Below are 144,179 nucleotides of genomic sequence, written 5' to 3' on the forward strand. Positions count from 1 at the left end.
GAGTGGGGGAAAGAGTGCACACAAAGAAAGCATATTGTAATAAAGAAATATATAAGAAAAACTGTGATCAAGGTGATAAAGTATAGAGCTCTTCAGGACTGATGGCTTCTTCTTGAGGGTGGTTCCAGGGTTAGCAAGGATGAACTCAGTTTTATTTAAGGAGTTGGCAGTGTGAGATTTTGATCATGTTCCAATGAGTATATGCAGAAAACATACTTCACTTAATGTATTGTAAAGAAAAAGAATTTTTATTGTGTCACATCGGTAGGAATTTGAATCTGGGAGAAATGGAAAAAGAGTGTAATGTGTATTTTATGAAAATTCCAACACAAGCAAGAAAAATAATATGTTTACAACCCTTTACACTGAATTTTAATATGGAGAAATGATTCCGCTAAAGGGGGATATAGTTTGACTTTGTAAGGTATGCTCTCCAGGAACTTATTATGTATCAGAGAAACCTAGCCAAAAACTACTTATTATCCAGCTACCTCAAACCCCAAGAGCTCAGGTGGCACCTGTAAACAAGCACTCCTGGTACTAACATTAAGTTCAGATGAGTTGTCAAATAGTTAATTTCCCCTCAGTTCTCTTTTACATAATCCCATCTTTATCTGTTTCAGCCAAACCAATCCCAAGAATTGTTTGGTCTGCATCTATTTTCCAGCTCTTAGAGTCTCAATAACCCAGGGAACCCTAGGCCCCGCCAGCCTATTATATCAATAATAAATTGAAGGTACATTTAGTGAGTACATGAGCAACTGCTCAGTTCGAAGTCACAACCTAGAAAATTTCAGATCCAAGACCACATTAGACCACCTTGTCATTTGGTACCTTCCCTGTAATCTCACATCACTTTGAAGCTTTCCTACTTAGGAAGCAGGCCAGTTAAATAAACATTTAAGTTTCATTTCCTACCTGATATTGTCACAGAGGTAAGCAGGAGTAAATATTTGGGATCTGGATAATCAGATGAGATAAAGGCTTGTTGGGTTTCACAAGAAAAAATCACTCATGCACAGGATCAGAGATACTGGATACTGAGGAAAGTTTGTCTACTCATCTTCAAGGAAACCTTAAAATTCTCTTAGATGCTGATTGGATGAGAGGGAGAATGATATCATGAAACAGGTGAAAGCCAGTAAGAGTTTCAGGAGCCAATTATAAAGGGCCAAGTGGACAGATTGCTTGAGAGAAAGGCTGAGGAGCCCTATATGCCTCAATCTGGTCAGCTGAAAGCACAAATCCAGAGATGTCAGTTCCTGTGTCCAAGACTCTTATTTTAGGAAAATTGTCACCTATTTCTTTCAAGTGGTCATTACTGAAGTTAACTGTCCTTGACATGTGACTTTCACATTATCACAGATTCCATTGTTTGTTAAATTCACAGATATCTCCTCAGTCAGAAAATTACTTATTATGGAAATGCTGCCTGACAAAGGGAACTCTTTGAACAAATAGGGTTTAATTGGCAGCTTGCTTATATTTTTACAGACACCATCCAGGATGTCACATCACCAAGTAGCCAACTTGTTGTAGTCCTTCAGCAGAACTGAGAGTCTTTCATAAAGCACAGTCAGAGAGAGGGAGATGGAGAGACAGAGAGAGAAAGAGATAGAGAGAAAGTATCAGATAAGGAGATGGAGAAATATCAAATCTAAGACATAAGGTGACAGAGACTGAGAGACAGAGACTCCATTTGTTTGGTCACTTTCATTGGCACATCAATCAAAAAGCACACCCTCCTATAATATAACTCCAATAGGAATTATATGATCTAACAATGCCATTACTCCTAACCCTTCCTAGATATTTCCTTACTGGGGAATCAACATTTAAATTGATGACTTTCAAGTGGACATTGCAATTCAAATCACCAGGAAGTGGAAGAAGATGGAGGGACTTTTAGTCTAACATATCTATCCTGAGATTTTGTCATTCAATACAATTATTAAAGTCCCAGCAAATTCCAAGTTCTAAAGAACAGTAATGACAATCTCCTTTGGGGAAAATGTGGAATATTTCCATAATGGAATATTAATCCTCTAAGAAAATGACATCAAGATAATTCAGGCAAATGGATGGAACCAGGAAAAAATCATTCTGGTTGAATCAACTAAACACAGAAAGACAAATATAGTATCTATTCACTTATTAGGAGGTTTTCTAATGGTGAGGGATAAATTTCCAATAAGCCATCTAGTGATACCAAACCAGTCTTCCACTAGGAGAATAGGTTGGGAGTTAATAGAGTTGTTGTGCCAGGTAATCCTACAGAATTTTTCAAGCAACCCAGGATGTTGTTATTTAAATATGGTGCTCTCTGTCCTCAACTGATAGATCAATACCAATTTCTTCTATCCACAGAGATACTTTCTTCTTCATCAAATGGGAATGCATACCGAGAACCACAGTCCAAAATTATGCAGAGAGACCTAAAACAAACAGCTCTAAATGGGATTTCTCTATGAAATTCTCAGTACCCTCAGATCTCTGAGAAACCTGAAGGAGAGGAAATAGGAAGAGTGTCATAAGTAGAGAAAATTGAGAACACAAGGAGAAAATACACTGAGAATCAGGCTGCAGAAGAAGATGATGCAGCCAGACTGGATGAGACCTGATAAGCTAGGGTCAGATAGTTGGGGAGGAGGACCAACACCTATCTGGGAACTAGAAAAAGGGCTTAGTGGTAGAAGAATGAGGCTGGTTAGGACAGGAAGGAGAAGAGAGAGGGGGCAGAATAGGGTATACATAGTAAAAAAATAAATACATAAGAAAAACTGTGATCAAGGTGATGAAGTATAGAACTCTTCATGACTGAAGGTCTTTTTGTGGGTGGTGCCAGGGTATGGCAAGGATAAAGTCAGTTTTCTTTAAGTAACTTGGCACTGAGATTGTGATCATATTTAATGAGTATGTGAAAAACAAATGCTTCAATTGATGTATTTTAAAGAAGAAAATTTATGTGTGACACATGGGTAGGTATTGTAACCTGGAGCAATGGAAAAGTAGTGTAATGTATATTATATGACATTCCCACATAACCAATAACAATAGTATGTTGACAACTTTTACAATGACTTTTAACATAAAGAAAAGATTCTGCTAAAGGAAGCCAGAGTTTGACTTTGTAAGACATGCTTTCCAGGAACTCATGTAGCAGAGAATCCTAGTCATGAATTAGTGTTTATCCAGTTACCTGAGACCCAATGTGATCAAATGGCACCTCTGAACAAGCAGTCCTGGTACTAACACTACATTTAGAGGGTTTGTCTGGAGGACCATAGAAAACAAAGGTGCTTTTGGGACCTACACACATAACACAGACCCATTTTTCTGTCCTTAAGGCTGAGTTCCTTAAGGAACTCCCCAGGACCAGGAGAGCTCCCAACTCACAACTGAATAAGACACAATTGCCCATCCAGCCAGGTCAGACAAGACAATCCTGCTCATAGAGGTTTGGCAACACTAGTGTGCAATAGCATCATCTGTCAAATAGTTTATTGCCCCTTAGTTCTCCTCTACATATGCAGACCTTTCTCTGTTTCAGCCAAACCAGGCCCAGGAGTTGTCTAGTTTCCTTCTTTTTCTCTGCTGTTAAAGACTCAATACCACATTGAACCCTAGACCCTGCCAGCCTATTATATCAATAAGAATGTGAAGATACATTTAGGGAGTATACGAGTAACCACTCAGTTCAAAGTCACAACCTTTCCCCTAAATCCCAAATCACTTTGAAGCTTTCTTACTTAGGAAGAACTACAACTAAATAAACATTAAAGTTTCATTTTCTACAAGACATTATCACAGAGGCAACCTGGAGTAAAGGTTTGGGATCTGGATAAAGGGATGAGATAAAGGCTTGTTGGGTTTCACAGGAAAGAAAGTCACATATGCATAGATCAGAGATACTGGACTCTGAGGAACGTTTATTTACTCATCCCCTTAGAATCCTCAAGATTGTCTAAGATGCTGATTGACTGAGAGGGAGAATGATGTCATGAAACAGGTGAAAACCAGTAAAAGTTTCAGGAGTCAGGTATTAAACGAGCCAGTGGACAGCCTTCCTGAGAGAAAGGCTGTGCAGCCTTACATTCCTCAATCTGGGCTGCTGAAAGCACACAACCCAGAGATGACAGTTCCTGTGTCCAATACTCTTAGTTAAGGAAAAGGGTCACATATTTTTATTTTTTTTTTAATTTTATTAATTTCATTTTATTCACTTTATTTCCCCCATAAAAACCTCCCTCGTCCTCTCCCAATCCCAACTTCCCTCCCATATTTCCATGCATGCCCCTACTCAAGTCCACTAATAAGGGAGGTCTTCCTCTTTTTCCTTCTGAACCTAGTCTATCAGATGTCAATATGAGTGGCTGTATTGTCATCTTATGTGGCCTGGTAAGGCTGCTGCCCCCTCAGGGGGAGCTGATCAAAGATCTGGCATGTCAGAGGCAGTCTCTGTTTCCATTACTATGGGACCCACTTGGACACTGAACTGCCATGGGCTACATCTGTGCAGGTGTTCTAGCTTATCTCCATGTATTGTATTCAGTTGGAGTATGGGTCTCAGGAATGAACCCTGGGCTCAATTTTTTTGGTTCTGTTGCTCTTCTTGTGGAACTCCTGTCCTCTCCAGATCTTACTATTTCCCACTTCCTTCATTAGATTCCATGCCCTCTGTCCAACACTTGGCCACAAGTCTCAGGATCTGCTTTGTTAGTCTGCAGGGAAGAGACTTTCAGAGGCCCTCTGTAGCACGCTCCTAACTTTTTCCCTGTTTTCTCATTCTTTTGATGTCCATCCTCTTTGTTTTTCAGGATAGGGACTGAGCATTTTAGCTAGAGTTCTCCCTCTTGATTAGTTTTTTTAGGTCTAGATATTTTAGTAGGTTTATTATATTTATTTATTATTATATTATAGTATAGTATAGTAAAGTATACAATAGTATAGTATTATATTTACTATTATATATATCTGAATGTGTGAGTATATACCGTGTGTGTCTTTCTGCTTCTGGGATAGCTCACTCACGATGATCCTTTCCAGTTTCCAACATTTAGCTGCAAATTTCATGATATCTTTGTTTTTTATTGCTGAGTAATATTCTATTGTGTCAATGTATCATAATGTCTGTATCCATTCTTCAGTTGAGGGGCATCTGGGTTGTTTCCAGGTTCTGGCTATTACAAATGAAACTGCTACAGTCATGGTAAGCAAATCTGTTGTAATTGGAGATTAATATTAATATTTACCATTGATTTATCTTCTGGTAATGCTGTTCTTAGGCCTAAACAGCCGTATACCCAAATCAGCACACAGAAACTGGGTTTATTCATTTATGCAAGTTACTCCATCCTAAATCTTCAAGCCTCCATATTTTCCTAATATTTAGATTTCCCACATTATACTTGCTTTTTTTTGAAATCTTAAGTCTGGTTCACGTTCCACATCCTCCAATATCTGTCCTCCAGCTCTGTATCTCAGCTCTCCTCTTACCCCTTCTTCCCCCCACTCATTTCCTGCCCTCTAGCTCCTCAAACACATTTTCTGTCCTCCAGCTCCTCCCCTCTTTCCTGTCCTTTGGCTGCTCCCCGATCGATATTATGTCTAGTTGCTTTATTTGGAAGTTTATACCAAATTGAGACAGGATGCTTAAAATGAGTATCACAATACAATATCCAGATTGAAATTAGAGAGTACAAATCAACATTTGAATGAACAAAGGTAAGGTGTACACATTGCAAAAGTACACTATACCAAAATTTCTCCCTTTACGTCTAATTAAAGGCTCCTTTTCTTTCAATACAATAATAATTATATAATTATGAAAACTGTTAGGTAAAAATCTACATGTGCAATGTCCAGTCCATGTGTATTTAACAACTTCGGAGAAAGTATCTGATTATCCTAGCTTTCCTGATAAGTTAAAAGTTCTATACCTAAGTCAACTTTTATCCTTATTGGTATTACCTATATGAAAATATTTCTTAAATTCTAAACAACTCAAGGTTAAGCACTATATTTGGTCTTCAAACCCATTAGAGACATGAGAAGGAATAAATTAGTTATTAGATAAAATATGAAATGCATGCTAGCAGCTTCCAACAGTTAAAAAATTGACAGTTTGCTGCTGAACAGTCACCCATACATCTCTGTAATGTTGGAGCATCATCTTCAGCCTTCTGGCTCAGAATATTTGACAGACATATATGTGAAGCAGGAAATATTTAGGACAAGCTTACCCTGTCTTGACAGAGTTCAGCAGTCAACTTGTCTTTCATTTAAGTTTGTCCATTTTTGTCAGAAGTTGTCTGTTATGAAGTGAGACTATTTTTTTTTTTTACCTGAGTGGCTTGTTTGCCACATTTGAAGCCATGTCCATATGGAGGTTCTTTGATGCTCATTATCTTCTTTCAGGTAGGTAGGGTGTTCCCAGAAAATGACTTGTCTCATTGTCAAAGAATTTTTAAAATAATAGAAACATTTTAAATGCCATATTCTGTAGGTCTGTGAAGTTTTTGAAGACTACTCATCTTTATGTAATCAATCTGTCTACAAATCATATTTATCTGTTAAACCTAGGATGTGTACTCCTGTGATAAATTAGAATAGTGTCTGACATGACTATGAGTTCAATAACTAGCAAATAAATTGCATTAACTAATACCTTAACCCATTTTAATAGCTGTTTCAAAGTATTGGAATTAACATTCATTTTCTATCAATATACTAAAGCTTATAATAGTGTATTAAAATAGACTTATTTTTGCATATATATGCAAAATCCTATACCAGATTTAAAATTAACCTTATTTGGGAATAAGAATAAAACTCTAAGTTGAATAGATTCAATAATCTACCTCATTAATAATCTACCTTCCTATAAGATATACCTGTATATTTCTTGTTTCACTTTTAATAATACCATTGATAATAAACATCTTCCAATGCCAATAAAATTTTGTAGCCATAGCAAACAACCAAAAACACACCCAACTCCCCTTAAGAAAAATTTGGACATCTCTTGGATTTCTTCTAGCTGATATTTTGGACATGTTGAAATCCTGTAGGGGGCCCAAATAAAAATGATTAATTAAGCAAACCATAGCATTTGTGGTCCACTGTTGGAGTGTTGAGAAATTTCAGGCTTAATAAAAGTCCTCTTTGGAACTGTCTTAAATGCTGGACCAATTAAGATGAGTAGCTTTCTTTAAAGATTTTTGGGATCAGGCTTTGAAGAGAAAACAGTAATTCAAGAAGTTGAAGCAGGAACAAACAGAATGCTAGAAAATTCAAGATGCTGGAACAGATGTGTCAATGTTTCAGCATGCTGAAGAATGATTCTTTCAGCTTTGATCCAGCATCTCTGTCGTCGTCTTCTTTTTTCTGCAAACATATAACTTCTCACAAGCATTATACAGTTCTAAAATTATAAATGTATGAGATTTGCAGGATGAAACTAAAGTATAACCCAATTTTATTTATCAATAAAAACATTAGAATAATATATTTTGAGGATATTATAACCATGGATTTATTGGTGAAGTATTGATGGAGATCTGGCTGGAGATATTTTTTATGTCTCACTTAGTTTTGGGATTATCAACTTATATTACCTGTTCTGTTTGATCTTGATTTCTCTCTTCTTTTGAGTGGCTAAGGTCTTCCGGCAGTCTTCCTCTGTCATTTCTGATTTTTATTGGTTTTGAAGGAACCCATAATTTCTCTTCTCCTGCATGAACATAAGTAAAACCTCTTCCCCAGCATAGCACATTCAACCCTCTCCTTTGTGAAGTTAGGGTACCTTTGAAATATATAGGCTGAAAAAACTCAGCAGTTTTTTTTTTTCTATAACCTAGTGTGTCTCTGCAGCTGATGTTTGTTGTTCATTAACATTTAAGAATTTTAAGGTCAATAAAGGACTATGTAATCTATCTCTGGTGGCTTCTAATACCCCTTTCTCTGTTTGTTAAGCATGTCCCTTAAATTACGATTAAATCTTTCAATGACTGCTTGACCTGTAGGATTGTGAGGTATAACTAGTAAATGTTTTATCTTATAATATGTAAAAATATCCTTTCATTTTATGAGAGACATACGCTGTAACATTATCGGTCTTAATTTGTTCGGGTATCCCCATAATTGCCATCACTTCTAATAAATGCATAATAACTGAATCAATCTTTTCAGATTGAAGGCTTTTGCCCATTGAAACCCTTAATATGTGTCTACAGTACGGTGCACATATTTCAGTTTACCAAACTCTGCAAATTAAAGAACGTCCTTTTGCCAAATTTCTTTCTTCCTTTTTTTTTTTTTTTTTTGGTTACCTTTAGGGTTACGTCCTGCAGGTAGTGGAGTTTGACTATGTAAAGAACAAGTGGGGCATGTTTTTACAATTTCTTTGACTTGTTACCAAGTGATAGAAAACTCTTTTTTCAAACCTTTGCTGTCAGCAAGGTGTTTTTTTTTTGTGAAATTCTGAGGCCTTTAACACACTTCCTATCAATAGTTGATCAATTTCTGCCAGAGGACCTGGTAAACCTGTATGAGATCTGATATGTGTTATATACAATGGATTATTTCTATTTATGATTACTTTTTGTAATTGAAGGAACAGTGAAGTTAAGTCTGAAATATCCTGAATTAGATCAGCAGTTTCCATATGCAGAACAACTCTTTCTGCATAGTGAGAGTCGGTGACTATACTGAGATTCCTGAAAATCTGATAACACCAAGAGAATTGCATATAATTTTGATTTTTGAACTGAATCATAAGGACTCACCACCACTTTACTCAGATTTTCTGACTTATAACCTGCCCCTTTTGATTTATTGGCATCTGTATAAAATGTAGGAGCTCCAGAAATTGGAGTTCCTTTTACTATATGAGGGAGAATCCAATTGGTTCTTTTTATAAACTGAAGTCACTTGATTTTTGGGTATCTGTTGTTGATTTCTCCCAAAAATTCACAACAAGCTCTTTGCCAATATCCATTGTCTGCCCATAATGATACAATCTCAGCATTGCTAAAGGGTACCATAATTTCAGATGGATCTATTCCAGCCAGTTGACGAATTTTCATTTTTTCTTTTAGGATCGATTCAGAAAACTTTTCTTTTTTTTAATTCTATTTTTTTCTTATCAGTTACATTTTATTAACTCTGTATCCCAGCCATATCCCGCTCCCTTATTCCCTCCCAATCCCACCCTCCCTCCCTCATCTCCACTGTGCCCCTTCCAAGTCCACTGATGGGGGGGGGGTCCTCCCCATTCATCTGTTCCTGTTTTATCAGGTAACTTCAAGACTGTAAAGCCCTCCTCTGTGGCCTAACAGGACGGCTCCTCCCTTGGGGGGTGGGGAGGTCAAAGAGCCAGTCATTGAGTTCCTGTTAGAAATAGTCCTTGTTCCCCTCACAGTGGAAACAAATTGGTTACTGAGCTACCAAGGCTACATCTGAACAGAGGTTCTAGGTTATATCCATACATGGTCTTTGGTTGAATGTCAGACTCAGAAAAGACCCTGTGCCCAGATATATTTGGTCCTTGTGGAGCTCCTATCCTTTCCCCGTCATATTAACTCCCTTTCTTTCATACAATTCCCTGTACTCTGCAGAAGGTTTGGTCATAAGTCTTTGTATCTCCTTCCTTTGAAAACACTGATAATTAGAGTCTTTCAGATGCACTCAGTTGATTCCTGTCATACATTCAATGCACATCCCATCTGTCTTTCTAAACAAGGATTGATCATCTTACCCCATGTCTGCTCTCTTGGTTATCTTTTTTAGGTGTATAGATTTTATTAACTCTGTATCCCAGCCATATCCCGCTCCCTTATTCCCATAAACCATTATGTTTATCATATCTTATCGGTCTATATAAGTGAGTATATACCGTGTTTGTCTTTCTCCTTCTGGGATATTTCACTCAGAATGATCTTTTCTAGATCCCACCATTTGCCTGCAAATTTAATGATTCCCTCCTTTTTTGATTGCTGAGTAGTATTCCATTGTGTAAAAATACCACAATTTCTGTACCCATTCCTCCGTTGATGGACATCTGGGTTGTTTCCAGGTTCTGGCTATTACAAATAAAGCTGCTACAAACATGGATGAACAAATGTCTTTGTTGTGAACTTGATCAAATTTTGGATATATACCTAGGAGTGGTATAGCTGAGTCTTGAGGAAGCACTATTCCTAATTGTCTGAGAAAGTGCCAGATAGATTTCCAGAGTGGTTGTACCAGTTTACATTCCCACCAGCAGTGGAGAAGGGTTCCCCTTTCTCCACAACCTCTCCAACATGTGCTGTCACTTGAGTTTTTCATCTTGGCCATTCTGATGGGTGTAAAGTGAAATCTCAGGGTCATTTTGATTTGCATTTCCCTGATGGCTAATGAGGTTGAACATTTAAAAGAGCAGATTTAAAGTTATGCTAAAGATTATAGTTGAACACAGGATTTTTACCTAAGCTCTTTGTTTAGTTTTTTTTTTTTTAAGGTTAAACCTAAACTTAGTAACCATAAAGTTTACCTATATAGATTTATCTAAAATTTGGTTCTAAAACAAAATGCCAAAATTAAGTTTATAATATCCTGTTTTATAGGATGAAGTTTAGAACAAAAGATAAAGGTAGACAAAGAGTATCTCAAATCTTCTGGCCCTCAGATTTGTCAGAGATCTGATAAGTATGGCATTTTAACATATGTAAGCTTATTATGACATAGTCCAACCTGTTGTGGCATAAAAACAAAGAAACAGACAAACAAATAAAAAAACAAATTGAATCAGTTTTTCCATTTAAAACTAAAGTTAGCCCAATTGCTGATACTTTAACAGTATTTAATGATGACTAATTATCTGCTGTTGATGCCTATGCTTATAAAAGAAAAACAATATTTTTCAAGTGTCTAACATATCTGCGCAAATAGCAAAGTTGTACGCAATAATGGCTGTATTTCAAAGTTTTAATAAGCAGTCTTTGAACATTTTTACAGATAGTGCATATGTAGCTCAGTCTTTCCCTACGTTAGCGACTGTAGGTCAAATTCAGACATCTCCTTCTGGAATTCTTCTTTTAAAATTCATATTTTGATACAAAAACTTTCTGTTTTTAATGGACATTTGAGGGCTCACTCTAATTTGCCAGGTCTCCTTTCTTAAGGAAATGCATTGGCAGATAAAGTCACCAAAGTTCCTTGTTCACTGTTAAAAGTCTCAAGTCAAACCTTGAGACTTAAATATGGATTGACTAAGGAATAGGCCCCTAGTATAGTCAAGGCTTGTAGTACTTGTCCTCAATTTCAGCCTCTTTCTTCCTCATTTGGGAGTCAATCCTGATTGGTGCCAAATCAGATTTGGCAAATGGATATTACTCATACTCCTGAATTTAAACATTTAAAATATATGCATGTTTGCATAGATACCTCTTCTAGATTTATTTTTGCCACTCCTCAACCAGGAGAAGCTACAAAGAATGTTATTGCTCATTGCTTACAGGCTTTTAATGTTCTCGAAGTTCCTAGTCAATTTAAAACTGACAATGGAACAGGATATACTAGCAAATCTTTTAAAAGATTTTCTCAACAGTTTCAAGTTTCTCGTATAACTAAAATACCTTAAAATCCTCAAGGACAAGGCATGGTATAGGATGCCCACTAAAAATTAAGATTCATTTGCAAAAAACAAAGAAAGGAGAGCTACTCGCTTGAAAACCTAAGAATCATTTTAATCATGTTCTTTTCATTCTGAATTTTTTAAATTTGGATAAGCATGGTAAATCTGCAGCAGATAGATTTTGGCATAGAGAAATCAAGAAAACTTTTGCTAAAGTAGACTGGAGAGATCCTTTAACAAATCAATGGCATGGAACCTACCCTGTACTCAAATGATGATCGGTCTGTGTTTTTTTTGCAGCTGGAGGGTTATCAGAATATCTGATGTGAGAAGTGGATGAGTAGTTTCCTCATGACAATTATAATGATGCCAATGAAGACCCCTCTGGTCAAGTCAATATGACTGCTTATTGGGTGTATGTTCCTAATCCATTTCTACTGCATCCAGTTACGTGGGATGATCCAGGCATCCTTGTTTATGTCAACAACGCTTGCTGGGTTTTCCTGCTTTTGAAGGAATGCAAGTAAAAGACTCTTAACTTTTCAGGAATAGGAAGAGGTCATCCTTTTTGCTTTACCAGAGAGAGTATTCATCAGGACTGTTTACAATTCTTCCCTGTCCAGGTCATAGGTCAGAATGCCTACTACTCTAAAGTTGGGGTGGCAGCTCAAGCCTCCCTTTGCAAGCAGGCAAAGAGGATCTTTGGAGGAATATTATTGTCCCTTCTTATGGGAATTAAGAATGACAATCTTACATCTCCAATTAGTTACCCACCCTGTGAGAAAGGGGATAAACACACTTGTCTTCGACTGATTGTTCCTTTGACAAGAGGCATTGAGAACCCCCCCCACCATATACTCCTGGGACAATGACCATGCATTTACAGTTAAGGACTAGACTGGTCTATTATTAAGGGTATTAAGCTTCTGGTAAAGGCAGTCAAAATTCCTTTGTTTTAGAAAAAGCTCTTAGTGCTAGACTTGGAGGATTTCAAATAAAAATTGGCAAACCTATGTATAGAAATTGGGGCTGTGTTGGGATATATAGACATTCTCTCTGGGAATGCAAGTAGCTTTGCTAAATTCATCAAGTATACTTCTGTTTTTGCTCATGTAACTCATCCTTATTTACTGCTAATTGAAAACATTCTAGTAAGACATTTTAAAAACAATGATACCTAGTCAATTGGATGTGTATATTACAATCATCCTAATTGTGTTAGTGCTGATAATAATGTTCTTTCAGTATTCATTGTTAAGCAAACTGCTTTTTTAATGATTCATGTTAGAGCTTCTGATTCTTTGTATGATAAAACAGAATTTAATTGGACTCAGGTTCAGAATCAGCTTGCTCATATTTGGTCTAACAAAAACTTCTCATTGGACTTGTTAGTGATGAGAAGTAAGATCCATGACATAGAATCTGCCAAGAAACCTAGGTTAGAATTGACCATTACAGCCTGGGATATATTTACTAGCCTCAGGAAGCCTTTTCCATCAGTTGACTCTGTGCTTAAGTAGGGACTGACATATGGGGGCCGGGCATGTATGGGTTTGTTGGCCTGTGCCTGCTTTCCTTATGTATTTCAGTTCCTTATTCAACAACTTCAATGCATGCAAGTGTAGTTGCATGAATTCAAATTAAATATCTCTATCAACCCCATTTGATATGGAGCTAAGTCAGTGACATTTAAGAGTATAATTGTAATATTTCCAATCTAAGAAAGAGGTTCCTAAAAATCACATCCAGTACCTTGATGATGAATAAGGAAAAATGCATAAATCGCCAACTTAAGACAGGCTCTCCATAAAACAAAGAAGGGCGAACTGAAGGAGTCTGGTAATTGGAATTCTGATTCATGGCCTTGACAGGTGCAGGTCTTATCTAAGTTCCATGTCTCAGAGACTGTCCCTGTTGGTCTCTTCAAATGTGTTGGCCTGAGTAGCTGAGAGCAAGCTCCCTGTAACCTTGGGAACTAGTCAGCAAACTTGATGTAACCTTGAGTGAATTACTGGATGCCTTGCCAGGTTGCACAGATGTGTTGCTACTGTGAAAAACAATTTGATTGTACCCTTTGTTTATAAGCGTTGTTTGCATGTTCAGTAAACTGAGACTTAGGAAAAATCTGTCTTGTCTCCATTCTTCATGTCTCTGTCCTCCCATTTACACTCCTTCTTTCAAGTGGACCCTGTTAGACTAGCCTGTAAGACTGTCAGGTTGCCTTCTCTTTTCCCTGCTCATAAAGACTCAATACCCCAGGGAACCCTAGACCCTGCCAGCATATTATATCAATAGGAATGTGAAGGTACATTTAGTCAGTATGCCACTAACTGCCCAGTTCAAAGTCACAACCTAGGAAATTTCAGATCCAAGACTGTACCTTGTCATTTGGTACATTCCCCTTCATCCCATATTACAGACATTTACTCACTGGGGAATAAAGAGTTCAAGAGATAGATACAGAAATAGAGAAATAGATGGACAAAAACAAAGATATAAAGTGACAGAGACTTCATTCTCTCTCGTCACTTTCTTCGGTATATCAACCTCACAGCTCACCCTCTTATGATATAACTCCAATAGGAATACTGCCTAATGCTTCCCATATATTTTCTTTCTGTAGACAATACATGTAAATAGATGATTTTCAAGTGGCATTGCAATTCAATTCACCAAAATGTGGAATAGTTATTCTGAAAGTTTGTCATTTAATAAAAACTTGTCCTAGCAACTTCCAAGGACTACAGAATAGTACTGACAATCTCCTTTGGGGAAAATGTGGAATATTTCCATAATGGAGTATTATTCAGCTGAGAAAATGACTTCATGATATTTTCAAGCAAATGGATGGAACCAGGAGAAATCATCCTCATGAAGTAACTAAAATGCTGACAGACAAATATGGTATGTACTTAGTTATTAGGAGGTCTCCTAATAGTAGGGGATTAAGTTCAATAGGCCATCTCTTGTGAAAAATCAGACTTCCACTAGTGGGATTGAATGGCAGGTAATTGAGTTGTTTGGCAAGGGCATCCTAAGGAAATTTTCAAGCACATTATTTTTATTAAAATATGTTGCTCTCTGCCCTCAAGGATAGATTAGTGCCATATTTTTGGATACACAGAGATGCTTCTGTCTGCATCAAATGGGATTGCATACAGAGACCTTAAAACACCCAGCCCAAATGAGATTACACTATGAAATTCTCCATCCCTCAGATCTCTTCAAAGCCTGAAGGAGAGAAGGAGGAAGTGTCATAAGTAGAGGGAATTGAGGACACAAGAAGAACAAAACCCTGAGAGTCAGACCACAGAGGAAGATGATGCAGCCAGCCAAGATGACAGCTGATAAGCTAGGACCAGTTAGAAGTGGGAGGAGGACCTCGCCTATCACAGAAGTAGACAAAGGGCCTTAGGGTAAAAAGAAGGTGGATGGGACTGGGAGGAGAAGGATGGTGCAGCAGAGCAGAAACAAAGTGAACAAAGCATTATAAATTACTATATAAGAAAAATTGTGGTCCTGGTGATGGAATAGAGAGCTCTTCAGGAATGATGGCTTCTTGTTTGTGATGCCAGTGTGCAGTAAGGATGAACTAAGTTATCTTTAAGGGACTTGTCACTGATACTCTGATCATGTTCCAATGAGTAAATGAACAACACATACTAGAACTGATGTATTTTAAAGAAAAATTATTTTAGTGTGATACATGGGTAGGAATTTAAAGCTGGGACAATGGAGGAGTGTAATGTATATTCTATGAAATTCCCACATAAGCAATAAAAATTCAAATCACTGGGAAGTAGAAGATTATGGAGGGAATTCTAGGGTAAAAGAACATAGGTATCCTGATAGTGTGTCATTCAATACAATGATTAAAGTCCAAAGAACTTGCAAAGACTAAAAAACAAGACTGCCAATATCCTTTGGGGGAAAAGGTGGAATATTCCCATAAAAGATTATTATTCAGGTAAGAAAAGTACATCATGATATTTTCAGGCAAATGGATGGAACCAGGTAAAATCATTTTTGGTGAAATAACTAAAATGCAGAAAGAAATATGACATGTATTCAATTATTAGGAGGTCTCCTAACATTGGTGGATAAAGTTCCATTCGGCCATCATTTGTGAGCACAAACTAGAGGGAATGGGTGGCTGATAGTTATTTTTGGTCCAGGCCATCCTACAGAAATTTTAAAGTAACCCCAGGCTGTTATTATTAAAATATGTTGCTCTCATACCTCAACTGATTGATCATTGCCATATGTTGGATCCACAGAGATACAACCTTTTGCATCAAATGGAATTTCAACAGAGACCCACAGTCCAATATTATGCAGAAAGATACCTTAAAACTCCCAGCTCTAAATGTGATTTCCCTATGAAATTCTCTGTTCCTTCAGAGCTCTGGGAAGCCTGCAGGAGGCAGGAAGAGTGTCTCATAAGTAGAGGAAGTTGAGGATACAAGAAGAAAAATTCCCTGAGAATCAGGCCACAGAAGACAATGCAGCCAGCCTTGTTGAGACCTGGTAAGCTAGGGTCAGAGAGAAGGAGGAGGAGGGAACTCCCCTATCAGTGAACTATAGTGAGTGCATAGGGGTAGGAGAAGGAGGGTATGTGGGACCAGAAGGAGAAGAGAAAGGGGGCAGCAGCAGGGATACTATGTAAACAAATTGTAATAAATAACTACATAAGAAAAACAGTGATCAAGGTGATACAGTGTAAATCTCTACAGGAATGCTGGCTTCTTCTTGGGGATGGTGTCAGGGTACATCAAGGATGAACAGCACTTTTTTTGTTTGTTTGTCTGTTTTGTTTGTTTTATTTTTTAATTTTTATTTTTTTAATATTAGTTACAATTTGTTACCTTTGTATCCTTGCTGTATCCAGCTCCCACTTTCCCTCCTAGTCCTCTTAACCTCATCTCCTCCCTGCCCCTTTCCAAGTCCACTGATAAGGGAGGAGGTTATCCCCTTTCATCTAATACTGGTTCAATCAGGTGTCTTCAGGACTGTTTGCGAAGTCCTCCTTTGTAGACTAGCAGGATTGTTCCTGTATTCGGTGCAGAGGTCAAAATGAAGGCCATTGAGTACAAGTCAGAAACATTCCCTGTTCCCCTTATTAGGGTACCCTCTTGGATATGGAGTTACAAAGGACTACATATGAGCAGAGGTGCTAGGTTGCATCTACACATGGTACTTGTTTGGAGAAACAAACAATCCCATAAAAGACCCCTGTCTTCTCCAGGTCATATTAATCCCCCCCTTTTTATTTTTGATTCACTACACTCTACCAAAAGTTGGGCAGAGTGAATGGAATTTTATGTAAGAACTGGGAAATAGTAAGAGCTGGAGAGGACAGGGCCTCCACAAAGAGAGCATCAGAACAAGAAATTTGAACACAGGGAACTTCCCAGAGACTCATACTCCAACCAAGGACTATTCATGGAGATTACCTAGAACCCCTGCACAGATGTAGCCCATGGCAGCTCAGTCTCCAAGTGGGTTACAGAGTAATGTGAAGAGAGACTGCCTCTGACATAATCTGACTGGCCTGCTCTTTGATCACCTCCCCCTGTGGGGGAGCAGCCTTACCAGGCCATAGTAGAGGACAACGCAGCCACTTTTGATGTGAACTGATGGACTAAGATCAGAAAGGAGAGGAGAACCTCCCCTATCAGTGGACTTGGGGAGTAGCATGCATGCAGAAAGGAGAGGGAGGGTGGGATAGGGAGGGGAGGAGGAAGGGGCTTATGGGCGATGCAGAATGAATAAAGTGTAATTGATGAAAAAGAAAAAAAAAGAAAAGATAATTTAAGAACCTTAAATGACTTTCAAAAGTGGAGGAAAACATGGAGTTAGTCAATTTACATGGAGCACGTCTCGCCCCTGGGGGCAATGGTCTACTGAACCTATTCAGAACTTGGACACCACCACTGCTAGTTTAGTTCTAGAACTGATGCAGGATGTTCCAACGAGGGGGTTAAGGCTTCTCATAATATTTCCTATAAACCCACACCTGTTTGTTTATATCCCCCATTTTTATTCATTATTAGCCAGATAGAACCAAGTAATTGTGGTAAGGATATTTGCTTTTTTGCCCAATGCCGGAATGCTAGTGAATTTAGGTATGCCCTGGTTACTCGCATGCCTCGCTGGGTGCCTGTGCCTATCTGAAGGAATGGGCAGGCATGGGAGCGTTAGCAGGCCTTCTGGTGTTGGCCTCCTTGGTTTGCCTGTGGTGTATATGCAAGATTAGAGTTTCACAATAGCATAATGCAGCTATGATCATTCAGGCCTTTACAGCCATTGAAGCAGGACAGTCTCCCCAAGCATGGTTGGCTACCATCAAAAGCTAAAATGTTACGCTCAGGATGCGAAGCTAAGCACTGCACTCAGGGTCAGCCGCTTTCAACCCAGAGAAGAGCATGTCTGATTGCATGCGGGTTGATGCCCCAGGTCCCGCCTCTGAGAAAAAGGTATCGGACGGGTCTGATGCTCTTGGGGTGGATGACACCTAAATGAACATTGGTACAAAGTTCCAATTTATTTCTAATATCAGAGATCAGACCTCTACTCTTGCCTGATGTGTCTAAAACAAAAAGGGGGAACTGTAGAGAACTGCGTAATGCCACGGTTTCCGCCTTCCACCTTCCCGATGGTGAGTGCTCTCTGTCACAAACAACTCCACATTTGGCTAAGGCTGAGGATCTGGCTTGCTTCCATGTATGTGGACCTATCTACATTGCCCAAAAGGCACGCTGGGGTTGGCTACCCAGAGGCTATTTTAAGCTGTGGGCTGGCTTTCCCCAGGGTCAGAAGATTGTTCAAGGTTCCTGAATAAACTGTATTGAGAAGAACAAAAATAAATAAATAAATAAATAAATAAATAAATAAATAAATAAATGTATGTCAGAAAGAAGGAGTGGAGGACCTCCCCTATCAGTGAACTTGGGGAGAGGCATGCATGCAGAAAGGGGGGGAGGGTGGGACCAGGAGGGAAGGATACAAAAGATTATGGGGGCTTATGGGAAGATACAAAAGGAATAAAGTGTAATTAATAAAAAGACTAAAAAAGACTAAAAAAAATTAAAAAAAAGACTCAATATCTGCATTGATACACTGCTAGGTAGAGTCTTTCAAAGGCCCTCTGTGGTAGGATCCTGTCCTGTTACTTGTTTGCTCCTACATCCAATGTCCATTTGTCTTTCTAAGTGAGGAATGAACATAATACCCCGGGTGTTCTTTCTTGTTTAACTTTTTTAGGTGTATAGAATTCAGTATGTTCATCCTATTTTATAGGGCTATAAAAGTGAGTATATACCATATGTGTCTTTCTCCTTCTAGGATACTTCACTCAGAATGATCTTTTCTAGATCCTACCATTTGCCTGCAAATTTCATGATTTTCTCATTTTTAATTGATGAGTGGTATTCCGTTGTGTAAGAGTACCATAATTTCGGTGTCCATTCTTCAACTTAGGGACATATGGGTTGTTTCCAGGTTCTGGCTATTACGAATAAAGCTGTGAAAAACATGGTTGAGCAAATGCCCTTGTTGCGTACTTGAGCATCTTTTGTATATATGCCTAGGAGTGGTATAGCTGGATCTTAAGCAAGCACTATTCCTATTTGTCTGTGAAAGTGCCCGATTGATTTCCAAACTGTTTGTACAAGTTTGCATTCTATCAGCAATGGAGGAGGGTTCACCTTTCTCCACAAACTCTCCAGCATGTGTTGTGCTTGAGTTTTTGATCTTAACCATTCTTGTGGGTGTCAATTGAAATTTCAGTGTCGTTTTGATTTGCATCTCTCTGATGCCTAAGGACATTGAGTATTGTAGTGTTTCTCTGCCATTGTGTATTTCTGTACTGAGAATACTCTGTTTAGCTCTGAACCCAATTTTTAATCGTATTGCTTTATTTGCTGCTTTTTTTTAACATCTTTAGCTCTTTATATATTCTGGATACAGCCCTCTGTCAGATACAGGGTTGGTGCAGATCCTTTCCCAGTCTGTAGGCTGTCTTTTTGTTTTGATGACTATGTTCTTTGTTTTACAGTAGCTTTTCAGTTTCATGAGGTCCCATTTATTAATTGTTGATCTTAGAGACTGTGCTGTTGGTGCTCTGTTCACGAAGTTGTCTCCTGTGCCAATGAGTTCCAATATCTTACCCACCTTTTTTTCTAACTGATTTAGTGTATCTGGTTTTATGTTGAGATCTTGGATCCACTTAGAATTTAATTTTGTGCAGGGTGATAACTATGGATCTATTTTCATTTTTGTGCATGTAGACAACCAGTTGCACCAGCACCATTTGTTGAATATGCTGTCTTCTTTCCACTGAATAGTTTTGGCTTTTTTGTCAAAAATCAAATATCTATATGTATGTGCGTTCATTTTTTGGTCTTCTATTAGGTTCCATTGATCTACTATTTTATTTCTATGCCAATACCATGCCGTTTTCATTACTACTGCTCTGTAGTACAGCTTGAGATTGGGGGTGTAGATGGTTCCTGATGATCTGTTGTTAGACAGTATCATTTTGGAAATGCTGGTTTATTTTTCTCCAGATGAAGTTTTATCAACTTTTCTCTCAGAGTCTATGAAGAATTGTCTTGTTATTGTGATGGTAATTGCATTGAATCTGTGAGTAAATTAGTGAAGACAACATGAGAGAAGATTGCAGCAGTTAGTGTGCATCTTAGCTGAGGGGCAAAGACCTGCAATGCCAAAATTGGCTAGTCAAGGGTCTGATCAGTGCAAAACAGAGTTATATAGACTACCAGGAAGAAAGAGGCTAACCATGTACTGAACAAATCTAGAATCAGGTAACCGAGAGACTCTTCCAGGAAGAACTCAGTTTTCTTGAAGTGATTTAGCACTGAGATTCTGATCATGTACCATTGAGTAGATGAACAATGCATACTTGAATTGTTGTATTTTAAAGAAAAAAAATAGAGTGAATCTGGGAGCAATGGAAAAGAGTTTAATAACTATTATATAAAATTCCCACATAATCAATAAAAGTATGTTGACAACTTTTACAATGACTTTTAACATGGAGGAAAGATTCTGCAAAAGGAGGGAAGAGTTTAACTTTATAAGGCATGCTTTCCAGGAACTCATTATGTAGCAGAGAATCCTTGCCATGATCTAGTGGTTACCCAGATACTTCAGACCCCATGAGTTCAGGAAGCACTTCTGAACAAGCAGTTCTCACATTAACACTATGTTTAGAGGGTTTGTTTGGAACACTACATCAAGAAACACTTCTGCTCTTCAGTCCTAGGCATATAACAGGGACCCATTTCTCTGTCCTGTATGAGCAGTTTTAATTGAAAACCTCAGGAGTGGGAAGATTTCCCAATGACAACTGAGTAAGACACAGCAGACTATCCAGGCAAGTCAGCCAAGGCAACTCTGCTTGTAGAGTCTTGCCAACACTAGTGTGGATCATTAGAAGCTGTCAAATAGTTTATTGTCCTGCAGTTCTCTATATACACACAGGGATCTTTCTTCTTATGACTAAACCAGTCTTAGAAATTGTCTGCTTTCATTCTCATTTCCCTGCTCTTGAAGACTCAATAACTCTAGGGAACCCTATACCCTGTCAGACTATTATAAGAAGTGAAAGTACATTTAGTCAGGATGCGAGTAACCACTCCGTTCAAAGTCACAATGTAGGAAATTTCAAATCCAAGACAATAGAATGAGACCACCTTGTTATTTGGTACATTCCCCTTAATCCCACATCACATTGAAGCTTTCCTATTTAAGAAGCTTTCCAGTTAAATAAACATTAAAGTTTCATTTCCTTCCTATCAGGTAAATAGGAGTAAAGGTGTGGGATCAGGAAAAAAAAAAGATGAGATAAAGGCTTGTTGGGTTTCATAAGAAAAAGTCATGTGTGCACAGGATCAGATATATTGGACACCTAGGAAAGTTTGTTTGCTCATATCCATGGAAACCTCAAGATTCTCTCAGGTAATGATTGGCTGAGAGGCAGAATGTTGTCATGAAACAGGTGAAAGTCAGTATGTGTTTCAGGAGCCAGTTATTAGGAGGGCCAAGAGACACTGCTTATGAGAAAGGCTGAACAACCCTACATGCCTCAATCTGGGCAGCTGAAAGCACACAACCCGGAGATGACAGTTCCTGTGTCCAAAACTCTTAGTTCAGGAAAGCTTTTATCATATTTTTTTCAAGTAGTCATTAATAAATAAAGTCATATGTCTTTAACATCTGAGTTTCACATTATCACAAATTCCATTATTATTTGTTAAATGCACAGATTTGTCCTCAGTTAGTGAATTACTTAGTGAGAAAATGCTCCCTGACAAAGGCAAATCTTTGACCACAAAGTGTTTAATTGGGACCTTGCTTATATTTTTACAGAGACAATGGAGGTACATGTCTGCCAGCAGTCATTTATGGTACTACAGGACAACTGAGAGCTTTTCATGCTGTACCCCAAGCGGCAGGCAGGGAGAGGTAGTCAGATAGAGAAAGACAGAGAGAGTGTTAGAGAGACAAATTCGGATAGAGAAACTGGGAATGACAGAAACAAGTATAAAGTGACAAAAACTAAGAGAAAGAAACTCCATTCTGTCTGGTCACTTTCATTGGCATATCAACCTCAAAGCACACCCTCCTATATTATAACTCCAACCGGAATTATGTTATCTAACAAGGCCATACCTCTGAACACTTCCCAGACATTTCCTCAGTGGGGACTCAACATAAAAAAGATGCACTTCAAGGGCACTTTGAAATTCCAATCACCAGGAACTGGAAGAAGATGGAGGGACTTCTAGGATAAAAAACATAGTTATCCTCATAGTTAGTCATTCAATACAATTGTTGAAGTCCCAGAAATTCCAAGGAGTAAAGAAGAGGTTTGACAATCTCCTGTGGGAAAAAATGTATAATATTTCCATAACTGAGTATTCTTCAGCTAAGACAATGACAACAAAATATTTTTAGGCAATTGGATGGAACCAGCAAAAATTATGCTGGTGAAGTAACTAAAATGCAGAAAGGCAAATATGGTATGTATTCACTTATTAGGAGGTGTCCTAATAGTGGGGTGTAAAGTTTCAATAGGCCAGGTATTTTGACCAAACCAGTCTTCCACTAGTGCGATTGGGTGGCAGTTAATTGATTTGTTTGGCCAGGCAATCCTACAAAAATTTAAAGCAACCCAGGCTGTTGTTATTAAAATATGTTGCTCTCTGCTTCCAAATGATAGATCAGTGCTGAAAGCACACAACCCAGAGATGACAGTTCCTGTGTCCAAGACTCTTAGTTCAGGAAAAGTGTGATATATTTCTATCATGTGGTCTTTAAGAAGGTCACCAGTCCTTGATAAGTTAGTTTCACATCACTACAGATTCCATTTTTATTTGTTAAATGCACAGATATGTCCTCAGTCAGTGATTACTTACTGTGAAAATGCTGCCTTACCAAGACTGTTTAGACTTCACAACGCTATTGTGACATCACAATGGTATTATGACATCACAATGCTATAATCACATCACAAGGGTATGATATCACAATGCTATTATGATATCACAATGCTATTATGATATTATAATGCTAATACGACCTGATTGTGTTATACATCACAATGGCATTTTGACATATCAATGGCATTATGACCTGAAAATGCTATTATGGTATTTTGACATAGGAATTGTATTAAGACATTACAATGCTAATAAGACCTTATATTGGTATAAGTTCAAAATGATATTAGGACATTACAATGATATGACACAATGCTCTTATGACAACACAATGCCATTATACCATCACAAAGCAATTATGACATCACCATGCTATTATGACATCACAATTGTATTACAACATAATTGTGGTATGACATCACAATAGAATATTGACAACACAATGATATTATAACACCACAATGCTATTAGAATTTCACAACGATATTATGAGCGTACAATGATGTTATGAATTCACAATGCTATTATGACATCACAAAGCTATTATAACATCATAATGGTATAACATCACAATGTTATTATGATGTCAAAATGGTATTAAGATTAAAACGGGTCTTCAGCAAAGTGGCTGGATACAAAATCAACTCAAAAAAATCAGAAGCCCTCCTGTATACCAAAGACAAAAGGGCCGAGAAAGAAATTAGGGAAATAACACCCTTCACAATAGCCACTAATAACATAAAGTACCTTGGGGTGACACTAACCAAGCAAGTGAAATACCTGTTTGAGAAAAACTTCAAGTCTCTGAAGAAAGAAATTAAAGAAGATATCAGAAGATGGAAAGATCTCCCATGCTCATAGATTGGTAGGATTAACATTGTGAAAATGACCATCCTGCCAAAAGCAATCTACAGATTCAATGCAATTCCCATCAAAATACCAACTCAATTCTTTTCAGACCTTGAAAAAAAGATTCTCAGCTTCATATGGAGAAACAAAAAACCTAGAATCTCCAAAACAACCCTATACAACAACAGATCATCTGGAGGTATCTCCATTCTCGATCTCATGCTGTACTACAGAGCAATAGTAATAAAAACTGCATGGTATTGGCATAGAAACAGAAAGGAGGATCAATGGAACCGAATTGAAGATCCAGAAATAAACCCACGTACCTATGAATACTCAATTTTTGACAAAGCAGCCAAAACCATTTAATGGAAAAAAGATAGCATCTTCAACAGATGGTGCTGGTCTAATTGGATGTCTACATGCAGAAAAATGAAAATAGATCCACATTTATCACCCTGCACAAAACTAAAGTCCAAGTGGATCAAAGACCTCAACATAAAACCAGATACGCTAAATTTGTTAGAAGAAAAAGTGGGGAACAGCCTAGAACTCATTGGCACAGGAGACAACTTCCTGAACAGAACTCCAACAGCACAGGCTTTAAGAGCAACAATCAATAAATGGGACCTCATGAAACTGAAAAGCTTCTGTAAAGCAAAGGACACCATCATCAAAACAAAACGACTGCCTACAGATTGGGAAAGAATCTTCACCAACCCTGTATCTGACAGAGGGCTAATATCCAGTATATATAAAGAACTAAAGAAGCTGAAAAGCAGCAAACCAAGTAATCCACTTAAAAAATGGGGAACAGAGCTAAACAGAGAATTCTCTGTAGAGGAATATAGAATGGCAGAGAGACACTTAAAGAAATGCTCAACCTCATTAGCCATTAGGGAAATGCAAATCAAAACGACCCTAAGATTTCACCTTACACCCACCAGAATGGCCAAGATGAAAAACGCAAATGACAACACATGTTGGAGAGGTTGTGGAGAAAGAGGAACTCTCCTCCATTGCTGGTGAGAATGTAATCTGGTACAACCACTTTGGAAGTCAATCTGGCGCTTTCTCAGACAATTAGGAATAGCGCTTCCTCAAGACCCAGCTATACCACTGTTAGGCATATACCCAAAATTTGCTCAAGTACACAATAAGGACATTTGCTCAACCATGTTTGTAGCAGCTTTATTTGTAATAGCCAGAACCTGGAAACAACCCAGATGTCCATCAACGTAGGAATGGATACAGAAATTTTGGTATTTCTACACAATGGAATACTACTCAGCAATCAAAAAGGAGGAAATCATGAAATTTGCAGGCAAATAGTGGGATCTAGAAAAGATCATTCTGAGTGAAGTATCCCAGAAGGAGAAAGACAAACATGGAATATACTCGCTTATATAGACCTAAAAGATAGGATAAACAAAATGAAATCTATACACCTAAAGAAGATAATCAAGAAAGCAGACATGGGGTATGAGGATCTATCCTCATTTAGAAAGACAAATGGGATATGCATTGAACGTATGACAGGAGTCTACCGCAGAAAGTATCTGAAAGACTCTACCTAGCAGTGCTCCAAAATAGATACTAAGACTCACAACCAAACCTTCGGCAGAGTGCAGGGAATCATATGAAAGAAGGGGAGTTTGAAGTGGAAAGGATAGGAGCTCCACAAGGACCAAACGTATCTGGGCACAGGGTCTTTTCTGAGATGGACACTCAACCAAAGTCCATGAGAGGATAAAACCTAGAACCTCTGCTCGGATGTGACCCGTGATAGCTCAGTAATCAATTGGTTTCCCATAGTAAGTGGAACAAGGACTATTTCTAACATGAACTCAATGACTGGCTCTTTGACCTCCCCACCTCCCAAGGGAGGAGCAGTACTGTTAGCCCACAGAGGAGGACTTTGCAGCCAGTCCGGAAAATACTTGACAAAAGCGATTCATATGAAAGGGGAGGAGGTCCTCCCCTATTAGTGGACTTGGAAAGGGGCAGGGAGGAGATGAGGGAGGGAGGGTGGGATTGGGGAGGGAATGAGGGATACAGCTGGGATACAGAATTAACAAAATGTAACTAATGAGAAAAATAAAATTATGGAAAAAAAAGATTAAAAAAGGTATTAAGAAATCACAATCGTATGATATCTAAATGCTATTAAGATATCACAATGATATGAACTCACAATGGTATTATGATATCACAATGGTATTATGACATCATCAGGGTATCATGACATCAAAATTCATCTTGACATCCCAATGCTATTCTTATATTACAATGCTATTACAACATTGTTACCACATGACATCACAATGGAATTTTTAAATTAAAATGCTATTATGACATCACATTACTATTATTACATCACAATGCTATTATGACTGCACAATGGTATTATGATATCACAATTGTTTTATGACATCACCATATTATTATGACTTCAAAATGGTATGAACTTATAATGATATAGGACATCTCAATGCTATGATGATATCACAATTCTATTATTACCTCAGTAAGATATTATGACATCACAATGCTATTATATCTAAATGCTATTATGATTTCACAATGATATATCATCATAATGGTGTAATCACATCACAATGCTATTATGACATCTCAATGTTAGGACATCACAATGGTGTTTTGACATCACAATTGCATTATGGATTCATAATGCTATGATAATATAACAATGGTTTTATGACTTCATAAATATATGAATTCACAATGATATCATGACATCACAATGCTATGTCAGCATTACAATGCAATGATGACATCACAATTTTATTATGACTTCACAATGCCATTATAACATCACAATGCTATGATGACATCGCAATGGTATGACATCTCGATGCTGTTATGAAAACACAATGATTTGACATCACAATGTATTATGACGACAAAATTCTATTATGAATTCACAATGATATGGCTTCACAATGTTTTTAGGACATCACAATGCTTTTATGAATTCATAATGGTATCAGTTGACAATGGTATGAGGACACCACAATGATATGACAATTGTATGATGATATTAGAATGCTACTATGACATCACAACACTGTTACACTATCACAATGTTATGATGATATTAAAATGGTGTCATGACATCCAAATGGTTTTATAACAAAGCAATGCTATTATAATGTCACTATGCTATTATGATTCTGGATGACTTTACAAAGGTATTATGACATCATAATGTTTCTATGACATCATAATACTCTTATACCTTAACAATGATATGACATCACAATGGTATGATGACATCACAGAGGTATCACATCCTAATTGTGTTATGATTTCACAATTGTGTCATGACAACACAGGGCTATCATGATTTTACAGTGCTATTTGATATTATAATGCTTTAATGACATCAAAATGCTGGTATGACATCACAATGGTATCACGACTTCCCAGTGGTATTATGACATCACAATGCTATTATGATATAACAATGCTATTATTTCATTTCAATCATACAACATCTCTGTTGTATGTGTCAATTAATATTTACTACTGATATATCTTCTGGTAAACCTGTTGTTAATCTGATAGAGCTGTATAACCAAATCTCCACAGAGATTCTGGTATTATTTAGATAACCTACAACACAATGCTGGCAAATAATTACTCCAAACCCTCATACTTGCCTAACATTTAGATTTTACTCATTTTACTTACTTTTTTGTCAAATCTTAGGTCTGGTTCATTCTCCATGTAGTTCCTAGTTCTCCTACCAGATTGGGTCTCCTAGCTCTGCTCTTTTTTCCTCGTACTCATTTCCTTTACTCTGGCTCCTTCCTTCTTTTCTATCCTCTGGCTCATCTCCTATCCTTACTCAATATTGGAGCTAGTTGCTTTATATTTGCCTGTTTACACAAAGTTGAGACAGGATGCATAGAATAAGTATCACAATGAAATTTCTGGATTGAAAACAGAGATTGGGGAGGTGCGGGGGAGGAGAAATCAGCATTTGAAAAAAACAAGGTAAGGTGTATACATTTCAAAAGAACATTTTACCAACATTTCAGCCTTTAAGTCTAATCAAAAGTTCTTTTCTTTAATACAATAATTACGAAATTCTGAAAACTATTAGGTAAAAATCTACATGTGCAATGTCCAGTCCATGTGTATTTAGCAACTTAGGAGAAAGTATCCAATTATCCTATCTATTTTGACAAGTTTACAGTTCTTATGTAAATTAACTTTATCCTCATTGGTATTACCAATATGAAAACATTGATTAACTTCTAAACAACTTTTAAGCTTTATTTTATTTATAACACTTTATTCACTTTATATCCTGCCGTAAGCCCCTCTTTCCTCCCCTTCCAGTCCCACCCTCCCTTCCCCTTTTACACACATGCCCCCCCCAATTTCACTGATAAGGGAGGTCCTCCTATCATTCCTTCTGATCTTAGTTTATCAGATCACATCAGGAGTGGCTGCATTGTCATCTTCTGTAGCCTGGTAGGGCTGCTCTCCCCTCAGGGGGAGGTGATCAAAGAGCAGGCCAATCAGATTATGTCAGAGGCAGTCCCTCTTCCTATTACTATGTAACCCACTTGGACACTAAACTGCCATGGGCTATGACACTAACTTCCATCTGTGCAGGGATTCTAGGTTCTGTCCATGCCTAGGACTTGCTTAGAGTATGAGTCTCTGAGAAAACCCCTGTTTTCAAATTTTCTGATTCTGTTGTTCTCCTTGTGGGATTCCTGTCCTCTCCACATCTTACTATTTACCACTTCTTACATAAAATTCCATACACTCTCCCCAACAGTTGGCCATAAGTCTCAGGATCTGCTTTGATAGTCTGCAGGGTAGAACCTTTCAGAAGCCATCTGTGGGAGATTTATAGGTTGTTTCCTGCTTTTTTCTTCTTCTGATGTCTATCCTCTTTGCCTTTTGAGATGGGGATTGAGCATTTTAGTCAGGGTCCTCTATCTTGATTAGTTTCTTTAGATGAACAGATTTTAGCAGGTTTATCCTATGTTATAGTTCTATATGAGTGAGTATAAACCTTGTGTGTCTTTTGCTTCTGGGACAGCTCACTCAGGATGAACCTTTCCAGGTCCCACCATTTACCTGTAAATTTCATGATTTTCTTATTTTTCATTGCAGAGTAATTCTCCATTGTGTAGATGTACCACAATTTCTGCATCCATTCTTCAGTTGAGGGGAATCTGGGCTGTATCCAGCTTCTGACTTTTACAAATAAAGCTGCTACAAACATGGTTGAACAAATGTCCTTATTGTGTACTTGAGCCTCTTTTGGATATATGCCTAGGAGTGGTATGGCTGGATCTTGACGAAGCACTATTACTAGTTATCTGAGATAGTGCCAGATTGATTTTCAGAGTGGTTGTAGAAGTTTTCATTCTCACCAGCAGTGGAGGATTCTCCTTTCTACACAACCTCCTCTTCATGTGTTGTCACTTGAATTTTTCATCTTGGCCATTCTGATTGGTGTAAGGTGAAATCTCATGGTCGTTTTGATTTACATTTTCCTAATGGCTAATGAGGTTGAGCATTTCTTTAAGTCTTTCTCTACCATTTGATATTCCTCTACAGAGAATTCTGTTTAGCTTTGTTCCCCATTTTTAATTAGATTACTTGGTTTGCTGCTTTTCAGCTTCTTTAGCTCTTTATATATACTGGATATAAGTCATCTGTCAGATAAAGAGTTGGTGAAGATTGTTTCCTAATCTGTAGGCAGTCATTTTGTTTTGAAAATAGTGTCCTTTGCCTTATAGAAGCTTTTCAGTCTCATGAGGTCCTATTTATTGATTGTTGCTCTTAGAGCCTATGCTGTTGGTGTTCTGTTCAGGAAGTTGTCTCCTTTCAAGCCCATCAGAGACTTGAGAAGAAATAAAATTAGTAACCAGAGTAAATAGGAAGTGCCTGTTAGCAGCTTCCAAAAAATTAAAATTTTGACAGAAACTATTTGTTACCTGAACAGTCACCCTTAACTCTCTGTAAGGTTGGAGCATCATCTTCAGCCTTCTGGCTCAGAATATTTGACAGATATTTATGTGAAGGAGGAACTATTTAGGACTTGCTTACCTTTTCTTGGTGGAGACGCTCAAATCTATGACATCTCAATGCTATGATGACATCCCAATGTTATGACATGACAATGCTATTACGACATCACAATGGTATGACACCTCAATGTTATTATGACAAGATTTTGGTATGATATCAAAATGGAATTTTGAAATCACAACACTATAACAACATCACAATACTATTATGATAAGATAGTTTATCACATCACACGGGAATTATGAAATCACAATGCTATTATAACACAACAATGCTATTATACAATTACAAAGGTCTGACATTGCCGGGAGCCAAGGCTATTTACTGAAGACAAAGTCTATTAGTGAGCCAAAGCTATTTAGTGGAGACAAAGCTATTTACTAAAGCCAAAGCCAAATTGTGAGCAAAGGTCAACTAGTGAAGACTTAAAGCTATTTAGTGAAAGAGTTACTTAAGATCCTAAATCATGGTCGATAGATTTGTGAGGACCTGTGTCTATTAGAGCATCAGTGAGATATCTTAAGAAAACATCCTTAAAGTATCTTGCAGGTGCAATATTTAACCCATGGAAGCACTCTTCCTATCTCCTGCAGCAGTGAATTAACCTTCCCCATTTTCCTGCCTTCTCCCTCTATAAGTTGGGTAAAAATTCCTAATAAATGAGGCCTTAAATGAGGCCTGTCATCAGACAAACAGACTTGGCTCCATTCTTCTTGTCTCTAGTTCCATCCCCCCTCATTCCTTCCGCCCTCCTTTCTTTAAGAAACTGTTGAAGTCTTGTGGATTGGGACATGTCAGGCACCCAACATGACCTAGAGGTAAGGAGGTCTGGATGGAACGTCATTCTTCAGTGGCCACTAAAATACATAGGATTCAGCATTTCCACTGAGAAACTAAAAACAAAAACAAAAACAAAAACAGTTATTTCTCATTGTCTACAGGCTTTAGTTCTTAAAGTTCCTAAGCGACAATGGAGCAGGATATACTAACAAATCTTTTAAAAGATTTGTCAACAATTTCAAGTTTCTCATATAACTGAAATACCTCACAATCTTCAAGGACAAGGCATGCTAGAGTGTGCCCACAAAACAATTAATATTTACTTAAAAAAAAAAACAAAGAAGGGGTAGCCACTCCCCTGGACACCTAAATTTTCTTAAAAAATTGGATAAGCATGGTAAATCAGCAACAGATAGATTTTGGCATATAAAAGCCAAAATAACTTCTGCTAAATTAAAATGGAGAAATCGTTTGACAAATCAATCAAATGGACCCGACCCTGTACTCATAGGGAGACAAGGAGATGTCTGTAGTTTTTGCAGGAAAATGATGCAGCTTGATGGCTACTGGAACACCTGGTGCAACAAGTAGATGAGGAGTTTTCTCCTAATGATGATAATGATGTCAAACAAGACCCCTCCAGTCAAGATGACTGCTTATGTGCTGCCCTTAAGGAAGGGTGCTGCTTTTACACAGATTATACTGGGATTGTAAGGGACAACATGGCTAAGGTTAGGGAAGGCTTAGAAGAGAGAAAGAGACAGAGAGAACGAGAGAAAAGTTGTTTTCATAATTGGATTTCATCCTCTTCCTGGCTCACCACCTCCTTCCTTTAATCCTGGGACACTTGGTGGGTTTCCTTCTCCTTGTATCTTTTGGCCCATGGGCCATTAAAAGACTTACTGGCTTTGTAAAACAGCAAATTGAGTACCTGGAATGTAAACCAATACAAGTTCATTATCACAGACTTGATTTGGCTGACAGAGGCTTAGCTGAGTCCAAGGAAGACTGCTGACAATCCATCACATGGCTCTTGAATGCTTGCATTTGGCTCTTATGAGAACAGCATGAAACTCAGATAAATGCTTGCCTGTTATAGCATGGGTACCTGTAATGGGGTGCAAGATGACATTGCAAGGAGAGGTCCCAATTTCCTGCTTCTGAGTCCCCTAAGAAGCAAACCTGATTGCATAGAGTTTGGTATCTGATTACCCCTAACCACAACCTGCTGGGGATGCCCTCAGGTTTTGATGGGGTCTTCTTCTCCTCCCCAAAAAGGCTGCAAAAATCCTTGGGAGGATCAAGTCACTTCTTCTTCCCTCTGGTTAATGCCCACCATCTGCAAAAGACCTCATGTTCAAAACCTACCTGCTAGCCTCTTAAATTGTTTAAGAAGGGAGGAGATGCCAGGAGCAAAAGCTATTTACTGAAGACAAAGTCAATTAGTGAGCCAAAGTTATTTAGTGGAAACAAAGCTATTTATTGAATCCAAAGCCAAATAGTGAGCAAAGGTCATCTAGTGAAGACTTAAAGCTATTTAGTGAAAGAGTTACCTAGGACTCTAAATCATGGGTGATAGATTTGTGAGGACAAATTAGTTTAGAGCATCCCATGAAATATCTTAAGAAAACATCCTTATGGTATCTTGCAGGTGTAATATTTAACCCATGGAAGCACTCTTCCTATCTCCTGCAGCAGTGAATTAACCTTCCCCCTTTTTACTGCCTTCTCCATATATGATTTGGGTAAAATTTTCTAATAAATGAGGCCTTGATAAGACAGACTTGGCTCCATTCTTCAAGTCTCTTGTTCCCTTCCCCCTCATTCCTTCCACCCTCCTTTCTTTAGGAACACTTTGAAGTCCAGCATCAGGACTTTGAAGTCAGGGCAGGACATCTCAATGCTATTATGACATCTCTATGGTGTTATGACTTCACAATGTTATGATGACAATAAAATGGCATTATGAACAAAAATATATTATGACATCACCATGCTATTTTGACATCACAATGCTCTTGTGACTTCAAAATAGTATTATGACATCAAAACTATATATGATATCACAATGGTCTTTTGACATAACAATGCTAAGATGACATCACAATGCTATTATGACCTCACAATCGTATTATGACATGATTGTGTTATGATACCACAATGGAATTATGATATCACAATGGATTTTTGATATCAAAATGGTATTATGACTTTACAAGTCTATGATGACATTACAAAGCTGTTATGACATTACAACGGTGTTAAATCATCACAATGGTATTATAAAATTCCAATGCTATTATAACTGCACAGTGCTATTATGACATCACAATGCTTTCATGACATCACAATGCTATTATGATCTGGCGATGGTGTGACATCTCAATGCTTTTATGACAGCACAATGCTAATATGACAACACAATAGTGTTATGACTTCACAATGCTATTAGACATCACAATGGTGTTTTAACATCAGAAGTGTATGATGACATCACAATAAATATGATGTAACAATGCTATTATGGTGTCACAGTGGTATGACATCTGAATGGAATTATGACTTCATAATGATATTATAACATAATTGTGATATGACCTAACAATGGAATTTTGATATCACAATTATACTATGACATCCTAATGTTATGACAGCCTGATGTTATTATGATTTCACAATTATTATGACATCACAATACTCTTATGAAGTCCCAATAAAATGATGACATCACAGTGCTATTATGACATCACAAGGCTATAATGATGACACAAAGGTATTAATGAAGACTTTACAATTATATTAAGACATCATCATGCTATTATGACGTCACAATGGTTTTACAACATGATCATTATTTGACATTACAATGGAATTTTGTCATTACAATGCTATTAACTTCACAGCGGTATAACTTCACAATGATATTAGTACATCTCAATGCTAGGACGACATTACAATGGACAACATGATATCATAATGACAACATGACATCAAAATTCATCATGACATCCCAATGTTATTATGACATCACAGTGGTATTATGACTTCCCAATGGTATCATGATATCGCCATGCTATTATAGCACCACAATGGTATTACGACATGATTGTGGTATGACATCACAATAGAATTTTAACATCAAAATGCTATCATGACTTAATGGTATTATGACATCACAATGCTATCAGGACATCACAAAGCTATCATGATATCACACTACTCTTATGATATCAGAATGCTATTATGACTTCACAACCAGATCACCACACATTGGTATTAGGACATCAAAATGTTATTTGGACATCACAATACTATGAGGTTATCATAATGCTATGAGGATATCATAATGGTATTATGACAACACAATGCTAAGATGATATCACAGTGGTATGACATCCCAATTATATTATGAAAACACAATGGTGTTATAATATCACCATATTATGATTTAGTCACAATGCTATTATGACATCACAATGCTATTATGAAATGACTGTGTTACAACAACACAAGGGAATTAGGACATCACAATGCTTTGATGACATCACAATGCTTTGATGACATCACAATGCTAGTATGACATAACAATGATAATATGATGTCACAAAGATATTAGAATATGACAATGCTATGATGACATCACAATGGTATGATGATATCACAATGCTTTGATGATATACCAAAGATATTATTTCAAAATGGTATTAGGACATCACAAAGCTATGATGACATCCAAATGTTTTCAAAACCTCCCAATGGTATTATGATATCCCAATACTATTAAAAAATCACAATGGTATTATCACATCACCATGCTATTATGATATCACAAAGCTATTACTATATGTTGGGAGCCGCTGCGTGAATGTTTCGCCGGCAGAAACGCACGCGACCACAGGAATCCTTCCGCAGTAAACTTTATTAGTCACGCGATGAAGAGGGAAGAGAGAGAGACCCCCGATGTGGCGCTGTTTATATAAGCCGGGGTCGCACCTGAGTGACGTGTGAATACCCTGACTGGCTGCTTACTTTTACCCTGCCTGATGACTAGGACCATTATGCTAGCGGCCTTGTGACGTGTCAATACCCTGGTTGGCTGCTCACTCTTACCGGCGTGCCTACGCAATCCTTAGCGTGCTCACGCAATCTTTAGCGTGTATACGCATCTGCGCATGCACCCTGGAGGTTTAAGTTTTGAGGGCGAGATGTCAGCGCCAGCTAGTGGCATCTGAGTCTCGGCTCTCCACATCTCCCTTTTTGTTATAAATAAATAAATGAAAACTGCCTAAAAGCCTATAAGCACGGTACAAGAGGGCCCTAAGCTCGATCAAGCAAACTCCTTCTTTGGGGAGTAAGCGATCAAAAGCTTTAGATTACTCCCTTACCCCACCAGGTGCAATGGAAACAAGTCCTCTGGGTGCAGGGGCTAGGGGAGAAGATTTTTAAAAGGAGGTGACACTCATTCCCGTGCAATGGAATAAAATTCCAGGGAGTGCAAGAGCTGTCACCCTCCTGTCTAGGTACCACATCTCAGAAAGGAGGTGACACTCATTCCCGTGCAATGGAATAAAATTCCAGGGAGTGCAAGAGCTGTCACCCTCCTGTCTAGGTACCATAACCGTTTAGGCAAAGGCAACATTAACCTGGATCACTCATCGACTCAGTGCAATGGGTGAAACCCCTGAGGTGCATCGACTGAGTGTCACAGTCTGTTTTAATTTTTTAACATGGATAACCAAATTTTTGGGAGACGATCCTTGTTCCAAGGGTGCTAGTGCTTGCGCGATTGCAACCTAGTCACGTTTGTTTTGGGTATAGAGTTTGCAGAACAACCAGAGTAAAAACACTAAGCCACGACACAATGCTACACCAAACATTCCGACCCCCACCCAATCTGAAGTAAGAAAAGGCAGAAGAAACCCAGGGTAAAGCCAGTCTGTGGGCAATGAATCCACTCGACTAGAATTAGTGGTCCTCCTCGCTGTCCTTGATTCTTTCAGCAGTAGCAGGTGTGTCTGTTGAAAGATCATCTTCAGCTGTCAGGAGCTTTCGCGTGAGGCGCTCCGGTACCCAGAATGGATTGTTTTCTTCCTGTGGAAAAACACAGACAGCTCCCCTGGATCTTATTAAAATAGGATCCAGGCCTTTCCACTGTCCAGTTAAGACATCCTTCCATATAATCATCTCCTTGGGCCTGTTAGGCCCTGAACAGTGGCGATCAGCAGCCGAATGGCCTTGACTGTCCAAATTTAAAAAAATGAGAGTGAAGAGTGCCAGTGAAACCGTCACTCGTGGCACTGAGGGCAGAGCCTCCTGGACTCCTCCCCTTTGTTTTATTAAATAGGATTTTAGGGTGCGGTGAGCACGTTCAATGATGCCCTGGCTTTGGGGGTTGTAGGGGAGCCCTGTGAGATGGGTTATTTCCATCTGATGACAAAACTGTTTAAATTTTTGAGAAGTATAGGCTGGCCCATTGTCAGTTTTTAGAATTTTGGGCTTTCCCCAGGCACTCCATGCCTCTAGGCAATGTTGAATAACATGGGCTGCCTTTTCTCCAGTCAGGGGAGAAGCAAACATAACTCCAGAGCAAGTATCAACAGAAACATGCAAGTATTGAAGTTTACCAAAAAATGAAATGTGGGTGACATCCATCTGCCACACTTGTAGTGGACAGATTCCTCTGGGATTAATCCCAACATGAGGCACAGGTAAGAACTGACAGCAATTTTGACATTGGGTAACAATATCTCTAGCTTCCTTTCTAGTTATGTTAAATCGATTACGCAATGTCTCAGCTGTAACATGAAATCTTTTATGAAACTCCTTAGCCAATTCTAAATTTGAAAGGAGGGCAAATGCAATCATCTTTGTGGCTCGATCTGCCAGGTCGTTTCCACGGGACATGGGCCCCGGTAGACCGGAATGAGCCCTGATGTGTGTAATAAAAACAGGCTATCTTCTGGTAATTAAGGCAAACTGAATCTTTTGAAAAATTTTTGCAAGCTTGCTAGACACTTTAATTAATCCAGCAGCCTCTAAGATTTTGGTTGCATTTACCACATAACTAGAATCAGAAACAATATTTAAGGGACCTGGAAATTTTTTCAAAACTTCTAACACTACTAAACATTTCACAATTTGAGGCGAGGTCTCATGATATTGCTTAGAAATAACTTTATTATTAACCACATAAGCTCCTATTCCTGTTTTTGACCCATCTGTATAGACTACCAGTCCATCCCGAAGTGGCTTTTGGGACGTTACATGCGGGAAGACTACCTCCTGAGTTAAGGCAAATTGCAAAATAGGATGTTTTGGATAATGATTATCAATTGAACCACTAAAGGAGGTAACTAGCACCACCCAAATATCAGAGGTAGCAGTTAATACCTGAACTTGGTGAGCCGTATAAGGCACTATTAAAGACTTTGGCTCCTTCCCAAAGTATGTAATGGCTGTTTTTAACCCACGAAGTGCGAGTTGAGCGACTGCATCCGGATACCATTCAATAATTTTTGTAGGAGAGGCATTGGGATGAACCCACACTAAGGACCCACCTTGCCATAATACAGCAGTTGGCAAATGTTTAGTTTTAATGACACACAGGTCAAAGGCCTTAGTTTCATCTACACGTTTTAATTGGGCATCCTGTAAAGCGTTTTCTACCACTCGCACAGCGTGGCTTGCAGCCGGTGTTAAGGCTCTGGGTGAAGAAATATGAACATCCCCTTCCAAAATATCAAATAGGGGCTTTAATTCAGCAGAAGGAATTTTTAAAAACGGCCTAAGCCAATTTATATCACCTAATAATTTTTGAAAATCATTTAAGGTATGTAAATGATCCCTGCGAATTTCTATTTTTTGAGGAACTATTTGTTCCGGATAAATAACAGTCCCTAGAAAGGAGCCCACTTCTGAAATTTGGACTTTTTCAGTGGCAATATGCAATCCCCATTTTTGCAGGGCCTTTTGCAACAAAGGATACGCATCTTGTAAGATGGCTAACTTCTCATGGCACAAGAGAATATCATCCATATAATGAATCAGCAACAAGGAAGGAAATTGCTGTCTAACTGGTTCAAGAGCCATCTGCACATACAATTGACACATGGTGGGGCTATTAGCCATGCCTTGAGGTAAGACTGTCCACTGATATCTCTGGTCTGGCTCATGGCGATTAACAGCAGGTAGGGTAAAGGCAAATCTCTGTCTGTCTTGTGGGCACAATGGAATGGAGAAAAAACAATCCCTGATGTCTATTATTATAATTCTCCATTGCTTAGGCAGGGCTGAGAGCAGAGGCAAGCCTCGTTGCACTGTTCCAAATAATCGCATCTGTGCATTAATAGCCCTCAGGTCATGGAGAAGCCTCCACTTTCCTGATTTCTTTTTTATAACAAAAATGGGTGTATTCCAGGGGGAAGTAGATGGTTCCAAATGACCAAGCTGTACCTGTTCTTTAACCAGCCTTGTAGCGGCTTCTAGCTTTTCAGAGGAAAGGGGCCATTGGGGAACCCATATGGCTTCCTCTGTGAGCCAAGATATGGGTATGGAACCCCCAATGGCAGTTAATGAAAACCCAGGCCTTGTCTTCCTGTATTATTTTCCTGTGAAATTGGGTGCAATCTCCCTTGTTCCTGTTTTCCAAGGCCTCTTCCTTCCTTATAACCCATCCCTTTTATTATATCAATTGCCTGTTGAGAGTATTCGTTGGTCAATGCTAATCCTAAATCCTGCAAAATATCTCTTCCCCAGAGATTGACAGGGAGAGGAAGAACATATGGCATGAAACTCCCTGTTTGACCTTCCGGTGCTTGCCACCTCAAGGAACGTGAACTAACTGCAGGGCTGGCCTCATATCCCAACCCTTGTAAGGAGTGGGATGATTGTGTAACAGGCCACGCCTTAGGCCACCAGGTGGAAGAAATATGCTTTTATCAGCCCCGGTGTCCAAAATACCAGTAAAACCTTTTCCTTCTATCTGTAATTGTAAGGTAGGCCTGGTCTTAAGATCAACTACCAAATGAGCAAAATCTGTTCCTGTGGAACTGAGCCCTCTTGTGCCCCTTGGTGTTTCGGTAGATGGGAAACAGTCGTGAAGACTTGGGAGGAAGACTAATTGAGCAATCCTATCTCCAGGGGAAATAGAAAATATACCTTGGGGGCAGGAACAAAGCACCTGGAGCTGTCCTGTAAAATCCTGATCTAAAATTCCAGGATGGACCATAAGTCCTTTTAAAGTGAGAGAGGAGCGACCCAGAATAAGACCGACATTCCCTTCAGGCAGGGGACCTTTAAACTCCACTGGGACAGGTTGCACCCCCATGTGTGGCATTAATAAGAATTGGGAGGTGGAACGGAGGTCCAGGCCTGCTGATCCTCTGGTTGCTCTATAGCTGGATAAGCCCTCCTGTTGTCTGTTTGTGCCCCATTTTTTCTGGGGCCCTGGGACTTGGGGCCCTGAAATCCGTTTTTTGGAATATTTTCATTCCTCTCATCAGGGGGGTTCTCATGCTGGATAAGCTTTCCCTGAATATCTCTAATTGAACGGCATTCATTAGCCCAGTGATTGCCTTTTCTACACTTAGGGCAAAGCCCAGGAACTTTCTTTTGCACAGACACATGACAATCTCTCTTAAAATGACCCATTTCACCACAATTAAAACAAACTTTATTGTTTTCAGAACTTGGGCGGTTATTGCTCTGTAATATAGCTGCCGCCAGCCCGGTGTTGGTAAGCGGGCCTCCTAGTCCTCGGCAAACCTTTATCCAATCTGTCAGTCCTTTGTTCCTTCTGGGGATAATGACTGCCTTGCATTCTGGTGAAGCATTTTCATACACCAGCTGTTCTATCATTGGCCGGACCCTTTCCGGGTCTCCAAATATCCTGCCTGCTGCATCCGTCATTCTGGCCACAAATTCTGGGAATGACTCCTGAGGACCCTGGATAATTTTTGTTAAATGGCCCTCGGTCCCACCCTTCTTTGAAAGGGCCTTCCATGCTTTAATGGCAGCAGCGGATATTTGGCCATACGCTCCCCAATCATAATCTGTCTGTTGCTGGACATGTGAACCTTGTCCTGTTAGTAGCTCGAATGTCCAGCGTCGTTGATTGTCTTCTGCACTGGCATTAGCCCTAGATTGGGATTGGCAGGCATCATACCATAGGGCTTTCCATTCCAAATATACTCCCATATTAGGGAGGGCAGCTTTCACTACAGTCTGCCAATCATTTGGGGTCATTGCTGTAGAGCCTAGCCTCTCAAGCTGCATAATTGTGAAATTAGCATCCACCCCGTACTTATTAACTGACTCTGCCAGCTCCTTGACTAGAGGGTAATCTATAGGCACGTGGACACGGCCTCCCTCCACATCTTCAAATACTGGAAAAGTCTGAAAAATCTTGTGTCTATCTTCTGTTGAAAAAAAGGAATCAGGACAGTGCCTCCCGGTGTAGGATGGGGGAGCACTGGAGACAACCGGAGCGGCCGATTGAGAAAGTGCGCCCTTCCTGTTCCTCATACTACCTTGCTTTTGATATAATAGTGACAGCCGCTCATCCGGATGGTATCGTTTTCTCTCATAGTAGGCTGCTTCTTCCTCCAAATCCTCTCTGTCGGAGGGATATAGCTGCTCAAATCCCAGGGTGTTCTTCCCCTGACCTCTCTCTTCCGTGGCTTTAACGTCCACAGAAGGGTCTTTTTTCTTAGAGACGTCCCTATCTCTATCCATTGGGGCCCTTAACCTCATCTCACGTCCTGATTCTGGCATGTTGTCTTGCAACCCCCCATCCTTAACCTCCTGCTACTCCTCTTTCTCCCGAGGCAGTCCTTGAGTTTGCACGAGACCAAAAAAAGGAAAGCTATGGCGGCTATCGCAGCAGAGAAGGCCATAAGGGCTTCTGCTAGCCAAAATGAGAAACGGGATAAGTCGAGATCGAACATGTCTTTCAGGACAAACCTTAATGTTGCGGTTCTGAATTCCTCCCCGCTAAAGGGGGCCCTCCTTACCCAGCAATGTTCCTGGGGTTTCGGCACCAGATGTTGGGAGCCGCCGCGTGAATGTTTCCCCGGCAGAAACGCACGCGACCACAGGAATCCTTCCGCAGTAAACTTTATTAGTCACGCGATGAAGAGGGGAGAGAGAGAGACCCCCGATGTGGCGCTGTTTATATAAGCCGGGGTCGCACCTGAGTGACGTGTGAATACCCTGACTGGCTGCTTACTTTTACCCCGCCTGATGACAGGACCATTATGCTAGCGGCCTGTGACGTGTCAATACCCTGGTTGGCTGCTCACTCTTACCGGCGTGCCTACGCAATCCTTAGCATGCTCACGCAATCTTTAGCGTGTATATGCATCTGCGCATGCACCCTGGAGGTTTAAGTTTTGAGGGCGAGATGTCAGCGCCAGCTAGTGGCATCTGAGTCTCGGCTCTCCACAACTATATGATTGTATTTCTACATCACAATGGATATATGACAGCACAAAGCTCTTTTGACATACAATGGTATGAAGTCCCAATACTATTATGATATCACAATGATATGAGATGACAATGTCATTATAACATCACAATTCTGTTATCACAGTGGTGTTATGATTTCACGATGCTTTTATGACACCATAATGCTATTTTGACATCACAATGGTATGGCATCACAATGATATGTTGACATCACAATGCTATTATGACATGAAAAGGATATGACATCACATTGCTATGATGACATCATGATGTGTATTATGATATCACAATGATATGATGAGATAACAATGGTTTGATGATATCACAATGACATTATGACCTCAAAATTCATTATGACATCTCAATGCTATGATGACATCACAGTGCTATTATACTATCGCAATGGTGTATGAACTGAGAATGCTATTATGACATTACAATGCTATTATGGCAACACAATTGTATTATGATATCACACTGCTTTTATGACCTCACAATATTATGATATCACAATGCTCCTATGACATGATTGTGTTATGATATCACAGTGGCATTATGATATTACAATGCTATTATAACTTTACAAGGTCTGTCTTTACAATTATATTAGGACATCTTAATGGTATTATGATATCATAATGCTTTTATGACATCACAATACTATAATGATATCCCAATGCTCTTATGACATCACAAAGCTAATATAACATCCTAAAGCTATTATGACATCACAATGATATGACATGTAAATGCTGTTATGACATCACAATGAGATAACATCACAACACTATTATGACTTCACAATGCTATGATGACATCAAATGGTATTATAGTATCACAATGGTACTATGAATTCACAATGCTATTGTGACATGACAATGATATTATGATATCACAATGGTTTAATTATTTCACAATGGTGTTATGACTTCACCTTGCTATTATAACATTGTGATATGATTGTGGTATGAGATCACAATGGAATTTTAACATCAAATGCTCTTATGACTTCACAACGGTAAGACTTCACAATGATATTAGGTCACCAAATGCTATGAAGACATCAGAATGCTATTATGACATCACAATAACCTCATGACATCAAAATTCATCATGACATCCCAATCCCATTATGACATCACAATGATTAGGTGCTTATTGGCTGAGTTGTAAAATGATGTAATGAAACAAGTTAAAGTTAGTAAGAGTTTCAGGAGTCAGTTTTTAAAATGGCCAAATGGACAATCTGCTTCAGAGAAAGGCTGAACAGCCATACATGCCTCAGTCTGGGCAGCTGGAATAACTCAACCCAGACATGACAGTTCCTGTGTCCAAGATTCTTAGTTCAGTTAAACTGTCACTTATTTCTTTCAAGTAGTCATTAATAAAGTCAGATGGCTGTTGTAAGAATCTATTAATATTTACTATGAATTTTTCTTTTAATAAAGCTGTTGTTAATCCTAAACAGCTATATAACCAATTTAACACACAGTGAGTTTTTTTTTTAACTCATCCTAGAACACAATGCTGGGTAATAGTTACTCTATACTACATTTCCAAGCCCTCATAGCTTCCTAATATTTATATTTTGCACATTATACTTGCTTTTAGTGATATCTTAGGTCTGGTTCATGCTCCATGTCTCTCCACCAGCTCCCTCCCAAAGCTCTCTTCCCCCTTTCTCCTCCAACTCATTTCCTGCCTTCTAGCTCCTCCCTTCTTTCCTGTCCTCTGGCACCTCCCTTTGAACAACATTGTGGCTAGTTGTTTTATTTTGGCCTGTTTACACACAGTTGAGACAGGATTGTTGTAAGTGGTATTATTATTTTCTAATAATTATCTCTTATTAATGCTGCTGTTAGTCCTAAACAGCTGTATAAACAATTTACCACACAGAGACAGGTTTCATTTAGTTAACCTAGAACACAATGCTATGCAATATTTTTTCCATCCTAAACCTCCAAGCCCTCATAGTTTCCTAACATTTAGATTTCCCACATTATACTTGCTTTTAGTGATATCTTAGGTCTGGTTCATGCTCCATGTCCTCCAATATCTCTCCTCCAGCTCCGTCTCTCAGCTCCCCTCTTTCCCCTTTTCCTCCCACTCATTTTCTGACCTCTAGCTCCTCCCTCTTTTCTGTCCTTTGTCTCTTCCAAGCTCAGCATTGTGCCTAGTTGTTTTATTTGAAAGTTTACACCAAGTTAAGACAGGATGCTTAGACTGAATATCACAATGCAATATCTGGATTGAAACCTGAGAGTGTGTGTGGGTGGGAAATCAGCATTTGAATGAACAAGAGTAAGGTGTATACATTTCAAAAGAACATTATACCAACATTTTCCCCTTTAAGTACAATTAAAGGCTCCTTTTCTTTCAATACAATAATAATTGTGAAAATTGTTAGGTAAAATCTACATGTGTAAGTACTGTCCATGTGTATTTAGCAACTTAGGAGAAAGTATCTGATTATTCCATCTATCCTGACAAGTTAAAAGTTCTACACCTAAATCAACTTTTATCCTTATTGGTATTACCTCTGTGAAAAGATTTCTTAACTTCTAAACAACTCAAGGTTACTTGTGGCACTATAACTATTTGGTCTTCAAATTATCAGAGATTTTGAGAAAGAATAAAATTAGTTATTAGTGTAAATAGGAAGTGCATGTTAGCAGCTTACAAATGTTAAAAAATTGACAGAGACAGATTGCTGCCGGAATGTCACCCATAACTCTCTGTAACATTGGAGCATCATCTTCAGCATTCTGGCTAGGAAAATATGACAGACATATATGTGAATCAGGAACTATTTAGGACTTGCTTATCCTGTCTTGGCAGAGTTCGGCAGTCAACTTGTCTTGCATTTAAGTTTGTCCATTTTTGTCAGAAGTTGTCTGTTGTGAAGTAAGGTTATTTTCTTTACCTGAGTGGCTTCTTTACCATATTTGAAGCCATCTCCATACGGAGGTTTTTCGATGCTCATTATTTTCTTTCAGGTAGACAGGGTACTGCCAGGAAATGACTTGTCTCATTATCAAAGAATCTTCAAAATAATAAAAATATTTTAAATGTACTAATCTGTAGGTCCCTGAAGTTTTTGAAGACTACCTATCTTTATGTAATTGATCTGTATACAAAATCATATCTATCTGTTAAACCTAGGATATATATTCCTGTGATAAATTAGACTAGTGTCTGACATGACTGTAAGTTCAATAACTAGCAATTAAATTCCTTTCCCTAATACCTTAACCCGTTTTAAATGGCTTTTTAAAAAGTATTGGAATTAACCTTGATTTTTTTATCTATATACTAAAGCTTATAATAATATATTAAAATTTGACTTATTTTTCCATCAATATGCAAAATGCAATGCCAGAGTTAAAATTAACCTTATTTGGGAATAACAAATAAAACTCTTAATTGAGTAAATTCAATAATCTACCTTGTTTTCTATTCCTATAAGATATCCCTGTATATTCCTTGTTTCACTTTGAAGAAGACCATTAATAATAAACATCCCCATCTCCCAATGACAATAAAATTTTGTAGCCATAGCAAACAACCAAAACATACCCAACCCCCTTTAAGGAAAATTGGATATTGTTTTCACATTTTGCATTTCTTTTTTCAAATCAGTATCAGTGTAACTCAAAGCCTTTAAATTAAAATCAAGCCAAGAAAAAAATAAGTTTGGGGTCAGTTGTGCCAATTTACGCTATAACAAAGCCCAGTTGGTTATTTTTTGTTGAAGTTTCAGTGAAATTGTGGACCCTTACCAGAAAGAGTTAACAAGTATCTTGCAGCCAGAGAGCTTTGGATTTTAGCCATTATGATTCTAATTATTGGGAAGAGTGCCACTTTTCTTATCAGTAACTTAGTATTCTAATCAGTGGCTTTTTCCCCATTTTCTCCTTGAATTTTTTTCAGAGAAGGCATGGAGAAGAACCAACACCATTACACATATTGCAACTAGAACCATGAATGTGATAGCCAAAATGAAGCCAAAAGTGATTAAAACACCTTCTGCTATGGCAATTTTAGATGCAGTTTAGGCTAAACTTTGTCTAGAGGTCTGTCTGACTCCAATTCCTTTATTTCCTGCCATGGTTGTGGAGCTCAGCAAGTGTTGTCAGCCACAGCATACAAGAACCATGCTTGTTTACACCTCAGTTAAACTGCAGCAGCTGCCAGTTTTGTTATGAAAGTCACAAGTCTGCCCTCAAGAGGCTGTCTTTTGCAACTGGGCTAGTTTAAGAGTCTCTCTAAAAGAGACAGTAATTGACCTGGGAGTTTTCAGCTTTTAAGTTTGAGTTTTATCACTAGGAGCTTATTCATTCCCCCCACCAAATTATGATAAAGTATGATATAAAGCTTGTGGATACTTAGATTAGTTGGGCACCATTTGTTGTAAGTGGTAATTAATATTTATTAATGATTATCTTTTATTAATGCTGCCATTAGTCCTAAACAGCTGTATACCCAAATCACCATACAGAGACTGGGTTTATTTTGTTAACCTTAAACACAATGCTGGGCAATAGTTATGCCATCCTAAACCTCAAAGCCCTCCTAGTTTTCTAACATTTAGATACTTACACAGGATGCTTACCATAAGAATCACAGTGCATTTTCTAAATTGAAACCAGAGAGTAGGGGATAGAAATTAGCATTCAAATGAACATGGGTAAGGTATATACATTTGAAAAGAACATTCTACCAACATTTCCCCTGTAAGTCAAATAAAGGGTCCTTTTCTTTCAATACATTACTAATTATGAAATTATGAGAACTGTTAAGTAAAATCTACATGTGCAATGTCTCATCCATGTGTATTCAACTTAGGAGAAAGTGTCTGATTATCCTATCTAACTTGACAAGTTAAAAGTTCTGTACCTAAATTAACTTTTATCCTTATTGGTATTTCCTATATGAAAATATTTCTTAAATTCTAAACAACTTAATCCTAAATGTGGCACTATGATTATTTATTCTTTAATTCCATCAGAGACTTGAGAAGGAATAAAATTTGTTACTTGAGTAAACACAAAGTGCATGTTAGCATCTTACAAAAAAATGTCGGAAACAGTTTGCTGTCTGAATAGTCCCCCATAACTGTCTATAAAGTTGGAGCATCATCTTCAGCCTTCTGGCTCAGAATATTTGAATGACATATATATGAAACAGGAACTATTCAGGAGTTGCTTACCATATCTTGGGAGAGTTTGGCAGTAAATTTGTCATGCATTAGCTTGCCTATTTTTGGCAGAATTTGTCTGTCAAGAAGTGAGGATATTTCCTTTACCCAAGTGGCTCATTTGCCACATTTGAGACCATCTCCATATGGAGGTTCTTCAATGCTCATTATCTTCTTTCAGGCAGACAGGGTAGTGCCAAGAGATGACCTGTCTCATTGACAAAGAATCTTCAAAATAATAAAAATCATTTAAGTGCACTAATCTGTAGGCCTCTGAAGTTTTTGAAGACTACCCATCTTTATATAATTAATAGATCTGTCTAAAAAAATCAAATCTATCTGTTAAACCTAGAATATATATACACTCCTGTGATAAAGTACGCTAATGTCTGACATGCCTATGAGTTCAATAACTAGCAAATAAGTTGCATTCCTAATACCCTAACCAGATTTTAATAGCAGTTTAAAAGTATTGGAAGTAACCTTGAAATTTATCAATATACTAAAGGTTATACCAATGTATCAAAAATAGACTTATTTTTGCATCAATATGCAAAATCCTATACCAGAGTTAAAATTAACCTTATTTGAGAATAGCAAATAAAACCCTAAGTTAGGTAGTTTCAATAATCTACCTTTTTTTTATTCCTATAAGATATCACTACGTATTCCTTCTTTCACTTTGAATAAGACCATTAATAGTAAACATCTCCAAGTGACCATAAAATTTCGTAGTCATAGCAAACCACTAAAAATATACCAAATCCCCTTTAAGAAAAATTGGACACCATTTTCATGAATTTCTTCTAGCTAATAGTTTGGACATGTAAAAATCCTGTAGAGGGCTCAAATAAAATTGGGAAACATGGTTAATTAAGCAAGCAATATTTGTGGTCAAACCAACATTTGTGGTCCAGTCTTTGAATGTTGAGAAATTTCAGGCTCTATAAAAAGTCTTCTTTGAACAGTCTAAAATGCAGGACCAATTAAGATTAGTAGCCTTTCTTCAAAATTCTTTTGGGAGCATGCTTTGAAGATAAACAGCAATTTAAGCAGTTGAGGCAGGAATAAGCAGAATGCTAGAACATACAAGATGCTGAAACAGATGTGTCAATGTCTCAGCATGCTAAACAATGATTAGCTAAACAATGATTTTGTCAGGTTTGATCCAGCATCTCTGGTATCCAGTTCTTTTGTTCTGCAAATATATAATTTCTCACAAGCATTATAGAGTTCTAAAATTATGAATATAAGAGACATGACCACAAAAATTATAGCAGGGAAATCTTACAGCTGATAAAAACATTTGGCACAGTGGGTGGATACAAAATTAACTCAAAAAAAGTCAATAGCCCTCCTGTATACAAAAGACCAAATGGCTGAGAAAGAAATTAGGGAAACAAAAGAAACTATATCATCTAACAAGGCCACAAATTTTACCCCTAACCAGACATTTCCTCACTGAGGACTAAACATGTAAATGAACTTCAAGGGGATATTGCAATTCAAATTACTAAGAAGTGGAAGAAGAGGAAGGGACTTCTAGGCTAAAAGAACATAATTATCCTGAAATTTTGTCATTCAATACAATGTTTAAATATCCAATTACTTCCAAGGTTTAAAGAACAGAACTGACAATCTTCTTTGGGAAAAATGTGGAATATTTTCATAACAGAGTATTATTCATGTAAGAAAATGACATCATCATATTTTTAGGCAAATGGATTGAACTAGGAAAAATCATCATCACTGAAGTAACTAAATGCAGAAAGACAAATATGGTATATATTCACTTATTTGGAGGTGGATCAAAGACCTCAACATAAAACCAGACACATTAAATTGGTTAGAAGTAAAAGGGGGGGGGGATACCCTTGAACTCACTGGCACATGAGACAACTTCCTGAACAGAACACTAACAGCACAGGCTCTAAGAGCAACAATCAATAAATGGGACCTCATGAAACTGAAAAGCTTCTGTAAAGCAAAGGACACCATTGTCAAAACAAAACGACTGCCTACAGATTAGGAAAGAATCTTCATCAACCCTTTATCTGACAGAGGGCTAATATCCAGTATATATAAAGAACTAAAGAAGCTGAAAAGCAGCAAACCAAGTAATACAATTAAAAAATGGAGAACAGAGCTAAACAAAATTCTCTGTAGAGGAATACCGAATGACAGAGAAACACTTAAAGAAATGTTCAATGTCATTAGCCATCAGGGAAATGCAAATCAAAACGGCACTTAGATTTCACCTTACACCTATCAGAATGGCCAAAATCAAAAACTCAAGTGACAACATATGCTGGAGTGGTTGTGGAGAAAGGGAAACCCTTCTCCACTGCTGGTGGAAATGTAAACTTGTACAACCACTCTGGAAATCAATCTGGTGCTTTCTCAGACAACTAGGAATAGTGCTTCATCAAGATTCAGCCATACCAATCCTAGGCATATACCCAAAAGAGGCTCAAGTACACAACAAGGACATTTGCTCAATCATGTTTGTAGCAGCTTTATTTGTAATAGCCAAAATCTGGAAACAGCCCAGATACTCCTCAACTAAAACTGGATACAGAAATTGTGGTACATTTACACAATAGAGTATCACTCTGTAATGAAAAATAAGGAAATCATGAAATTTACAATCAATGGTGGAAACTGGAGTGAGCTGTCCCAGAAGCAGAAAGACACACATTGTATATACTTACTCATATTGACATAACATAGGATAAACCTACTAAAATCTGCACATCTAAAGAAACTAATCAAGAGAGAAGACCCTGAGTAAAAACTCTCAATTCCCATCCTGAAAGGCAAATAGGATGGACATCAGAAGAATAAGAAAACAGGAAACAACCTAGGAAACTGCCACAAAGGAACTCTGAAAGGCTCTGCCCTGCAGACTATCAAAGCAGACGCTGAGACTTATGGCCAACTGTTGGGCAGAGAGCATAGAATCTTATATAAGAAGTAGGAAATAGTAAGATCTGGAGAGGACAGGGACCCCACAAGGAGAGCAACAGAATCAGAAAATTTGAACATGGGGTCTTCCCAGAGACTCATACTCCAACCAAGTACCAGGCATGGAGATAACCTAGAACCCCTGCACAGATGTAGGCCATGGCAGTTTAGTGTCCAAGTGGCTTACATGGTAATGGGAAAAGGGACTGCCTCTGACATAATCTTATAGCAGCCTTACCAGACCATAGAAGATGACAATGCAGCCGCTCCTGATATGATCTGATAGACTAAGATCATAAGGAAGGATAGGATGACTTCCCCTATCAGTGGACTTGGGGAGGTGTATGCGTGAAGAAGGGGGAGAGAGGGTGAGATCGGGAAGGGAGGAGGGAAGGGCTTATGGGGCATAGAAAGTGAATAAAGTATAATTAATAAAATAAAAAATAGAATAAAATACATCGATTCTAGTATGTGTTGTTCATATACTTATTGGAACATGTCCAGAATCTCAATGCCAAGTCCCTTAAAGAAAACTGAGTTTACTCTTGCAGCACCCTGACAGCAGCCCCAAGAAGAGGCCATCAGTCCTCAAGAGCTTTAGAGTTGATTACCTTGATCACAGTTTTTCATATGCATTTATTTATTATGATTTATTTACATTGTATCCCCACTGCTACTCCTTTCCAATTCTTCCAGTTCTACCCACTCTCCTTCTACTACCTCCATGTTCTCTTTCTACATCCCTGATAGGAGAGGGCCTAGCCCCTCTTCCATCTGACCCTAGCTTCTCAGGTCTCAGTAAGGCTGGCTGAATGTTTTTCTGCAGCCTGATTCTCAGGGCATTGTCTCCTTGTGTCCTCAATTCCCTCTACTTTTGACAATCTCCCTGCCTCTTCTCCAGCAAAATTCCAAGAGCTCTGAGATGAGGGAGAATTTAATATAAAAATCCTATTTAGAGCGAGGTATTTTGGGTCTCTGTATGCAATTCCGTTTGATACAGAAGGAAGCATCTCTGTGGATCAAAGAACATGACACTGATCTATCATTTGAGGGCCGAGAGCAACATATTTTAATAACAACAGCCTGGGTTGCTTTAAAATTTTTGTTGGATGGCCTGGCCCAACAACACAATTAAATACTACCCAATCCTCCTAGTGAAAGATTGGTTTGGTCACAAAGGATGGCTCAATGGAACTTTATCTCCCACTATTAGGACATAATAAAAAATGAATACATAACATATTTATTTCTGCATTTTACTTTCTTAATCCTGAATGATTTTTTTGGTTCCATTCATTTGCCTAAAAATATCATGATACCATTTTCTTAGCTGAATAATTCTTCATTTTGGAAATATTCCACATTTTTTCCCAAAGGAGATTGTCAGACCTATTCTTTAGAAACTGTAAGTAATTGGTCTTTAAACATTGTATTGAGTGACAAACTATCAGGTTAACGATGTTGTTTTAATCTAAAAATCCCTCCATTTTTTCTACTTCCTGATGATTTGAATTGCAATGTCCCTTGCAAGCTCAGCCATTAACATGTTTAGTCCCCAGTTCAGAAATGTATGGGAAGGGTTAGGAGAATGCACTTGTTGTATAATATAATTCCTTTAGGAGTGATATTATAGGATGGTGAGCTTCGAGGTTGATATGCCAATGAAATTGACAAGACAGAATGGAATCTCTGTCTCTCTGTCTCTGTCACTTATTATCTTTGTTTCTGTCAGTCTCATTCTATTTCTCAATCTGTCTCACTAGCAATTTTTCTCTCTGTCTCTCTCAGTCTCCCTCTCTCTGCCTGTAGCTTGTAGATCAGCATGAAAACTCTCAGTTCTGCTGAAGGACTTCAACATGATGAATGCTTGCTGAGGTAACGTACTGGATGGTCTCTGTAAAAATATAAGCAAGTTCCCAATAAGTCCATTTTTGGTCACAGAGTTGCCTTGGTCAGGTAACATTTTTCCAGTAAATATTTACATAACAGAGGACATGTATGTACATTTAAATAATATTAATGGAATCTGTGATAATGTGAAAGTCACTTGTCAAAGACATATGATTTTATTAATGACCACTTGAAAGAAACATGTGACACTTTTTCTGAACTAAGAGTCTTGGACACAGGAACTCTCATTACTAAGTTGGGCATTTCAGCTGCCAGATAGAAGCATGAAGGGCTGCTCAGCCTTTCTCTCAAGCAGTCTGTCCACTTGGCCCTTTTAATAACTGGTTCCCTAAACTCTTACTGGCTTTCACCTGTTTTAGACATCATTCCCTCTCTCAGCCAATTAGCACCTGAGAAAATCTTTGAGGTTTCCATGGATATGAATAGACAAACTTTCCTCAAATAGACCAACTTTCCTCAGTGTCCAGTATATCTGATCCAGTGCACAGGTGACTTTTTTCTTATGAAATCCAACAAGCCTTTATCTCATCCCTTTATCTAGATCCCACAACTTATTCTTGTTTACCTCCATGACAATGTTAGGTAGGAAATGAAACGTTTTTGTTTTTGTAAGTTGAAAGCTTCCTTTGTAGTGAAGCTTAATAGTGATGTAGGATTAAGTTGAATGTACCCAATGACAAGGTAGTCTCATAATGTGGTCTTGGATCTGAAATTCCCTAGGTTTTTGACTTTGAATTGAGCAGTTACTGGTGTACTCACTAAATGTACCTTCCCATTCTTATTGATATAATAGTCTGGAAGGGGCTATGTTGCCCTGCTGTATTGAGTCACTAAGAACAGCTAAAACATTAGGAAACCAGACAAATACTGCAACTGGATTGGATGATACAAAGAACTATCTGTGTATGTAAAAAGAGAACTGAGGCTCAATAAGCTATTTGACAGCTGGTGCTGTTCCACACTAGGGTTGTCAACTTTTTATGAGAGGATTGCCTTGATTGACCTGTCTAATTCGGTAGCTGTGTCCTACTCAGTGGTCAGTGAGCAATTTCCCGCATCCTGGAGTTTACAGTTAAACCTGGGCCTTCAGGACAGAGAAATGTGTCTATGTCATATAGCTAGGACACAAGAAAAGTTGTGTTTCCTGCTGTGGTCCTCCAGAAAAACTGAAAACCCCTCTAAACGTAGTTATGGTTTCAGGACTGCTTTTTCAGTGTGCCACCTGAGCTTGTGGGGTCTTAGGTAGCTGGGTAAAAACTAGTTCATGGCTAGGAATCTCTGCTCCATAATGAGTTCCTGGAAAGCATGTCTTACAAATTCATACTCTGCCCTCCTTTAGCAGAATCTTTTCTCCAGGTTAAAAGTAATTGTAAAAGTTGTGAACATATTATTTTTATGGCTTATGTCAAATTTCATATATAATATATTACACTCCTTTTCTATTGATCCCAGGTTCAAATTCTAATCCATGTGTCACATTAAAATATTTTTTTCTTTAAATTACATCAATTGAAATATGTGTTGTTCATTTATTCATTGGAATATGATGAGAATCTCAGTGCAAAGTCCCATAAAGAAAACTGAGTTCATACTTGCAACAACCCGAAAAAGAAGCCATTAGTCCTGAAGAGCTCTATAGTTCATTGCCTATTTTTTTTAATTTTTATTTTTTAATATTAATTACAGGTATTTTTACTTTGTGTCCCAGCCATAGCCCCCTCCCTCATTCCATCCCATTTCCACCCTCCCTTCCCTCATCTCCTCCCTGTCCCTTTTCAAGTACCCTGATAGGTGCTTCAGGACTGTCTGCAGTGTACTCCTTTGTGGCCTAGAAAGGCTGTTCCTCCATTGGGGGGGGTTAGATAAAGGAGCCAGTTATTGAGTTCACTGCAGAAATATTTCCTGTTCCCCTTACTAGGAAAACCCACATGGATACTGAGCTTCCATAGGCTTCATCCAAGGCAGTCTTTCTATGTTATATCCATACATGGTCCTTGGTTGGAGAAACAGTCTCATAGAGGAACCCTGTGCCCTGATATATTTTGTACTCATGGAGCTCCTGTCCTCTCCCATTCATACTATCTCCCCATTTTATCATATGATTCCCTGCACTCTACAGAAGATTTTGTATGAGTCTCAGAATCTTCTTTGATAAGCTGTTAGGTAGAGTCTTCAGAGGCCCTCTGTGGTAGGCTCCTGTCCTGTTTTATGTCTTTTCCTACTTTCTATGCATGTCCATCCCATTTGTGTTTTTAAATGAGGATTGATCATTTTACCTTTGATCTTCTTTTTTGTTTATCTTCTTTAGGTGCACATATTTTAGTATATTTATTTAATCTTATAGGACTATATAAGTGAATATATACCTTATGTGTCTTTCTGCTCCTGGGATACCTCACTCAGGATGATCTTTTCTAGGTTCTACAATTTGTCTGCAAATTTCAAGATTTCCTTGTTTTTAATTGCTGAGTAGTATTCCATTGTGTAAAAGTGGCAGAATTTCTCTATCCATTCCTCTGTTGAGGGACATCTGAGTTTGTTCCAGGTTTTATTACAAATAAAGCTACTACAAATAAAGCTGCTACAAACATGGTTGAACAAATGTCCTTGTTGTGTACTTGAGCAACTTTTGAATATATGCCTAGAAGTGGTATAGCTGGATCCCAAGGAAGCGCTATTCATAATTGTCTGAGAAAGTGCCAGATTGATTTCCATAGTGGTTGTATGAATTTACATTCCTACTAAGCAATAGAGGAGTGTTCCCCTTTCTCCACAACCTCTCCAGCATGTGCTATCACTTGAGTTTTTAACATTTGCCACTCTGATGGGTAGTAGGTGCAATGTGGAATATCAGGGTTGTTTTATTTGTATCTCTCTGATGGCTAAGCCCTCCAGAATTTCTTCAGGTGTTTCTGTGCCATTCTAAATTCCTCTTCTACAGAGAATTCTCTGTTTAGCGCTACACCCCACTTTTTAATTGGATTGCTTAGATTATTGGATTTTAATTTCTTTAGTTCTTTCTATATTCTGGATATCAGCCCTTTTTCAGATATAGGGTTGGTGAAGATCCTTTCCCAGTCTTTAGGCAGTTGTTTTGTTCTGATGACAATGTCTTTTGCTTTACAGAAGCTGTTCAGTTTTATGAGGTCCCATGTACGATTGTTGCAGTAAGAGCCTGTACTGCTGGTATTGTCTTCAGAAAGTTATCTCATGTGCCAATCAGTTCAAGGCTCTTCTTCACTTTTTCTTCAAATAGATTTAATGTATCTGGTTTTATGTTGAGGTCTTTGATCCAATTGGACTTTAGGTTTGTGTAAGGTGATAAATATGGATCTATTTTCATTTTACTGTATGTAGACAACCAGTTGGACCAGCACCATTTGCTGAAAATGCTGTCTTTTTTCCATTGAATGATTTTGGCTTCTTTGTCAAAAACCAAATATTCATTGGTGTTTGGGTTTATTTGAGGGTCCTCTAATCACTTCCATTTATCTACTTCTTCAATTTCTTTTTTTAGAGACTCAAAGTTTTTTTGGTTGTTTGTTTGTTTGTTTTTTGTTTTTTGTTTTTGTTTTTGTTTTTTTTTCATACAGATTTTTCACTCACTTGGTTAAAGTCAGCCTGAAGTACTTTATTTTATTGGTTGCTATTTTGAAGGTGGTGTTTCCCTTATTTCTTTCTTGGCCCTTTTGTCTTGGTTATACAGGAGGGCTTCTGTTTTTTGTTTTGTTTTGTTTTGTTTTAATTTATGTTCGATTCAGCCACTTTGCTCAAGGTGTTTATTAGCTGAAGATGTTCTCTGGATGATTTTTTGAGATCACTCATGTATATTATCATGACATCTGCGAATAGTGAAACTTTGAACTCTTCCTTTCTGATTTGTATCCCCTTGATCTCCTTTAATTGTCTTATTGCTCTAGCTAGGATTTACAGTATTATGTTGAATAGATATGGAGATAGTGGGCAGCCTTGCCTTGTCACTGATTCCAGGGGAATTGATTTAAGTTTGTCTGCATTCAGTTTGATGTTGGTTATAATCTTACTGTATATTGCCTTTACTATATTTATGTATGTGCTTTGTATTTCTGATCTCTCCAATACTTTAAAATGAATGGATGCTGGACTTTGTTAAATGCTTTTTTGGCATCTAAGGAGATTATCATGTGTTTTTTTTTCTCCTTCAGTTTGTTAATATGGTGGATTACATTGATAGATTTCCATATATTGAACCATCCTTACATGCCTGGAATGAAGCCAACTAGGTCATTGTGAATTATATCTTTTATATGCTCTTGGATTCTGTTTGCAAGTATATTATTGAATATCTTTGCATCAATGTTCATAAGAGATCGGTCTGAAGTTCTCTCTTTTTTTGTTGGGTCTTTGTGTGTTTTAGGTATCAAGGTAACTGTAGCTTCATAGAATGAATCTGGTAAAGTTCCTTCTGTTTCTGTTTTGTGGAAAAGTTTGAAGAGAATTAGAATTAGCACCTCTTTGAAAGTCTGGTAGAATTCTAAACTGAAACCATCTGGCCCAGGACTTTTGTTAGAAGAGAAACTGTTGATGACTGCTAGTTTTGGGGGACATATAGGACTATTCAATCTTTCTACCTGACCTTGACTTAACTTTGGTAGATGGAATCTATCTAGAAAATTGTCCATTTCATTTAGATTTCAAATTTTGTGGCATATACTCTTTTGTAGTACGACCTGATGATTGTTTGGATTTCCTCAGTGTCAATAATTATGTCCCACTTTTCATATCTGATTTTGCTGATTTGGATAGTTTCTCTCTGCCTTTTAGTTAATTTGGCCAAGAGTTTGTCTATGTTGTTGATTTTCTCAAAGAATAAGCTGCTGGTTTCATTGATTGTTTGAATAGCTTTATTTGTTTCTAATTGATTGATTTCAGCCCTGAGTTTGATTATTTCCTGCTGTCTGTTCCTTTTGGATATATATTCTTCTTTTATTTCTAAGACTTTCAGTTTGGCCATTAAGTTGCTTGAATGAACTGTCTCAAATTTCTTCTTGTAGGCACTTAGTTCTATGGATTTTCGTCTGAGCAACTGCTTGCATTGTGTCCCATAAATTTAGATATGTGGTATCATCATTTTCATTGAATTCTAGGAAATCTTTAATTTCTTTCTTTATTTCTTCCTTAACCCAGCCATCATTGAGTAGCAAATTGTTCAGGTTCCATGTGAATGTGGGCTTTATGTTATTTCTATTGTTGTTGCAGTCCAGCTTTAGACCATGGTAGTCAGATATAATCTAGGGGATTATTTCAGTCTTCTTGTATTTATTGAGGTTTGCTTTGTGACCAACTATATGGTCTATTCCCCATATATGGTCTATATGGGGAAGGTTCCATGAGGTGCTGAAAAGAAGGTATTCTCTTTTGAGTTGAGTGAAAAGTTCTGTAGAAATCTATTAGGTACATTTGAATTAGGGCCTCTGTAAGTGCCTTTATTTCCCTATTTGGCTTCTGTCTAGATGATTTGTCCTTTGGTAAGAATGGGGTGTTAAAGTCTCCCACCATTAAGATGTTGGGTTTGATGTGTGATTTAAGCTTTAATAATGTTTCCTTTTCGAATGTAGGTACCCTTGTATTTGGGCCATAGATGTTCAGAATTCTGATGTCCTATTGGTGGGTTTTTCCTTTGATGAGGATGTAGTGCCCCTCCTCATCTTTTTTGATTAATTTTGGTTGAAAATATATCTTATTATATAATAGGATTGCTACTCGAGGTTGTTTTCTGTTACCATTTGCTTGGAAAACATTTTTACAGCCCTTCACTCTGGGGTAGTGTTTATATTTGTTGCAGAGGTGTGTTTCTTGGATGCAGCAGAATGTTGGATCCTGTTTCCATACTCATTCTGTTAGTCTATGTCTTTTTATTCGAGAGTTGAGTCCATTGATGTTGATAGATAATAGTGACCAGTGAACATTACTTCCTTTTATTGTGGTGTTAGTGGTCTTACTGTGATTCATTGCTTATTTTCTTCTAATTTTTGTAGGGACATTATTTGTATCCTGTTTTCTTGGGTATAGTTGTTTTCATTGAATTGGAGTTTTCCTTCTAGTATCTTCTACAGGGCTGGTGTGCTATGTAGAAATTGCTTAAATTTAGTTTTATCATGGAATATTTTGTTTTCTCCATCTATGTTGATTAAAAGCTTTGCTGGGTATAGTAGTCTGGGATGGAATCTGTGGTCTCTTAAAGCCTGCATGACCTCTGCCCAGGCACTCCTGGCTTTCATAGTTTCTGATGTGAAGGCTGGTGTGATTCTGATGGGTCTACCTTTATAGCCCTCTGTTTGCAACTGAGGAACTAAGTGGCCTCTAGTACATTCAGACTCTATTCAGTCAATAGAGTTGGCCACTCTTGGGATTGGCACCCAGGAAGGCTGTTACTGCAGATCTGCGGTTCAGCAAGCAGGTAAGGCTGACTGCCCAGGATTTGGTGCTAGTGTTCCGCCTCTGCCTCTGCTGTCTTAGTTCTCAGGCAGAAGATCTTCATCACTGATGCTGTGGCTCTGCTACTCCTAGGTGGAGGGAGGCCCAAGGAAGGAAAGTGCTCTTTCCATGCACAAGAAGTCCGTGTCTGACCTGAATCAAAGATTTCTCAACTCCTGTGCTGTCCTCCTCATTCAGGACGTCACAAAGTCAATTTCTGGGCTTCAGTTGCCCCTTCACTCACTAGTTTCAGAGTTACTAATTGTCTGGCTCTCAGAAACTAAGTAAGTACAGTGATGGCCCACAATTAATCACCTTGATAACAGTTTTCCTTATGTATTTATTTATTAAGATTTCTTCATTTTGTATCCCCTCTGCAGACTACTCTCTCTTCTCATTCTAGTCCAACTATCACACCTTCTTCTACCCCCATTCCCATTCTCTAGTTCCCTGATAGGGGAGGTCCTCCTCCCCTTTCTATCTGACCCTCCCTTATCAGGTCTCATCAAGACCAGCTGCAACATCTTCATCTGCAATCTGATTCTCAGGGCATTGTTCTCCTTGTGTCCTCAATTCTCTCTACTTATGACACTCTTCCTGCCTCTCTCAGGAAGGCTTTCAAGAGCTCTGAAAGTAGGGAGAATTCTGTAGGAAATCTCATTTAGAGCTGGGTATTTTCAGGTCTGTGCATAATATCAGACTGTGAGTCCCTATATGCTATCCCATTTGATGTGGAAAGAAGCATAACTGTGGATACAAGATCATGGCACTGATCTGTCAGTTGAAGGCAGGGAGCAACATATTTTAATAACAACAGCCTGGGTTTCTTGAATTTAGTTAGCATGGCCTGGCACAACAAATCAATTAACTGCTACTCAATCGCATTAGTGGAAGACTGGTTTGGTCATCATAGATGGCCTATTGGTACTTTATGCCCCACTATTAGGAGGCCACCTAATAAGTGAATACATACCATAATTTTCTTTTTCCATTTTAGTTAATTCAGATGAATCTTCCTGGTTCCATCCATTTGCCTGAAAATATCATGTTGTCATTTTCTTAACTGAATAATACTCCATTATGGAAATATACCACATTTTCCCCAAAGGAGATTGTCAGTCCTGTTCTTTAGTCCTTGGAAGTTGCTGGGAATTTACTCATGGCATTGAACGATAAACTATCAGGATAACTATATCCTTTTAGCCTCGAATTGCCTCCTTCTTCTTCCACTTCCTGTTGATATGAATTGCACTGTCCTCTTGAAGCTCATCTATTTACATGTGGAGACCCCATTAAGGAAATGTCTGGGAAGGGTTAAGAGGTATGGCTCTGTTAGATAATATGATTCCTACTGGAGTTATATTGTAAGAGGTTGTGCTTTGAGATTGATATGCCAATGAAAGTGACCTGACAGAATTGAGTCTGTCTCTCAATCTCTGTCACTTTACATCTTTGTTTCTGTAGGTCTCCGTCTCTCTATATCTTAATATGTCTTTCTAGCTCTTTCTTGCTCTGTCTCTTTCTGTCTCCCTCTCTTTGCCTGCAGCTTGTGATTCAGTATGAAAAGCTCTCAGTTTTGTTGAAGGACTAGAAATAGATGACTGCTGGATGTTGTGACATGCTGGATGATCTTTGTAAAAGTATAAGCAAGGTCCTAATGAAACACATTTTGTTCAAAGAATTGCCTTCATCAGGGAGGGTTCTCACAGTAAGTACATGACTGACTGAAGACATACCTGTGCATTTAACAAATAAAAACTGAATCTGTGATAATGTGAAAGTCATGTGACGTTATTAATGATCACTTGAAGGAAATAAGTGACACTTTTCCTGAACTAAGAGTCTTGGACACAGGAACTGTCATCTCTGGGTTGGGTGATTTCAGCTGACAAGACTGAGCCATGTAGGGCTGCTCAGCCTTTCTTTTAAGAAAGCTGTCAACTTGGACCTTTCAATAACTGGCTCCTGAAACTCTTACTGGCTTTCACCTGTTTCATGACTTCTTCTCCATCTCATCCAATGAGCACCTGAGAGAATCTTGGGTTTCCATGGAGATGAGTGAACAAAATTTCCTCAGTGTCCAGTATCTCTGAGACTGTGCACACCTAACTTTTTCTTGTGAAACCCAACTGTTTATCCAGATTCCACACCTTTACAAATCCTGTTTACCTCTTTGAAAATTTCAGATAGGAAATGAAACTTTAATATTATTTTATTTAAGACAGCTTTCTAAATGGGGAAGTTTCAAAGTGTTGTGGGATTAAGGGAAATGTACCTAATGACAAGGTGGTTTCCTACTGTGGTCTTGGATCTGAAATTTCCAAGGTTGTGACTTTGAACTGAGCAGTTATTGGTGTACTCAATAAATGTACCTTCACATTCTTATTGATATAATAGGCTGGCTAGATCTGGGGTTCTCTGGGATATTGAGTTTTTAACAGCAGGATAAATAAAAGGAAACCAGACAATTTCTGGGACTGGTTTGACTAAAACAGAGAAAGATAGGTGAGTGTAAAAGGAAAACTGAGGGACAATAAACTCTGACAGCTGATGCTGTTCCAGACTAGTGTTGCCAACCCTCTATGAGCAGGGTTGCCTTGAGTGACCTGGATGGATCAGTAGTTGTGTCCTACTCAGTGGTAAGCAAGGAACCACCCTGGTCCTGGAGTTTAGAGTTAAAACTGAGCCATCACAACAGACACATTGGTAGGTATTATATGCCGAACACAAGAGCAGTTGTGTTTCTTGCTGTGGTCCTCCACACAAACCCTCTAAATGTAGTGTTAATGCCAGGACTGCTTAATCAGATGTACCACCTGAGATCATGGTGTCTGAGGTAGCTGGATAACCACTTGTTCATGGCTAGGATTCTCTGCTACATAATGAGCTTTTGGAAAGAATGTCTTAAAAAGTCAAACTCTGCCATTTTTAGCAGAAACTTTTCTCCAAGTTAATGCATTATTAAAGCTTTCAATTTTTATTGCTTTTGTGTGCATTTCATATAATATAAATTACACTCCTTTAACATTGCTCCCAGGTACAAATATCTTCCCATGTGTCTCACTAATTTATTTTTCCTTTAAAATACCTTAACTGAATTATGTGTTGTTTATATACTCATTGGAACATGATCAGTCTCTGTGTCATGTCCCTTAAAGAAAACAGAGTTCATCCTTTCCTCACCCTATACTACCCCCAAGAAGAAGCCATCAAGTCCTGAAGAACTCTATATGTCATCACCTTGATCACAGTTTTTCTTATGTATTTATTTATTATTATTTGTTCACTTTGTATACCCTCTGCTGCTCCATCCCTCTTCTCCTTCCAGTCCCACCCACCTTCCTTCTTCTACCCCTATGACCTTTCTTTAGTTCCCTGATTGGGAGGTGTTCCTCCCCTTTTATCTGACCCTAGCTTCTTAGGCCTCAAGTCAGGCTGCATAATCTTTCTCTGTGACCTAATTCTCAGGGCATTGTTATCCTTGTGTCTTAATTCCCTCTACTTACGACACTCTTCATGCCTCTACTCCTTCAGGTTTCCCAGAGCTCTGTGGGGATGGATAATTTCATAGTGAAGTGCCATTTAGAAGTGGCTGTTTTAAGGTCTCTCTGTGTGCATAATATTGGACCGTGGGTCTATGTATGCGATCCAAGTTGATGCAGAAAAAAACATCTCTGTATACTCAAGAACATGACACTGAATCTATCAGTTGAGCTCAGTGAGCAACATATTTTAATAACAGCAGCCTGGGTTGATTGAAAATTTCCATAGGATGCCTGTTCAAACAACTCATTTAACTGCCACCCAATCCCCCTAGGGGAACACTGGTTTGGTCACAATAAATGGCCTATTGTAACTTTATCCCCCACTCTTGGGAGTGGTATGCAGGCAGGCTTTTACTGCAGATCTGGGGTTCAGCAAGCAGGTAAGGATGACTGCCCAGGATTTGGTGCTAGTGTTCCACCTCTGACTCTGCTGTCTCAGTTCTCAGGCAGAAGATCTGCATCACTGGTGCTTTAGTTTCTTTCTGTTCAGTTTGATGTTGGTTATAGGCTTGTTGTATATTGCCTTTACTATGTTTATATATGTGCCTTGTATCCCTGATCTCTCCAATACTTTAAACATGAATGGATGTTGGATTTTCACAAGTGCTTTTTGAGCATCTAGGGAGATGATCATGTGTTTTTCTTTCTTTCAGTTTGCTAATATGATAGATCACATTGATGGAATTCCATACCTTGAACCACCCCTGCATATGTGGGACGAAGCCTACTTGGTCATCATGGATGATATCTTTGATGTATCCTTGTATTTGGTTTGCAAGTATTTTGGTGAGTATTTTTGTATCAATATTTATCAGAGAGATTTGCCTGAAATGCTCTTTCTTTGTTGGGTCTTTGTGAAGTTTAGGTACCAAGGTGACTGTGGCTTCATAGAATGAGTTTGGTAATGTTCCTTCTGTTTCTATTTTGTGGAATAGTTTGAAGAGAATTGGAGTTAGCTCTTCTTTGAAGGTCTGGTAGAATTCTGGGCTGAAACCATCTGGGACTGGGCTCTGTTTGGATGGGAGCCCTTCGATGACTGCTTCTATTTCCTTGGGGAATATAGGACTATTTAATTGATTTACCTCGTCCTGATTTAGCTTTGGTAAGATGATTTGATCAAGAAAATTGTCCATTTCATTTAGATTTTCAAATTTTGTTGCATATAAACTTTTGAAGTAAGTCCTAATTATTGTTTGGATTTCCTCAGTATCTGTAGTTATGTCCCCATTTTCATTTCTGATTTTATTGATTTGGTTGGTGTCTCTCTGCCTTTTAGTTAGCTTGGCTAAGGATTTGTCTGTCCTGTTGATTTTCTCAAAGAACCAGCTCTTGGTTTCATTGATTCTTTGCATTGTTTTATTTGTTTCTAACTGATTGATTTCAGCCCTGCGTTTGATTATTTCCAGAGGTCTATTCCTTTTAGGTGTGTCTGCTTCTTCTTTTTCTAGGGTTTTTAAGTGAGCCATTAAGTTGCTTGAATGAGCTGTCTCAAATTTTTCTTGAAGGCACTTAGTGCTATAAACTTTCCTATTAGCACTACTTTCATTGTGTTCCACAAGTTTGGGTTATGTTTTATTCTTCATTTTCATTGAGTTCTAGGGAGACTTTAATTTCTTTCTTTATTTCTTCCCTGACCCAGCTGTCATTTAGTAGCACATTGTTCAGTTTTCATGTGTATGTAGGCTTTTTGCTATTTCTGTTGTTGAAGTCCAGCTTTATTCCATGGTGATCAGTCAGGATACAAGGGATTTTTTTTTTCAATCTTCTTGTATCTGTTGAGGCTTGCTTTTTGACCAACCCTATGGTCTCTTTTGGAGAAGGTTCCATGAGGTGCTGAGAAGAAGAAAAACTCTGTTGTGTTTGGGTGTAAGGTTCTGTAAATATTTGTTAGGTCCATTTGATTCATGACCTCTGTTAGAGACATTGCTTCTCTGTTTAATTTCTGTTTTGCTGACCTCTCCTTTGTTGAGAGTAGGGTGTTGAAATCTCCCACTATTAATGTGTGGGGATCTATACAGGGTTTAAGTTTTATCAATGTTTCTTTTACAAATGTGAGTGCCTTTGTATTTGGGGTATAGATGTTGAGGATTGTGATGTCTTCCTGGTGGAATTTTCCTTGATGAATACAAAGTGTCCTTCCCCCTCTCTTTTAATTTTGGTTGAAAGTCTATTTTATCAGATATCAGAATGGCTACTCCTGCTTGCTTCTTGGGTCTATTTGCTTGGAAAGCCATCTTCCAACCCTTTACTCTCAGGTAATGTCTATCTTTGTGACTTAGGTGTGTTTCTTGTATGCAATAGATTGCTGGGTTTTGTTTACACAATCTATTCTTTTAGGCTGTGTCTTTTTATTGGAGAATTGAGTCCATTGATGTTGAGAGAGATTAATGACCAGTGGCTGTTAGATTTTTTTTTTTTTTTTTTTGATATTGGCTCTGGTCATAAGGTTGTGTGTTTGGTTGCTTTTTGTTTTACTGTAGTGAGGTTAGTTATTTCCTGTGTTTTCTTGAAAGTAGCTAGTTTTCTTGGGTTGTGTTTTCCATTCTAGTGTCTTCTGTAATGCTCGATTTGTGTGTAGGTATTGTTGAAATTTGTTTTTGTCAGAAATTTGTTTTTGTCACTGAATATCTTGTTTTCTCCATCTATGAGGACTGAGAGTTTTGTGGAGTATAGTAGCCTGGGCTGACATCTGTGTTCTCTTAGGGTCTGCAGGATATCCATCCAGGCCCTTCTGGTTTTCATAGTCTCTGTTGAAAAGTCAGGTGTGATTATAATGGGTTTGCCATTATATGTTACTTGGCTTTTTTCTCTTGTAGCTTTTAGTATTTTTTCTTTGTTCTGGATCCTTACTATTTTGATTATTACATGGTGGGAGGATTTTCTTTTTTGGTCTAATTTATTGCGTGTTCTGTAGGCCTCATGTATTCTTATTGGGCTCTCCTTTAAGTTTGGGAAATTTTCTTCAATGATCATGTTGAAAATATTTTCTGGGCCTTTGATTAGGTAATCTCTTTCCTCTATTTCTATTATTCTTAGGTTTTCTCTTTTCATGTTGTCTTGAATTTTTTGGAAAGTCTGTGTCAGGAATTTTTTAGATTTAACATTTTTTTTATATATACATATATTTCTTCCATTGTATCTTCCACACCTGAGATTTTTGTTCTTCCATTTCTTGTAGTCTATTGGTTGTGCTAACCTCTGTAGTTCCTCTTTTCTACCCTAAGTTTTTTCTCTCCACAATTTCCTCTATTTCTGTTTTCTTTAATTTTTCCAATTGTATCTTTAGATCTTGAGCCATTTTGTTGCTATCCTTCCCTTGTCTGACTATATTTTCTGATTTTTCCATCAATTCCTTCAGCTGTTTGTTTGAACAATCTTTCTTTTATTTCATTCAGTGTTTTAAGCATTTCCTCTCTAGATCCCACAAACTGTTTGGCTGCAACTTCCTGTATTTCTTCATGGATGGCCATAATCTGCTTGTTTTTATCTAACTTTATTTCTTTACGGATGGCCTTAATCTGTTTGAGTTTCCTTTAGTTCTTTATGTATTTTATTTGTGAAACTCTGTTGTCCTCTTCATGAACATAGATATTAGGTCATCTTCTTAAATTTTAATTATGCTGGTGTATCCAGGTCTACTTGTCCCTGGATAACTGGTTTCTGGAGATGCCATATTGCTCTGATTTTTGTTAGTTGCAATTTTATGCTGGCATCTACCCATTGGGCTCTCTTAGGTGTTTGGGGTTAGTTTCTGTTGGTTCCTGAAATCGTGTGGTGGATAGAATCCCCTTGGAAGAAAGATGTTTTTTTCCTGAAGGAAGCCTTCTCAGCTTTTTGGGTATAGTCACTGATGGCCTGTGTTTTTCAGGAGTTGCCACTGCTCACCTCAAGCAGAGAGACCTGAGTGGTAACTGTGGTCCTTGTTAGTCCAGAGGGATCTCCTCTCATGCAGAGAAGTCTTGAGGACAGCTGCCCTTCTGGGTTTCTTGCTGTAAATTTAGTGATCTGCTGCTGTAAACTGTGTGTCCTGTGGTTTGGTCAGTTTTGTTAGGTGTAACTGACTGCCCCTTGGAGCAATATCTGGTGGTGATCTCGGGGATTCTGGGCTTTCGTAGGTCTGAGGTTGGTGCTCTGTGCCCCAGTATGTAGCAGTAATCGGTTGCAGGTGGGTACTGCTCTCTTGGTAACAGCAGGCTATCTGGTACACAGCAGGTCTCTGGGTTTGGGCAGTCTGCTGGACCTTTTCTGGGGATATATTGGGTGGCCTAACTCTGTCCCTTTTGCTTTGTTTCCTATGGTGTTTTCTCCAGACAGGGACTTCCAGTCTCTGTTGCCCTAGGGAGCTCAGCTCTGTCTGTTCTGGAGATCTGGCATGCAGTAGCTGCCTGTGTCTGCGTTTGGAGCGCAATTCAGTGATAGTGGCTAGTACCTACTGGTCTTGTGAGACTATTTCCAGGAAAAGACTAGGTAACCCAAGTCAGTACCATTCCCTTCCTTCCCTGTGGGTTTTTCTCTCAACTGGGACCCTCAGTCTCTGGTGGGTTTTTTGCTCAACGATCAGCCTTGGAAGGTGATCAGGACATGCAGGCATGTGGCTCTGTTCTGGCAATATAGTGCCTGCACACACAACCTAGGATCTCTCCCAGTTGCTGGCCAGGTTACCTGAGTGGACCCCACTGATTTCCATGCTGTGGGGGTTTCCTCTCACCTGGGAAACACTATAGCTGTTTTTTTAGGGCCCAGAGTTCAGGCTCATGGTCTCTGTATGGAAAAATTTGTCCTGCTCCTCAGACACAGTATTCTCCTGACACCACCATCATGTCTTCCCCAAATTGATGTATTTAAAGAAAAAAAAATGTGTGACTCAGGTGGGAATTTGAACCTGGGAGCAATGGAAAAGGACTGTAATGTATATTATATGATTCCTATGTATTAAATAAAAATAGTATGTTGACAACATTTACAATGATTTTTAACATGGAGAAGAGATTCCACTAAAGGAGGGTAGAGTTTGACTGTGTAACTCATGCTTTCCAGGAAGTCATTATGTAGCAGAGTATCCTAGTCATGAACTAGTGGTTACACAGCTACTTCAGACAACATAAGCTCAGGTGGCACTTCTGAACAAGCATTTGTGCCACTAACACTACATTTAGATGGCTTGTCTGGAGGACAACATCAAGAAACACTTCTGCTCTTCAGTCCTAGACATATAACAGGTAGCCATTTCTCTTTTCCAAAGGCCCAGTTTTAACACGAAACCCTAGGACCTGGAGGATTTCTCAATGAGCAATGAGTAGGACACAGCTGCCTATCCAGCAAGGTTAATCAAGGCAACCCTTCTAATAGAGGACTGGCAATCCTAGTGTGTAATATTAATAGCTGTCAAATATTTATTGTCCTTCAATTCTCCCTTTACATTTACAGATCTTTCTTTGTTTCAGCCAAGCCAGTCCAGGAATTGTCTGGTTTCATTTTCTTTTCCCTGCTCTTGAAGTCTCAAAACCCCAGAGAACTCGAAATCCTGCCAGCCTATTATAGCAATAAGCATGGGAAGGTACATTTAGTGAGTCACATGTCCTTGACATATTTCACATTATCACACATTCTATTATTACTTGTTATGAGCACAGATATGTCCTCAGTCAGTCAATTACCTAGTGGGAACAGGCTCCATGACAAAGGCATATCATTGATAACGTGGTTTTTATTTGGGACTTTGATATTTTTTACAGAGACCATGAAGGTACACTTCTGCAAGCAGTCATCTTGTTGTAGTACTTCAGGAGAGCCTAGAGCTTTTCATATTGTACCACAAGCATCAGGCAGAGAGAGTTAGACAGAGAGATACAGAGAAAGAGAAAGATTTAGAGAGACAGATTCAGGTAAAAAGACTGAGACAAACATAAACATATAGATAGATAGATAGATCGATAGATAGATAGATAGATAGATAGTGAGAGACTAAGAGACAGAGACTTCATTCTGCCTGGTTACTTTCATTGGCATATCAACCTCCAAGCACACCCTTCTATATTTTAAGTCCAACAGAATGTACATTTTCCAATGAGTTCATTCTTCCGAACACTCCCCAGATATTGCCTCACCGATGACTCAATATGTAAATAGATGAGCTTCAAGGGGACATTGAAATTCAAATCACCAGGAAGTGGAAGACTATGGAGGGCCTTCTTGACTAAAAGAACATAATTATCCTGACAGTTTGTCCTTTAATACAATGATTAAAATCCCAGCAAATTCCAAGAACTCATGAAGAGGACTGACAACCCTTGGGGAAAATGTGGAATATTTTCTTAACAGAGTATTATTCAGCTAAAAAAATGACACCATGATATTTTCAGGCAAATGGATGAAACCAAGAAAAATCATGCTCAGTGAAGAAACTGAAATGCTGAAAGACAAATATAGTATGTATTCAAATATTAGGAAGTGTCTTAATGGGGGATTAAGTTCGAATAGGCTATGTATTGTGAACCTACCAGTCTTCAACCAGTGCAATTTGGTGGCAGTTAATTGATTTGTTTGGCCAGGCAACAGTACAGAAATTTAAAGCAACCCAGGCTGTTATTAAAATACTTTGTTCTCTGCCCTTAATTGATAGATCAGTGTTCTTACATCCACAAAGATACTTCCTTCTAGATAAAATGGAATTGTATATAGAAACCACAAGGCCGATATTATGGAGAGAGAAACTTTAAGACCCCCAGCTCTAATTGGGATTTCCTTATGAAATTCTCCCTCCCCTCAGAGCTCTGGGCTGCCTGCAGGAGAGGAGGCAGGAGAGTGTAATAAGTACAGGGAATTGTGGACATAAGAAGAACAATGCCCTGAGAATCAGGCCACAGAAAAGAACATGCTGCCAGCCTTGTTGAGACCTGATAAGCTAGGGTCAGATAGAAGGGGTGGAGGACATCCCCTATCAGGAAAGTCTAAAGAGAGCATAAAGGTAGAAGAAGGAGGGTGGGTGGGACTGGAAGACGAAGAGGGAGGGTGCCGCAGAGTACAAGTGAACAAATCATAATAATTAAATACATAGAAAGAAAACTGTGATCAAGGTGATGAAGTATAGAACTCTTCTGGAATTGTGGCTTCCTCTTGGGGGTGCTGTAAGGATGAATTCAGTTTTCTTTAAGGGAATTGGAACTGAGATTCTGATCATGTTTCACTGATTACATGAACAAACACATATTAGAAATGATGTATTTTAAAGAAAAAAAAATTCTTGTGATTCATGTGCAAAAATTTGAACCTGGCAGCCATGGAAAAGGAGTATAATGTGTATTATATGAAATTCCCACATAATAAAAATAATATGTTGAAAACTTTTACCATTTCTTTTAACATGGAGAAGAGATTCCACTAAAAGACGGCAGAGTCTGACTATGTAACTCATGCTTTCCAGGATGTCATTATGTAGCAGAGTATCCTAGCCATGAACTAGTGGTACACAGCTATTTCAGACAACATGAGCTCAGGTGGCATTTCTGAAGAAGGGGTTCTGCCACTAACACTACATTTCGATGGTTTGTCTGGAGGACAACATCTAAAAACATTTCTGCTCTTGTGTCCCAGGCATACAATACAGACCCAGTTCTCTCCTAAATAACCAGTTTTAATTGTAAACCCCAAGACCAGGAGGATTGCTCAATGACCACCGAGTAGGACACAGCTGCCCACCCAGCAAGGTCAGCTATGAAAACCCTGCTCATAGAGGGTTGCCAACACAAGTGTGGAACAGCAGCAGCTGTCAGAGTTTATTGCCCCTCAGTTATTTACATACACAGATCTTTCTCTTTTTCGGCCACACCAGTCCTAGGAATTGTCCGGTTTCCTTTATTTACTCTGCTCTTAAAGATGCACTACCCCAAGCAACCCTAGACCCTGCCAGCCTATTAAATCAATAAGAATGTGAATGTACATTTTATGAGTACACCAGTAACTGCTCAGTTCAAAGTCACAACCCAGAAAATTTCAGATCCAAGACCACAGTAGGAGACCACCTTGTCATTTGGTGAATTCCCCTTAATCCCACATCACTTTGAAGTTTCTGTATTTAGGAAGCTGACCAGTTACATAAACATGAAACATTTCCTACCTGACATTGTCACAGAGGTAAACAGGAGTAAATGTGTGAGATCTGGATAAAAGGATGAGATAAAGGCTTGCTGGGATTCACAAAAGTCACCTGTGCACAGGATAAGAGGTACCAGGCATTGAGGAAATTTTGTTTACTCATTTCCATGGAAATCTCAAGATTCTCTCAGGCACTGATTGGCTGAGAGTTGAGAGGCAGAATGATGTCATGAAACAAGGTAAAGCCTGTTTGTGTTTCAGGAGCCATTTATTAAGAGGACTAAGTGTACTGTATGCTTGAGAGAAAGGCTGAGCAGCCCTCCATGAGGACCATCTGGACAACTGAAAAAATACACCACAGAAAGTTCAGTTCTTGTGTCCAAGAGTTGTAGATCAGGAAAGCATTCACATATTTCTTTCAAGGAGTCATTAATAAAGTCATGTGATCTTGACATGTGAGTTTCACATTATCACACATTCCATTATTATTTCTTATAGGCACAGATATGTCCTCAGTCAGTGAATTACATACTGGGAAAACATTTCCCAACCAAGGCAGATCTTTTAATAAAAAAACAATTTATTGGGACCTTGCTTATATTTTACACAGACCATCCAAGATGTCACATTGGCAAGCAGTCATCTTATTGTAGTCCTTCACCAAAACTGAGAGCTTTTCATACTTTTAACCACAAGGGGCAGGCAGAGAGAGGGTGACAGAGCAAGAGAGAGAAAGAGGTAGAGAAACAGATTGTGATTATTAAGATCAAGAAGAACAGAAACAAAGATACAAATTGACAGAGAGCAAAAGACAGAGACTCCATTCTGTCTGACAAAGATACCAAAACCATTCAGTGGAAAAAAGATAGCATCTTCAACAAATGGTGCTGGTCTAACTGGATGTCTACATGTAGAAAAATGAAAATAGATCCATATTTATCACCCTGCACAAAACTGAAGTCCAAATGGATAAAAGACCTCAACATAAAACCAGACACATTAAATCGGCTAGGAAAAAAAAAAAGTGGGGAATACCCTAGAACTCATTGGTACAGGAGAAAACTTCCTGAACAGGACACCAACAGCACAGGCTCTAAGACCAACAATCAATAAATGGGACCTCATGAAACCTAAAAGCTTCTGCAAAGCAAAGGACACCTTCATCAAAACAAAGAGTCTGCCTACAGATTGGGAAAGAATCTTCACCAACCCTTTATCTGATAGAGGAGTCATATCCAGTATATATAAAGAACTAAAGAAGCTGAAAAGCAGCAATCCTAGTAATCCACTTAAAGAATGGGGAACAGAGCTAAACAGAGAATTCTCTGGAGAGGAATATCGAATGGCAGAGAAGCACTTAAAGAAATGTTCAACCTCATTAGCCATTAGGGAAATGCAAATCAAAACAACCCTGAGATTTCATCTTACACCATGATAATGGCCAAGATGAAAAACTCAAGTGACAACACATGCTGGAGAGGTTGTAAAGAAAGGGTAACCCTTCTTCACAGCTGGTGGGAATGTAAACTTGTACAACCACTCTGGAAATCAATCTGGCACTTTCTCAGATAACTAGGAATAGCGCTTCCCCAAGATCCAGCCATACCACTCCTGGGCATATATCCAAAAGAGGCTCAAGTACACAAGAAGGACATATGTTCCACCATGTTTGTAGCAGCTTTATTTGTAATAGCCAGAAGCTGGAAACAGCCCAGATGCCCCTCAACTGAAGAATGGATGCAGAAACTGTGGTACATCTATACAATGGAGTATTACTGGGCCATGAAAAATAAGGAAATCATGAAATTTGCAGGTAAATGTTGGGACCTGGAAAGGATCATCCTGAGTGAGTTCTCCCAGAAGCAAAAAGACACATAAGGTATATACTCACTCATATAGACATACAACATAGGACAAACCCACTAAAATCTGTGCATCTAAAGAACCTAACCAAGAGAGAGGGCCCTAAGTAAAATGGTCAATCATCATCCTGAAAGGCAAATATGATGGACATCAGAAGAAGAAGAAAACAGGAAACAATCTAGGAACCTTCTTCAGAGGGCTTCTGAAAGCCAGAAGAAGAAAACAAGAAACAAACTAGGAACCTACCACAGAGAGCCTCTGAAAGCCTCTGCCCTACAGAATATCAAAGCAGATGCTGAGCCTGATGGTCAACTGTTGGGCAGAGTGAATGGAATTTTATATAAGAATTGGGAAATAATAAGAGTTGGAGTGGACAGGGTCTCCACAAGGAGAGCAACAGAACAAGGAAATTTGAACACAGGGAACTTCCCAGAGACTCATACTCCAACCAAGGACTATTCGTGGAGATAACCTAGAACCTCTGCACAGATGTAGCCCATGGCAGTTCAGTGTCCAAGTGGGTTACATAGTAATGGGAAGAGGGACTGCCTCTGACATAATCTGATTGGCCTGCTCTTTGATCACCTCCCCCTGTGGGGGGAGCAGCCTTACCAGGCCACAGTAGAGGACAATGCAGCCACTTTTGATGTGAACTGAGAGACTAAGATGAGAAAAGAGAGGAGAACCTCCCCTATCAGTGGACTTGGGGAGGAGCATGCGTGTAGAAAGGGGGGGTAGGGTGGGAGCAGGAGGGGAGGAGGGAGAGGCTTATGGGGGGATACAAAATGAATAAAGTGTAATAATAAAAAAATTAAAAAATACATCAATTAGAGTATGTGTTGTTCATATACTCTTTTAAAACTTCATCAGAGTCTCAGTGGCAAGTTACTTAAAGAAAACTGAGTTCTTCCTTGCCACACTAGGCCACCACTGCAACAAGACCATCAGTCCTGAAGACCTCTATACTTCATCAGCTTTATCACAGTTTTTATTATGTATTAATTTATTAAGATTTGTTTAATTTGAATCCCCTCAGCTGCCTCCTCCCTCTTCTCCTTCCAGTCCCACCCACCCTCCTTCTTCTACACCTAAACCCTTTTTCTAGTTCCCTGATAGGGAAGGTCCTATGAATGCCTCATTCTCAAGGCATTGCTCTTCTTGTGTCCTCAATTTTCTCTACTTATGACATTCTTCCTGCCTCCTCTCCTGCAGGTGGCCCAGAGTTCTGAGATGAGGGAGATGTCATAAGGAAATCCCATTTAGAGCTGTGTGTTTTAAGGTCTCTCTGTACATAATATTGGACTGTGGATCTCTGTATGCAATCCCATTTGATGCATCTCTGTGACTACAATACATGACACTGATCTGTCAGTTGAGGGCACAGAGTAACAGACTGCATCTCTGTGGATAGAACATTCACTGCCACTCTGTTCCACTAGTTGAAGACTGATTTGGTCAAAATAAACGGTCTAGTGAAATTTTATCCCCCACTATAAGGAAAACCCCCAAAATAAGTGAATGCATACCATATTTGTCTTTCTGCATTTTAGTTACTTCACCCAGGATGATTTCTCCTGTTTTCATCCATTTGCTTGAAAATATCATGATGTCATTTTCTTAGCTAAATAATATTCCTTTACCACATTTTCCCCAAAAGGTTAGGAAGCATGGCCTTGTTAGATAACATAATTCCTATGGAAGTTATATTGTTGGAGGATGTGCTTTCATTGGCATATTGATATCCCAATGGAAGTGACGAGACAGAATGGGTCTTTTTCTCTCTATCTCTGTCACTTTATATTTTTGTTTTTTGTAGGTCTTTGTCTCTCTGTTTCTGAATCTGTCTCTCTAGCTTTTTCTCTCTCTGTCCCTCTCAGTATTCCTCTCTCTTTCTGCTCCCTGTGATTCAGTATGAAAACCTCTCAGTTCTGCTGAAGGACTACAACAAGTTTCCTGCTTGCTGCTGTGACATCATGGATAGTCTCTGTAAAAATATAAGCAAGGTTCCAATTAAACCCTTTTTGTTCAAAAAGTTGCCTTGGTCAGGGAGCATTTTCACAGTAGGTAATTCACTGACTAAAGAAATTTCTGTACATTTAATAAATAATATTAGATTCTTTGATGATGTGAAAACCACATGTCAAGGAAATGTAACTTTATTAATGACCACTTGAAAGAAATACTGACAGATTATATGAACTAAGAGTATTGGACACAGGAACTGTCATCTCTCGGTTGTGTGGTTTCAGCATGCCAGATGGAGCCATGTAGGGCTGCTCAGCTCTTCTCTGTCCATTTGTCCCTTTGAATAACTGGATCCAGAAAATCTTACTGGCTTCCACCTTTTCCTGACATCATTCTCCCTCTCAGCAATCAGCACCTAACCATTGTGATACAGGAGCATTGGGACATCATGATAAATTTTCATGTCCTGATACCATTGTGTTGTCATAATATCATTGTGATGTCATCATAGCATTGGATGTCCTAATATCAATTTGAAGTCATAATAGCTTTTTTATTTCAAACTTCCATTGTGATGTCATAACACAATCAAGTCGAAATACAATGGAGAAGTCATAAAAGCATTGTCATGTCATAATAATATTTTTAATCATAATACCAATGGAATGTCATAATATTTCAATATCATAATAGCATTGTGATGTCAAAATACTTTGTGAGGACATAATAGCATTGTGATTTCCTGTAATTGTGATGTCATAATAGCATTGAGATATAATGATAGCATTGTGATACCTTAAGAGTTTTCGATATCATAATAGCATTTAGATGTCTTACTATCATTGTAAAGTCATGGTAATATCATAATTCCATTGTGTTATCATAACACAAACATGTTGCAAAAACATTGTGTATTATCAAGCATTGTGATGTCATAATGGAATCATAATATCATAAAAGCATTGTGATGACATAAGAACATTGTGAAAGGATAATACTATTGGGATATCATAGTATTGTGATGTCATTATATCATTGTCATAACAAAAAATCCTTTGATGTCGTAATAGCATTATGCTTTCATATTATTCTACTGTAGTAATAGCATTATGATATCATAATATCATAATGCCATTGTGATGTCATCATAGCATTGTGAAGTCATACCATTGTGAAGTCATGATTGCATTTTGATGTCAAAATTCCATTGCGATGTCATACCACAGTCGTGCTGCAATACCAATATGATGTCATAATATCAAGGTGAGGTCATAATACAATTATGAATTTATAATACCATTTTGATGTCAAGAGAGCATTGTGATGTCCATAGCATTGATGTCATAATAGCATGTAGGGGTTATATCATGGTGATGTCCTGATTGCATTGATGTCATAAGACCATTGTAAAGTTATAATAACTTTGTAATGTTATAATAGCATTTGAGGTCATAATAGCACTGTGATGTCATAATATCATTGTGTTGTCAAAATATTATTGTATGTCACAATACCATTGTGAATTCATAACACCATTGTGATAAAACAATACCATTTTAATGTCATATAATTGTGAGGACATTATAGCATTGGGATTTTACCATTATCATGAAATAATTCCATTAGATGTCATAATAACACTGGGATATCATAATGCCATTTCAACAATATAATAGCATTGGAATGTCATAATATTGTAATATCATAATAGCATTGTTATGTCATAATCCCATTGGGATGTCATGACACCATTTTTATTTCATAATGCCATTTTGATGTAATAAAAGCAATGAGATATCATTACACCATTGTTATGAAATAATACCATAATTAAAATGTCATAATAAAGTTGTACTGTTATAATACCATTTTGATGTCCTAATAACATTCGACATCATAATGCCTTTGTTATGTCATAATACCATTGTGATGTTATAACATCATTGTGATGTCCTATCATTGTGATATCATAATAGCATTGATATGTGAGACCATTTTTCATGGCTTCATAAAACATTAAAGTTTCATTTCCTACCTGACATTGTCAGAGAGGTAAACAGGAGGAAAGCTGGGATCTGTATGAAGGGATGAGATAAAGATTTGTTGGGTTTCATAAGAAAAATTCACATATGCACAGGATCAGAGATACTGAATAGTGAAGAAAGTTCGTTTGCTCATCTGCATGGAAACCTCAAGATTCTCTCAGGCACTGATTGAGTGAGAGGGAGAATGATGTCATGAAAATGTGCTGATTGGCTGATAGGCAGAATGATGTCATGAAACAAGATAAAGCCAGTAAGGATTTCAGGAGCCAGTTATTAAAAGAGCCTTGTGGACAGCATGCTTGAGTGAAATTCCGAGCAGCCCCACATGCCCTAACATGTACAGCTCTAAATACACACCCCAGAGAAGACAGTTCCTGAGTCCAAGACTATTAGTTCAGAAAAGCTGTCACATATGAGACCAGCAGATAAAGAGATATAAATTGACAAAGACCAAGAGAGAGAGACTCACTTCTCACTGGTCCCTTTTATTAGCATATCAATCTCCAAGCACTGTGTCCTATAATATAAGTCCAATTTTTTATTATAATTTTTATTAATTAAAATTTATTCACTTTTTATCTCCCCATAAACTCATCCTTTCTTCTCTCCCCATCCCACTTTCCTTCCCCCTTCTCCATGCATGACCCTTCCCATGTTCACTGATAGGGGAGGACTTCCTCTCCTTATTTCTAATCCTATTCAATCAAATCTCATCAGGAGATGAAATTACTGCATTTTCTTCCTCTATGGCCTGGTAAGTCTGCTCACTGGCATATCAACCTCAAATCACACCAAAAATATAACTCTAATAGGAATTATATTATCTAGCAAGGCCATATAATCTAACCCTTCCTAGGCATTTCCTCTCTGGAAACTCCACATGTAAAGAGATGAGCTTCAAGGGGACATTGCCATTCAAATCACCGGAAACGATAAGAAGATAGAGGTACATCTAGGATAAAAGAACATAGTTATCCTGATAATTTGTCATTTAATACAATGATTTAAGTCCCAGCAATTTCTAAGGACCAAAGAACAGGACAGGCAATCTTCTTTGGGTAAAATGTGGAATATTTCCTTAATGGAGAAATTTTCAGCTAAGAAAATGACATCAAGATATCTTCAGGCAAATGGATGGAACCAGATATTTCATGCTGGGTTAAGTAACTAAAATGCAGACAAACAAATATGGTATGTACTCACTTATTAGGAGGTCTCCTAATGCTGGGAGATAAAGGTCCACTAGGACATCTATTGTGACCAAACCAGTCTTTTACTAGGGGATTGGGTGGCAGTTTTTTGAGTTGTTGGGCCTGGGAATTCCATGGAAACTTTCAAGCAAAGCAGGCTGTTTTTAGTAAAATATGTTGCTCCCTGACCTGAAATGATTGATTAGTTTCATATTCTTCCATCCATGCTTCCTTCTGCATCAAATTGGCTTGCATACAGAGACACACATTCTGATACTATGGAGAGAGACTTCAAAAAACTCAGCTATAAATAGGATTTCCCCATTAAATTTCCTCCCTTCAGAGCTGTGGGAAGCCTGCAGGAAAAGAGACATGAAAAGTGTCATAAGTGGAGGGAATTGAGGTAACAAGGAGAAAAATGCCCTGAGAATCAGGCCATAAAAGAAGTTGATGCAGCCAGTCTTGATGAGACCTAATAAACTAGGTCAGATAGAAGAGGGAGGAGTAGCTACCCTTTCATGGAACTGTAGAAAGGGTAAGGGAAGGAGAAGGAGGTTGGGTGGGACAGGGAAGAGAAGATGGAGGTGACAGCAGATGGAATATAAAGTTAGCAAATCATAATAAATACATAAGAAAAACTTTGATCAAGATGATGAAGTATAGAGCTCTTCATGACTGATGGCTTCTTCTTGGGGGTGGTGCCAGGGTGCAGCAACATTGAACTCAGTTTTCTTTAAGAGACTTAGCACTGAGACTCTCATGTTCCAATGAGTAGATGAACGGCTCTTACTTCAATTGATGTATTAAAAAAAATAGTGTGACAAGTTTAGGAATTTAAATCTGGAAGGGATAGCAAAGGAGTATAATGTTTATTATATGAAATTCCCACATAATCAGTAAAAATATTATGTTGACAACTTATACAGACTGTGAAAATGGAGTAAAGATTCTCCTGAACAAACAGTCCTGGCACTAACACTATGTTTAAAAGGTTTGTCTGGAGCACCACTGAAGGAAACACTGCTGCTTTTGTGTCCTTGGTATATAGCATGGACCAATTTCTAAGTCCGGAAGGCCAGGACAAGAGGATTCCTCAATGATCACTGTGTAGGACACAGATTGCTTGAGAGAAAGCCTGAGGAAACCTATATGTCTCAATCTGAGCAGCTGATAGAACACAACCCTTAGATAAGAGTTCCTATCCAATTATCGTACTTCAGGAAGAGTGTCATATATTTATTTCAAGAATGAATTAATAAAATCACCTGGCATGATAGCAAAATGGAATTTTGACATCACAGTGGTATTATGATATCACAATGTTATGATGACATCACAGTGCTATATGACATCACAATGGGGTTAAGACCTCAATGTGCTGTTATGACATCACATTGATATTATGACATCACCATGAAATCATGACATCACAATGCTATTATGATATTATAATACTATTATGACCTCATATGGTAGGATATCACAATGGAATTATAACATCACAATAATAATATAACAAAGCAATGCAATTATGACATCACAATGCTATCATGCCATCACATTATTGTTATATCACAATCATTTCATGACATCACAATTCTATTACAACGTCATTGTGGTATGACATCACAATGAAATTTTCACTTCACAGTGTATTATGACCTCAAAATACTATTATATCACCACAATGATTTTACGACATCACAATGCTATGGTGAACTCCCAATGGTATTATGACATCACCATTGTATGATGACATACCAATGTTGTCATGATATTCCAAATGGAATTATGACATCCCAATGCCATTATAACATCATAATGCTATTGCATATTCACAATAACATTTCAATGATGTTATCACATCACAGTGATTTCACAATGGTATGTTGTAGGTGATGATTAATATTTACTCTTACTTTATTTTTTTTAATGCTTGCTGTTAATCCTAAATAGCTGTATAACCAATTCACCACACAGAGACTCGGTTTATTTAGTTAATTTAGAACACAATGCTGGTCAATAGTTACTCCCTCCTAAACCTTCAAGCCCTCATAGTTTCCTAACATTTAGGTTTTACCCATTATATTTGCTTTTTGGGAATTCTTAAGTCTGGTTCATTCACTCCATGCTTTTCTAAGACCTCTCCAGCTCTGCTCTCCAAGAGAGGTCTTTGCTCACTTGCCCTTACCCTCTCTCCTCCCACTCATTTCCTGCACTTTGGCTTCTCCCAGCACTCAACATTGTGGCTAGTTGCTTTATTCTGGCCTGTATACACAAAGTTGAGAAAAGATGCTAAGCATAAGTATCACAATGCATTCTTTTAACTGAAAACTGAGAGGAGGGGGTAGAAATCAGCATTTCAGTGCACAAGGGAAAGGGGTATACATGTCAAAAGAACAATATACCAACAATGGTATGGCAAATCACAATGCTATGATGACATCACAATGCTATGATGATATCACAATATTATGACATCACATATTTATTATGACATCTCCATAGTATTATGTTATCACATTGGTGCCATGACATCTCACTGCTATTATGAATTCACAATGCTATTAGGACATCTGCGATTATGTCATCATATGGTATAATATCACAATCGAATTATAACATCACAATAATAATATAACATAACAATGCAGTTATTACCTCACAATGATATATTGACATCACACGAGTATTATTATATGACAGTGGTATTATGACATCACAATGCTCTTTTGACATCCTAATGGTATTATAACATTACAATGGCATTATGACATTAAAATATTAGAATGACATCATATTGATATGTCACCTCAATGCTATTATGACATCACAATGGTTTTATGACTTCATAAATCTCTTATGAAATCACCATGCTATTATGACATCACAATAGTATTATGACATGATTGTGGTATGACTTCACAATAGATTTTTGACATCATAATGATATCATGATATCACAATATTATAAGAACATCACAATACAAGTATGACAACACAATGGTGTTATGACTTCACAAAGCTATTATGATATCAAAAAGCTATTATGACATCAAATTGTTATGATTTAACAATGCTATTATGAGTCCATAATGGGATTATGACTTTAAAAAGGTATTAAGAAATCACAATAGTATGACATCTAAATGCTATTATAACATCACAATGACATGACATCACAATGTTATTATGCCATCAAAATGCTATTATGATATCTCAATGGTGTTATGACTTCACAATGCTATTATGATATTATACTTTTATTATGACATCACATTTTTTTATAATTCACATGATTTTGGCATGACATAATTGTGGCATGACATCACAATGGAATTTTGAAAACCAAATGATATTATGAAGTCACAATGCTATAATGACATCACAATGCTGTTATGATATCACAACGGTATTAAGAAATAAACATAATAGCACCAGCTGTTAAATAGTTTATTGCCCCTCAGGTCTCCTTTAACATTCACTGATCTTTTACTGTTTCAGCCAAACCAGTCTCAGGAGTTGTCTGGTTTCCTTCTCTTTTCCATGCTCTTAAAGACTCAGTACCCCAGGGAACTCTAGACTCTGCCAGCTTATTATATTAATAAGAATGTGAATGTACTTTTAGTGAGTACATGAGGAACTGCTCAGTTTAAAGTCACAACCTAGGGAATTTCAGATCCAATACCACAGTAGAAGACAACCTTCTCATTTGGTACATTCATCTTAATCTCATATCACTTTGAAGCTTCCCTACTTAGGAAGCTGCACAATTAAATAAAGTAACATTAAAATTTCAGTTCCTACCTGAAATTGTCACAGAGGTAAATAGGGTTTGCAAAGGTGTGGGATTTGTTTAAAGAGATGAGATAAAGGACTGTTGTTTTTCACAATAAAAAGTCAGGTATGCACACAATCAGAGGTACTGGACGTTGAGGAAAGCTTGTTTACTCATGTCCATAAAAACCTCAAGATTCTTAGGTGCTGATTGGCTCAGAGGGAGGATAATGTCATGAAACAGGTGAAAGCCAGTAGGAGTTTCAGGAGGCAGTCACTAAAGGGCCAATTGGACAGACTGCTTGAGAGAAAGGGTTAGTAGTCCTACTTACCTCAAATTTGGTCAGCTGAAAGCACACAACCCAGAGATGTCTGTTCTTTTTTAAAAGACTCTTAGTTAAAGAAAATGATCACATATTTCTTTGAAGTGTTCATTAATAAAGTCAGGTGGCCTTGATATCTGACTTTCATATTTTCACAGATTTCATTATTATTTGTTAAATACACAGATATGTCCTTAGTCAGTGAATTACTTACTGTGAAAATGATCCTTGACAAAGGCAAATATTTAAACAAAAACTGTTTAATTGGGACCTTGCTTATATTTTTATGGAGACAATCTAGGATGTCACATCAGACAGCAGACATCTTGTTATAGTCCTTCAGCACTGAGAGCTTTTCAAAGTAAATCAAAAGCAGCAGGCAAATAGAGGGACACTGAGATAGAAATTGCTAGGGAAACATATTCAGAAATAAGAAGACCAAGACCAATAGAAACAAAGACATAAAATGAAAAAGACCAAGAGACAGAGAATTGATTCTGTCAGGTCACTTTCATTGCCATATCAACCTCAAAGCATACCCTACTACAATATAACTTTAATAGGAATAATAATATTAAACAAGGCCATACCTCCTAACCCTTCCCAGGCATTTCCTTACCAGGGACTGCACATGTAAATACATGAGCTTCAAGAGGACAATGCAATTCAAATCACAAGGAATTGGAAGAAGATGGAGGAACTTCTAGGCTGAAAGAGCATAGATATCCTGATACTTTGTTATTTAATACAATGATTAAAGTCCCAGCAAATTAGCAAATTCTAAGGACTAAAGAACAATACTGACAATTTCCTTTGGGGAAAATGTGGAATATTTCCATAAGGGAGTATTATTCAGCTAAGAAAATGAAATCATGATATTTTCAGGGAAACAGATGGAACTAGGAAAAATCATCTTGGATGAAGTAACTAAAATACAGAAAGAAAATATGGTATGTATTCACTTATTAGGAGGTCTCCTAATAATGGGAGATAAAGATCCATTAGGCCATCTATTATAACCAAACCTTTCTTCCACTAGAGAGACTGGGTTGCAATTAATTGATTTGTTGGGCCAGGCCATCCTCCAGAAATTTTCTTTTTTTTAAATTTTTTTATAAGCAACCCAGGCTATTGTTAGTAAAATATGTTGCCCTCTGCCCTCACATGATAGATCAGTGTCATGTTCTTGCATCCACAGAGGTGCTTCCTTCTGCACCAAATGGGATTGCATACAGAGTCCCACAGTCTGATATTATGCAAAGAGAGACCTTTAAACACAAAGCTGTAAATGGGATTTCCCTTTGAAATTCTGCAGCCCCTAAGAGTTCTGTGAAGTCTGTAGGAGAGGAAGCCAGAAGAGTGTCATGAGTAGAGGGAATTGAGGACCCAAGGCAAACAATGCCCTGAGAATCAGGCCTTAGAGGAAGATGATGCAGCCAGTCTTGTTGATACCTAATAAACTATGGTCAGATTGAAGGTGGAGGAGGATCTCCCCTATCTGTGAACTATAGGGAAGTATAGGGGTAGAAGAAAGAGGGTGGGTAGGACTAGACAGAGAAGAGGTAGTGGGCAGCAGAGTGGATACAAAGTAAACAAATTGTAATAAATAAATACATAAGAAAAACTGTGAATAAGGTAAAGAAGTTAGAGCTCTTTGGCACTGATTGCTTCTTCTTGTTGGTGGTGCCAGGATGCAGAAAGGATGATGTCATTTTTTTAAATGACTTGGCACTGAGATTCCAATCATGTTCCAAAGAATATATGAACAACACATACTAAAATTGATGTATTTTAAAGCAAAAAAAATATTTTAGTGTGACACATGGGTAGGAATTTGAACCTGGGAGCAATGGAAAAGGAGTGTAATGTATGTAATATAATATTCCCACATAATCATTTAATATGTTGACAATTTTTACAATGACTTTTAACATGAAGAAAAGTTTCCACTAAAGAATGGCAGAGTTTGACTTCATAAGGCATGCTGAACAGGTACTCATTATGGAGCAGAGAATCTTAGCCATGAATTAGTGGTTACCCAGCTTTCTCAGACCCCATGAGTTCAGGTAGAACCTCTGAACTAGCATTCCTAACACTAACACTACATTTAGAGGGTTTGTATGGAGGACCACAGAAGAGAATACAGCTGCTCTTGTGTCCTGGACATAAAACACAGCCCCTTTCTCTTCCCTGAGGCCCAGTTTTAACCTCAGGACCAATAGTTTTCCTTAGTGATAACTGAGTTGCCAATCTAGCCATGTCAGCCAAGGCAACACTGCTCATAGAGGATTGACAACACAAGAAGTGTTGAACTTCCCCACCTGTCAATAGTTTATTTCCCCACAGTTCTTTTACACTCACCAATCTTTCTCACTTTCAGCCAAACCAGTCCCATTAATTTCCTGCTTTCCTTCTCTTTTCCCTGCTTTTAAAGACCCAATAGTCCAGGGAACACTAGACACTGCCAGCCTATTATATCAATAAGAATATGAAAGTCCATTTTGTGAGTATGTGAGTAACTTCTCATTTTAAATTCACAACCTAGGAACTTTCAAATCCAAGACTTCAGAAGGATACTACCTTGTCATTCAATACATTCTGCTTGATCCCACATCACTCTGAAGCTTCCCTACTAAGGAATATGTCCAATTAAATAAAGTTTAATTGTTTCATTGTCTACCTGACATTGTCACAGAGGTAATCAAGAGTAAAGGTGTGGGATCTGGATAAAGTGGTGAGATAAAGGCTTGTTGGGTTTCACAAGAAAATGTCACCTGTGCACAGGATCAGAGATATTGGATACTGAGGAAAGTTTGTATACTAATCTCCATGGAAATCTGAAGATTCTCTTATGTCTGAATCGCTAAGAGGCAGAATGATGTCATGAAACAGGTTAAAGCCAATAAGTGTTTCAGGAGCCAGTTATAAAAAGGGCCACGTGGACAGCATGCTTAAGAGAAAGGCTGAGCAGCCCTACATGGTTCAATCTGGGTGGCTGAAAGCACACAACCCAGAGAAGACCGTTTCTGGGTCCAGACACTTAGTTGAGGAAAAGTGTCACATATTTCTTTCAAATGGTCATTAATAAAAGTCACATGTCCTTGACATGTGAGTTTCACTATATTACAGATTCCATGATTATTTGTTAAATGCATAGATATATCCTCATTCAGTGAATTACTTAGTGTGAAAATGTTCCTTACAAAGGCAAATCTTTGAACAAGAAGCCTTTAAATGTGACCTTGCTCATATTTTTACTGAGACCATCCACAATGTCAAGCCAGCAAGCAGTCATCTCTTTGTAGTCCTTCAGCAGAATTGAGAGCTATTCGTACTGAGCCACAGTTGGCAATGAGAGAGAGGGAGACAGAAAGAGACAGGGACAGAAAGAACTAGAGAGACAGATTTTTGAAACAGAGAGACTTAGATCAAAAGAAACAAAGATAGATTGACCCAGAAATAGAGATTCCATTCTCTCTGGTCACTTTCATTAGCATATCAACCTCAAAGCACACCCTACTATAATATTAATACAACAAGAATTATAACTTTTTAATATTTTTATTTTAATTTTTATTAATTACACTTTATTCACTTTGTATCTCCCTATAAACCCCTCATTTCTTCTCTCCCCATCCCACCTTCCTTCCTTCTTCAACTTACTTCTAATTCTACTCTGTCAGATCTCATCAAGAGTGGCTACATTGTCTTCCTCTGTGGCCTGGTAAGTCTGCACACCCTTCAGAGTATGGTTTTCAAAGAGCAGGCCCATCAGTTCAAGATAGAGTCATTCCCTGTTCCCATTACTATGGAACCCACTTGGGCACTGAACTGCCATGGGATACATCTGTGCAGGGATTCTTGGTTATCTGCATGCATGGTACTTGGGTGGAATATTGCGTCTCAGGAAAGACCACTGTGCTTAGATTTGTTGGTTCGGTTGCTTTCCTTGTGGAGATCCTGTCCTCTCCAGATCTTACTATTTCTTACTTCTTTCATTAGATTCCATGCACTCTGCCAAAGAGTTGTCCATAAGTCTCAGCATCTGCCTTGATAGTATACAGGGAAGAGGCTTTCAAAGGCCCTCTGTGGCAGATTCCTAACTTGTTCATGTTTACTCCTTCTTATGATGTCCATCCTCTTTGCCTTTTGGGATGGAGACTGAGCATTTTAGCCAGAGTCCTCCCTCTTTATTAGTTTATTTAGGTGTTCAAATTTTAGTAGGTTTATCCTATATTATATGTCTATATGAGTGAGTATATACCATGTGTGTCTTTCTGCTTCTGGGATAGCTCATTCAGCATGATCTTTTCCAGTTCCCACCATTTACCTGCAAATTTCATGATTTCCTTATTTATTACTGCTGAATAATATTCCATTGTGTAGATGTACCAATATTTCTGTTTCCATTTTTCATTTGGAGTTGGGGGGTGTCTAGTTTGTTTCCAGGTTCTGGATTTTACAAATAATGCTGCTACAAACATGGTTGATCAAATATCTTCATTGTGTGCTTGAGCTTCTTTTGGATATATGGCTAGGAGTGGTATAGGTGGATCTTGAGGAAGTACTATTCCTAGCTGTCTGAGAAAGTACCAGATTGATTTCCAGAGTGGTTGTACAAGTACATTCCTCTAGTAATGGAGGAGAGTTCCCCTTTGTCCACCATCTCTCCAGCATGTGCTGTCATTTGAATTTTTTATCTTTTTTATTCTGTGGGTGTAAGGTGAAATGTCTGGATCATTTTGATTTGCATTTCCCTGAGGGCTAATGACATTGAGTGTTTCTTTGCCACTCAGAATTCTCAGTTTAACTCTGTTCCCCATTTTTTAAATTGGATTATTTGATTTTCAACTTCTTTAGTTCTATACATATACTGGATATTAACCATCTGTCACATAGAGGGTTGGTGAACATGTTTTTTCCCCAATGTGTAGGCATTATTTGGTTTGATGACAGTGTCTTTTCCTTTCCAGAAGATTATCAACTTCACTAAGTCCCATGTATTGATTGTTACTCTTAGAGCCTGAGCTGTTGGTGTTCTATTCTAGAGGTTGTCTCCTGTGCCAATGAGTTCAATTCTCTTCCCTACTTTTTCTACTAATTGTTTTAATGCATCTGGTTTTATGTTGGGGTCCTTGATCCAAGTGAACTTTAGTTTTGTGTAGGCTGATACGTATGGAACTATTTGCATTTTTCTACATGTAGACATCCAGTTAGACCAGCACCATTTGTTGAAGATGCTACCATTTTTCCATTGGCATCTTTGTCAAAACTCAAGTCTTCAAAGTCTGTGGGTTTATTTCTCAGTCTTTGATTCAGTTCCATTTATCCACCATTCTGTTGTTTGTGCCAGTACCATGCAGCTTTTATTACTGCTGCTCTATAATACAGATTGAGATTAGAGATAGTGATACCTCCAGAAGATATTTTATCATGGAGGATTGTTTTAGCAATTCTGGGTTTCTACTATTTTCATATGAAGTTGAGAATTTTTCTTTCCAGGTCTGTAAAGAATTGTGTTGCTAATTTGATGGGAATTGCAATGAATCTGTAGATTGCTTTTGGTAAGATGGCCATTTTTACAATGTTAATCCTGCAAAGACATGAGCATGGGAGAACTTTCCATCTTCTGATATCTTCTTCGAATAATTTTTTCAGAGACTCTGAAATGTTTTTCATATAAGCATTTGACTTCCTTGCTTAGGGTCACACAAATGTACTTTATGCCTTGACCGAATATGAGCACACATCAAAGATATCATCCACTATTTCCAATTTGGCTTCATCCAAGCTATGCAAGCATGTACATTATATAGTAATCCATCAAAGTGATCCACCATCTTTTTTTAAAAAAATGTTAATTTCCTTAGATGCAGAAAAAGCATTTTTCAAATTCCAACAACAATTCATGTTTGAAATATTGGAGAGATCAAGAATACAAGGCTCATATCTAAATATAGTAAAGACAATATACAGCAAGCCTATACCCAACGTCAAAGTAAACTGAGAGAAACTTCAAGCAATCGCATTGAAATCAGGGACAAGGCAAGGTTCCCCACTCTCTCCATATAAATTCAACATAGTTCTAGAAGTCCTTGCTAGAGAAATAAGAAAATTGAAGGAGATCAACGTGAAACAATTTAAAAAAGATAAGTCAAAATATCATTGTTTGCAGAGTGACCCCAAATATTCTACCAGGAACTCCTACAGCTGATAGACAGCTTCTAGAAAGTGACTGGATACAAATTTAATTCGAAAAAAATCAGCAGCCTGCCTGTAAACAAAAGACCAAAGGGCTGAGAAAGAAATTAGGGAATCAAAAGGAATTATATTTTTTAAAAAGGTCATACCTCCTAACCCTAAACAGACATTTCCTCAATGGGGACTCTACATGTGAAATGATGGGGTTCGAGGGTACATTGTAATTAAAATCACCAGGAAGTAGAAGAAGATGGAGGGAATTCTAGGTTAAAAGAAAATTGTTATTCTGAAAGTTTGTAATTCAATGCAATGATTAAGTCCCAGCAACTTCCAAAGACTAAAGAACAGGGGTGACAATCTCCTTTGGGGAAAATGTGGAATATTTCCATAACGAATATTTCCATAATGTATTATTCAGCTAAGAAAATGACATCATGATAATTTCAGGCAAATGGATGAAACCAGGAAAAAAATTATCATGGGTGAAATAACTAAAATGCAGACAGACAAATATGGTATGTATTCACTTATTAGGAGGTCTCCTCTGGTAGAAGATAAACTTCCAATAGGCCATCTACCAATCTTCCACCTAGGGGGACTGGGTGGCAGTAAATTGATTTCAGGGACAAGGGCATCCTATGGAAATTGTCAAGCAACCCAGGCTGTTGTTATTAAAATATGTTGCATTTTGCACTCAAGAGATATATCAGTGGAATGTTATTGCATTCACAGAGATGCTTCCTTCTGTATTAAATGTGATTGCATACAGAGACCTATAGTCCGATATTGTGAAGAGAGAGAGACATTAAAACACCCACCTTTCAATAGGATTTCTCTACAAAATTCTCCCTTCCCTCAGATCTCTGGGAACACTGCAGGAGAGAAGGCATGAAGAATGTCATAAGTAGAGAGAATTGAGGACACAAGGAGAACAAAACTCTGAGATTCAGACCTCAGAGGACGATGATGAAACAGGCCATGAACACCTGATAAGCTAGGGCTAATAGAAGGGGGAAGAGGACCTCCCTTATCACAGAACTAGAGAAAGGGCCTATAATGGTAGGAGAAGGTCAGTGGGTGGAACTTGGAAGAGAAGGTTGAGGAGGCAATAGAGGGGATAAAATGTAAATAAATTGTAATATATAAAAACATAGGAATACTGTGATCAAGGTGATGTAGTATTAAGCTCTTCAGGACTGATGGCTTCTTCTTGGGGGTGGTGTCAGGGTGCTGCAAGAATGAACTCAGTTTTCTTTAAGGGACTTGGCACTGAGACTCTGATCTTGTTCCAATGAATAGATGAACAACACATACTTCAATTGATGTATTTTAAAGAAAAAAAAATTTAGTGTGACACATGGGTAGAAATTTGAACCTGGGAGCAATGGAAAAGGACTATAATGTATATTATATTAAATTTCCACATAAGCAAAAAAAATAATATGTTGACAACTTTTACAATGACTTTTAACATGGAGAAATTTTTTTGCTAAAAAAGGGCAGAGTTTGACATTGTAAGGCAAGCTTTCCAGGAACATATTATGTAGCAGAGAATCTTAGCCATGAACTAGTTAGTGGTTACTCAACTACCTTGTTATACCCAGTTCAGGAGCCCCCAAAAGATCTCCAGGAATCGACTCCATTGCAAAACACATGAGGGTCTTTTTATTGTTAATTACAAGCTGCAGCTTGGGCTTACACAGCCCCCCCAACCCCCCACCCCGCCGAAGCGGTGGGAGCTGAGCTCACCGCACCCAGGTTAGTGGGGTGATTTAAAGATTCTGGTCCATCCCAGCATGCCCAAGGCAGGGGCAATTCCTGCCTGGCAAACATCTATTGGTCAAGGTGCTTCATTTTGAATCAATTGGCTATAGGAAGGTTCCCAGACCATTAATGCCCAGGTGTCCCTCCCTAGGGGGAGGGTCCAGTTTCCTAGCAACTGTATCTCTAGTGGGTGGGGAAAGAACACAGTGAGGCGGTCCTTCCCTTTAGGGCATTATTAGAATTCTCCAACTACATAGTTCAGGCCTTAATAATAGCTGCTAATTTTTAAGCTTTTTGGTCTCTCAACCTCTGACCCCATGACTCAGTTGACACCTCGAACATGCAGTCCTGGCACTAATACTACATTTAGAAGGTCTGTCTGGAGGACAAATGCAGGAACACACAGCTGCTCTTTTGTTGTAGGCATATAACAGAGACCCATTTCTCTGTTCTGAATTACCAGTTTTAAATGTAAACCCCTAGACCAGGAGGGTTCCTCACTAACCCAAGTGTAGGACGCAGCTGCCGATCCAGCCAGGTCAGCCAAGGCAACCCTGCTAATATAGGGTTGGCAACACTAGAGTGGAACAACAAGAGCTATCAAATATTTTCTTGCCCCTCAGTGATCCTTTCACATACAGAAGACTTTCTCTGTTTCAACCAAACCAGTCCCAGGAATTGTCTGGTTTTCTTCTCTTTTTCCTCCTCTTAAAACTCAATACCCCAAGAAACCCTAGACCCTGCCAGCCTATTATATCAATAAGACTGTGGAGGTACATTTGGTGAGGATGCCAGTAAATGCTCAGTTCAAATCACAACCTAGAAAATTTCATATCCAGGTCCACATTATGAAAAAACCTTGTCATTTGGTACATAACCCTTAATTTCACATCACTTTGAAGCTTCCCTACTTAGGAAGATGTCCAGTTAAATAAACATGAAAGTTTCTTGTCCTGCTTGACCTTGTCACAGAGTTAAACAGGAGTAAAGGTGTGGATCTGGATAAAGAGACGAGATAAAGGCTTTTTGGGTTTCACAAGAAAGAATCACATGTGCATTGGATCAGAGATACTAGACACAGAGGAAATTTTGTTTACTCATCTCCATGGAAATCTCAAGATTCTCTCAAGTGTTGATTGGCGGAGAGTTACAATGATGTCAAGAAACAAGTGAAAGCAGGTAAGAGTTTCAGGAGTGAGTTATTAAAAGGGTCATGTGTATAGCCTGCTTGAGAGAACAGCTGAACAGGCCTACATGCCTCATACTGGGCAGCTGAAAGCACACAACACAGAGATTAAAGTTCCTATGTCCAAGACTCTCATTTCAGGAAAACTGTCACATATTTCTTTCAAGTTGTCATTACTGAAGTCACCTGTCCTTGACATGTGACTTTCACATTATCACAGATTCCATACTATTTGTTAAATGCACAGATGTATCCTCATTCAGTGAATTACTTACTGTGAAAATGCTCTCTGACCAAGGCAAATCTTTGAAAAAAATGCATAAGGGAACTTGCTTATGTTTTTATAGAAACCATCGAGGATTTTCTGTCTGCAATAATCATATTTTTGCAAACTTCAGCAGAACTGAGAGCTTTTCATACCATAAGTAGGAGGCAGGCAGATGTAGACAGGGTTAGAAAGAGCTAGAGAGACAGATTCAGAAATAGAGAGACCAAGACTGACAGAAACATAGATAGAAACTGACAGAGACTTAGAGACAGAGACTCCATTCCCTCTGGTAACTTTCATTAGATGCCATGCACTCTGCCCATCAGTTGGCCATAAGTCCTAGCATCTGCTTTGAATATCTACAGGACAGAGCCTTTCAGAGGCCCTCTGTGGCAGGCTGCTAAATTTTTCCTCTTTTGTCCTTCTGAGGTCCATCCTCTTTGCCTTTCATGATGGGGATTGAGCATTTTAGCCAATTTTTGAGCTACCCAGGCTGTTGTTATTAAAATATGTTGTTCTCTGCCCTCAACTGATAGATCAGTGCCATGTTCTTGGATCCACATTGATGCATCCTTTGGCATCAAGTGGGATTGCATTCAGAGAACCACACTCTGATATTAAGCAGAAAGAGACCATAAAACACACAGCTCTAAGTGTGATTTACCTATGAAATTCTCCCTTCCCTTAGAGCTCTGGACAACTGCAGGAAAGGAGGCAGGAAGAGTGTCATAAGTAGAGGTAATTGAGGTCAAAAGGAAAACAACGCCCTGAGAATCAGACTTCGGAGAAAGATGATTCAGTAAGCCTTGATGAGATCTGATAATCTAGCTTCAGATATGAGGACAGGAGGACCTCCTCTATCAGAGAATTAGATAAAGGTGAAAGGAGCAGAAAAAGGAGGATGAGTGGGACTGGAAGGGGAAGAGGGAGGGGGCAGCAGAGGGGATACAAATTGAACGATATGTAATAAGTGAATATAAAAGAAAAATTGGGATTAAGGTCTTGAAGTATAGAACTCTTCAGGACAGATGGTTTTATTTTGGGGTGGTGCCAAGGTGTGGCAAGGACGAATTTAGTTTTCTTTAAGGGACTTGGCACTGAGACTCTGATCATGTTCCAAAGAGTTTATTAACAACACATACTTAAATTGATGTATTTTAAAGAAAAAAAATATTTAGAGTGGCACATGGGTAGGAATTTTAACCTGGGAGCAATGGAAAAGGAGTGTAATGTATATTATATGAAATTCCCACATAATCAATAAAAACAATATGTTGACGACTTATAACATAGAGAAAAGATTCTGCTAAAGGAGGGCAGACTCTATGAGCTCAGGTGGCAATGATAGGCCCAGCATGGTTCCGAACTACCAAAGTGGCTTGCTGAGAAGGAAACTTAGAGGCCTCAATTGATGCAATTAACGAGAGGTTTTTATTTACACCAGCATGCTGGGGCTAACTCTGCATTTAGGCTAGAGTCCGCACTGACTCTCAGTAGCCTCCAGTTTTTAAAGGGGCAGATGAGGGGTTACAGGTCTGACATCATGGGAGCGGATATAGGGTCTATTGTGGGCACCAAGTCCGGTCATCTAGACATCTGGGTTTCTGATATGTGCAAATTCAGCTCATCTTGTGGTCTCTCTGAGAAACAGAGGTATGTTCCTTTAGTCAAAAGATAAAAGGTTATTTGGGAGGGGAATTAGGACCATCTGGATCGACTGCTATTTCCTTCCAGGTGGAGGTCTTCTCCTTATCGCCATCCATGCAGATGGCTAGGGTCAGGAGGGGATATTACATTCTCCTTTTCTCTGTAAGAGAACTGAGAGTATTAAAAAAAATACAAGTTATAAGGCTAGTCTGATTCATTCAGTACCTCTGAGCAAGCAGTTGTGGCACTAACACTAATACTAGAGGTGTTGTCTGGAGGACCAAGGCAGGAAATACCACTGCTCTTGTGTCTGTCCTAAGTGTATAACAGGGACCTATTTCACTGTCCTGAAGGCCCAATTTCAAATGTAAACACCAGAACCAGGAGGGTTCCTTACTGACCACTGAGTAGGACCAGCCAGACAGGTCAGCCAAGACAACCCTGCTCATAGAGGTTTGACAACACTACCGTGAAACAGAACCAACTATCAAATAGTTTATTTCCCCTCATTTCTCCTGTTACACTCACAGATTTTCTGTTTCATCCAAATTAGTCCCAGGAATTGTCTAGATTCTGAAGGAGTCGGTAATTGGAATTCCATCTCCTGGCCATTTCAGATGCAGGTCTTATCTCAGCTACATGTCTCAGCAACTGTTCTTGATGGTCTCTGCATGCTGTGTGTTCTGAGCCTGCGAAGTAGATAGCAAGCTTCCTGTAACCTTGGGAACCAGTCAACAAACTTTATGTAACCTTGAGTGAATTCCTGGATGTCTTGCCAGGTGGCACAGATGTGTTGCTACTGTGAAAAAAATTTTCTTGTAACCTTTGCTTTATAAGTGTTATTTACATGTTCAGTAAATTGAGACTTGATCAGGAATCTATGTTCTCACTATTTTTTTGCATCTCTGTCACCTGATTTACACTCTCTCTTTCAAACACTGTTTGACTAGCCAGCAGGACAGGTCAGGTGGCACCTGAACAAGGGACCTTGAAAATGAGGGGCAATATGAGAAAGGCTGGCTTTTGGAGCTCTGGATGTCTAAGAAAAAAAAAAAAAAAAACTCCTTAAGTTTGTAAATGAAGTTTGTCCCTGGTTCCCAGTTGAAGGTATCATCAATCTGGAAAATTGGGAAAAGGAATCTCACAAGCAAAAGAGTTACTTGAGGAAATTAGAGCAGCCAAACACCCAGCTTTAAGTGGGATTTCCCTGTGAAATTGTCCCTCCCCTCAGATCTCTCTAAGCCTGCAGTAGAGGAGGGAAAGAGTGTGTTGTAAGTATAGGGAATTGAGAACACAAAGGGAACAATGCCCTGAGAATATAGGGGAAGATGATGCAGCCAACCTTGATGAGATCTGATGAGCTAGGCTCAGAGAGTAGGGAGAGGGGGACCTCCCTATTAAGGAACTAGAAAAGGAGCATAGCAGTAGAAGGAGGAGGATGGGTAGAAGTGGAAGGAGAAGCAGGAGGGGACAACAGAGTGGATACAAATAAAACAAATCATAATAAATAAATACATAAGAAAAACTGTGATCATGAGAATGAACTACAGAGCTCTTCAGGATTAATCGCTTCTTTTTGAAGGTGGTTCCATGTGCAGAAAGAATGAACTCAATTTACTTGAAGGGACTTGGCACTGGGGTTCTCATCATGTTCCAATGAGTATATGAACAACATAGTTGAATTGAAATATTGTAAAACAACTTTTTTAGTATGACATATGTGTAAGAATTTGAACTTGGAGCAATGGAAATGGAGTGTAACATGTATTATATGAAATTCCCACATAAGCAATAAAAATAACATGTTCACAACTTTTACAAAGACTTTAACATGGGGAAAAGATTCCGCTAAAGGAGGGCAGAGTTTGACTTTGTAAGGCATGCTTTCCAGGAAGTCATTATGTAGCAGAGAATCATAACCATGAACGAGGGGTTACCCAGCTACCTCAGACACCATGAGTCAGTTGGCCTGTCTCAACAAGCATTCCTGTTACTAACAAAATATTGAGTCTTTCTCCAGAAGACTACTGAAGAAATCACAGCTGCTATTGTGTTCTAGCCATATAACATAGCAGATATCTTCTCCTGAAGGCCCAGTTTTAACTGTAAACTCTAGGATGATGAGGATGACTCACTGACCACTGAGCAGGATACAATCCAGCTACCAATCCAGCTAGGTCTGCTAAGGCAACCATACTTATAAAGATTTGGCATTACTAGCATGGAACATCATTAGCTTTCAAATAGAATATTTTATTGCTCATGAGTTCTTCTTTTACATTCACAGAAATTCTCTGTTTCAGCCAAACCAGTCCCAGGAATTGTCAGGTTTCTTTCGCTTTCCTTGTTCTTAAAGACTCAATACCCCAGGTAACCCTACACCCTGCCAGCCTATTGTATCAATGAGATTAGTTAGTATGCCAGTAACTGTTCCAGTTCAAAGTCACAACCTAGGAAATTTTAGATCCAAGAGGACAGTTGAAGACCACCTTGTCATTTGGCACATTCCCCTTAATCCTACATCCTTTTGAAGCTACCCTACTTAGGAAGCTCTCTAATTAAATAAACATTAACATTTCATTTCCTACCTGACATTGGCACAGAGGTAAACAGGAATAAAGGTGGAGAATCTGGATAAAGGGATGAGATAAAGGCTTTCTGTGTTTTACAAGAAAAAGTCACTTGTGCATAGGATCAGGGATAATGGAGAAGGAGGAAATTTTGCTTACTCATCTCCATTTAAACCTCAAGATTCTCTCAGATGTTGATTGGCTGAGAGAGAGAATGATGTTGTAAAATAGGTGAGAGCCAGTAAAAGTTTCATGACCCAGTTATTAAAAGGGCCAAGGGGAAAGCCTGCTTGAGAGAAAGTCTGAACAACCCTACATGCCTCATTCCAGCAGCTGAAAGCACAGAACCCAGGGATGACAATTTCTGTGACTAAGACTTTTAGCTCAGGAAAATTGTCACATGTTTCTTACAAGTTTTCATTAATGGTCATATGTCCTTGACATGTGACTTTCACATTATCACAGTTTCAATTATTAATTGTTAAATGAATAGATATGTCCTCAGTCAGTGAATTACTTTCTGGAAAAATGCTCCCTGACCAAGGCAACTCTTTGAACAAACAGTGATTAATTGGGACTTTGCTTATATTATTTGCAGAGACTATACAGGATATCATGTCAGCAAGCAGTCATCCTGTTGTATTCCTTCAGGAAAACTGAGAGATTTTCATACTGAACCACAAGCGGCAGGCAGAGAGAGGGAGACTGATAACAACAGAGAAAAATCTAGAGAGAGAGATTCAGAAATAGAGAAACCAAAACAAACAGAAACAAAGATATAAAGTGACAGACACCAAAAGGCAGAGACTCCAGTCTCTCTGGTCACTTTCATTTTCCTATTAACCTCAAAGCACAACCTCCTATAATATAACTCCAATAGGAATTATATTATCTAACTAGGCCATAATTCCTATCCCTTCCCAGACATTTCCTCACTGGGGAGTAAACAAGTAAATACATGAGCTTCAAGTGGACATTATAATTCAAACCACCATAAAGTGGAAGAAGATGGACGGACTTCTAGGCTAAAAAACATAGTTATCCTGATAGTTTGTCATTCAATACAATGATTAAAGTCCCAGCAACTTCCAATTATTAAAGAAGAGGACAGACAATCTCTTATTGGGAAAACTTCTTTATTTTGGCTTGTTTATACAGAGTTGAGACAGGATGCTTAGAATAAGTATCATAATGCAATATCCGGATTGAAACCAGAGAGTTGGGGGTTGGGGAGAGAATGAACAAGTGTAATGTGTATACATTTCAAAAAACATTATACCAGCAAGACCCACAGTCTGATATTTTGCTAAGACCTTAAAACACCCAACTTTAAATGGGATTCCCCTATGAAATTCTCCCTCCCTTCAGAGCTCTGGGAAGCCTGCAGGAGAGGAGACAGGAAGAGTGTCAAAAATAGAGGGAATTGAGGACACAAGGAAAACAATACCTTGAGAATCAGGCTGCAGGGGGAGATGATGCAGCTAGCCTTGATGAGACCTGATAAGCTAGGATTAGGTAGAAGGGGGAGGAGGACCTCAACTATGGGATGAATTTTAGAAATTGCTTAGGGGTAGAAGAAAGAGGGTGAGTTTGACTGGAAGGGGAAGAGAAAGGGGGCAGCAGAGGGGATACAAAGTAAACACTTCATAATAAATAAATACATAAGAAAAACTGTGATAAAGGTGATAAGGTATAGAGCTCTTTAGGAATGATGGATTCTTGCAGGTAGTGCCAGGGTATGACACGGATAGTTTTCTTTAAGGGACTTGGCACTGATACTCTGATCCAGTTGCAATGTGCATATTAAGAACACATACTTCAATTGATGTATTTTAAAGGGAAATAAATTTTAATGTGACACATGTGTAGGTTTTGAACCTGGGATCAGTGGAAAAACAGTGTTATGTACTTTATATGAAGTTACCACATAATCAGTAAAAATAATATGTTGGCAACTTTTACAATGACTTTTAACATGGAGAAAAGATTCTGCTAAAGGAGGGCAGAGTTCGACTTTATAAGGTCTTTCCAGGAACTCAGTATGTAGCAGAGAATGCTACCCATGAACTAGTGGTTACCCAACTATATCAGACCACATGAGCTCAGGTGGCACTTCTGAACAAGCAGTCCTGACACTAACACTACATTTAGAGGGTTTGTGTGGAGGACCACAGCAGGAAAAACTACTGCTCTTGTGTACTAGGCATATAACACAGACCCATTTCTCTGTGTTGAAGGCCCAGTTTGAACTGGAGGCCCAGTTTCCAGTTTGAACTGGAAACCTCAGGACCAGGAGGATTCCTCACTGACCCAAGAATAAGACACAGCTGCCTATCCAGGAAGGTCATTCAAGGAAACCCTGCTCATAGACAGTTGGCAACACTAGTGTGGAACAGCACCAGCTTTCAAATACTTTTTTTGCCTGGAAAAAAATATTTCCTTTTACACTCACCGATTTTCTCAGTTTCAGCAAAACCAGTGACAGGAATTGTCTGGTTTCCTTATATTTTCCTTACTTTTAAAGACTTGATAAGCCAGGAAACTGTACACCCTGCCAGCCTATTATATCAATAAGAATGTGAAGGTATATTTAGTGAGTGTGCAAGTAACTGCTCAGTTCAAAGTCAGACCCTAGGAAATTTAAGATCCAAGACCACAGTAGGAGACCCCCTTGTCATTCTATACATCCCCTTAATCCATCATTACTTAGAAGATTCCCTACTTGGTAAGGTGTCCAATTAAATAAACATTAAAATTTCATTTCTTACCTGATATTGTCACAGAGGTAAACAGGAGTGAAGGAGTGGGATCTGGATAAATGGGATGAGATAAAGGTTTTTTGGATTTCACAAGAAAACATCATGAGTGCACAGGATCACAGATAATGGACACTAAGGAAAGATTGTTTATTCATTTCCATAGAAACCTCAAGATTCCCTCAGGTGCTAATTGGCTGAGAGGCAGAATGATATCATGAAGCAGGTGAAAGCCTGTGTTTCAGGAGCCAGTTATTAAAAGGGCCAAGTGGACACCCTGTTTGAGAGAAAGTCAGTGCTCAGATTTTTTGGTTTTGTTGCTCTCCTTGTGGAGATCCTGTCCTCTTCACATCTTTCTATTTCCCACTTCTTTCATTAGATTTCATGCAATCTGCCAAACAATTGGCCATGAGTCTCAACATCTGCTTTGATAGTCTGCAGGGCAGAGCTTTTCAGAGGCCATCTGTGGCAGGTTCCTAACTTGTACCCTGTTTTCTACTTTTTCTGATGTCCATCCTCTTTGACTTTCAGGATGCAGATTGGGCATTTCATCCAGAGTCCTCACTCTTGATTAGTATTTTAGATATACAGATTTTACTAGGTTTATCTTATATTACATACCTATATGAGTGAGTATGTGCCTTGTGTCTTTCTACTTCTGGGAGAGCACACTCAGGATGATCTTTTCTGTTTACCACCATTGACCTACAAATTTCATGATTTCCTTGTTTTCTTTATTAATGAGTAATATTCCATTGTGTAGATGTACCACAATTTCTGTATCCATTTTTCAGTTGGGGGTCATCCGGGTTGTTTCCAGGTTCTGGCAATTACAAATAAAGCAGCTACAAATGTGGTTGTGCAAATGTCCTTATTGTTTATTTGAACCACTTTTTTATTTATGCCTAGAAATGTTATAGTTGGATCTTGAGGTAGCGCTATTTCTAGTTGACTGAGAAAGTGCTAAATTGATTTCCAAAGTGGTGTACAAGTTTATATTCCCACGAGCAATGGAGGAGGCTTCCTCTTTTTCCACCTTTCCAGTGTGTGTTGTCACTTGAGTTTTTGATCTTGGCCATTCTGATGAGTCAAAGGTGAAATCTCAGGGTCTTTTTGATTTGCATTTCACTGATGGCTAATGATGTTGAGGATTTCTTTAAGTGTTTCTGTGCCATTTGATATTCCTCTATCGAGAATTGTCTATTTAAATCTGTTCCCCATTTTTTAATTGGATTACTTGATTTGTTGTTTTTTACCTTTTTATTCTCTATATACTGTCACATAGAGTCTTGGTGAAGAGTCTTTCTTAATCTGTAGATATTCATTTTGCTTTAATGACAGTGTCCTTTGCTTTACTGAAGCTTTTCAGTTTCATGAGTTCCCATTAATTAATTGTTGTTCTTAGAGCCTGTGCTGTTAGTGTTCTGTTCAGAAAGTTGTCTCCTGTGCCAATGAGTTCAAGGCTTTTCCCCACTTTTTATTCTAACCGATAAAAATTATCTTGTTTTATTTTGAGGTCTTTGATTTACATGGACTTTAGTTTTGTGCAGTATGGTGAGCATAAAAATATTTTCATTTTCTATATGTTGACATCCAGTTAGAACTGCACCATTTGTGGAAGATATCTTTTTTCCATTGTATGGTTTTGGCATCTTTGTCAATACTCATGTGTCCATAAGTGTGTGGCTTTATTTCTCAGTCTTATTTTTGGTTCCATTGATCCACCATTCTGTTTTTATACTATTATTAACATGCAGTTTTTATTACCGTATCTCTATAATACATCTAAGGTCAGGGATGGAGATACTTCCAGAATATCTTTTATTGTGGATTTTTTTTAGAAATTTTGTTTCTTGTTTTTCCAAAAGAAATTGAGAATTTTTCTTTCATGGTCAGTAAAGAATTGTGTTGGTAATTTGATGGGAATTGCATTGAATCTGTAGATTGCTTTTGGTTAGATGGCCATTTTTACCAGGTTAACCCTGCTAAGCCATGAGCATGGGATATCTTTCCATCTTCTGATATGTTTTTCGAATTATTTTTTTCAGAGACTGGAAATGTTTTTGATACAAGTCTTTGACTTGCTTGGTTAGGGTCATTCCAAGGTATTTATATCTTTGATTGAAGTCAAGGACACAACAAGATACCATCCACTATGATCAAGTAGGCTTCATCCCAGGTATGCAGGGGTGGTTCAGTATATGGATATCCATCAATGTGATCCACCATATTAATATACAGAAAAAAAGAGAGCACATGATAATCTCCCTAGATGCTGAAAAGCATTTGACAAAATCTAACATCCGTTCATGTTTAAAGCATTGGAGAGATCAGGGATACAAGGTAGATATCTAAATATAGTAAAAGCTATATACAGCAAGCCTATAGCAAACATCAAACTAAGCTGAGAGAAACTTAAAGCAATCCCATTGAATTCAGAGACAAGGCAAGGCTGCCCCCTCTCCATGTCTTTTCAACATTGTTCTAGGAGTACTTGCTAGAGCAATAAGACTACTGAAAGAGATCAAGGGGATAGAACTCAGAAAGGAAAATGTCAAACTATCACTATTTACAGATGATGTGATAGCATACCTGAGTGACCTCAAAAATTCTACCAGGAAAATCCTACAGATGTTAAACAACTTCAGCACAGGGTCTGGATACAAAATTAACCCCAAAAAATCAGTAGCCCTCTTGTATAGTTTAAAAGACAATTCTGCTGAAAAAGAAATTAGGGAAACAAAAGGAATTATATTATCTAACAATGCCTTAACTCCTAACCCTTTCCAGACACTTCCTCCACTGGTGACTCCACCTGTAAATAGATGGACTTCAAGGGGACATTGCAATTCAAACTGCCAGCAAGTGGAAAAAGATGAAGGGATTCCTAGGCTAAAAGAACATTATTATCCTGAAAGTTTGTGATTCAATACAATTATTAAAGGCCCAACAACTTCCAAAGTCTATAGAGCAGGCCTGACAATATCCTTTGGAAAAAAATGTGGAATATTTCCAAAATGGAGAATTATTCAGCTAAGAAAATGACATCAGGATATTTTCAGACAAATGGAAGGAACCAGGAAAAATCATCCTGCTATTAAGAAAATATGGTATGTATTCAATATTAGGAGCACCATCTGTCAAATAGTTTATTCCCCACCCCCAGTTCTCCTTTTACACTCAAAAATCTTTCTCTGTTCCAGCTGAACCAGTCCCAGGAATTGTCAAGGTTTCTCTTTTTCCTGCTCTTAAAGACTCAATACCCTATACCCTGCCAGCCTATTATATCAATAAGAATGTGAATGTACATTTAGTGAGGAATCAAGTAACTGCTCAATTCAAAGTCACAACCTAGGAAATTTAAGATCCAGGACCAAAATAGGAGACCTCCTTGTCTTTAGGTACATTTTCCTCAATCTCACTTCACTTTGAATTCCCTACTGAGGAAGCTGTCAAATTAAATAAATATTAAAGTTTCATTTCCTACCTGACATTGTCACAGAGGTAAACAGTAATGAAGGTGTGCAATCTGGATAAACAGATGAGATAAAGGCTTGTTTGGTTTCACAACAAAAACTTCACTTTTGCACAGGATCAGAGATAATGGAAACTGAGGAAAGTTTGTTTACTCATCTCTATAGAAACCTCAAGATTCTCTCAGATGTTGATTGGTTGAGAGACAGAATGATGTCATGCAACAGCTGAAAGCTAGTGAGAGTTTCATAAGCCAGTTATTTAAATGGCCAATTGGAGAATAAGCTTGAAAGAAAGGCTAAGCAGCCCTACATGCCTCAATCTGCACAGCTACAAGCACACAACCCAAAGATGACAGTTTCCTTCAAGTGTTCATTAATTAAGTCACTTGTCCTGGAAATGTGACATTCACATCATCACAAATTCCATTACTATTTGTTAAATGCACAGATATGTTCTCAGTCAGTGATTTCCTTAATGTGAAAATGCTCCCTGACCAAAGAAAATATTTGAACAAGAATCACTTAATTGGGACCTTGCTCATATTTTTACAGAGACCATCGAGGATGTCAAGTCAACATGTAGTCAACTTTTTGCAGTCCTTCAGTAGAACGAATAATATATTGACAACTTATACAATGACTTTGAAAATAGAGAAAAGATTGTGCTGAACAAACAGTCCTGGCACTAACACTACCTATAGAGTGTTTGTCTGGAGCAGCACTGAGGGAAACACAGCTGCTCTTGTGTTTTAGGCATATAGCATGAACTCATTTCTCTATCCTGTAGGCCCAGGTATAACTGTAATCCCCAAGACCAGGAGGGTTCCTCACTGACTCCACACTGATTTTATGACATCACAATGCTATTGTGACATCGCAATGATTTTATGACCTCAGGAAGCTATGGTAACGTCACAATGTTATGATGATATCAGAATGCTATTATGATATCATTGTGTTATAAGATCATAATTGAATTATGACATCACAATGCTACTATGACATCACAATGGGGTTATGAGCTTTATATGCTATTACGACATCACAATGATATCATGACTTCATAATGGTATGACTTCACAATGATATTAGGACATCACAATGCTATGCTGACATCCCAAAGCTATTATCACATCACATTTTATTAGGACATCACAGTGCTTTGATGATATCAAAATTGTGTAAATGTTCCAATGGTATTACGACATCACTATGTTATGATGACATTACAATGCTATTATGACATGTTGTGTTATGACATTGCAATAGAATGATGACATTACAATGCTACTATCACTTCATCACAATATGACTTACTATGACAATGATATTACTACATCTCAATGTTATGATGAAATCACAATGCTATTGTGTAACAGAGAATCCTAGCCATGAGCTAGTAGTGACCCAGCTACCTCAGACCCCAGGAGCTCAATTGGCACCTTTAAACAAAAAAACAGGCACTAACATTACTTTTAGAGAGATTGTCTGGAGGACCACAGCAGGAAAATGTGCTCTTATGTCCTAGGCATATAACACTGACCAATTTTTCTGTACTGAAGGCAGAATTTTAACCGTAATTACCAGAACCAGGACAGAGCTGCCTATTCTGCCAGGCCAGTGAAGGCAAACCTGCAAATATACGATTGGGAATCCTAGTGTGGAACATCACCAGCTGTCAAATAATGTCTGTCCCTCAGTTCTTTTAAACTCACAGATAATTCACTTTTTTAGGCCAGTCCCAGGAAGTATATGGTTTCCTTCTCTTTCTGGAACCTGCTCTGAAATACTCAATAACTCAGGGACCTACACCATGACAGCTAGTATATCAATAAGAATGTGAAAGTACGTTTAGTGAGTACAGGAGTAACTGCTCAGTTCAAAGTCATCACCTAGGAAATTTCAGAATCAAGACCACAGTAGGAGACCACCTTGTCATTTGGTACATTATCTTAATCCCACATCACTTTGTTGCTTCCTTTCTTAGGAAGCTGTCCAATTAAATAAACATTAATTTTATACCTGATATTGTCACAGAGGTAAACAGGAATAAAGGATTGGGATGTCGATAAAGGTATGAGATAAAGGCTTGTTGGGTTTCACAATAAAAAGTCTTGTGTGCACAGGATCAGAGGTGAAAGCCAGTAAGTATTTCAGGAACCAGTTCTTAAAAGGGCCAAGTGGTTGGGACTGGAAGGAGAAGAGGGAGGAGGCAGCATAGTGCATACAAGGTTAACATGTCATAATAAATAAATAGAAAAGAAAAACTGTGATCAAGGTGATAAAGTATAAATCTCTTCAGGACTGATGGCTTCTTCTTGGGGTTGGTGCCAGGATACAGCAAGGATGAATTCAGTTTTCTTTAAGGGACTTTGCATTGAGACTCTGATCATTTTCCAATAAGAGTATCACCAACATATACTTCAATTGATGTATTTAAAAGAAAAGGAAAAAAAATTAGTGTGACACATGGGTAGAAATTTAAGACTGGGAACATTGGAAAAGTAGTGTAATGTATATTACATGAAATTTCCACATAATAAAAATAATATGTTGATTACTTTTAAACAGACTTTTGACATGGAGAAGAGATTCTGCTAAGGAGCGCAGAGTTTGACTTTATAAGGCATACTTTCCAGAAACTCATTATGTAGCAGAGAATCCTTGCCATGAACTAGTGGTTACCCAACTACCTCTGACTCCATGAATTCAGGTGGCACCTCTGAACAATAAGTCCTGGCACTAACATTAAGTTTAGAGAGTTTCTATGGAGGACACAGCTGCTCTTGTGTCCTAGGCATATAACACGGACCCATTTCTTTGTTCTGTAGGCCCAGTTTTAACTCTAAACCCCAGAATCAGGAGGGTTCCTCACTGACCAATTACTAGGACATAGCTGCTGATTCAGCCAGGTTAGCCAAGGTAGTCTTGCTTACATAGGATTGGCAAAATTATTGTGGAACAGCACCAGCTGTCAAATAATATCTTGCACCTCAGTTCTCCTTTTACACTCACCTATCATTCTCAGTTTCAGCCAAACCATTGTATAGTTGTATAGAATTGTATAGTTTCCTTCTCTTTTCCCTGCTCTTAAGGACTCAATATCCCAGCGAAACCTAGACCATGACAGCCTATGATATCAATAAGAATTTTAAGGTGCATTTAGTGATTATGCAAGTAACTGTTCAGTTCAAAGTGACAACCTAGGAAATTTCAGATCCAAGACAACAGTAGAAGTCCACCTTGTCATTCAGTACATTACATGTAATCCCACAGCAATTTAAAGCTTTCCTCCTTAGTAAGCTGTCAAATTAAATAAACATTAATGTTTTATTTCCTATCTGACATTGTCACAAAGGTAAACATGATTAAATGTGTGGGAGCTGGATAAAGAGATGAGATAAAGGTTTGTTGGTTTTCAGAAGAAAAAGTTACATGTGCACAGTATCAGAGATACTGGACACTGAGGAAAGTTTTTTACTCATCTTCATGGAAACTTCAAGATTTTCTCAGGTGTTGATTGGCTGAGATAGAGAATGATGTCATGAAACCAGTGAGAGCCCTTAAGAGTTTCAGGAGCCAGTTATTAAAAGTCCAAGTGGACAGACTAATTGAGAGACAGGCTGAGCAGCACTACATGCTTCAATATGGGTAGCTGAAAGCACACAACTCAGAGATGATAGTTCCAGTGTCCAAGACATTTTAAAGAAAAAATTATGTGTGACACATTGGTAGGTATTTTAATCTGGAGCAATGGAAAAGTAGTGCAATGTATATTATATGAAATTTCCACATAAGCAAGAAAAGTAATATGTTGACAACATTTACACTGACATTTAACCTGGAAAAAAAGTTTCTGCTAAAGAAGGGCAGAGTTTGACTTTGTAAGGGATGCTTTCCAGAAACTCATTATGTACCAGAGAATCCTATAATGAACTAATGTTTACCCAGCTATCTGAGACCCAATGAGCTCAGGTGGCACCTCTGAACAAGCAGTCCAGGCAGTAATACTATATTTAGAGGGTTTTTCTGGAGGACCACAGAAGAAAACACAGCTGTTCTTTTGTCCTGGGCATATAATATGGATCCATTTCTTTTTTCTTAAAACTCAGTTTTAACTGTAAACCCAAGGACCAGAAGAGTTCCTGACTCAACACTGAATAGGACACAACTGTCAGACAAGGCAATCCTGCTCATAGAGGGTTGGCAACATTACTGAAGAACAGCATCATCTGTCAAATAGTTTATTGCCCCTCGGTTATTAAAGGGGCCAAGTGGACAGCATGCTTAAAAGAAAGGCTGAGCAACCCTACATGCCTCAGTCTGGGCAGAGATGACAGTTCCTTTGTCCAAGACTCTTCATTCAGGAAAAGAGTCACATATTTCTTTTTTTGACAGTTTTTGTTTTAATTTTTATTAACTATACTTTATTTGATTTGTCTTGCTCCCATAAACTCCTCCCTCCTACAATCCCAATCCTACCTTCCTCCCACATCTCCACACATGCCCTTCCTCATGTCCACTGATAAGGAAGGTCTTTCTCTCTTTCCTTCTGAACCTAGTTTATCAGATGTCAACAGGAGTGGCTGCATTGTCATCTAATGTGTCCTGGAAAGGATGCTGACCCATCAGGGTGACATGATCACATATCTGCCAATCACTTTATTTCAGAGGCAGTTCCTATTTCCATTACTATGGAACCCACTTAGACACTGAACTGCCTTGGGATACATCTGTGCAGGGGTACTAGGTTATCTCCATGGGCAGTACATAGTTGGAGGATGGGTCTCAGGAATGAACCCAGTGCTCATTTTTTTTGTTCTGTTGCTCTTCTTTTGGAGTTCCTGTTGTCTCCAGATCTTACTATTTCACACTTCTTTCATTAGATTCCATGCATTCTGCCCAACAGTTGCCAACAAGACTCTACATATGCTTTGATAGTCTGCAGGGCAGAGCTTTTCAGAGGCCCTCTGTGGCAGGCTCCTAACTTGTTCACTGTTTTCTCCTCCTCCTTTTATCCAAACTCTTTGTCTTTCCAGATGGGGATTGAGTATTTTAGCCAGAGTCATTTTTCTTGATTAGTTTCTTTAGATCTAGAGATTTTAGTAGGTTTATTGTATTTATTTCTAATTACATATTATATTATTATATTATTTTATTATATGTATTATATTTATTATTATATATCTATATGAGTTAGTATATACCATGAGTGCCTTTCTGTTTCTGGGATAGCTCATTCAGGAAGATTCTTTCTAGGTCCCACCAATAACCTGTAAATTTCATGATTTCCTTGCAAATTTCATGATTATTGCTAAGTAATAATCCATTGTGTAGATGTATTACAATTTCTGTACCCGTTCTTCAGATGAGGGGTATATGGGTTGTTTCTAGGTTCTGGATATTACAAATAAAGCTGCTACAAACATGGTTCATCAAGTATCTTTACTGTGTACTTTTGAGCCTCTTTTGAATATATGCCTAGGAGTGGTATGGCTGGATCTTGAGGAAGCACTATCCCTAGTTGTGTGAGAAAGCAACAGATTGATTTCCAGAATGCTTTTATAATTGTACATTCCCACCAGTATTGGAGGAGAGTTCCCTTTTCTGCACATCCTTTCCAGCATGTGATGTCAGTTGAGTTTTTGATCTTGGCCATTCTGATCATAGTAACGTAAAATCTCAGAGTTGTTTTGTTTTACATTTCCCTGATGGCTAATGATTTTGAGCATTTCTTTAAGTGTTTCTCTGTCATTTGATATTCCTCTATTGAGAATTCTCTGTTTAGCCCTGTTCCCCATTTTTAATTGGATTACTTGATTTTATGCTTTTTAACTTCTTTAGTTCTTTATATATATATACTGCATATTAGCCCTCTGCCACATGGAGGCATGGTGAAGATTCATTCCCAATCTGTAGGCATTCAATTTGTTTTGATGACAGAATCCTTTGTTTTACAGAAACTTTTCAGATTCATGAGGTCCCATTTATTGATCGTTGCTCTTAGAGCCTGTGCTATTGATGGTATGGTATGTATATGTCTCATATACCAATGAGGTCATGGTTCTTCCCCTCTTTTTCTTCTAACCAATTTAATGTGTCTGATACATGACCTATGTTAGAGACATAGTTTCTTTGTTTAATTTCTATTTTGTTGACCTGTCCTTTGTTGAGAGTGGGGTGTTGAAGTCTCCCACTATTAATGTGTGGGGATATATGTGTGGCTTAAGTTTTATCAATGTTTCTTTTACATATGTGGGAGCCTTTGTATTTGAGCCATAGATGTTCAAGTTTGTGATGAATTTTCCCTTGCTGAGAATCAAGTGTCCTTCTCCATCTCTTTTGATTAATTTTGGTGAATAGTCTATTTAATCAGATAGTAGAATGGCTACTCCTGCTTACTTCTTGGCTTCCTTTGCTTGGAATGCAGTCTTTCAACACTTAACCATCAGGTAATGTCTATCTTTGTGACTGAGGTGTGTTACCTGCAACAGATTTTTGGATAGTGTTTAAGCATTCATTCTGTTAGTCTGTGTCTTTTTATTAGACAATGTAGTCCATTGATGTTGAGAGAGAGAAATGACCAGTGGCCGTTAGATCCTTTGATTTTGATGTTGGCTATGGTAGTAAGTATTAAGTTTGTGTGCTTGTATGCTTTTTGTTGTAATGTAGTGAGGTTAATTATTTCCTCTGTTTTCTTGAAAGTAGCTAGCTTTCTTGGGTTGTATTTCCCCTTCTAGTGTCTTCTATAAGTCAAGTTATTTGTGTGTAGATATTGTTAAAATTTGTTTTTCTCGTTGAATATCTTGTTTTCTCCATCTATGAGAACTGAGAATATTGCTGTCTATAGTAGCCTGGGCTGACATCTGTGTTCTCTTAGGACCTGTTTGATATTTATCTAGGCTCTTCTGGCATTCACAATCTCTGTTGAGAAGGCAGGTGTGATTCTCATGGGTTTGCTATTATATGTTAGTTGGTCTTTTCCCTTGCAGCTTTTAGTATTTTTTTTTCCTTTTTTGTTCTGAATATTTACTGTTTTGATTATTATGTAACAGGAAAGATTTTCCTTTCTGGACTAATTTATTGGGTGTTCTTTAGACCTCTTGTATTCTTATTGGCCTCTCCTTAAACTTGAGGAAATTTTATTCAGTGATTTTGTTTAAAGTATTTTCTGGGCCATGGAACAGGGAATCTTCTTTTTCCTCTATTCCTATTATTTTTAGGTTTTGTCTTTTTATGTTGTCTTGAGTTTTTCTTTTAATTTATTTTATTTTATTACATTTTTTTTCATGTTGTATTTACCGTAAGCCCCACTCTCCTCCCTTCTGGACTCACCCTCCCTCCCCCTTCTTAATGCATGTCCCTCCTCAAGTCCACTACTCTCCTTCCTTCTGATAATACTCTATCAGATCACATCAGGAGTGGCTGTATTATCATCTTCTGTGGCCTAGTAAGTCTGCTTTCCCCTCAGGAAGAGATGATCAAAGAGCAGGCCAATCAGTTTATGTCAGAGTCAGTCCCTCTTCCCACTACAATGAAACCCACTTGGACACTAGACTGCCATGGCCTACATCTGTGAAAGGGTTCTCGATTATCTCCATGTATGGTAATTGTTTGGAGTATGAGTTTCTGGGAAGACTCCTTTGTTTAAATTTTCTGGTTCTGTTGCTCTTCTTGTGGCATTCCAATCCTCTCCAGATCTTACTATTTACCACTTCTTACATAAGATTCCATGCACTCTGTCCAACAGTTGGCCAAGAGTCTGAGCATCTGCTTTGAAAGTTTGAATGACAGGGCCTTTTGGAGGCCCTCTGTGGCAGGTTCCTAGGTTTTTTCCTTTTTTTTTTTTTTTCTTGTTCTGATGTCCATCCTCTTTGATTTTCATGATGGGGATTGAGCATTTTAGTCAGGGTCCTCTCTCTTGATTAGTTTCTTTAGATGTACAGATTTTAGCAGGTTTATCCCATGTTAAATGTCTATACAAGTGAGTATATACCATATGAGTATTCCTGCTTATGGGACAGCTTACACAGGATGATCCTTTCCAGGTCCCAACATTTATCTGTATATTTCATGATTTCCTTATTTTCCATTGCAGAGTAAGAGCCAATTGTGTAGATGTACCACAATTTCTGCATCCATTCTTCACTTGAGGGGCATCTGGGCAATTTCCAGCCTCTGGCTATTACAAATAAAGCTGCTATAAAAATGGTTGAGCAAATGTCCTTATTGTACTTGAGCCTCTTTTGGAGAAATGCCTAGGAGTGGTATGACTGAATCTTGGGGAAGACCTATTCTTAGTTGTCTGAGAAAGCACCAGATTGATTTCCATAGTGGTTGTACAGTTTACATTCCCACCAGCAGTGGAGGAGGTTCTCCACAACCTCTCCAGCATATGTTGTCACTTGAGTTTTTCATCTTGGCCATTCTAATGGATGTAAGGTGAAATCTCAGAATCATTTTCATTTGCATTTCCCTGATGGCTAATGACTTCGGGCATTTTTTTAAGTGTTTCTCTGTCATTCGATATTCCTCTGCAGAGAATTCTCTGTTTATTTCTGTAGCCCATTTTTTAATTGGATTACTTGTTTTGCTGCTTCTCAGCTTCTTTAGTTCTTTATATATATTGGATATTAGCCCTCTGTCAGATAAAGGGTTGGTGAAGATTCTTTGCCAACCTGTAGGCAGTTGTTTTGTTTTGATGAAGGTTTTGTTTGCTTTACAGAAGATTTTCAGTTTCATGGGGTCCCATTTATTGATTGTTGCTCTTAGAGCCTGTGCTGTTGGTGTTCTGTTCATTAAGTTGTCTCCTACCAATGAGTTCTAGGGTTTCCCTCAATTTTTCTTCTAACAGACTTTATGTCTGTTTTTATGTTGAGATCTTTGATCCGCTTGGACTTTAGTTTTGTGCAGGCTGATAAGTATGGATAAATTTGCATTTTTCTACATGTAGATATCCAGTTAGACCATCAGCATTTGTTGAAGATGCTATCTTTTTTACATTGTGTGGTTTTGGAATGTTTGTCAAAGATGAGACATACATAAGTGTGTGGGTTTATTTCTCGGTCTTCTGCTTAGTTCCTTTGATCCACCATTCTGTTTCTATGCCAGTACAATGCAGTTTTTACAAGTGTTACTCTATAGTATAGCGTAAGGTCAGGAATGGAGATACCTCCAGAAGATATTTTATTCTAGAGGATTGTTTTAGTAAATCTTGGTTTCTTGTTATTCCATATGAAGTTGAGAATTTTTCTTTCCAGGTCTGTAAAAAATTGTGTTGTTAATTTGATGGGAATTGCATTGAATCTGTAGACTGCTTTTGGTAAGATGGCCATTGTTACTATGTTAATCCTGCCAAGCCACGAGCATGGGAGATCTTTCCATCTTCTGATATCTTCTTCTAATTCTTTCTTCAGAGACTTGAAATTTTTTTTCATACAACACTTTGACTTGCTTGGTTTTGGTTAGACCAAGGTACTTTATGTCATTTGTGACTATTGTGAAGTGCGTCATTTTCCTAATTTCTTTCCCAGCTTAGGGGTACTGATTTTTTGAGTTAATTTTGTATCCAGCCACTTTGCTGAAGGTGTTTATCACCTGTAGGAGTTCCCTGGTAGAGCTATTGGATAAGAGCTTGTCTATCTTGTTGATTTTCTCAAAGAACCAACTCCAACTCTTGGTTTCATTGATTCTTTGAGTTGTTTTACTTGTTTCTAATTGTTTGATTTCAGCCCTGAGTTTGATTATTTCTAGTTTGAGTATTTCTAATACTTTTTGGTGTGTCTACTTCTTCTTTTTCCAGGGTTTTTAAATGAGCCATTAAGTTGCTTGAATGCACTGTCTCGAATTTCTTCTTGAAGGCACTTAGTACTATGAACTTTGCCTTCACTGTGTCCCACAAGTTTGGGTATGTTGTGTCTTCCTTTTCATTGAGTTCTAGGAAGACTTTAATTTCTTTCTTTATTTCTTCCCTGACCCAGCTGTCATTTAGTAGCAAGTTGTTCTGATTCAATGTTCGTGTAGGCTTTTTGTTATTTCTGTTGATGTTGAGGTCCAGTTTTATTCCATGGTGATCAGACAGGATCCAAGGGGTTATTCCAATCTTCTTGTATCTGCTGAGGCTTGCTTTCTGAACAACCCTATGGTCTCTTTTGGAGAAGGTACCCTGAGGTGCTGAGAAGGTAAATTCTTTTGTGTTTGGGTGTAAGGTTCTGTAAATATATGTTTAGTCCATTTGATTTATGACCTCTTTTAGAGACATAGTTTCTTTGTTTAATTTCTGTTTTGTTGACCTGTCCTTTGTTGAGAATGGAGTGTTAAATTCTCCCACTAATAATGTGTGGGGTTCTATGTGTGGTTTAAGTTTTATCAATGTTTCTTTCACAAAGATGTGTACCTTTTATTTGGGTTATAGATGTTGAGGATTGTGATGTCTTCCTGGTGGAATTTTCCGTTGATGAGTATGAACTGTCCTTCCTCATCTCTTTTAGTTTTGGTTGAATGATTATTTTATCAGATATTAGAATGTCTACTCCTGCTTGCCTCTTGGGTCCATTTGCTTAGAAAACTGTCTTCCAAACCTTACCCTCAGGTAATGTCTATCTTTGTAACTTAGGTGTCTTTTTTGTATGCAACAGATTGTTGGGTATTGTTTAAGCATCCATTCTGTTAGTCTGTGTCTTTTTAGTGGAGAATTGAGTCCATTGATGTTGAGCAAGATTAATGACCAGTGGCTGTTAGATTCTTTGATTTTGATGTTGGCTGTGGTTGTAAGGTTGGGTGCTTGGTTGCTTTTTGTTTTACTGTAGTGAGGTTATTCCCTGTGTTTTCTTGAAAATAGATAGTATTCTAGGGCTGTATTTTCCCTTCTAGTGTCTTTTGTAACACTGGATTTGTGTGTAGGTGTTGTTGAAATTTGTTTTTGTCAGAATTTTTTTTTTTTTTTTTTTTTGTGGAGAGCCGGGGTTTGGTTGCCATGGCGCTGGCTTCCGCCCTTCTAAACTGGTAAACACTGCATCATCGATTTGACATAACTAGAAAGGAAGCTAGAGATATTGTAACCCAATGTCAAAATTGTTGTCAGTTCTTACCTATGCCTCATGTTGGGATTAATCCCAGAGGAATCCATCCACTACAAGTGTGGCAGATGGATGTTACTCACATTTCATTTTTTGGTAAACTTCAATATTTACATGTTTCCGTTGATACTTGCTCTGAAGTCATGTTTGCTTCTCCCCTGACTGGAGAAAAGGCAACTCATGTTATTCAACATTGCCTGGAGGCATGGAGTGCCTGGGGAAAGCCCAAAATTCTAAAAACTGACAATGGGCCAGCCTATACTTCTCAGAAATTTGGACAGTTTTGTCATCAAATGGGAGTGACCCACCTAACGGGTCTCCCATATAACCCTCAGGGACAGGGTATTATTGAACGTGCTCATCGCATTCTAAAATCCTACTTAATAAAACAAAAAGGGGGAGTCGAGGAGGCTCTGCCCTCAGTGCCATGAGTGACTGTTTCTTTGGCACTCTTTACTCTCAATTTCTTAAATTTGGACAGTCAGGGCCACTCGGCAGCTGATCTCCACTGCTTAGAGCCTGATAGGCCTAAGGAAATGGTCAAATGGTAGGATGTCTTGACTGGTCAATGGAATGGCCTGGATCCTATCTTAATAAGATCCAGGGGAGCTGTCTGTGTTTTCCCACAGGAAGAAAACAATCCATTCTGGGTACCGGAACAGCTCACGCGAAAGCTCGTGGCAGCTGAAGATGATCTTTCAACGAATATACCTGCAACTAATTCCAATTCTTGCTTGGATCCTTCTAAATCGGGTTCCTAGTATTGTGGGGGTACAACATTGGGCCATTTTGTCTGCATTCCTAAAGCCTATGCTGGTCAGACATGATTCATTGGTTTTTCCTAAATTTTTCTCGTCCAATACAAATCAGACAGTTTTTCTGCCTAGTCCTGTGTGTGTTTATTCCCCTTTTTTACTTGTTTTGTCCAATAATTCTTTTAGAAATTGTATCAATGAGACATGCTAGATGTCGCAATGTTGGAATGCCAGGCGTTTTGCTCGTGCCCTCGTTGTTAGAGTCCCACAGTGGATCCCAATTCCTGTGGAGACTCCATCCACCCTCTCCCTGTTTAGACAGAAGAAAGATTTTGGCATCACCACAGCCGTTGTTACTGCCATCGCTGACTGCAGTCGGCTTGGCAATGGCAAATTCAGTCCAAACAAGCACAACAGTAAATCAATTGTTGGCAGGTGTGGCTGAAGCCATAAACCTTCATGCATCTGCTAGCACACAATTAAAAGGCAGATTGATGGTTCATAACCAGCGTCTGGATCTTGTGGAAGAAAGAATAGATATTTTATCTCAATTGGCTCAATTAGGGTGTGAAGGAAAAATAGGAGCACTCTGTATTACCAGTGTACAATATGCATATCTTACCTGAGCCGCTAATTTGTCCAGGAAATTGTCCCTATATCTTGTAGGAAATTGGTCAGAAGGATTTGAAGAAAGGAAGAGCTAAGGGTTTTGGTGGCGACCATTGTACTCGAGTGGATGTATCACTCACAGATGGCTTATTATCCTGGGCTTCTTCTGCCTTTTCTTATTTTGAGGAATGGGTGGGCGTTGGGATGTTTGGCACTGCCCTGTGCTGTGGTTTAATATTTGTCCTCTGGTTGTTCTGCAAACTCAAAACCCAACAAAAACGTGACAAGGTTGTGATCGTACAGGTGCTAGCCGCTCTGGAGCAAGGCACCTCCCCTGATACTTGCTAATCCATGCTGAAAAATTAATGTTTGTCAAGGTTGCCTCTGTCTTTGCAAGCACATGCCACAGTCTGGATTTACAGCCCTTGCACTCCCTGGGGATCTGTTTCCCATTGCACGGGGATGGGTGTAAATCACAATTTTTCTCTTGCCAAATGATCCCGAAAGTCAGTGATGGAAGAGTGCAAGTAAGTCTTCACTGACCTAAGACAGGACAGCCTCACAGTGAGGAGGTTGCTCCAATGACGGGCAATGGCTGAAGCATTGCCTTCCACCAGGCTCAGATGTTGGCTTTCTGTCATAATGCTGTATTGACAGTAGGAAGCTTACTGTTCAAACTAAATAAAAAGGGGGAGATGTGGAGAGCCAGGATTTGGTTGCCATGGCGCTGGCTTCCTCCCTTCTAAACTGGTAAACAAGTCCTAGAGCACATGACCGTTATGACCATTATGACCGTTGGGCTACCGTCATCATGAGCCCAGCCCGGGGTGTCATATGGGGTGATGGGTGAGCAGCCAATCAGGGGATGATACGTCATCTCACACCACTTTGGTGCAAGCAGGGCTTATATAAACAGCGCCACTTCGAGGACTCGGGGTCTTCCTCCTTTCATCGTTTGACTACAATAAAGCTTGCTGCAGAAGGATCCTGTTGTTCGTGTGCATTCTTGCTGGCGAGAAGACCACGCGGCTCGCAATATTTTTTTTGTCACTGAATATCTTGTTTTCTCTATCTATGAGGACTGAGAGTTTTGCAGTTTATAGTAGCCTGGGCTGACATCTTTGTTCCCTTAGGGTCTGCAGGATATCCATCCAGGTCCTTCTGGCTTTCATAGTCTCTGTTGAAAAGTCAGGTGTGATTCTGATGAGTTTGCCATTATATGTAACTTGGCCTTTTATCCCTTGTGGCTTTTCATATTTTTTCTTTGTTCTGTATACTTACTATTTTGGTTATTTTATGGTGGGAGGAATTTCTTTTCTGGTCTAATTTATTGGGTGCTCTGTAGGCCTCTTGTATATTTATGGACATCTCTTTCTTTAAGTTGGGAAAATTTTCTTCTATGATTTTCTTGAAAATATTTTCTGGACCTTGGAGTTTGGAGTCTTCTTTTTCATGAATTCCTATTATTCTTAGATTTTGTCTTTTCATATCATCCTTGATTTCTTGGATATTTTGGGATTGGAACTTTTCTGATTTTACTTTTTCTTTGAGAGAAGTATCCATTTCTGCAAGTGTGTCTTCAGCTCCAGAGATTCTCTCTTCCATCTCTTGTATTCTGTTGGTGATGCTTACTTTTGTGGTTCCTGGTCTTTTCTCCAAGTTCTCCAGCTCAAGGGTTTTCTCATTTTGTGTTTTCTTTATTGATTCTAATTCTGTTTTCATGCCTTACACCATTTCCTTCATGTGTTTGAATTTGGATTCCTGTCTCTCTACGATGGCCTCTATTTCTTTTTTCATTTCCTTTTTATATGCCATTATTTTTTCCTCTACTTGTGTATCTATTTGTTTGTCTATGTTTGCCTGTGTTTCTTTAAGGATATTGTGTATTTCTTCTTTCTTTGCCTCCAATTGACTGGCCATCTCTTTGAAAGACTTGTCCATTTATTCCTTATGAGCCTCAAATAATTGGGCAGGCATGGCTTTAAAATCATTTTCCTGTGCTTCTGCTGAATTGGAGTATCCATCGATTTTGGGGTTTGCTGGTGAAGTCATGATGTCCTGATTTATGTTGGAAGTGTTCTTTCGCCTACCCCTGGCCATTGGCTTATCTGAAACCTTCCCTGTTTGTTTTTGGATTCTGCAGATCAGACTGGTGCTGTCTTTCTCTGGCATCTGGAGAGTTCTTCAGGAAGCTGAGAACTCTCAGAGTGTGCTAAGGACTAGCTCTACCTATGGGAGGAAAGTATGCAGGTGCAAACGGGGCAAATGCAAGCTTGTGTGTGTGTGTGTCTGTAAGTGTGAATGGACGTGTGTCTCGAGGGTCAGAGTGATAGCTAATGTTGAACCCTTGAGTGTGTGGGAGGGGCTCTGTACTGTATATGTCGCAGGCGCTAATGATGATCACAGTGCAATTTCTGGCATTAACTGCTTTAACTCCTCAATTAGGCCCACAGGGCAGGAACTTTAATGTCCCTAGTGCCCCTCTGTTTCCCAAAGTGGGTATGTGGTTGGGAGGGTGTTCGATGCCTACCTTCTGTTTTAGAAGGACCCAGGATCAGGGGAACTGCAGATTCTCAAGGGTGCACTCACTTACAGGCAGGTCACTTGGCAGAGATCGTGATATCCGGGGCTCTCTGCTCTCTGGTTTGGCCCTGCTTCTTTGATGTGCTCAGCCAGTTCTGTGTTGCTGTCACTGCCAGGTTCTGAGTTCGTGCTGCAGCTGGAGATACCCTAAATCAATTGGAAAAAAAAGTGGGGAACAGCCTAGAACTCATTGGCACAGGAGACAACTTCCTGAACAAAACACCCACAGCACAGGCTCTAAGAGCAACAATCAATAAATGGGACCTCATGAAACTGAAAAGTTTCTGTAAAGCAAAAGACACCGTCATCAAAACAAAATGACTGCCTACAGATTGGGAAAGAATCTTCACTAACCCTTTATCTGACAGAGGATTAATATCCAGTATATACAAAGAACTAAAGAAGCTGAAAAGCAGCAAACCAAGTAATCCAATTAAAAAATGGGGAACAGAACTAAACAGAGAATTCTCGACAGAGGAATATCGAATGGCAGAGAAACACTTAAAGAAATGTTCATCCTCATTAGCCATCAGGGAAATGCAAATCAAAACAACTCTGAGATATTACCTTACACCCATCAGAAAGGCCAAGATGAAAAACTCAAGCGACAACACATGCTGGAGAGGTTGTGGAGAAAGGGGAACCCTCCTCCATTGTTGGTGGAAATGTAAACTGGTACAACCACTCTGGAAAGCTATCTGGCGCTTTCTAAGACAATTAGGAATAGTGCTTCCTCAAGACCCAGCTATACCACTGCTAGGCATATACCCAAAGTTTGTTCAAGTATACAAAAGAGATACTTGCTCAACCATGTTTATAGCAGCTTTATTTGTAATAGCCAGAACCTGGAAACAACACAGATGTCCATCAATGGAGGAATGGGTACAGAAATTGTGGTATTTTTACACAATGGAATACTACTCAGCAATCAAAAAGGAGGGAATCATGAAATTTGCAGGCAAATGGTGGGATCTAGAAAAGATCATTCTGAGTGAAATATCCCAGACGGAGGAAGACAAATATGGGATATACTCACTTATATAGACCTATAAAATATGATAAACATAATGAAATCTATACACCTAAAAAAGATAATCAATTGAGTGGACATGTGGTAAGATGATCAATCCCTGTTTAGAAAGACAGATGGGATGTACATTGAACATATGACAGGAGTCTACTGAGCGCATCTGAAAGACTCTAACTAGCAGTGTTTTCAAAGCAAAGACTCATGACCAAACCTTTGGCAGAGTACAGGGAATCATAAGAAAGAAGGGGAGTTAGTCTGATGGGGAAAGGATAGGAGCTCCATAAGGACCAAATATATCTGGGCACAGGGTCTTTTCTGAGACTGACATTCAACCAAGGACCATGTATGGATATAACCTAGAACCTCCACTCAGATGTAGCCTGTGGTGGCTGAGTAACTACTGGTTTCCCAAAGTGAGGAGAACAAGGACTATTTCTAACAGGAACTCAATGACTGGCTCTTTGGTCTCCCCATCCCCGAAGGGAGGAGCAGTCCTGTTAGGCCACAGAGGAGGGCTTTGCAGCCAGTCCTGAAGATACCTGATAAAACAGGATCAGATGAATGGGGAGGAGGTCCCCTCCTATCAGTGGACTTGGAAAGGGGCACAATGGAGATGAGGGAGGGAGGGAGGGAGGGACTGGGAAGGAATGTGGGATTGGGACACGGCTGGGATACAGAGTTAATAAAATGTAACTGATAAAAAATAAAAATAAAAAAAGAAAATATTTTCTGGGCCTTGGAGCAGGGAATCTTCTTTTTTTTTCTATTCCTATTATCCTTAGGTTTTGTCTTTTTTGTTGTCATGAATTTCTTGGATGATCTGTGTCATGATTATTTTTTTTTAGATTGAACATTTTCTTTGAGAGATGAATCTGTTTCTTCCACTGCCTTCCACACCTGAGATTCTTTCTTCCTTCTCTTGTTATTGGTTATGCTAACCTCTGTAGTTCCTGTTTTCTTCCCTAAATTCTTTGTCTCCACAATTTCCTTCATTTGTGTTTTCTTTAATTTTTCCATTTCTACCTTCATATCTTGAGCCATTTTGTTTATTTCCTTCACCTGTCTAACTGTATTTTCCTGTTTTCCCTTCAATTCCTTCAGCTGTTTGAACAATCTTCTCTTTCTTTTATTTCTTTCAGTGATTTAAGCATTTCCTCTCTAAAGTCCACAAACTGTTTGGCTGCAACTTCCCATATTTTTGGGGGGATGGCCATAATCTGTTTGTTTTTATCTTCTGCTAGGTCTTTACTCATTTTATTTGTTTCCTCTTTATGAACATAGATGCTAGGTCATGTTCTTGAATTTCTATTATGCTGGGGTATCTATGGTGACTTGCCCCTGAATAACTGGGTTCTGTAGATGCCCTATTTCTCTGTCTTTTGTTGGTTGAGCTTTTATGATGGCCTCTACCCATTGGGCTATATTAGATTTTTTTTAGTTAGTTTCTGGAATACTGTAGTGGAAAGAATCTCCTTGGTGGAAAGAATGTTTTGCTTGAAGGAAGCCTTCTCAGCTTTTTTGTATAGTTACTGGATGAGTGGTGATTTTCAGGAGTTTTTGTTGTTCACCTCAGGCATGGAGACCTGAGTGGTAACTGTGGTCATTGTTAGTCAAGAGGACTCTCCTCTCACCTGGAGGAGTCCTAAAGACTGCTGTCCTGCTTCTCAGTCTCTTGCTGAAAATTTTGTGATCTGCTGCTGTAACCTGTGTGTCCTGTGGTTTGCTCAGTTTTGTTAGGGATATTTTTTCCCCTTTGGAGCAGTATCTGGGGGTTGATCTCAGGGCTTTTGGGCTTTTGTAGGTCTGAGTTTGGGGATCTGTGTGCCAGCAAGTACCCAAGCACTCTTCTATGGCAGGTGGTTACCACTCTCCTGGTAACAGCAGGCTATCTGGTGCACAGCAGGCCCCTGGTTTGGGCCAGTCTGCTGGACATTTTCCAGGAATTTACTGGGTGGCCTGAGCCTGTCCCCTTTGCTTTGTTCCCTGTGGGGATTTCTCCCGACATTGACTCCCACTCTCTGGTGCTCTAGAAAGCATAGCTCTGTCTGTGCCAGAGAGCTGGGCATGCAGCAACTGTCTGTGCCCTCAGCTGGAGCCCAGTTCAGTGATGAGGCTTCTACTCACTCAAGACTTTTTCAGGGAAAGACTGGGTGACCCAAATCAGTACCATTTCCTTCCTTCCCTGTGGGGTTTTCTTGCAACTGTGACTTCCAGTCTCTGGTGTTTTTTGTGCGCACTGATCAGCCTCGGAAGGGGATCAGGACATGTAGGCATGTGGTTCTGGTCTGGTGACCTAGTGCCTACGAGACCCAGGATCTCTTCCCGGTACTGGCTGGGTGACCTGAGCATCCGAATGATTCCCTAGCTGTGTAGGTTTCCTCTCACCAGGGAAACTTGATTGCTGTTGTTTTAGGACCCAGAGTTAGTCTTTTGGTCGCTGTATGGAAAAAGTTGACCTGCTCCTCAGAGGTAGTATTCTTGTGCAGCCATCTTGTCCCCCTCTCCCGTCTTGAATTTCTTGAATGGTCTATGTTAAGAATTTTTTAGATTTAACATTTTCTGTGACAGATACATTGATTTCTTCCATTGTATCTTCCACACCTGAGATTATGGTTTCCATTTCTTGTAAGTGCATTGGCTTTGCTTACCTCTGTAGTTCCTGCTTTCTTCCCTAAGTTCTTTCTCTCCACAATTTCCTCTATTTGTCTTTTCTTCAATTTCTCAAAAAAAAGGAATGCTACATGAATTTGAGTGTCATCCTTACACAAGGTCCATGCTAATCTCTGTGTATCATTCCAATTTTAGTATATGTGCTGCCAAAGAGAACACCACATAATTCTTTCAAGTAGTCATTAGTAAATTCATAAATTCATGTGTCCTTGACTTGTCAGCATCACATTATCACAGATTCCATTATTATTTGTTAAATACATAGATATGTCCTCAGTCAGTGAATTATTTTCTGTGAAAATGCTCCCTTACCAAGACAAATCTTTGAACAAAAAGTGTTTAATAGGAACATTGCTTATATTTTTAAAGAAACCATCCATGATGTCATGTCAGCAAGCTCTCATTTTTTTTTAGTCCTTCACCAAAACTGAGACCTTTTCATACTGAACAACAGCAGCAGGCAGACTGAAATAGACAGAGAGAGAAAGGGAAACTGAAATAGACAGAGAAAAAAAGAGATAGAGAGACAGATTCAGAAATCGAGAGACTGAGACCAAAAGAAACGAAGATATAAAGGAACAGAGACAGAGAGACAGAGACTCCATTATGTCTGGTCACTTTCATTAGCATATAAACCTCAAAGAACATACTCCTAAAATATAAATCCAAAAGGAATTATATTTTTTAATAATTTTTTATTTTAGTTTTTATTAATTACACTTTATTCCCCCTGTGTGCCCCACAAAAATAAAACATCCCTTCCCAAACTTACCTTCCCTCACCCTTCTCTATGAATGCCCCTCCCCAAGGCCAATGAGAGGGGAGGTCTTCTTCTCCTTCCTTCTGATCCTAGTCGATCAGATTTCATCAGGAGTTGCTGCATTCTATTTCTCTGTAGACTGGTAAGTCTGCTCCGAAATCATGGTGAGGAGATCAAAGAGCAGGCTAATCATATATGTCAAAGGTAGTCCTTGTTCCCATTAATTTGGAAACTACATGGTCACTGAACTGCCATTGGCTACATCTGTGCAGAAGTTTTACCTTTTCTCCATACATAGTACTTGGTTGGAGTGTGAGTCTCAGGAAAGACCCCCGTGCTCAGATTTTTGGTTATGTTGCTTGCCTTGTGGAGCTCCTGTCCTTTCCAGATCTTCCTATTTTCCACTTCTTTTATTAGATTACATGCATTCTGCCCACCTGTTGGCAATAAGTGTTAGCATATGCTTTGATAGTCTGCAGGGCAGAGCCTTTCAGAGGCCCTCTATGGCAGGCTCCTAATTAGTTCCATGTTTTCTCCTTCTTCTGATGTCCATTCTCTTTGTCTTTTAAAATGGGGATTGAGCATTTTAGCCAGAGTCCACCCTCCTGAATAGTTTCTTTAGGTGTACAAATTTTAGTAGGTTTATACTATATGTTTCTATGAGTGAATATATACCATGTGTGTGTTTCTGCTTCTGGAATAGCTCACTCAGAATGATATTTTCCAATTCTCACTATTTACCTGCAAATTCATGATTTCCTTGTTTTTAATTGCTGAGTAATATTCCATTGTGTATATATACCACATTTTTTGTATCCATTCTTCATTTCGGGGGGATCTGGGTTGTTACCACATTCTGGCTATTACAAATACACTTCTACAAACACGGTTGGGCAAATGTCCTTTTTGTGTACATGTGACTCTTTTGGATAGATGACTTTTTTAGATATATATGGTATAGCTGAATCTTGAGGAAGCGCTATTCCTAGTTGTCTGAGAAAGCACCAGATTGATTTCCAGAGTGGTTGTACAAGTTTACATTCCCATCAGCAGTGGAATAGGGTTCTCCTTTTCTACAATCTCATCAGCATGTATTGTCAGTTGAGTTTTTTATCTTGGTCATTCTGACAAGTATAAAGTGAAATCTCAGTGTTGTTTTGATTTGCATTTCCCTGATGGCTAATGAAGTTGAGTATTTATTAGAGGGTTTCTCTGCATTTAATATTCCTCTATTGAGAATCCTCTGTTTAGCGCTATTCCCCATTTTTTTTAATTGGATTACTTGATTTTTTTGTTTTTCAACTGCTTTAGTTCTTTATATATACTACATAATAGCCCTCTGTCACATACAGGCTTGGTGAATATTCTTTCCCAATCTGTAGGCATTTGTTTTGTTTTGATGACAGTGTCAGTGTCCTTTGCTTTATAGAAGCTTTTAAGTTTCATGAGGTCCCATTTATTGATTGTTGCTCTTAGAGCCTGTGATGTTGGTGTTCTGTTCAGGAAGTTGTCTCCTGTGCTAATGAGTTCAAGACTCTTCCCCAGTTTTTCTTCTAACCGATTTAATGTGCCTGTTTTTATGTTGAGGTCTTTGATCCACTTGGGCTTTAGTTTTGTGAAGTTTGATAAGTATATATGTATGTGCATTTTTCTACATGAACACATCCAGTTATACCAGCACCATTTGTTGAAGATGCCATCTTTTTTTTTCCATTGTATGGTTTTAGAATCTTTTTCAAAACTCAGATGTGAATAAGTGTGTCAGTTTATTTCTGTCTTCTATTTGGATCCATTGATCCACCATTCCTTTTCTATGCCAGTACCATGCACTTTTTATTACTGTTGCTCTATAATACACCTTGATCTCAAGGATGGACATACCTTTAGAAGATCTTTTATTGCAGAGGTTTGTTTTAGTAATTCTAGACTTTTTGTTTTTTCATATGAAGATGAGAAGGTTTCTTTCAAGTTCTCTAAAGAATTGTGTTGTTAATTTAGTTAGAATTGCATTTAATCTGTAGATTACTTTTGGTTAGATGGGCATTTTTACTATGTTATTCCTTCCAAACCATCAGCATGGGGATCTTTCCTTCTCATATCGCCTTCTAATTCTTTCTTCAGTGACTTAACTTTTTTTATACAAGTCTTCAACTTACTTGTTTAGGGTCATACAAAGTTACTTTATGTCTTTGTCTGAATACAAGAACACATCAAAAATACCATCCACTATGATCAAATTGACTTCATCCCAGGTATGCAGGTTTGGTTCAACATAGGAAAAATCCATCAATGTGATCCACCATATTAACAAAATGAAAGAAAAAAAAACAACACATGATAATCTCCTTAGATGCTGTGAAAGCATTTGACAAAATCCATCCTCCATGTTTAAAGTATTGGAGAGATCACGGATACAAAGCACATACTATCTCTAAATATAGGAAAGGTAACATCCAGCAAGCCTATAGCCAATATCAAATTCAACTGAGAGAATGTTAAAGCAAACGCACTGAAATCAGGGACAAGGCAAAGCTGCCCACTGTCTCCATATCTCTTCAACATAGCTCTGGAAGTTCTTGCTAGAGAAATAAAACAATTGATGAAGATCAAAGGAATAGAAATGCCAAATGAAGAAGACAAAGTATCAATATTTGCAGATGATTTGATAGTATAACTGAGTGACCCCCCAAAATCCTACATGGGAACTACAACAGCTGATAAACACCTTTGGCAAAGTGACTGGTGTCACAAAAATCAAATAATATTTACTATTGATATATCTTCTGGGAATGCTGGTGTTGTTCCTAAGCAGCTGTATACTCAAATTACCACACAGAGACTGAATTTACTTAGTTAACCTAGAATACAATGCTGGGCAACAGTTACTCCATTCTAAAACTTCAAGCCCTCATAGTTTCCTAACATTTGGATTTCCCACATTATACTTGCTTCTTGTGAAATCATAGATCTGGTTCATGCTCAGCATCCTCCAAAAACTCCCTCCCAGCTCCATTCTTCTAACTCTCCTCTTGCCCCTTCACCTGCCACTCATTTCCTACCCTCTAGCTCCTCCCCTCTTTCATGTCCTCTGGATCCTCCCAGCTCAACATTGTGTCTAGTTGCTTTATTTTGGCCTGTTTACACAAGAGTTGAGACAGGACGCTTAGAGTGAGTATCACAATGCAATATCCGGATTGAAATCAAAGATTGTGGGGGAGAAATCAGCATTTGAAGGAACAAAAGGTTGGATTCATACATTAAAAAAAAACATTATACCAATAGACTGGATTCAAAATTAACTCAAAAAAATCAGTAGCCCTCCTATATACAAAAGATAAAAGGGCTCAAGTGGCACACCTGAGCAAGCAATGCTGCCACTAACACTACGTTTAAAGGGCTTGTCTGGAACACAGCAGAAGACACAGCTGCTCTTTTCCTAGGCATATAACATGGACCCATTTCACCATCCTGAAGGCCCAATATTAAATGTAAACACTAGGACCAGGATGGTTCCTCACTGACAATTGAGTAGGACACAGCTGCCCAAACAGCAAGGTCAGCCTAGGCAACTCTGTTCATAGAGGTTTGGCAACACTAGTTTGGAAAAAAACTAGCTGTCAAATAGTTTATTTTCCCTCATTTCTACATTTACACTCAGATTTTTTTTTTTCTTTTTCAGCACCTGTCCCAGGAATTGTCTGGTTTCTGAATGAGTCTGGTAATTGGAATTCTGCCTCCTGGCCTTGGCAGATGTGGCTATTTTCTAAGTTCTATGTCTCAGAGACTTTCCTTGGTGATCTCTGCAAGCAGAGTGTTCTGAGTCAGAGAAGTAGATAGCAAGCTCCCTGCACCCTTACCGCAAACTTTCTGTAACCTTGAGTGAATTTCTGGATGCTTTGCCAAGTGGCACAGATGTTTTCCTACTCTGAAAAAAAAATTGCTTGTAACCTTTGCTTTATAAGTGTTGTTTTCTCATTAAGTAAAGTGACACTTGATCAGGAATCTGTCTTTTCTCCATTCTTCATGTCTCTGTCTCCCCATTTATACTCCCTCTTTCATGTGGACCCTTTTCTGTTGGTATAATGTTCTTTTCAAATGTATACAGCTTACCCTTGCTCATTCAAATGGTGATTTTCCTCCCCCCACATATACTTTCTGGTTTCAATCTGGATATTGCATTGTCATAAACTTGCCAAAATAAAACAACTAGCCACAATGTTGTACGAAAGGAGGATCCAGAGGAGAGGAATGAGGGGAGGAGTCAGAGGGCAGGAAATGAGTGGGTGAAAAAAGCGAGAGAACTTGGAGAGAGTGCTGGAGGATAGATCTTGGGAGTAAATGGAGATGGACTGGACATACTATTTCACAAAAAGTAGTTATAATGGGTAATATCTAAATGTTAGGAAATATGAGGGTTTGGAGGTTCCGGAGGGAGCAACTATTGCCCAGCATTTTGATCTTGGTTAACTAAATAAACCCAGGCTCTGTGTGGTGATTTGTTTATACAACTGTTTTTTAGGTCTAAGAGCAGCTTTACCAGAAAATAAATCAATAGTAAATATTAATAGTCACAACAATTGGCATCCAATTAATCTAAGTATCCACACAACTTAAATCATACTTTATCACAATTTGGGGGGGGGGGATAAGCTCCCAGTGGAAAAAAAACCCAAGTTTAAAAACTAAAACTTTGTACCCAGGTAAATTACTATCTCTTTAAGAGAGACTCTTAAACCCGTCCAGGAGTAAAGGACAGCCTACTGTGGGCAGACCTGAGACTTAACAAAATTTGCTGCTGCTTCAGTTTATCTAAGGTGTAAACAAACTTCACTCCTTTATGCTGTGGCTGGCTCAACTGGCTCAGCTCCACAGCCATGGCAGGAAAGAAAGAAATTGGAGGCAGAGAGACCTCTAAATGGAGTTTGGCCTATATGACAGAGGGTGTTTTAATCCCTTTTGGCTTCATTTTGGCTGTCTTAGTCATAGATCTGATTGCAATAATTTTAATGGTGTTGGTTCTTCTCCATACCTTCTCCAAGAAAAAAGGAGAAAATGGAGAAAAAACAAGGATTGGAATCCTAACTTACATTCAAAAAAAGAGCACTTTTCTTAATAATTAGATTAATAAAGTCTAAAATTAAAAGCTCTCTGGCTGTAAGATACTTGTCAGCTCTTTCTGGTAAGGGTCTACAAATTCATTGAAACAGCAATAAAAATAACCAACTGGACTTTGTTACAACATAAATTGGAACAACTGACCCCAAACTTAAAATTTTCTTGTCTCTTTGTTTGATTTTCCTTTAAAGGCTTTGGGTAACAGTGATACTGATTTGAATATATATATTTGTATTGGTGAAGGTTGATGAAGGCACATGCCTTTATTGCCAACACAAAGTAAAAAGAAACAGGCAGATCTCTGAGTTCAGGATCAAGCTAATTTACACAATAAAAGCCAGGATGGCAACTCCTGCTACTAAGCCATTTACAGAGATACTCTAGATTCAAAATGATAAAATTTTCCTAAGGTTACCATGTAAATTCTTTTTTCTTAATACTAGATGTTATGTCCTTACTGATCTAAAGGTGGGATTCATATTCTTTTTAGGTTTATGTAAAGAGAAATAATGTCACATTGGTCTGAAAACTGCCTTATCCATTTATATGTGAGATAATTTCATGGGGGAAAATGTTGGTTATGCCTATGTAAAAAAGACACAAGAGGCTGAAAGATGGCAAAGTACATGCCAACCTAATTTAGTATTAAATACTCAAAAATTATATTCATATGTTCAAAAAACAAAACTGTCCATCCCATATCAAAAAGAGGGTAAGCCCCAGAAAGTATCCAAAACCAATGTATCCAAAATCCAGGTTCAAGATGCCAAGGATATACTTAACACTAAGGGTAAGAGAGTTTACATGCTAATGCTCAGAGAGTTTATGTAAAGTTTGGGTCTAAAGGCCTAAGTGTTCAGTCTGTATGAAAAAGGGGCAAGCCAAAAAATACTCACTATCAATATAAAGCCTAGGGTATGCTTAAAGGCTAAAGGTAAGAGGGAATTAAAATTAAGTTTGGCTATAAAGACATAAGTACTCATTCTATATAAACAAGGAGAAAGGAAAAATAGCTACAACATATATAAAAATATAGGACTAAACCTCAAAACAGGTACAAGATACCTACAGTATGTTTACATTCAGAATTAAAAAAAAACGATTTTATATAAAGTTTACTTAAAACATACATTTTCTATTGCTCAAGGCAAACAGCTTGTCTCTATAATGGGAAGCTTCTCTAGGGAAATAGGTAGCAACTTGGCCTAATATAACAGGCATGCAAGAACCCAAAAAAGATATTTTGATCTAACCAACCTTGTTTTGATTTCAACATGATAATGATTGTATGTTCAATAAAAATGGTAAGTTATATTGCTAATCCCTTGGCATGGGAAACATAAAAATGTATCTCCAGCCAAAACTTCAACAATACTTTGCCAATAAATCCTTGGCTATAATATCCTCAAAATGTAATAAGCTAACCTTTTAATTGATACAGATTAAACTGGCTTACAGGTTAGTTTCATCCTGCACATCTCTTACATTCATAATTTTAGAAATCTGTAATGCTTGTGAGAAATCATATGTTTACAGAACAAAAGAACTGGACTCCAGAAATGCTGGATCAAACCTGACAGAATCATTCTTCAGCCTGCTGAGACATTGACACATCTGTTCCAGCATCTTTCCTGTTCCAGCATTCTGCCTGTTCCTGCCTCAACTGCATCATTTGCTCTTTTTTATCAAAGCCTGCTCTCAAAAGAACTTTGAAGAAAGCTACTAATGTTACTTGGTCCAGCATTTTAGACTGTTCAAATGAGGACTTTTGTTAAGCCTAAAATTGCTCAACATTCAAAGTCTAGACCACAAATGTTATTGCTTGCTTAATTAGCCATTTTTTCCCCAATTTTACTTGGGCTCCCTACAGGATTTCTATATGTGCAAAATGTCAGCTAGAAGAAATCCATGTGAACAGTGTCCAGTTTTTCTTAAATGGGGTTAGGTATGTTTTTGTTTGTATGATATGGCTATGAAATTTTATTGTCATTGGGAAATGTTTATTATTAATGGTCTTATTCAAAGTGAAACAAGGAATATATAGGTATATCTTATAGGAATAGAAAAAAGTTGGAATATTGAATCTACTCAGGGTTTTATTTCTTATTCTCAAATAAGCTTATTTTTAACTCATTGGTAAAGGATTTTGTATATTAATGCAAAAATAATTCTTTTGGTATATTGGTATAAGCTTTAGTTTATTGATACAAATTCAAGGTTACTTCCAATACTTTTAAACTGCTATTAAAAACTGGTGCGGGTATTAGGTATTACAAGTTAATTGCTAGTTATTCAACTCATAGTCATATCAGACACTTGTCTACTTTATCACAGGAGTATACTTCCATACTTCCTAGGTTTAACATATATGATTTTGTAGACAGATTGATTAGATAAAGATAGGTAGTCTTCAAAAACTTCAGAGACCTACAGAATGTGGCATTTGAAATTGTCTTTAATATTTTAAGGATTCTTTGACAATGAGACAAGTCATTTCCTGGCAGGACCCCACCTACCTGAAAGAAGATGATGAGCATCTAAGAATCTCTCTATGGCGATGGCTATAAATGTGATACAAAAGCCACTTGGGTAAAGAAATTACCCTTGCTTTACAACAGACAAATTCTGCTAAAAATGGGCAAGCTTAAATGCAAGACAAGTCTACTGCTGAACTCTCCCAAGACAGCAAGTCCTAAATACTTCCTGCTTCATATATATGTCTGTCAAATATTCTGAGCCAGAAGGCTGAAGATGATTCTCCAACGTTATATAGAGTTATGTGTGACTGTTCAGGCAGCAAACAATCTCTGTCAATTTTTATTTTTTGGTTCATACACTTCCTACTTATTCTAATAGCTAATTTTATTTCCATCTCAAGTCTCGATGGGGTTGAAGACCAAATAGTTGTAGTGCCACAATTAAGCTTGAGTTGTTTAGAAGTTCCAAAATTTATTCATATAGGCAATACCAATAAAGATGAAAGTTAATTTAGATATAGAAATTTTAATTTGTCAAGATAGATAGCATAACCTGATACATTCTCCTAAATTGCTAAATACACATGGAGGACATTGCACATGAAGATTTTCCCTTCATAATAATAATAATTTCATAATTATTATTGTATTGAAAGAAAAGGAGCCTTTTATTGGACTTAAAGGGGGAAATGTTGGTATGATGTTCTTTTGAAATGTATACATCTTACACTTTTTCATTCAAATGCTGATTTCTCCTCCAGCCCTACACACTCTCTGGTTTCAATCTGGATATTGCATTGGGATAAACAGGCCAAAATAAAACAACTAGCCTCAATGTTGTGCAAATAGCCAGAGGACAGGAAATAGGGAGGAGCCAGAGTTCAGGAAATGAGTGAGAAAAAAGGGCAAGAAAGCTTGGAGCACTGTGATCTCATCATAGCATTGTAATGTCTTATTATCATTGTGAAGTCATTTGGTTATGAAATAATAATAGTGTTATGATATCTTCATGGAATTGTTATGTCATGATAGCATTGTAATGTCATACTATTGTGATGTCATAAGATTATTATAATATCATAATACCATTGTGATGTCATGAGAGTATTATGATATCATATTATGGTCGTGGTGTAATACCATTTTGATGTCATAATAGCACTGTGATATTATTAAAGCATTGTGATGAAATAATAGCATTGTGATGTCATCATAGCATTGTGATATCATTATAGCATTGTCATATCATCATTTAATTGTGATGTCATAATAACATGGTGATGTCATAATAGGATTGTGACATCATAATACCATTGTGATGTCCGAATACCATTGTGATCTCATAATACCATTGGAATATCATATAATTGTGATGTAATAATACCATTGGAATATCAGAATAGTATTGGGATGTCATCATAGGATTGTGATAACATAATTCCATTCTAAATGCATTATTGCATTGTGATGTCATAATAGCATAGTTATATCATAATAATTATGTGATGTCATAATTCCATTTTGATTTCGAAATAATATTGTGATGTCAGAATACCATTGTGAAGTCAGAATACCATTGTGATGTCAAAAAGCATTTTAATTATAAAATAATATTGTGATGTCATAAATCCTTTGTAATATTAAATGATATGGTGTCGCTGCATTGTGATGTGATAATAGCATGGTGATATCAAAATAGCATTGTGATGGCATAATAGCTTGGTGATGTCATATTATGGTGTTGTCATAATAGCTTTGAAATGTCAAACAATTGTGAAGTCATAATACAATTGTGATGTCATCACAGCTTCAAGATGTCCTAATATCATTGTAAAGTCATACTGTAGTAAAGTCATATTAGCATTGTAATATTGTAATTACATTATGACATCATAACACAATCATGTCATAATAGCATTGTGATGTCTTAATAGCACTGTGATGTCAAAGTATTTTGGGGATGTCAAAATTCACTTGTGATGTCAAACCACAAGCATTTTGGAATAGGATTGTGATGTCTTAATAGCATTGGGAAAGTATGATGCCATTGTGATATCAAAATATTGTTTTGTCTTAATATTATTGTGAAGTCATACCGTTGTAAAGTCATTATAAATTTTGATGTCACAATTATTTTGTGATGTCATACTACAATAATGTCATGATGGTATAATAGCATGGTGATGTCAAAATAGCACTGTGAAGTCCTAACACCATTGTGATGTCATAATAGCATTCTAATATCATCAGAGAATTGAGATGTCCTATTAACATTATAAAGTCATACTGTTGTGAAGTCATAATAGCATTGTACTGTCATAATTCCATTTTGATATCATAACACAATCATGTCATAATAGCATTGTGATGTCATCATAAGTTCGTGATGTAAAAATACCAGTGGGAAGTCTTGACATAATTTTGTTGTCATCATAACATTTTGATGTCCTAATATCATTGTGATGTGATAATAGCTTTGTGACATCATCATAGCATTGTGATATCCTAATACCATTGTGAAGTCATCATAGAAATGGAATGTCCTACTATCATTGCAAAGTAAAACCTTTGTGAAGTCATGATATAATTGTGATGTCATAATAGCATATAGAGGTCATAACCCCATTGTCATGTCATAAGAGCATTCGGATGATATAATAACATTGGAATGTCATGATGAATTTTGATGTCATAATTCCATTGTGATATCATTATAGCATTGTGATGTCATCATAGAATTTTGATGTCATAATAGCATTGTGATGTTACAATGACATTGTGAAGTCATAAAATAATTTTGGAGTCATAACACCATTGTGATAGCATATAAGCAGTGATGTTATCATAGCATTGTGATGTCATAATAGTATTGTGATGTGACAACACCATTGGGATATCATAACATTATAATGTCTTAATAGCATTGATATATCATAATATCATTATGAAGTCAAATAGCATTGTGATGAAATAATACCATTGTGATGTCATGATGGCATTGTAATGTCATGATAGAATTGTGATGTCCTAAAAGCATTTTGAAATTATACTGAATATGAAGTCATATAGCATTGTGATTTTATAATAGAATTATTTTGTCATAATATCATTGTGATATCATAATACCATTTTGATGCCATAATAGCATTGTGATATCAAAATTCCATTGTACAGTCATACCACAATCATTTCATAATAGCATTGGGATGTCATGATGAATTTTGATGCCAAAATGCCAATGTGATGTCATAATAGCATTGTGGTGTCCTAATACCTAGCAATGTGATAACAACATTGTGAAATAATAGAATTGTAATGTCATAATAGCATTGGGATGTCATGATGAATTTTGATGTCTTGATGCCATTTTGATGAAATAATAGCATTTAGATGTCATGTAATTGTGATGTTATAATACCTTTTTGAAGTCATAATAGCGTTGTGATGTCATAATAACATTATGATGTGATAATATCTTTGTGATATCATAACAGAATTCCATTGTGATGTCATACCACAATCATGTCATAATACCATTTTGATGTCATAATATCATGATAATGTCATAATACCATTGTGAAGTCATAACACCATTTTGATAACATAAGAGCATCGTGATATCATCACGTGATGTCCAAATATCATTGTAAAGTCATACCATTGTGAAGTCATTACAGCATTTTAATGTCATAATTCCATTGTGATGTGGTTCCACAATAATGTAAGAGCATTGTGATATACTAATAGCACTGGGATGTCATGATGAATTTTGATGTCATGATATGTCACAATATTATTGTGATGTCATCATAGCAATGTGATGTTGTATCATTGTGATGTCATCATAGTATTGTGTTGTCATCATACAATTGTGATAGAATTGTCATACAATTGTGTCATAATAGCTTTGTGTAATAATACCATTTTGATGTCATCATAACAATGTGATGTCATATTATTATGTCATCATACCATTGTGATATCATCATAGCAATGTGATGTTATATCATTGTGAAGTAATAATAACATTGTGATATCATAATATAATTTTGGTGTCAAAATTCCATGCTGTTGTCATACTACAATCATATTGTAGTACCATTGTGAAGTCATAATAAATCTGTGATGTTATCATAGCATTGTGATATTGTAACATCATTTTTATGTCATAGCATTGTGAAGTCTTCAAAGCAGTGTAATGTCATAACTTCATTGTGATGTGCAATTGCAATGATGTATAATAGCAATGTGATATCCTAAGAGCATTGGCATGCTATGATGAATTTTGATGTCATGATGCCATCTTGATAACATAATACCATTGTGATGTCATCAAAGCAAAGTGATGTCATATCATTGTGATGTCATAATGTCATTGTGATGTCATCATGCCATTGTGATGACATAACACCATTGTGATATCATAATAGCACTGTGATGTCATAAGAGCATTGTGAAGTCATAAAACCACTGCGATGTCATAAAGGCACTGTGATATACTAATATCATTGTGATGTGTTAATAGCATTGAGACCTCATACCATTGCCAAGTCATAAGTTCATTGTGTTGTCATAGTAGCATTGAGAAGTAATGATGAATATTGATGTCATGATGCCATTGTAATGTCATAATACTATTTTGGTCTCATTATAGAATTGTGATACTATGTCATAAAAGCATGTCAAATCCTAACAGCATTATGATAGCATAATAGCATTGTGAAGTCATCATAGCATTGAGATGTCCTGATATCATTGTTATATCATACTTGCTTTGAGACCTCATACCACTGCCAAATTATAAGTGTGTTATTTTCACATAATAACACTGAGATAGAATGATCGAATACTGATATCATGATGACATTGTGATGTCATAATAGAATTATGTCATCATAGCATTGTGATGTCATCATAGCAATGTGGTGTTATATCATTATGATGGCATAAAAGCATTTTGATGTCCTAACACTATTATGATAACATCATAACAATGTGATGTCATAATACCATGGTGATGTAATAATAAATTTATGATGTCATAATAACCTTGTGATTTTTATAACAGCATTGTTATGTTATATCACTGTGTCATAATAGCTCTGTGATTTTATAATAGCATTGTGATTTCAAATTACAATATCAAGTCAATATTCCATTGTGATATCATAACACAATCAGGTCATAATAGGACTGTGATGTCATAGTAGCATGGCGATGTCATAATAGCATTGTGATGTTGTAATATCATGTGAACTCATATTGTTATGAAAACATAATCGTATTTTGAAGTAAATTTTCCATTGTGAAGTCACACCACAGTCATGTATTAATACAATTGTAATGTCATAAAAGCATTGCAATGTCAAAGTACCGAAATATTGTGATATCATAATAGAATTGTGATGTCCTAATACCATTTTGAAGTCATCCATTTGTGAAGTCATGAGATCATTGTGATGTCAGAATAGCAGAATGATGTCATCATATCATTGTAAGTCATAATACAATTTTGTGGTCATAATAGCATTGTGATGTCATTATACCATTTTGATGTAATAGAATTGTGATGTCATAATAGCATTGTATTGTCATATAACCATTGTAATGTTATAATAGCATTGTGATGAAATAACTCCATTGTGATGTCATTTTCTTAGCTGCATTATAGTCTATTAAGGAAATATTGCACATTTTTGCCAAAGGAGATTGTTAGTCATGTTCTTTAGTCCATGGAAATTACTGGGACTTTAATCATTGTATTGATGTCAAACTATGCTCTTTTAGCTTTGAAGTCCCTCCATCATCTTCTACTTCTCAGGATTCTGAATTGCTTAGTCTCCTAGAAGCTCATATATTTACATGTTTAGTCCACAGTAAGCAAATGTCAGGTAAGTGTTATAAGATGTGGCCTTCTTAGATAACATAATTCCTATTGGAGTTATATTATAGCAGGGTGTGCTGTGAAATATGCCAATGAAAGTGACCGGACAGAATGGAGTCTCTATCACTTTATATCTTTGTTTCTGTCTGTCTAGATCACTCTATTTCTGAATCTGTCCCTCTAGCTCTTTCTCTCTGTCTCACTCTCTCTGGCTGCTACTTGTAGTTCTGTATATACCTCCAGTTCTGTTGAAGGTCTACAACAATAAGACTGCTTGCTGACATTACATCCTGGATGGTCTTTGTAAAAATATAAGAAAGGTCAATTAAACGATTTTTGTTAGTTGCCTTGGTCAGAGAGGGTTTTCCCACTAAGTAATTCACTGACTGAGGACATACTTTGTGCTTTTAACAAAGACTGGAATCTGTGATAATGTGAAACACACATGTCAAGGACACATGACTATTAATGACCTCTTAAAAGAAATATGTGACACTTTTCCTGAACTAAGTCTTAGACACAGGTACTGTCATATGTGAGTTGTCTGCTTTCAGCTGAGGAATGAAGCACTGCTCAGCCTTTCTGTCTAGCACAGTCCTCTTGGCCATTTTAATAACTGGCTCCTGAAACACTTATTGAATTTAACCTATTTCACAGCATCATTCTTTTGAGGTTTCCATGGAGATAAGTAAATAAACTTTAATGTTTATTTAACTGAACAACTTTCTAAGTAGGAAAGCTTCCAATGTGGGATTAAGGGTAATGTACAGAATGAAAAGGTGGTCTCCTACTGTGGTCTTGGATCTAAAATTTCCTAGGTTGTGACTTGAAAATGAGCAGTTACTCATGTAGTGACTAAATGTACCTTCACCTTGTATTTGCTATAATAGGCTGGCAGGATCTAGGGTTCTGTGTGTCTTTAAGAGGAGGGACAAGAGAAGGAAACCAGACAATTCCTGGGACAGGTTTGGGTGAAAATGAGAATGATCTGTGTACATAAAAGAAGAACTGAAGGGCAATAAACACTTTCACAGCTGGTGCTGTTCACACTTGTGTTGGAAACCCTCTCATTGTAAACAGGGTTACCTTGGCTGAACAGCTCGATTGGTAGCTGTGTCCTATTCAGAGGTCATTGAGAAATTCTCCTGCTTCTGGGGTTTACAGTAAAAACTGGGCCATCAGGAAAACGAGATGGTTTGGTGTTATATGCCAAGAGGAGCTGTGTTTGCTGCTGTAGTTCTCCAGACAAATCCTCTAAACATAGTGTTAGTGCCAGGACTGCTTGTTCAGAGATGCCACTTGAGCTCATGTGGTCTGAGTTAGCTGGGTAACCACTAGTTCATGGCTAGGAGTCTCTGTTACAAAATGAGTTCCTGGAAACCATGCTTTATAAAGACAATCCCTCCGCTAGTGGAATCTTTTCTCCATATTAAAAGTCATTTTGAAAGTTGTCATCATATTATTTTTATTGATTATCTATGAATTTTATATAACATACATTACACTCCTTTTCCATAGCTCTCAGATTCAAATTCCTACCCATGGCTTATACTAAAAATTTGATTTTCTGTAAAATACTTCAATTGAATTATGTGTTTGTTGTTCATATACTAATTAGAATTTGATGACAGTCTCAGTGCCATGGCCCTTAAAGAAAACGGAGTTCATCCTTGCTGAACCCTGGCACCACCCCCAAGAAGCTATCATTTCTGAAGAGCTTTATATTTCATCACCTTGTTCACAGTTTTTCTTTTGTGTTTATTATGATGTGTTCAATTGGTATCCCATCTGCTGCCTCCTCCCTTTTCTCCTTCCAATTCCATCCAGCCTCCTCCTTCTACCCTTATACACTTTCTCCAGTTCCCTGATAAGAAAGGTCCTCCTCCTCCTTCTATTAGATCCTAGATTTTCAGGTCTCTTCAAGGCTGGCTGCATCATCTTTCTCTGTGACCTGATTCTCAGGGCATTGTTCCCTTTGTGTCTTCAATTTTATCTTCTTATGACACTCTTCCTGCCTCCCCTCTTGCAGGCTTCCCAGAGCTCTGAGGGGAAGGAGAATTCCATTTAGTGCTGGGTGTTTTAAGGTCTGTCTCTGCATGATGTCAGACTGTGGGTCTCTGTATGCAATCCCACTTAATGCAGGGGAAGCATCTCTGTAGATCTAAGAGGATGTCACTCATCTATCAGTTGAGAGTAGAGAGCCAACATATTTTAATAACAACAGACTAGGAGCTTGAAAATTTTTTCAGGATGCCCTGGCTCAACAAATCAATTAACTGCTACCCAATCTCACTAGTGGAAGGCTGGTTTGGACACAGTAGACAGGCTATTGAAACTTTATACCCCAATATAACGAGATCTCTTAATAAGTGAATATATACCATATTTTCTTTCTGCATTTTAGTTGCTTCATTCAGGTTGCTATTTCCTGGATTCGTCCATTTACCTGAAAATATCATCATGATGTCTTTTTCTTAGCTGAAGAATACTCTGTTATGGAAATATTCTATATTTTCCCTAAAGGAGATTGTCAGTCCTGTTCTTTAGACCTTGGTAGTTGCTGAGACTTTAGTCATTATACTGAATTACAAATTATCTGGATAACGAAGTTCTTTAAGCCTAGAATTCCCTCCATTTTCTTCTACTTCCTAGTGATTTGGTTTGAAATGTCTACTTGAAGCTCATCTATTTAGATGTTGAATCCCCAGTGAAGAAATGTCAGGTATGGGTTAATACTTATGTCCTTGTTAGATAATATAATTCCTATTGGAGTTATATTAGAGGAGTGTGTGCATTGAGGTTGATATGCCAATGAATGTGACCAGACAAAATGAAGACTCTGTCTCTTGGTCTATGTCCCTTTATATATTTGTTTCTGTCTTTCTCAGTCTGTCTATTTCTGAATCTGTCTCTCTATCTCTTAATCTCTCTCTGTCACTCAGTCTCCTTTCAGCCTGATGCTTGCGGTTTTGGATGAAAAGCTCTCAGTTCTGCTGAAGGAGTACAACAAGATGTCTGCTTGCTGACATGACATCATTAATTGTCTCTGTAAAAAATGTAATTGAAGCAGGACTTTCTCCCCAAGCATGGTTGGATACCATAAAAAGCTAAAATGATACGCTCAGGATGCGAGGCTAAGCACTGCACTCAGGGTCAGCCGCTTTGGACCCAGAAAAGAGCATGTCTGATTGCATGCGGGTTGATGCCCCAGGTCCCGCCTCTGAGAAAAAGGTATCGGACGGGTCTGATGCTCTTTGGGTGGATGACACCTAAATGAACATCTGTACAAAGTCCCAATTTATATCTAATATCAGAGATCAGACCTCTACTCTTGCCTGATGCGTCTAAAACAAAAAGGGGGAACTGTAGAGAGCTGCGGAATGCTATGCCTTAAAGATGGAGCTGGTTTCCGCCTTCCACCTTCCCGATGGTGAGTGCTCTCTGTCATGAACAATTCCACATTTGGCTAAGGCTGAGGATCTGGCTTGCTTCCATGTATGTGGACCTATCTGCATTGCCCCCGTGGCACGCCTGGGTTGGCTACCCAGAGGCTATTTAAGCTGTGGGCTGGCTTTCCCCGGGGTCCGAGGATTGTTCAATGTTCCTGAATAAACTGCATTGAAAAAAAAATAAAGCAAAAAAAAAAAAAATGTAAGAAAGGTCCCAATTAAATGCTTTTTGTTCAAACATTTGCCTTCGTCAGGGAGCATTTTCAGAGTAAATAATTCACTGACTGAGGACATATCTGTGCATTTAACAAAAAATCATGGAATCTTTGAAAATGTGAAATTCACACATCAAGGACATGTGACTTTATTAATGAACAGCTGAAAGACATATGTGACACTTTTCCTGATCTAACAGTCTTGGACACAGAAACTGTCATCTCTGCTTTGTGTGCTTTCAGTTGCCCAGGTTGATACTTGTAGGGCTGCTTAGCTTTTCTCTCAAGCAAGCTGTCCTCTTAGCCATTTTAATAACTGGCTCCTAAAACACTTACTGAATTTAAACTGTTTCATGACATCATTCTCCCTCTCAGGCAATCAACACCTAAGAGAATCTTGAGGTTTCCATAGAGATAAGTAAACAAACTTTCCTCAGTGTCCAGTATCTCTGATCCTGTGCACACTTGACACTTTCTTGTGAATCCCAACAAGCCTTTATCTCATCTCTTTATCCAAATTCCATACCTTTACTCGCGTTTACCTCTGTGACAATATCAGAAAGGAAATGAAACTCTAGGGTTTATTTAAATGGTCAGCTTCCTAAGTAGGGAAGCTTAAAAGTGATGTAGGATTAAGGGATTTGGATGTGCTTTCCATCCTTTGACTCTGTGCTTAATTTGGGACTGACACTTGCTGGCCTGGCAGGTATGTTGGTCTGTGCCTGCCTTCCTTGTGTGTTACAGTTCCTTCTTCAACAAATACAACCCATGCAAGTTCAGATACATGAATTTAAATTAAAGATCTCTAACAACCCCATTTGATATGGAGATCAGTCAATGATGTATAGAATGACACCCTATAGAATGACAAGGTGGTGCTCTTGGATCTGAAATTTTCTAAGCTGTGACTTTGAACTGAGCAGTTACTTGTGTACTGACTACATGTCCATTCACATTCTTATTGATATAATAGGCTGGCAGGGTCTAGGGATCACTGGGGAATTGAGTTTTAAAAGAAGGAAAGACAAAGGTAAACTGACCAGTCCTGCTGGATAGTTGAACAGTTTCTACCTGAAAGAGGGAGTGGAAATGGGGGGGACAGAGATCCAAAGAATGGACACAAAACAGACCAAATCACTTTACTGAACATGCAATCAACACTTAAAAAATCAAAGGGTATAAGCATTTTTTTTTCACAGTAGCAACCTGTCTGTGACCCTTGGCAATGTATCTAGGACTTCACTGAAGGTTACACAAAGTTTTCTGTCTGGTTCCAAAGGTTGAAGGGAGTGTGCTTTCTACTTCTCAGGCTCAGAATGCCCTGCTTGCAGAGACCACCAAGGACAGTCTCTGAGACATGGAACTTAGATAAGACCTGCATTTGACAAGGTCAGGAGGCAGAATTTCAATTACCAAATTCCTTCAGTTCTCCCTTCTTTGTTTTATGGAAAGCCTGTTTTAGGTTGGCGAAATTTGCATTTTTCCTTACTTGTCATCAAGGTCTTGGATGTGATTTTTATGAGCCTCTGTCTTAGGTTGGAAAAACCACAATTTTAGTCTTACACATCATTGACTGATCTCCATATCAAATGGGGTTGTTAGAGATCTTTAATTTAAATTCATGTATCTGAACTTGCATGGGTTGTATTTGTTGAAGAAGGAACTGTAACACACAAGGAAGGCAGGCACAGACCAACATACCTGCCAGGCCAGCAAGTGTCAGTCCCAAATTAAGCACAGAGTCAAAGGATGGAAAGCACATCCAAAGGCTAGAAAATATAACCAAGGCTGTATTTGCCAATTCTATCCTAGGTTTATTGGCAGATTCTATGTCATGGATCTTATTTCTCAGAATTAACATGTCCAAAGAGAAGTTTTTCCTAGACCAAATACAAGCAAGGTAATTCTGAATCTGAGTCTAATTAAATTTTGTTTCATCATACCAGGTATCAGAAACCCTAACAGGAATCATAAAAAAATAATAATAAAATTAGGTTGCTTAACAACTAGTACTGAAAGAGCATTATTATCAACACTAACAAAATTAGTAAGATTGTAATATACACATGAAATTGAATAGATATCATTGTTCTTAAAATGTCTTATTACAATGTTTCCAATTAATAAATAAGTAAATGAGGAGGATTAACTCATGCCCAAACAGAAATATACTTGGTTAATTTATTAATTTATTAAAGCTCCTTGCATTCTCAGAGAGAATGCCTATATATCCCAACGCATCCCCAATTTCAGTACATAATTTTGACAATTTTTATTTGAAGTCCTTCAAAGTCCTGCACTAACAGCTTTTCTAAAACAAAAGAATTTTGACTGCCTTTACCAGGAGCCAAGTTCTTACTACTCTTAATGATAGACCAGTCCAGTCCATGACTGTAAATGCAGAGTCATTGTCCTAGGAGTAGATGGTGGGCATTTATCTGATGCATCTTGTCTAAGGAACCATCAGGTGAGGACAAATGTGTTGATCCCCTTTTTCACAGGGTCAGCACCTCATTGGAGATTTAAGACTGTCATTCTTAACTCCTGTAGGAAGAGACAATAACATCCTTCCAGTGTTCCATTTCACCTGGTTGTAAAGGGAGGCTTGAGCTGCCACCTTAAGAGTAGTTGGTATTCTGATTTATGACCTGGACAGGGGAGACTGGTAAGCCCATCCTGATGAATATTCTCTCTGGTAAGTAAGGAGAATGACCTCTACCTATTCCTAAAAAGTTAAGAGTCTGTTTTACTTGTGTTCCTTCAAAAGCAGGAAAACCCAATAACCAAATGTTGTTGACATAACAAGGACTTCTGGGTCATCTCAGGAAACTGGATATAGTAGAGGTGGATTAGAAACATACACCCAATAAACAGTCATCTTGACTGGAGGAGTCTTTATTAACATCATTATCATTGTCAGGAGAAAACTCCTCATCTACTTGTCACACCAGATGTTCCAATAGCCATTGAGCTACATCATTTACCTGCAGAAAAACACAGACAGATCCTTATCCTCATATGAGTACAGAGTCTGGTCCATGCCATTCATTTGATAAAGGATCCCTTCCATTTTATTTTAGCAAAAGTTTACTTGGTTTCTGTATACCAAAATCTATCAAAATCTATATTTACCATACGTATCCAAATTTTAAAAATTTAGAATGAAAAGAACACGATTAAGATGTTTTTTTATGTCTTCAGGAGATTAGCTCCCCCTTCTCTGTTTTCTGCAAATAAATCTTAATTGTTTAGTGGGCATCTACAATCCCTTGTCTTTGATGATTATAAGGTATTTTATTTATATGAGAAACTTGCAACTGTTGACAAAATCTTTTAAAAGTTTTGCTATTATATCATGTTCCATTGTCAGTTTAAAATAGCTTAGGAATTGCTAGAACATTGTAGGCAGGTAGACAATGAGCAATAACATTCTTTGCAGGTTTTCCTGGTTGAGGAGTGGCAAAAATAAATACAGAATAGGTATCTATGCAAACATGTAGATATTTTAATTGTTTAAATTCAGGAATATTAGTAATATCCATTTTTCAAATGTGATTTGGAACCAATTCTTTAGGATTGACTCCCAAATGAGGAACAGCCTGAAATTGAGCACAAGTACTGCAGTACTACGGGTGTGTTCCTTAGTCAATCTATATTTAAGTCTCAAGATTTGACTATAAAGATGATGCATGTTATGGGAATTCTGTGCTTTTTTTTTTTTTTTTAATCTATGAACAATAAACTTTGGTGACTTCATCTACCAATGCATTCCCTTTAGACAGGGGTCCTTTCAAATTAGAATGAGTCCTCAATTGTTTGTCCTATAAGAAGGTGAAAGATTTCTTTTGTATCAAATTTTGAATTTGTAAAAATTAAATTCCAGCAGGAGAAGAAGATGTCTGAATTTGACCTGCAGTGTCTAACCTAGGCAATGACTGAGCTACATATGCACTATCTGTAAAAATGTTCAAAGACTACTTATTAAAACGTTGAAACACAGTCAATACTATAGATATCTCTGCTATTTGCGCAGATGTGTTAGACACTTGAGAAAATATTGTTTTACTTTAATAAGCATAGGCAGCGACACCAGATAATGAACTATCAGTAAATACAGTTAAAGTATCAACAATTGGGCTAACTTTTGTTTTAAATGGAAAAAAAAAATATAGGTTGCATCTATAAAAACTGAATTAATTTGTTGTTTGTGTCTCAACAGGTTTGACTCTATCTTAATAAGCTTACATATGTTAAAATGTCATATTTTTCAGATCGCTGACAAGTCTGAGGGCCAGCATATGTGAGTTACTTTTTGTCTATCTTTATCATCTTCTCTAAACTTCATCCTATAAAACAGAATGTGATAACCTCAATTTTGGCATATTTTTAAATGTATGTTTTAGAACCTAATTTTACGTAGATGTAAATAGGCAAACTTTATGGCTACCCATTTCAGATTTAACCTTAAAAAAAACCTAAACAAAGAGACAAGCTAAAACTCGATCTTTTATTCAAGTATAATCTTTAGCATAACTTTAAATCTGCTCTTAAAAAAAAGCAAAACTTTTAAAAAAACATAATTTATAAAGGGGCTGACAAACCTTATTAATCCTATCATATTTTATTAAAACTTAACAGCAAAAAATTAGAGGACAATAGTTTTCTTTAATATTAAACAGAAACCTAAATTTAGCCTATAGCCGTCAGCAAAAATGAACTATTCTGGTTGTACCATATCTATAGATCAGTAAAAAACAGCATTAAATCATTTATTTAGGTACTAGCAGCTAGGCATACATTTTATAGAATGGTTAACAATGATCTGAATATAACTATACACAACCCTGGGCTAACATGGAACTGTTGTCTTTTTATTTTCCTGTAAAAGAGCATAAGCAAACATTTTGCCCTGAAGAATCTCCAGACTTTTTAAATGAAGAACAGCATATTTTATTGTTTTTTTACATGATATATTGTAATAACTTCAATTTTTGATTAATTAGCTTAAACAGCATGTCTTGGTTTTACTTTGTAAAATTAATTAAAATAAATACCAAAGTTTTTTTTATTTCCCTCAAAAGGTTTAGAAACTGTTTTAAGTTCTTTGTTAGATTTCCCAAGGGTTACTTTTTTAAAATACCCCAGAATACCCAAATACCAGGACTTAACCAGCCCCTACTGGACACATGTCCAACAGATTCCAGAAGGAGTGGACCCCATCATGGGTCCCCTCCTCTCACATAAATTCTACAGGAGCAGATGCCCACAGCCCTTTCCAAAGCTTCCAGATGGAGAGCAGGCTCCATCAGCCTTGTTACCACACAGAACAAGGTCCCAGCAGTCCTCTCTCCTGGCCCCAAAAGGAATAGAACCTTTACAGGCCTCTTTCCTGGGAATTGAAGCATCCTCCATATTCATCAACAAGATTGGAAACTCTCCAAGTTTTCCAGACCTCATGGGCAAACCAAAATCAGAAACCAAACAGAAGCCTGCAGACAAAAACAAAACAAAACAACAAAAGAAACAGAGACAAAGCCAAATAACAAGGGAAGTACCTGCTTTTTAAACATTTAAATATTTTTTTAAAAGCTGTTTTTGTAATATTAATACAAAACATCCTCTTTAGGAGTGAAGTCATAAATCACACTTATAATTTTAAAAGTCAAAACCAGACTTTAACTTTTACCAGTACAAACAATCTAATTTGTTATTATTATTATTATTGCTATTATTATTATTATTTTGTAATTTTAATTTCTCTAATTCCCTTAATAACTAAACTTGTTCCCTTTCTAATTGGACTTTCTCTAACAGAACTGTAATATCCTCCTGCAGTGGTCCTGTATTTTCTGCATGTGGGGCAGGGAAAGCCAAAGGGGCAGAGAGTTCAGGAGGCCAGTCTGAATTATGAGACTTGGCAATTTATTCTTCTGAGTCCGCTTTATCCTCATTATCTAGCTCCTAGATTATTTTGTTCTCTCAGATTACACAAATCTGTTTAAGCTCCTTTATGATCATTTGAAATGACCTTAGAAATACTTTCTTCTAAGTACAGCCAGTTTGCCTGCTCAAATTTCCCCAAGTAACTAGCTTTTGATATTCCTTTTCCCAAGTTTCGAGATTGATGGTTCCTTCAACGGGGAACCGAGGACAATCTTCATTTACAAACTGAAGTGGATAAGAGTGTTTCTACCAATTCTTTGCATTTATTAGAATTGACTGTAAAGTCTTCATTAACATCTGCTATTTCTCTGCCACATGATATCATTGCCTGCCTACCTTGTTTCTTCCTCCATGTTATGGGCAGTTGTCGTGAAGCACATTTTTTCTTAGGCATTCAGAGCTCCAAACATCAGTGTTTCTCACATTGCCTCTCGTTTTCAAGGTCCTTTGTTCAGAGGCAAACTGACCAATCCTGTGGGCTTTTCGAACAGCATCCATTGGAAAGAGGGATTATAAATGTGGGGAAAGAGACGCAAAGACTGGAGACAAGACAGGTTCCTGATCCAGTCTCAGTTTATTGAACGTGTAAACAACACTTATAAAGTAAAGGGTACAAGCAATTTTTTTTTTCACAGTAGAAACACATCTGTGCTACCTGGCAAGGTATCCAGGAATTCGCTCCAGTTTACACAAAGTTTGCTGTCTGGTTCCCAAGCTTTCAGGGAGTTTGCAATCTACTTCTCAGGCTCAGAAAACCCAGCTTGCAGAAATCGCCAAGGAAAGTCTCTGTGAAATAAAACTTAGATAAGACTTGCATCTGCCAAACCCAGGAGGCAGAATTCAAATTACCAGACTCTTTCAGAAACCAGAAAATTCCTTGGACTGATTTGGCTGAAAAAGAGAAAATCTGCAAGTGTAAAAGAAGAAATGAGGGGAAATAAACTATTTGAGAGCTGGTTCTTTTCCTCACTAGTGTTGCGAAAACTCTATGAGCAGGGTTGCCTTGGCTGACCTGGCTGGATGGGCAGCTATGTCCTTCACAGTAGTCAGTGAAGAACCCTACTGGTTCTGGTGTTTACATTTAAAATTGGGCCTTCAGGACAGTGAAATGGGTCCATGTTATATGCCTAGGACACAAGAGCTGCTGTGTTTCC

General features: G+C 38.1%; 1 non-coding gene across 1 annotated transcript; it reads right to left on the reverse strand.

The window, feature by feature from the left end:
* Positions 1-119,235: 119,235 nt before the first annotated feature.
* LOC132651857 (U6 spliceosomal RNA) lies at positions 119,236-119,341 on the reverse strand. Its single transcript, XR_009589414.1, has one exon. It is a non-coding gene; the product is annotated as a U6 spliceosomal RNA (small nuclear RNA).
* Between the last annotated feature and the right edge of the window lie 24,838 nt (positions 119,342-144,179).

The sequence above is a fragment of the Meriones unguiculatus genome, assembly GCF_030254825.1.
Source record: "Meriones unguiculatus strain TT.TT164.6M chromosome Y unlocalized genomic scaffold, Bangor_MerUng_6.1 ChrY_unordered_Scaffold_25, whole genome shotgun sequence".
NCBI classification, from domain to species: Eukaryota; Metazoa; Chordata; class Mammalia; order Rodentia; family Muridae; genus Meriones; species Meriones unguiculatus.